Source organism: Cervus canadensis, chromosome 11 (assembly GCF_019320065.1).
Source record: "Cervus canadensis isolate Bull #8, Minnesota chromosome 11, ASM1932006v1, whole genome shotgun sequence".
NCBI classification, from domain to species: Eukaryota; Metazoa; Chordata; class Mammalia; order Artiodactyla; family Cervidae; genus Cervus; species Cervus canadensis.
The window spans coordinates 71,483,280-71,627,458 of NC_057396.1; the positions used below are offsets into that span (position 1 = coordinate 71,483,280).

Genomic DNA, 144,179 nt, shown 5'->3' on the forward strand with positions numbered 1-144,179 from the left:
CGCACCCTAGAGCCCATGCTCCGCAGCAAGAGGAGCCCCCGCGATGAGAAGCCCATTGTCCCCACCAGAGAGCAGCCCCGGCTCTCTGCAACCGGGGACAGCCCACGCGCAGCAACAGAGACCCAGTGCCGCCAGCAATACACATGCAAATAAGTAACATAAGAGTCGACTGATTGAAACAGAAAGAAAGACACTGCCTCTGGGATTCTAACAAAATATGTTGCCACGTGGTTCTAATCTCTAGTCATCCAGGTAGTGGTGGTGGCTGAAAGGATTTAAAAGTGATAACACGAAACATACTAGGAAACTTTTAACCCAACATAAAAGGAAACAGGTAAAGTCAAAACAGGAAGCCTGGCATGAACTGGAGCGACCCTTCTTAACACGACTCCAGCACGTTGACATGACAGGCCGTAATTGGCAGATGGGGCTTGGTGCCCGCCAAGGACGGAAAATCTGAAGTATCTATTCACACAAGATTACACAGTTAACCACCAATCAAAGGGAATAACTTGTGGGACAGAAAGAATTTTAATCAGTGGGTTAAAAAACTTACATAACCACGCTGAGCATAATATACGCAACACTGACTTCCAGGTAATAACATGAGTTTTTTCCTCTGTGTGGGAACACCTCACCCTGAACAAACCTGATATACCACAGCCTGACTGATCATTTGTCACTAGGAAGCTCTGACGCAAGACTTTTTATTTAATATAGCAAACTCCCAGAGTACGTTTAAAACAGTCTGCTCTTTTAAAGCTTCTTTGCACATAATTTTAAAGAGAATATATAAACTGAGGCATATCTGTGTTGTCGTTTCACGAGCACACACTTCAATTTCTTATAAGGGAAGCTTCTGGATACATCACAATAAAATTTCATTTCATGAAAAAATAATTAAAGTGGTGAGGTATGCATCCTGAGATCCTACACACAGTGTAAGCTCCTGGGGTGAGGGTGGTGCATGATGGACACACAACACAGAATACAACCAGTGAATGAAGTTCCTGAGCACACAAATTCCTTCGTTACGAAAAGCGCCTAACCCAAAGCACAGCAAGGCAGAGCCTGTGTGGCCTGGCCCGGGCGCTCTACGGGTAGGTGTAGATGTGCAAGGATGGGTAAGCCACGGCGGTCCTGTGGCTCCCCTGTGTGCCAGGACATCTGCTCCTGGACCAGCTCGGCTTCACGGGTTGAGCTGGCTCTTGGCTGGGGTTGGTGCTTCTCTTTGGATCACAAGATACTGTAAATCCTGGCTTCTCTTTCTGTGCAAACAAGACAGAAGAGTTGAATCACTTTGTGCTGCAGTTCCTAAAGTTATAGTTAGGACTGGGGCTGCTGTTACAAGGAGCGAGTGAGAGGCAGCTGCGTTTCTCCTCAAATACCAAAGTAGCCGACATTGTTACAGGGCAGAGGTGAATCAAGCATTCACCCTAGTCCCTGAGATGGCCAAAGAAAGGTGCACAGGTGATATCTTAATTGCTCAGAGAAGCTCAGGGATTGCATTTTATAAGCTGTTTAGAAACATAACACGAAGAAACAGAACCTGATTTACAAGGTTGGAGACTGCCCAGAGTTTGTAAACTCTTATCTGACATACCATGGAAGTTAAATGCCTACCTCTCTGTTACAGAAACATTAAACTAGAAATTTAAAGGACAATCAAGTAGAAGTCAAGGCTTGGGTGGCATTCAGCTACTCTACTGGGTTTAAATGATGTGTAAATCCCAATTTACATGTTACAGCCTAACCAGCCTGTTTCAGCAGAGGGATGCAGCTTCAGCCACCGATAGGCATCTTGCAGTGGATGCTGTGTGAGGAAAGGGGACAGTCATCACTTATCAGCGTGGCAGGACAGGATCCTCTGTGACTGGGCTTTATCTCCACCTCTGTTCCCACTGCTATGTTTCTGTGGTATCATGGTGGCTGGACTGTCTCCCTTGTTACCCCTCCTAGAGGATCATGGCCTTAAGGAGGGCTCATGTTATACAGTCCTCAGAGGGCCCCACATGGTTGGATCTTCATACGATACTGATGGGTAAATGCGAGCATCATTCTCAGAACCCGCAGGCAGCAGGCTTGAGAACATGGCAGCGATCTGACCTTGAGAAGCCATCCATTCTGTACCTATGTGTGTATGCATACTAAGTCCCTTCAGTCGTGTCTGACTCTGCAACCCTATGGACTTTAGCCCGTCAGGCTCCTCTGTCCATGGGATTCTCCAGGCAAGAATACTGGAGTGGGTTGCCATGGCCTCCTCCAGGGGATCTTCCTGACCCAGGGATCGAACCCGCATCTCTTATGTCTCTTGCGTTGGCAGGCGGATTCTTTACCGCCAGCGCCATCTAACTTCAGTAATCCAGTGGTCCCCAATTTTTGCTCCATCTGGACACATGTGAGCAGCACTTCCCCAGAGACACAGCCAGGGTTATTTGAAACCACTGTTCACCAGCTGTTTCTCCATTTTTTTCTCCTCCCTGTAAGGAAGAATGGGGCTTCCCTGGCGGCTCAGTGGTAAAGAACCCACCTGCCTATACAGGAGACATAGGTTCGATCCCTGGGTCAGGAAGATCCCCCAGGGTAGGAAATGGCAACCCACTCCAGTATTCTTGCCTGGGAAATCCCATGGACAGAGGAGCCTCGAGGGCTACAGTCCATGGGGTCACAAAAGAGTTCGGTACAACTTAGTGACTAAACAACGAGGAAAGAATACGCAGGTACAAATGAGCGAGAGAGATGTTATGACAGGGATAAATACGAATTCATTCAAACTTATTCTTTTAAAAAAGCGAATCATTCACAAACCTCTGTACCGGACGGTCACTGTAAGTGGATGTGAGACGCCCCTCACAACTGATGGTGGCGTTCCAATTTGTTAACATTTCCTGGGTTGAGAACCCTGCATTCACTACCACTTTTTACCTCAAGTGTTGCCGTGGAGTTACAAGATAATAGCTGCCTAACAAATGTTCACTGAAACAAGATGAAATTTGCCATGGCAAGTGTTCAGCCCTGGGTGAGCTTCCTCAGTCCTTGTGGCCTTGTGGGCTGTGCCCCGGGCTGCTCTGGTGTTTGTAGCCAGAGGAGGCAAACCACCTGAGATGCTCGCCTTAACAGAACAAGTCCACAAAGACGACGCTGTGTGGACTGTGGATCACCACCCCTCCTAATCATATAATACATTTGAAAAACAAATAAAATTAACTGTGGGCATATACATACACACACACACACATACATTAGGTGAAATACCTGTATTCTGCCTTTATTCTTAGTCAAAATCAAGGTGGTCCTATGTGTTGGGTCCAGGGCGGTGCTCTTGCCTCTTCTGTTTAGCTGGGACTAAAATAAAGGAACATATTCTCACTAAGTTTTCCACTTGGACAAGTGTGTGACTGTGTGAGACACACAGAGGACTTTTTAGCCATGCATGTTGATTCCCTACGGTACTCTCACTTTGAAAGAGAGGCAGAATGCAAATACAGTAATTCAAAGAAAAGAAGGAAACTAATACTCGCTGCATGCCTACTACGTGCTGGGCACGTCACACATGGCTTCACGTAGGACATTCCCGACACCCTCACGGTGTGGATACCACAACCCCGACGTGTTAGACGCAGGAGCGCAGCCCCGGGGTTAGGTCACCGCAGCGGATGGCGCCTGGGGCTGGGATGTGCCGGCAGGCAGCCCGCACAGCGTCTGCTCCCGCCGCTGCCACGCCGGCCGCTGAGGGCCGTCGGGTACTGGACGCCGGTGGCGTGCTCTGCCCGGGCTCCGCGCGGTCACGCTGCGGGACCTCCTTCTCTCATCCTTACCCACGGGGCAGCGCTCCGCACAAGGACGGCCTCTGCACGCTCTTTGGCCACTACTGCACCCAAACCTAACTTACACACAGAAGAACCGAGGATTTCGTAGCCACGCTCCCAAGCACTAAAGAGGTGGTCGGATCTGTCCCTTCTGTTTCCTACCGCATCCGACCCTGGACGTTAACTTCCTGCTCGCTTGTTAAAACCCCCAGCAGACTCCAGGGTCCCTGAGGCAGGGAGGGTGTCTCGTTCAATGCTGCCCTCCCGGCGTTCAGTAGGTGGCCGGCAGGCAGTGGCTGTACAGTACAGCTTGTTGAATGGACGGATGGAGCGGCCCGCAGCCTGCTCTTATGATTTGGGTATAAAAGCCACAATTCACCAATGCGTGTATCAGACTTCAGTGGTGTCCAATCCAAGGCAGTGTCAGTGTCCCCACCAATGCTAACGTCCCCCTGCTCCCAGCTGCACTCTCAGGGTGACGGGGGCGATGCCATTCTTCACCCTGCGGGGCAGATGCACTAACTGGAAAAATCAGAGCAACTGCGTGACACAGACTAAGAACAGGACAGAACAGAGAGCCCAGGACGGAAGAGTTTTCAGGAAACAAAGTAAACATTTGAGGTGATGGGTGTGTTGCTCAACTAAATGGTGACAATCCTTTCTCAATGTATATATGCATGTTGTGTGCGTGCATGTGTGTGTATAAAATCACATTGTACACTTCATATTACCAAAAAAAGTTTGAATAACTTTTCTATGAGTGAGTTAAAAAAAAAAGTCAGGCAAAAATAATACCTTATTCAATCGTGGTTTTTCATTTTTTATCACTGAAGAACTGGCATTCTCTGAAGTTCTGAAAAAAGCAGGATGCTTTTGCAGAGAAGGAAATCCTGCCCTTTCCTAGAAGGATTGGAAAAAGAACAGTTTTCAGTTGCTCTGTTACAATTAATCTACTCACAACAGCCCCAATTCACCCAAGGGCAAATCTCCCGACTCTGAAGGCATTTTCATCTTCAGAGGGCAGGGGGTGAGGCGTGGGTGTGGCTGTGAGGACGGAGGTACCCAAGTGACCCTGGCCGGCACCAGGCCTGACCTCTCACCACCCAGCCACTCGGGACTGGCTCTTGCCGCCACTTTTCCGTCACTGCCTCCTTCCTCTGCAAATCCAGACTTGGTGGGCTCCTGCACTTGCTGTGCTAGAGGCCAGCGCAAGGGCCAAGCTGAAATATGCTCAGGGATGTCAGAGGACCCAGGTCAGTCGTGTCCGACTCTTTGCGACCCCATGGCAGCACGCCAGGCCTCCTTGTCCATCACCAACTCCCAGAGTTTACTCAAACTCATGTCCATCGAGTCGGTGATGCCATCCAGCCATCTCATTCTCTGTCGTCCCCTTCTCCTCCTGCCCTCAATCTTTCCCAGCATCAGGGTCTTTTCAAATGAATCAGCCCTTCACATCAGGTGGCCAAAGTATTGGAGTTTCAGCTTCAGCATCAGTCCTTCCAATGAACACCCAGGACTGATCTCCTTTAGGATGGACTGGCTGGAACTCCTTGCAGTCCAAGGGAGTCTCAAGAGTCTTCTCCAACACTACAGTGCAAAAGCTTTTCCTTTTGAGGACCTGGGTAAGAGCTCTGAAACCCACATAGAAAACGCCCCTCTGTCCCATTTCCCATTCCCTTTCTGGTTTAGAGGAAACCTCAACTCTGTCCTGCACCCGCTGCGGCACGCTCTGACCAGACAGCAGACACAGGCAGCAGGGCCTTCTTACTGGGGCGTCTTCAGTTATCTCTGAGTCTGGCATCAAAGTATTTTTCTGATACTGTTTGTTTCGCTGTTTTCTCGACTTAAGTGGCTTTTTTTTCTTCTTATACATCATCTTCTTCTGATTCAACTATTTCAGAAAGTACAGAGAAATTAGCCATTGAGGGTTGCAGAGAGACATACACCCATAGGGAGCACTCTTTTCACACAATGCTCAAAACACCATTGCTGACCCGGTATGCGGGCCCTCACAGTGTGTTGAACTGTTGTTGGTTTGGAGAACCAAAAACCAGTTCAGTTACCTCATTACTAGAGACCCCTCCCCACTTAACATACCTAAACCCCCTACTATAGATATACTGCCAAAGGGGCACCTATACCAATAACCAAGTATCTGTGATATAAATGTGAAAGCACTTAAGGTAATATACATCACTTAAGGTAATACTGGCGAGTACATAAGGTAATACTTAAGGTAATATATATCACTTAAGGTAATATATTACTTTAAAATTACTTTTTATTTTAAAAAAAAACAAAAAAAAATTACTTTTTATTTTAAAGTATTTTAAAATAAGTATTTATTTATTACTTATTATTAATATTACTTAATTACTTTATTAATATTAATTTAAAATTACTTTTTATTTTAAAGTATTTTAAAATAAAATAAAATAAAGTATTTTAAAATAAAATATTTTATTTAATATTTTAAAATTACTTTAAAATATTACTTAAGGTAATATATATCACTTAAGGCAATACTGGCGGGTACAGACGATACTGATTGAAGGCTGTGGGATCAGCTGATACAGTTTGTCTGTCACCACAAGGCAGCTTTAATAATTAAGCAAATGAAGCTTGGGACTAATTTTCCAGGTACCCATGGTGTGGTGAAGCTTATTCTGATGCTGCTGTAAATCTAGCTGAAGAAATTATAGGGTCTAGTCTGATATGGCTGGCTCATCTGACATAGCCTTAAATTCATCCTAGGATGAAGATCTTTCTTAATGCAACTAGGAAATCAAGTGCATAGTGAACCACAATAAATATTTTGCTGTCTCTAAAGCCCTTATAATATCTATGTAAAAAACAAAGTCTGTGAATAGACAGGGCAAAAATATCACTTACTATATAGAAATATAGAAAACTACCTAAGATCATGTAAACAAAAACACTTTTCAACACTTTTTAAAATGTGTGGGTCGTTTTTAACAACTTCTATCTCTTAACGTGGTTTTCACTTTAAGTTAAACATTTCCCCCTCACTTTTTGTTAATTTTGCAATATACCTGGAGCCCTCACATTTTTCCTCTCTAGGTTTTAAAGAAGAAAGTTACAAAGGACAGAAAGAAGGCCTCCAGGGCAGGGTAACCAGTTAGGATGCTATTGCTGTATTTTCTGCAGATCTTGGGACGGTTGAAAACTCCTCCAAACTGCTCAGGAGTGTCAGGCCTTTTTTTAGGCTGCTACTTCCTGGGTGTCAGAGGCTCTAAAATCTCACCTCACTTGCTATGTTCAGTAGGTGAGCAGGGAGGCCATCCGAGAGGGAGCTGTCAGAACCGCTGGTGCTGTTTCCAGAAGGAAAGGAAAAGGGAAAGATTTGTCATTAATGTCTAGGATGTGTAACACTGACCAGAACAGGGGCACGGGGTGAGGACACCTGGTCTGCTATTTGCCCGCAATGTGTATTTCAATTACTAAGAAATCAAGACAAGCCCATCCTTTCATTCATTGCAAACACCTCCAGCATGCCAGGCAGTGCATCAGGCACAGGAAACAGAGATGACCCGTGTGGCAAAATAAATACTGGCCAGATGGACAAAGCTGCCCTTGGCAGGGACTGTGAGAGGCTGTGGGATTCTCTGGGAGCAGCCCGAGAGAACAGCAGGGGGCTGTGGTTTGTCTGAAAGCGGCAGCTTTTTCCAGAGTGCACAACCTGTCTAGTCAGTACCAGCTCAGAGAGCAGGTATGTGACTAGTTACTCTTTAAGAATGGGTTGAAAATACAAATAGATACATTTAATAACAAAAGATCTGTAGGTCTCAGATTAGGAGCATTACTCTTAACGCCCCAAATCCCCCTTTGAAAGTTTCAGAGGAACTTTCTAGACTGATCTGAAGTCCCCCCCACCCGACCCCACAAACTGTCCTCCCCCCATTTCTTCACAGGCTAGGATGGATGAGGACTCAGACACTCCATCCCTTCTCCCCTCATCCTGTCCTTGGTTGCTGTGCCGCGCTGTTTTCCCCTTTCCTGGGGTGTGGCTGGCGAGAACTGCAAGCTGTGCTCTGTGACACGTCCTCCATATATGGAAAACGTCTCAGGCACAAAACTCAGACCTCCTGGGAAAAGGCCAGCATTCCCAGCCGGTTCGTGCTCCTCTCCCTCCCACCAGCGCACAACGAGGAGCCCTGCAGCAAAGCAGCGGAAGAAAGCCCCCGCTCCTCTCTTAATTCCCAGCTCCCTGTTCTCACAGGCTTTTCCAGTCTGAGCAGCAGCCTTTGAGGCCACTAGAGAATAGCCTCTGAAGTCCCTTTTGGAGATAACACAAAACATGAACAAAGGGGATAGAAGCGTTAGATGCGGTCGCCCCAGAAGATGTCTAAAACCAGGTGTGTGCACACAGACACAGCTCACACGGGGCTTGCACACGCAGCCCGCTGTTCTGTGTGATGCCGTGAATGAAGAGAGCCCCACGGAGGCTGGTGCTGAGGCTGACAGATTGGATTCAATAATTCTTCACTAAATCCATCAGGGTATCCCTGCTGAGCCTGTAGGGATGCAGTCAGGATGCTTTTGAGTCAGTCCCCACTGGGCCCAACGTGTAGCAGTTGATATGCAGGAGGCGTTTTGTTTTTGAGGCTGAAAGTGAAGAGGCCTTGGTGCAGAGGAACTTGTGAGTCAGGCAGAGGCTCCCGGGAGAGTGGGAGAGGTGACACGGTGAACGGGACGCCCTCCCTGGCCTGATGCTCTGGTTTTTAAGGTTCCTAAAGAGACTTCTGGGAGACTGAGTTGGCAGAACTACTTTGGGGCCACAAATCAGGGCTCTCGAACCCTTTCCAGAGCCGAGAAGGGAGGCTAACAAAGATCAGGCACTTAATACCTAGTTGTTGAAAGAACAAAGTGTATCTAAGTGTGCCATGATTTTATTCAATACTTTGCCTCTGAGGTTCAAAACCAACACAACAGAGCAAGCAAGACAATAATTTAAAAAAACAGAACCTCTCTGCTTTTTCTTTGAAATGAAGTTTGTTACCTGGATTCAACGTCCGACAAAGAGATGTCACTCCAGCTTCTTTCTAAATCCATATCTTGTCCAAGTTCCTTGAATTTCTTATGGATTTCCTGTTGTAAGAGCTCTTTAAGCTCTGCCAGACACTGCATGAACTATGGAATTGAAAAGAAATGCTATTCTTGATTATTCATTTATTTATTCATAAACTAAATCTGCTGAAAGGCACTTTGTTTATTTCTGGGGACATAAGGATGAGTAAACTGTAACCTCTGCTACTAAAGGCATGTTAACAATAAATTACATGAGCGGTGGGAACAGGCAGAAGCATTTTTAGGGAAGAATGTCAATGAACACTGCTTTAGCCATTCCCTTGGTTATAGTTAATAATAAACTTCTTGAACAATGCAAAGGTCGGATTTGCTTCATTTTTTTGAGTGGCAAAGAAGGAAAAGTTAGAATGGGGTTGTTCAGATTTTGGCCTCTGGCAAGTCTGATTTAAGAGGCCCTATGCTGAAGCCAAATTCTCCTTTAAGTGTTTCTTTTATTGAACAGCAGCATCCTGAGTGGTGCATGTCACGTGTTCCCAGGATGGACATTTCAGAGGGGGCATGAGAGATGAGTCAGGGACCATGAGTCCAGGCTCCCTTTTAAGAAGGTGAACAATAAAGGGAAATAGAAATAAGCTCCCGGAAAAACAAGGCCAAAGGAAGCCTCTGCTTGTGATTTAGGATGGGGGCAGCTTGAGAACATCTGCAGTTGGGAAGAAGAAGAAAAGGGAAAAAGAAAAAAAAACAGGCCCAGAAAAGAGAAGAGGTAATTAATAAGGCAAGACCTCAGGGAGACCACAGGGGAGGCTGGCCAGTGCAGCGAGGGCAGGAACAGTTCTGGAGAGGAGGAAGGACACCCGCTTTTCTGAAACAGGAGGGAGGGAAGCAGGCACTGGCGCCGCCGCAGAGAAACCCAGAGTGAGGGGGAGGTGGCTGCTCGGAAGGGGCGCGTGGCCCCCGCTCCCGAGGAGGCACGAGGTCGTACCGTCGGCTGGGAGCGTGCAGACTGGGGCTTTTCTTACTTTCTTTGATTATAAAAACTTCAGAAAAATATGAGGAGGAAAATAAAGATCACCTGTAACCCCAGTGGGCTGACTGTGGACCCGTGTGACGATGACCACAGTGACATCGCCACATGTCTGGAAGCCCATTTTTACCTTGGTGCGGTCAGGATCACAGAAATCGAGGAGGGTGTCACAGACATGGTAACCCAGGGATTTCAGATCCTCAGTGGTAAAGTGAGTGTCTCTCTTACTGCCTGGGGACAAAAAAAACCCATAGGACTTCTTATTAAGTCTTCATGAGCAGATGCAAATCTAATTTATGAATATCTCATTAAAAACACCACCTCTGATTCTAGAACATTATGCTTCTGGTCAGGGTCTCTCTCATAGTCTATTTCAGGAGAGTCTTTGACAATGATCAAGTTCACAATCATGATGCCTAAATTACTGAGGTTTTACTTTGTGATAAGCACTAGGCCAAATGCTTTATGTACACGATCTCATTAGTACCTGTAATACAAGTACTAATATTACCGCCAGTTAAAGGAAATTCAAAGGGCTTCCCAGGTGGCTCAGTGGTAAAGAACCTGCAAGTCAAAGCAGGAGCCACGGGACACGTGGGCTTGATCCCTGCGTAGGGGAGATCCCCTGGAGGAGGAGATGGCAACCCACTCCACTATTCTTGTCTGGAGAATCCCATGGACAGAGGAGCCTGGCGGGCTACAGTCCACGCAGTCGCAGAGTCAGGCCGACTTGAGTGACTGAGCATGCACACGACGGAAACCCAGAGTCAGACCCGCCGTATCTCCAGGCCCCGAGCAACCACTGTGCTATCCTGCCCCGTCAGTATGATACTTCACACTCGTATTTTGGGTTCTCAAATTTAGCATTAAAGTGCAGACAAGAAAATCTTCTAGCTCAATTATCTCCCCAACATTCAACGGAATTTCACCTCGCCAGTGCTTGCCTTGGCTTCCTCTTGCCATAATGGCCCGTGATCTACGAAAGACAGCTTACCCAGGGTGGACCCGCCAAAAGTAGACTCCATGGTGTAGCTGTTTAGGATTCCCATCCGCCACATCACAACTCGTCCTGTTCCTTCTTTGCACTTTTGGACTTTAAAGTTACAACTGTGAAAAGAGAACTAAAGAGAAATCCAAACCCTCTGTTCATCATAAACTGGCAAATGTAAGATGTCTAAAATTAAAAAATAAATAAATAAATAAAATTCACTAATATGGTAAAAAAAAAAAAAAGGAAGTATCTATTAGCTTCTAACATATGCTCCATAAAATACCAAGGGGTGTCATAGATATTACAGAGGAAAAAATGAGTTCTGCAGTCATGTTGGTCGGGGAGATGCAGGTTTAACCCAATTAAACAGGCCTTCTCTGCAGGACCTCTCATTTAACGTGTTATTGTGGACTGGGCCTCTCACTAGGGGAGAGAGTAGATTCTAATTTTCATGGCCTGTTAACTCTTCCTTTCCTTTCCCACCTTCCCCAGGGACATTCTGTAAGACCAGGGTTCTTTGAACAACCTGTTTGGGAATGCTGGCTTACTTTAGTATTCAAGGTACCAGCCAGCATGAGATTTATTTTCTACCTTCCCCACCTTCAACCCTTGGATCTAGAACCCTTATCCTCTATCTATGATTTGTGTATGCCTCACCCTATAACCTCTGCCCGGACTCGCCCCACCTCCTAACACTAATGTGGTCCTAGTTTGGAGTTCAATAGCCTCCATCGTATTTCATGATCACCCCCAACTCCTTCCTCATTTGGAATTTGTAAACATATATTGGGTTGGCCAAAGAGTTTGTTCAAGTTTTAGATACTGGGTTCTGGATGCAATTTCATTTGAAGAAAGAAAGAAATTCCTGGAAAAAATAGGAAGATTAAAAAAAGAAAAGAAAGAACGGAGGCAGGGAGGGAAACAGGGCAGAAGGAAGAAAAGCTTCCTTTTTCTTTTTTAACAAGTAAGTCACAGATATAAAATATCTGTCCTATTTATATTTTTTCCAGTCTCACTGCACAGCTTGTGGGATCTTAGTTCCCTGACCAGGGATTGAACCCAGGCTACAGCCGTGAAACAGCCAAGTCCTAAGCACTGGACCCCCAGGGGATTCCTTTGTCCTATATCTTTTTTGTTTGATTTCTTCAGGACTAATTATTTTTAAAGGGACGTTTTTATTCCTATTCGATTTATTTTGGCTGCACCAGGAAGCATGCAGGATCCTAGATCCTTGATCAGGGATCAAACCCTTGCCCCCTGCAGTGGAAGTGTGGACTTTCAACCACAAGACCACCAGGGAAGTCCCTGTCTCCTATCTTTATGTGAGAGAAATCTGCACTATCACTTAAATACTTTTCTAAACCCAATTTAGCTTCTTCTTTCCAACGCCAGTTACACTTTGTGACTCTACTGATGATGTTGAAAACCAACTTCTAAATCAGTGCAGATACAACTGTCACAGAGCTGTCACTCAACCAACTACTAAAGACTTTTAAGTTGTTTTTATTAGTCCTCTACTGTATTAACAGTTATTTGTGATCTTGTATTACATAAATGTTTCTGTAGAGGCTCATATAACATGAGCGTTTTGTTTGTCTTTCAATCCCTTCTTCCACTGCCAGCCACAGGATGAAAGATGGCAGAGAATTCTACCTGTTAGGAGTTTGAACTTATACCCAGGGCAAAGCAGCCAATAGCAATTTTTAAAAAATCATCTTTATGGAGATATTATTCACATACCATACAATTCACACATTTAAAGTACACAATTCAGTGGCTTAAATATATTCACAGAGTTGTGCAACCATTACCACAACCTAAGTTTAGAATATTTTCATTTCCCCAAAGAGAAACCCAGGACCCATCATTAGCTATCACTCCCCACGCGACCCTCTCTGCATCAGCCCTAAGCAATCAGTAACCCACCTTCTGTCTCTATGGATTTGCCTTTTCTGAGTATTTCCTAGGACAGAATCAGATAACATGTGGCCTTTTGTTTCTGGCTTCTTTCACTCAGCATAATGTGCTCAAGGTTCATCTGAGTCCTGGTGTTATCACTGCTCAGTTCTTTGTACTGCCAAATAACATCCCATTGTGTGGATATACTACATTTTATTTATCTTTTCATTGGACAATAAATAATACAGCGTCATTCTTAAAGCCACAATTTTCTAAAGTCTTGGAGTCCAGCTCTCTGGGATTTACCCAAGATAATGAAGAGCAACAAAGTGGCAAATCAGACATTGCATATATGAACGGATGAGTTATCCTTCTCCCTTAGTCAGTGGACAGGAAATTACCTTTCGTGCTTACCTTATCTGGTGCATTTTTGCTTAACATTAAAGGAAAGACTCGCTCATGAAGCCAGAACTGGCGATTGGTGTTATTGCAACCATACAGGAAGATGTTATTCTTCCGGCTGTGGCCATGGAAATCACAATACAAGAGAACCTCCCTTTCTTCAAGAAGCCTATGGGGGGGTGCAAACAAAGGACCCAGTGGGTATACAAAGGCATGAGAATAGTCAAGGATCCCTTGGAGTCTCTTCCCTAAGAAAATTTCAGCCCCTAATGACCTTCACAGGACCCCCAGCCCCATCTCAAACGACCCCCAGGCCCATCCCTGATGGAAATGTGCCTCCAGCACTCTCTGCCCTGCCAGCCATGGAAAGCAGAGATGGGTAGGCCTTATGAAGGAGAGGAGAAAATCCACTGAAAGAAAGCCGCCCCCCCCGGTGCAGACCAGTGGAAAGAGGGAAACAGGCAGACAGGGGAAAGAACCAAAGACAGCCATGGTTTCTCACATTCCAGGGTTAGTTCCTCTAAGACTCAGCTCCTGTCTCTGGATGACCAGGACACCTACTCAATCTTCCAAACACAGTCACCTTCTCGGTGATGATGGTAACAATGCCACATCTTTCACATGCAGGGGACTGTGCTAAGTAGATAACATGCATTATCTCATTTAAGCCTCACAGTAACCACCCAAAGTGAAAGTGAAGTCGCTCATTCGTGTCCGACTCTTTGTGACCCCGTGGACTGTAGCCTACCAGGCTCCTCCGTCCACGGGATTCTCCAGGCAAGAATACTGGAGTGGGTTACCATTTGCAGGTATCATTATCCCCACTCTACAGACAAGAAAACTGAGGCTTCCGTGGTCACAGTAGTAAAACCAGGTCTCAGAGCCAGGCCTGCCCAACTCCAATATACACTCTGAGCCATTCTGCCTATCAACCCAAAGCTCTTCTCAGCCGTTCACACAGATATGGTGAGAAGGTGCGTGAGTCCACATATTCTTATGTGCTGCAATTTCAGGTCCAGTGAAACGGAAGCTCCTTTAAGGTGGGTGCTATTGTATCATTAGTCTTCAACTACTTTTACATTGGCTTAGAAAATGCAAATTGATTTATTATTCTTTCTTTATAAGAGGATAACAAGGAGTTCAGACTCTGCAACCAGAGAACTCGCTGTATGACCTTGGGCAAGTTTCTCAGCTTTTCTGGGCCTTCACTTCCTCATCATATATAAAATGGTGACGTGGACTGTGCCCACCTCGCAGGGCGGACGTGAGATTAAACTGGTCAGGCGGGAAGCACTGAGGACACTGCCTGTTGTACACAAGAACTGACCAATGGTTAGGTACTATTATTATTATTACACAAGTCTCATCACGAAGACTTACGGACTCCCTGACTTTTGACCTTTTACATTCAATCATTTCACTTATAAGTGAAACACCTCTAGTGAAATACTGCATGTTTAGTTTCAATCCAAAGATAAGACATGATTTTAAAATGTGAAAACTACCAAACCCACATGGCTGCAAAGAGAACATTAAAGACTGTCCCCCAAACAATTCCTGCCTCCTGTGCCACCGGAAAAGATCGCACACATCAGATAGTGCTGACCGTGTAAGACCAACGGAGAGAAGCCTCACCTCTTGATCATATTCCTGGTGTGCCAGATGCAGGGGAAAGACTCCTTCAGAATGGTTTTATAATGCCGGTTCAAGTCCCTTCCAGCCAGCGAACACCGATAATTCCCCACGATCACTCCGTCTGGATTTAACATGGGGACCACTTTGAAGATAAAGATATCTCTGAGGAGCTGAGCATCTGGGGAGTTGCTCAGGATGAAGTCCAAAAAGCCTTTCATAATCCAGGAGCCGTTACTTTCCCCAGGGTGCACGCGGGCAGTCAAGACCACAGCTTTCTTCGCAGCTGCCTCTTGAGGGGTCCGGGCTGGGTTGGTGATGGTGAGCAGGTAGACGGTGTTTCCTGCGAGGCTCCTACATAAGGTCCGGACTTTGCAGAACTGAGATTTGATGGGGCTGTTTGTCACCGACAGGAGGAAGCACTGCAAGTCAGTGTACGTGTACGGGTAGAAGTGTGCAAAGAAGCAAGTGTCCTGGTCATGCGGAAACTGAACGGTCCACGTGAGACAGTAAGAGGGCTGCTGGCCGTCCCCCGGGGTGCTCCTGTAGTACTTGATCTCGTTCCCTTCTCTCCGCCAGCCAATGCTGTGGGTGCTGGCATCCAACTGGGAGTACATGAGCGGCTTCATCCCTACAGTGTAGAGGCTCTTGGGTTTCAGCAAGTTGACGATGGTGAAGCGATAGGTGACGTCTTTCCTGGTGTTCTGAACTCGAAAGTAAAACCACTGAGTGTGCTTGTTTGTGTAGAGGTCAGTTCTCAGGGTGAGTTCATACTCGTAGGTATTTCTGTAACAGAGAACACAGAAGCATCTCTCTGTAGCTCCACCCGCCCCTCAAAAAACAAATGCTGCTTTCTCCTGATAGAAACAGACCTTGCTACAACAGAAAAGCCTGCTGGAGCAAACATTTGTTTTCTATTCTCCCTCATTTTCCAATTCATGTATCAGGCGAGCAGGAACCTGGGGAAAGGAAACTCATTCGGAGCGGGACGGGAAGAGCCTCAAAGCTGACACTGCTGCACGGCATGCTGGGGAGCGCCGTGAGCTCCCTGGTATCTTTCAAGAGCGTCCAACAGCAGCTTCTAAGCACTTCAGCACCTCTCTCTGAAGTGCAGTGACCAGCAGTGAAGCCAGAGCCAGTGCTGGACGTTAGCTGCTTTCCGGATATCATCTCTGCGGAAGAGACCTGCAAGGTCTCTGTGCTGTCTTTATATATCTGATCCTCACTTATTTAAAGGTGAGGGGACATTTTTGGAAAGCTTTCACCTTGGTGAACTTGCAGAAGACCACATACAAATGCCAGAGACCATGGGAAGATACTCATCCACAAGCATAACTCATGAAGTACGAACTAAAGGCTGTCCCTTCCGCCTCCCTCTCACTGGCATTCCAGAGCTGGGAAACAGGCACTCTCACATGCAGCTGATGGGGACTGAAATCATGCTAGGAGGACAACTGGACAAAACCTAGCATTACTGAAGTGATCAAACCCTGACCCAACCATTTCATGTCTAGGATTTGTCTCATACCACCACCAATATTTAAAAATGCGAATGCATAAGGGTATTCATTCATTAAGCCAAAAATTGTAAACATCTTCATTTCCCATCAGTTGGAGAAAAGCTGAATAAGGTACAGAGGATCCATACGATAGGACAATATGAGCTACTAAAAATAAGGAGATGCATCTGTGGTATGGCCATAAGAAAACATTTAAAATTTATTAAGTGGAAAAAGCCAACATGCAAAACAGTATGTATTAAAAAAACCCAAACAGTATGCATACTGTTTTTTAAAACATGTAATCTGTATATATTACATCTATCCAGAGAGAAAAAAGTGAATGCATACACACAAAAATTAATACATATAAACAGTTGCTGCATCTGGGAGGTATGATTATAGGACTTCAACTTTTTATGTTAGGTATTTATTAAGGAGCTTCCTTGGTGGTTCAGCGGTAAAGAATCCACTTGCTAACATGAGAGATGTGGGTTTGATCCCTGGGTTGGGAAGATCCCTGAAGAAGGAAATGGCAACCCACTTCAGTCTTCTTGCCTGGAGAATCCCATGGACAGAGGAGCCTGGTGGGCTAGCAACTAAACAACAACATTTTTATTAAGACTGTAAAAAGTTAATGAACAGAAACCCTAATTAAATAGAATTGGGAGACCAGAAGGGGGAGCTCTCAAGCCCTGCAATGACAGTGGAGCCCAACAGGAAGAACTCTTCTTCCTGGTAAAGATGCAACCAATGACAAGCTAGGAACCTCTTGTCGACTACAGCCTCCCGACTTCCTTCTCCTCTCAGTTAGACTGTTCTCCCTCCCTGCATTACAGGGCTTTCGTGGCTCCCTGTGGCTGCAGACCCCGAACTGCAGTTCTGTCGCTCTTGAATAAGGGCATGTTTGCTGGAGAAATATCTAACAGTCTATTTCAGGTCCATAAAGCAAATGTGAAATGTGCACTAATTTATTTTGGATAATTTTTTTTCCCCTGGAGGAAAACATGAGTCACAATTATTTCATTCGTCTTCATTGTCCTCACCATCATCTCTCATCACCTTTCTCTTTTACAAAAACACTCCTGACTCCTTAACATGACTCCTGAAGACACGTCTCAGTCACTTCCGTCCTCATCCCTTTGGGAAATTCCTCTCTGTTACTCACACTCTGACAGCCTTCTGCAGGTTCCCACTCTCAAACCTTGATTCAAACAGCAGAGTATTATCTTCTGGTCCTTGTAAGGAGACAGAGAGTTCCTTGATAATTCCCCGTTTGCCTCCCACTCTGGAACTGGTAAAATAGGAATCTTCGGTGGGCACTGTGGATGAGATAGATATATTCAGTCCAAGTTCCACTCAGAATCCATTTATCCAGTATATGTTTATTAAGCCCTTCTGTGTTCAGCACTATTCTAGTTTAACAACAAGGGGTATTTAAATAAGAAATTTCTATATTCTCAGTAGTCAATGGCTTTGCAAGTGAAGCAAGTAATTATTTAACATTCACAGACTTCATACAATCTTGCATCACTTGTATGGATAATTTCACTTTGCAATTATTTTTTATTATACTTGCATTATGTGTCAGATGTTAGCAATATCTACCAATCAACAAATGATTGACATCAACAAAGATCCTGACCACGGGGCAGGATAGATACATGCATTAAACAAATAGAAATACGTACAGGGCCTGCTTCTATAAGCAGGTACTTCATTAGTAGATATATTCACATTATGACTTTTGCTTCTATATGCAACCTTGTCACTGTGGAGACTTAGAGAGTAAGTAATTTGGATAACAAATGAAAGCAAAGGAGAAAGTGAGTATAAAATGGGAGTAAAAGCACGGAGGAAGTAAAAGCAGAGAAAGCAGCAAGAGTACATATAATCCATTTAAAGAGCTGGAGTTCCATGTTGTTCAATCTTTTCAAGGAACCATAATCAATGTACAGACCAGCAACCAGATGTCGTTAATATAGGGATTTCAATATTTTCTTGAGTCTCTTAGGTAACATTAAAAATGATCCAATTCATAGCCCACAGTAACATGTCTCAAAAACAAAACCTCTTTCTTATTTAACCCACAACATTCTTATAGCATATAGCATATATGCTTATGTATATATGTGTGTATATATAATATATATATGCTTATATATATATATGCTTATGTATATATGGTATATAGCATATACCATATATAGTCTTATAGCATATAGGACTCCTCACTCAACAAACCCCCAGATTCTCCCCAGAGCCCCATCTTCCCGGTTTTCAGTTTCCTCATTCCTCCAGTAGGGTGGGCTTAACTCCACTTGATGAGTCCAAAGGCAAGATCAAGACAGCTGCCACAAATACGTGTTAACAGGACAATCCACAAAAACTGTCGTATCAGGAGAAGGAGCTCTCAGCGCCAGGGTTTCTCCCTCTGTAGAAATACGTCTGGATAGAACCCATGAGGCAATGGGGATGCACGGTCATCTGGTTTACTGAAAATGACTACAAGGTCACCCACAGGTAAAACAGGCTCCACGGTAACACAGGCTTATGATACCAAGAATTTCTTGAGGTCCTAGGAGCGATACATCCCTTATTATTTATAACTCAAGTCATCTGATTTACAATCTCAGATTTTATTAAAAAAATTTTCTTTACGTGGACCATTTTTAAAGTCCTTATTGCATTTGTTACAGTATTTTTTTCTGTCTTCTGTTTTGGCTATGAGGCACGTGAGAGCTTAGCTTCCCAACCACAGATGGAACCTGCACGCCCTACATTGGAAGGAAAGTCTCAACCCTGGACTGCCTCGGAAGTCCCCGATCTCAGATTTTAGTCTCCCACACTCTCCTCAGACGTTCCATAAGGTGGAGCTAGGTAGTTGCTTTATCTTTCCTACCTCACTGAATATAGTAAGTTTTGCCAAAACAGTGAGATGAGAGTCCAAAGTCAAGGCAACTGGGAGCAGAGGGTGTATAACCACATCTCAGATGGACCCTCTCTGCTAAAAGCTGCTCATTTAATTTTTCTCATGGTAGGAATGTAGACCCATTGCAGCTTCCTCTTTCCTATCTCTTGCTGTTTCTTAACCCCCTCTCCACGATTTTATTAACTGACATTCCATTTCTACTAATTACACTTGGTACATATTCCTCCTCTTAATAAAATTGACTTCTCTTCTGACCATTTCTATCTATTGATTCACAGTTCTTCAACATGACATCTCCTTTCTGCCTTCAAGGTTACGATTACCAGCTGCTTCACATCCTCCCCAGCACTTGTTACTGTCTCTACTGTCGTTACGGCTGTGTTAGTGAGTCTGAAGTTGATTCATCCTTTCCGTAAATATCTTTTTATCAATAAATATCCAATATCAGTAAAGGATATTGAACAGAGGGAATTCTCGACTTCCAGTTTTCAGAACGCTATCATGGAAGGTTGGATTTTGCCCAACGCTTTTTGTTGCGCTGACTGAGGCGACTGTGTAGCTTTTTTCCTCTTTGTTCTATCAATGAGGTTTGTCACACTGGTTTTCTATGTTGACCCACCCTCGGCTTCCTCTAACAAGTCTCTCCTGGTCACGGGGTACAGTCCCTTCAATATGCTGCTGAATTTGGTTTGCTGGTATTTGGTTGAGGATTTTTGCGTTTACATTCATGAGGAATACTGACCTATAGTTTTCTTGCGATGCCTTTGTCTGGCTTTGAATACTGGCTTCACAAGAAGAGGTAGGAAATGTTTCCCCTTCTTCTGTTTCCAAAGTTTTTGAAGAACTAGGGCTATTCCATCTTTAGATGTTCGGTACAATTCAAATACATCCTGTTAAGCCATCTGGGCCAGGGAATTCTGCCCAGGAAGACTCTGAATTACTAATTCAGTTTCTTTGTTATAATCTATTTAGATTTATTTCTTCCTGAGTCAGTTTTGATAATACATGTTTTTTTCCCAGCAACTTTTCCTCTTCGTCTGTGTTAATTTGCTAGCTTAGCATTACCTTATAACTGTTTTGATCTCTGTAGAGTTGGTAGCTGTGTCCCCTTTCACTATTTTGATCATTTGTGTCTCCTCTCCTTTTTCCTTGGTTGGTCTGACTAAAGTTTTGTCAATTTTGTTGATGTTTCCAAAGAACCAACCCTTGGTTTGATTTCCTAACGTTACTTTTCTATGTCACTGACTTCCATTTTCCTCTTTATTATTTCCTTCCTTTTGCCTGCTTTAAAAAACTTCTTTATTTACTTATGGCTGTGCTGGACTTTTGCTGCCACACACAGGCTTTCTCCAGTTGCGGTCAGCAGGGGCTGCTCTTCCCTGCGGGGCGGGCTTCTCGCTGCAGTGGCTGCTCTCTGCAGGGCCTGGGCTCTAGACCACAGGCTCAGCAGTTGCGGCTCACAGGCTTAGTTATTCGGTGGCATGTGGGATCTTCCTGGACCGTCAAACCCATGTCCCCTGCATTGGTAGGCAGACTCTTAACCACTGGATCACCGGGGAAGTCCCCTTTGGCTCACTTTGGACGTAGTTTGCTCTTATTTTTCTAACTTATTATGGTGGAGGCTTAGGTAATTGATTTGAAATCTCCCTTTTTTTTAAATACAGGCATTTAAAGTCGTAAACTGACCGTGCAGTGCTTTAGCTACATCTCATAAATTCTGATATGTGGCTTTATTTTCAATCAGTTCAAAATATTTTTGAACACTTATGTTTTCTTTAACCTGTGGGTTACTTAAGAGAAATGTGTTATTCAATTTGCAAATATTTTGTAGATTTCCCAGATTTCATTTTGCTGTTGATTTCTAATTTAATTTTGCTGTGGTCAGAGAATATATTTTGTATGACTTCAGTCCTTTTCAACACATTAAGACTCGCTTTATAACCTTATGTATGGTATATCCTGGGGAATTTACCAGGTACCCTTGAAAAGAATATGTATTTTGTTCTTGGGTACAGTGTCCAGCACATTTTTATAAAAGACATGAATTCTACCAATTAATGCAGGAAACTACAGCATAAGCGACAGTCATACACACATACTGCAAAGTACTCACTACAGTACAGGAGGTGGAGAAAAGACGAGCAATTCCCCAAAGATCCAACATCTGATTCTCAGGAAGAAGAACAACAGAGAAGAAGATATGAAATGGACTCAGAACTATTAAGAAAAGGTACTATCATTTAAAAAAAGTGACTAAATATTTAAAACTGATCAGTTATGAATTTCAGGGCTATCACTCAGTTTACCACTAAACTATGGATTTTTAAAAATCATTTTTATTATAGAAAATATGTTTATTGTAATTTGGTCATGATTAATTACTCACTGTTTGGTGTGATAACAATACCTGAATCTAACTGATAGACAATTGTGCCTTTTTCTTCTCCTACAATTTCTGGTATCTTTTCATTTCCTGTAGGTTGATAGAAATATTCTGGTTGAGGTGGAACCCATTCTGAAAGAAGGCATTGAAAAAGTATAAAATAAGAAATAATATAAAAGGTACTTTATTAGAACTGATATAATAATAGTGATCATTCAAATGGCTAGTCTGGTTGAATCAAATCAAATTCCAATCCTAAGTTTCCAGTGTGTTTGTAAATTAATCTTGCTTCTTTCTATAAAGACTATGGAGAAATTTTTAACAAAAAGCATAAACAACAGAAGTATAAGACTTAAAAATAAGCCAGAAAGTTGGTGCAACAACTCTACAAAATGTGTCCCTGAACTTCCAAGTCAGGACAATACGATCAGCTACATTTTTCTTAATACTATAAAGGAACAAGTATACCAATTTCTTCAGAGGAAACAAGGGTTTTTTCATTAACACTCAGTTCTGAAAGATTTCTCATATGGGACTTGGGCAACTTCCTGCCATTTTAAGTACAGGAAGCCACTGACACAACTTAAATTCAACAATACATAAAAGAATCATACACCATGATCAGGTGGGATTTATTCCAGGGTTGCAAGGATGGTTCAACATTCACAAATCAGCCAATGTGATAAATCACAGTAACAAAATAAAGGATAAAAATCATATGATTATTTCAACATGTGAAGAAAACACATCTGAAGAAAATTCAACATCCTTTATGACAAAAATTCTCAGCAAAGGGGGTACAGACAGATCACCTCAAAATAATAAAAGCCATGAATGTCAAGCCCACAGCTAACATACTCAACAGTGAAAAGCTGAAAGCTTTTCCTTTAAGATCAGGAGCACAACAAGTATGCCTACTCTGACCACTTTATTCAACACAGTACTGGAAATCCTAGCCAGAGCAATCAGGCAAGAAAAAGAAATAAAAGCTCTTTAAATTGCAAAGGAAGAAGTAAAACTACCACTGACATATATTATATATAGAAAGCCCTAAAGACTCTATCAGAAAACTGTCAGAACTAATAACAAATTCAGAAAACTTGTTAGAACTATTAACAAATTTTGTATTTTGCAAAATACAAAATCAATACACAAAATTCCGTTGCATTTCTATACACGAATAATGAAAGAAAAATTAAGACAACATTCTCATTTACAACTGCATCAAAGAGTAAAATACCTATGGATAAATTTAAACATTAGTGTAACTTTTGACTTTAGGGAGTGTGGATCAGCTTCTCAGAGCTTAAACATTTCAGAGTGAGCTAACAGATAGTGAATCTGTCCTGCCTTGTACTTTAGTATGCATAGAACTTAAAACTATAATACAGAGTATCAGAACAGTAAGGCCATGACACTTCAGTCGCATTACCAATATGACGAATGCTCTCCTTGATGACCTCACATTCTATTGGCCACCTTGGAGCCTGGAGCAGCGCGTTTCCAGAGAAAAAAGCAAAGAGATCTTGGGGTTCTCTAAGGCGCGGGTTTACTTCGCCAGTGTCATCATAAAGAAGCTGTCTGCTCTTAACAAACGGTGAACTCAGCATAAGAGAATCTGCCAAAGGGAAAGGTAAAGGGTGAACAGTTTCCTTTTCCTTTTGAGGAACTTTTACTGCTCAACTGTAACAATTAAGGAATTTTAAGCCTTGTATTAAAATATCATTACAGATATGCAATCCTATGACATCTTTCTCCTTCAAAGAGATTTAGTTTAGGCTGACAACATCAAAATCATAAAATGTTGAGCTAAAATTCCCGTGTAGCTCTCAGTAAAGAATCTGCCTGCAGAGCAGGAGGCCCAGGTTTGATCCTTGGGTTGGGAAGATCCCCTGGAGAAGGAAGTGGCACCCCACTCCAGTGTCTTTGCCTGGAAAATCTCATGGACAGAGGAGCCTGGTGGGCTGCAGTCCATGGGGTCGCAAAGAATCGGGCACGACAGAGCGACTAACGCTAACACTTAAGCTAAAATTCTGCTCTAGTCTATTAAGTACTTACATGTAAAGCTTTAGAGTAAGTCAGAAGAAACTGGTTTTTGTTTGTTTGTTTGTTTTGTTTTGCTTTTTAAATCAAAGTTAATGGGATGAAGACATTTCAACAGTGGGTTACAAATAAAAGTTACTTAATGTATGTTATTTTTGTCTAGAGAGAAGCAAAAAAAAAAAAACCCCAACTTTCAATTCGACCACCAGCATTTTAGGAAAAGAGGACATAAAACTTTAACAACTACAGTGTAACAATCTACAAATTAAATTTCAAATTCTTGCTATAACCATTCAAAGGACAGAGAGAGACTTAGGAAACAGAGGATGGAAAGAAGAGTAAGAAGGGGAAGAAGAGGGAGGAGAGCTCTTAGGAAATAAAGAAGAGGGAAAAAAGGGAGGAAGAGAAAGGTTTCAAGAAGAAAGGGCAGGGGAAGGAAAGGCTCCAGGGGTGGCAACTCCCAGCTCTGGCGGGGAGAGCAGGGAGAAGAGTTTCCGTTTTCTGGTGTGGAAGCACGTGCGATACCTCTGCTCATGGCTCCTATCTGTCTGTGCACAGTTGAAGGTAGACAGGTAGGCCCTAGAAAGAGGAAGGAAAAGGCCTGGTTTGTCCTACGGATCTTTCTTTCCTCTGTCCTTTTTCCCCTATCCCTTTCCATCCCCCCACCTTTGGGTCCCTGCATTTCTATGTCTAAACATTTCCCCCACTGTTTAATGGTGACAGTGCGGGGAGGCAACAAACATTTGAAAAGATGGTAAAGCTACTCAATCTCACTCAAAGAAATGTAAATCAAAATGACACGAAGATATCAGTTTTTTAGCTAATAGAGAGGAAAAACATTTACCTGTTTTACACTCACCCTGCCAAGGGTGTAAGTAAACAACTACCCTCAGAACTTGAGGACAAGGCAAATTTGGTGGAATCTTTCTGGACAGCAAATTTGGCAGTGTCCAGTAAGACTTAAAACACACTAACCCTTGATTCAGCAATCCCACTGCTAGGAATTACCTTACAGATTTTCTTACAAAAGCTCATCAGAATATATATGTAGAGATACTCCCTGCAGAAATGCTCAAATAGTAAAAACGTGCAAACAACCAAAGCATCCATCAAAAGGGAAGTTAAAATAACTATGACATATTAATGAGATGGAAAACTCATTAATAGGTATTATTTAATAGGTAGGTGCTCTCAAAAAGAATGAGGTAGATATTTTTTGTGCTCCTAGGGAAAGCGTCTATTATTAAAAAAAAAAAAAGCCAAAGTAAAGATAGTATAGAGGATCCTCTATGAGCAATCAGAAAGAAAAATATATAGATACTTGAGGGTATAATTTTTTTCCTGAAAAAAATGATTACAGTAGTGGTTATATTAAGGGTGGGGCTGGGAGAGCTCTTAATTTCCTTTTGTGTTTTTTCTACCGTTTGAATTTTCTAACCTTTATGTATATTTTCTTTCTTTCTCTCCTTTCTTCCCTTCTTTTTCCCTTTTTGAAACAAGTATATTGTAACTCATTTCTTTTTTACTTCCTTTGTACTTTTCTGGTTTAAAAAACAACACAACAAAAGAAGAAAAAAGGAAGAAAAACAAAAAACAATAAATGCTCTGCTACAAAGACAAAGAAAAATATCTTCCTCACTCCAATGACCAAAATGGGGGTGGGGGTGGCAAGGTGTCAGGTTACCAATTCTACTCTAACTAAAATTCATTTGCATTGTTGTGTTACTTCTGTAGCTGGCTTTGCATTTTATGTTTTTTTTTGTTTTTTTTTTTTACTATATGAAGACAGGCAACTGTTTTTACATATGAAGACAGGCAATTGTTTCTTATTAATGCTATTTCACGCATCAGTACATGGGACAGGAGGAAACCGAAGGTGGGTGGTTGGCTAGCTTCTGAGCCACCCCACCCTGACAGTCTTCTTTGCTCAACCATTGCCTTTCTACTCCCTGCCAGGAGCTCTGGGACACAGAATGGGAGAGCCTTCCGAGCAGAAGGATGAACAAAGATGTAAGATACATATTTGAACATGAAAATGGAACTGCTGCATCAGAGGTTAAGTACCGTCACATCTCCCTCCGATTGCCAAACTGCCATCCTAAAACAGTCCATCTGGGGCCTTCCTGGTGGCTCGGGTAAAGGATCCGCCTGGCAATGCAGGAGACACAGCTTCCGTCCCTGCTCTGGGGAGACCCCACACGCTGCAGAACAAGCAAGCCTGTGGGCCACAGCTGTTGAGCCAGGGCTCCGGAGCCACAGGGACGTAAGCCCTCCCGCCCTGGAGCCCACGCTCCGAAACAAGAGAAACCCCCACAGGGAGAGGCCCATGCACCGCAACTAGAGAGGAGCCCCCGCTTGCCGCAACTAGAGAAAAGCCCGTGCGGCGATGAAGATCCAGCACAGTCAAAAAAATAAATAATAATAAATAAAAATTTTAAAGCCTATCTATTCACAGTGTGGGAGGGTGTTCTACCATCTCCTGACCTCTACTAGGTATAATCATAAAAATATTTTTGCCCAAGTCTCATAATTTACAACATGATACTTTGACATACTGATTTGTATCTTTAATTAGGGGTGAAATTGAGCATCTTTTCACAAAGCTTCCTGACTGTGTTTGCTTCTCTATGAGCTCCTTGCTCATGTCCTTTGTCCATCTTTTCTATTTGGTCATCTTTTATATATTGATTTGTAAGAGTTATTTTGTTAAGGAAATTAATCCTTGGACATGCCTGTGTGCTCAGTCGTGTCCAACTCTGCAATCCTAGGACTGTAGCCCACCAGACTCCTGTGTCCATGGGATGTCCCAGGCAAGAATACTGCAGTGGGTTGCCATTTCCTCCTCTAGGGGATCTGACCCAGGGATCGAACCGCGTCTCCTGCACTGCAGGCGGATTCTTGACCGCTGGCCACCAGGGGAGCCCACGTTGCATGTTGCATTGACTGCTTTTCTATGAACTCCTTGCTCATGCTCTTTGTCCGTTTTTCTATTTGGTCATCTTTTGCTTATTGACTTGCAAGTTATTTTGTTAAGGAAATTAATAATGGAACTTTTTTCTAAACATAAGGTTTTGCTGTAAAAATTATCAGTGTTCTATTTTATGGCTTTTGGGTCTTATATCATTCAAAGATTTTTAACTAGAAAAGGGATACAATCAGATTTGCACATAAACAGGAAAAAAAAAAAACACCACTGTGTGGCAAGTGGATTGGAAGATGGCATCATGGAACCAGAGAGCAATGAGAAGGCTGTTTCAATAGTGAGATGATGGTGGCTGGGGTGCGGAAAGGGGCATGGGAGGAAGGACGTGCAGTAGAGGGAAGTGAATTGATGTTTGGTTGGATATGTATTGAGGGAGAAATTCAACTGCGTTCCTACACTTGGATTCTAGAAAAAACTCGTGGAATCCCTGTAAAAAATTGTTTTTGCTTAAGTTAGCTTGGATTGGTTCCCACCACTCCTATGCAAAGAGCCTCAACAAATATATCCATCAAAACTGCATGAAAAAAATCAACATGTTACTCTTGACCAAAGAGTTTTAACAAATTTTCCAACAATGTGGAGGAAGACTATGCAGAACACACAGTAGTTTAAACCTACAATCCAAAGCACATCTACAGAATATTTTTTTTGTTTTGTTGTTTTTCTTTTCATTTAAAAATTTTCTTTATTTTTTTTTAAGATAGAACATTTCTGAGTGATGTCAGAAACAGTGTCCAAGGATGCTCCTCTGGCTTCTCCCATGCTAGGCCACGTTCTCCTCCACCCCGGGAGCAGCTGCTCAAGGCACCAGGGGTTCTAGGGCCATACGACACTGAGTGCTACTCACATAGACGCTTCTCCTTTTGCAAGCGGTCCGGTGTCAAATCCTCTCTTTTTCCAAAAGAGCCACTCAACAGGTATCGAGGATTATTCTTCCAAACATGCTGGTGCGTAGCAGAGTTTGGTAAACTGCCTCTCTGAGCTAAGAACAGGCAGTTTAGTGAAAGATGCTGAAGGCTAGTTCGTCACATCCAACATCGAGGTCAACAACCAAACAATTACTACTAGGAAACTTCCTTCTAGTCACCACCTGCCACACCACAGGCCTTTACAACCAATATAACCCATTTTCCAAAGAGGTTTCACGTTCCAACTTATGTGAGTTAAACATATAATTTTCTCCATTTCATGTTGAGGAGAAGACTGGAGAGGCATATGGTAAAGCAGAAAGGAAGGGCCAGGGGAGGCAGAAAGAAATCAGTACTTCTACGGCCGAGTCGGGGCAAGTCCTCGGAGTGGGAGTGAAGCACTCAGAACAAGAGATGCTTTGTCCTGAGGGCTCTGCTGAATCTGGCAACCTGGGAATTCGGCTTTCAACAAGTCAGTGATCACTTACCAAATGAAACAGGTAATAAGAAAGTTTAACAAGACAGAAATAAAATCAGTACAAAAACCTAAATTTTATTTCTAAATACCAAGAACAAAGTTAGAACATCAAAATTTTAAGATACCACTTATAAAAGCATACACATAAGCAGTTCCATGAAAACAATTTATAAATTTTATTGGAAGACATTAAGAAGGACCTAAGCGAATTAAGAGAATTAGAAAATACTATTAATAGATCGGAGAATGTGCTATTGGAAAATTCTCATTTCTTGTCAAGTTTGATCTATAGATTAAATGCAATCCCATTTATTTAAAAGCATCACATGCCAATTCTAAAATTAAATAAAAAGGTAAGGTTAGCCAAGACACTTCTGAAAACAACAATATGGGAGGACATTTCTTTCCAGATATCAAGACTATTTCAATGCCATGTCATGTCATTAAGAAAGGGTGGTACTGGTTCAAGGACAGACAGACAGACCTCTGTATAAATGGACACTCAACAGAAGTGACAGAGCATATCAGTGGGGAAAGGAAGTACTTTTCATTAACGCTGCTCAAAAAATTCGACATTAGTTTATCCAAGCACAACTCTAAGTTGACCCAACAATTTACTTCAATGACCCAGGAAAGGTGACGCTGGATCAGAACGAGATATTACCTTTATAGTAGCCATAGTACTGGAGATGATAGCGCATAAAGTCTTCATAGGGATCAGGAAGAGTCTGTGAAAGGACAGACCATCTCAATCAGGAAAATGTTTTCATAATAATCATTATTATAACAGCCTGCTATAAGAGTAATACTGACTCTTAACAAAGGTACACAAGCATGGTCTCAGAGGACGCCACACCTGAGAACTTCTAAAAACAAACCATGTGAAAGACATTTGTGCAAATTATTCTACCTTTGGGATCAAGATCTCTAGCCAGAAAAAGGTGCCACCAGAATATGCCTTCTGAGCTAGCACTGGGTTTCTGGAGAGTGGTGGGTACCGACCTCCTGCTTTAGCTCTGTTTCCAATGCTGGGAACATGTTACTTCTGCATGGTATGCTGAAGACCAGTCAGTGACACCCGCATCCAGCAACAGCCCCTGCCCAATTTCCAAAAGGGCAGTTGATTACATAGGAGGAGCTAAAATAAACCAGAGCAGGACAACTGGAGTCACCTATCGACAGTCACTCCCGTCCCCTCCCTCTGCTCCGCAGCTCCCACGCGGCACCGCTCCCTCTTCCCTGCCAACCCAACCTCTCATCAGTTAAACCAGGGCCCGCCATGAGGCCCGGGTGGGCACCTGAGGAATCTGGGAGGGCGGCCAGTCTTCCGACCTCCTCCTCCCGAGGCGCCAGGCCCCCTGCCGGCTCCATGCTTCTTCTCCGGGTTGAGGGGGATGCCCACCACCAGGACGCCGCTGGACAGTGAAAGAAAAGGGGAGGGGAGTCCGGCGGAGTCGTCTCGGGGCGGGTGGGAAAAGAAAGGTCAGGGGCTCCGAAAACGGAATTCAGGGTTTCGGGGTTTCCGAGTCACGGAGAAGGTGGTGGAGGGCAATTTCCCGGAGTCTAGGGATGGGGCGTAGAGATTTCCTGGGAGGCCAGAGGGAAGGGTGCCACCGCCTCGGCGCCCCGGACTGTCCGGGGCAATAGGGGTTGGGAGCGGAGCCGGCCGCGACAGAGGAGCCTGAGTGAGGCGGGGGGGTCACCACCCGCAGGCAGAGGCCCCGCCGCGCACCCGGCCGAGGACGCGCTCGCGGAGATCTCGCCAAGCCACAGCTTTCGGCTGGGGCGCCGGTAGCCTAGCAACCGCGAGCCGGAAGCGGGAAGGCGGGGCGGCTTGGCGCTTCCGGGAGCGAGGCCCCGCCTCCGAGGAAGGGGGTGGGGAACCAGGGGAAAGTGGAAGACTGCAGTACCAAAGCTTTGTTGTTACACTTTTCATTACAGTATTGCAGCCCGGATTGTTACTTTGTTACTCTCTCATTACAGTATTGCAGCCCGAATTCTTACTCTTTTCACTGGAGTATTGCAGCCCGGATTCTGGGGATTAGAAATTGCGTTGATGGGGGCTTCCTTGGCGATCCTGGGAAGGAAATGGCAACCCACTCCAGCATTCTTGCCTATAGAATTCCATGGAGAGGAGCCTGGCATGCTGCAGTCCAATGGGGGCTCAAGAGTCAGACACGACTGAGCGACTAATACTTCCACTGTTCCTTTCCTTGGCGGTCCAGTGATTTATTTAATAAGAGACCGCGCTTACATTGCAGGGCACAGGTGGGATCCCTGGTCGGTAGCTAAGGCATGCTCCATGGGGCAGCCAAAAAGGAAGAAAAAAAAAACCAAAAAGCCGTTTCTCAGCTCTAAGAAAACTGTTGGGTATTGCTCAAAGGGAGCTGCTTCTCCTCTTTCACCTTATATTTCCTCCATCCCATAGCTAGAATTGAAAAATTACCTTCTGCGTTGAAAAATACAAGAAAACAAAGTAAAACCCACACCTTGGCTTATCAAATTGTCAGATTCAAAAAAATGCTTCTGGTCTGGCAAGTTAGGGACAAAGACACTTAGTCCCTGTCAACAATTCCTAGAAATCTGGGTAACTGTTACGCAGTTAAAAGCAAAAGCTTTAATGACTAGTCAATAGCCCTTTTTTTCCAGAAATGTGCTCTATGCAAATGACAAGAAAAACAATTTATATACAAAATGGTCACCCCGATTTTTGTATAAATAAAAACCAACACACAAGTATACATGACACTGATTAGGCAGTTAGCTGCATATAAATATACTGGAATAAAATTTTAACTACTGTTGTCTTTGGTTAACTTTACAGGACTATGAGTATACAGGACTATGAGTATATGTAACTCTTGTAGCTAGTGAGAGTATAAAGCATCTTTTTTTCCAGAATATTAACCACATTTTGTCATTTCCAGGATTTAAGTAGGCTAAATACCAGCTAATATCATAGACCACAAGCTCCAAAACTTAAGTCACACTGTATTTTCTGGTACTAGAGTCCTGTTTTTCTAACTCCATCCTCCCACCCTGCAATGGGCTCAAGATCCTGACACTCTTCTGAGAGCTTCTTCAATGTCTGCCTTACACCATACCTGGTTAGAAAAAACGACTGATTTAAAGTCTTGGTGACATCTTCATGGAGTAACAGGAAAAACAGGAGCAAAAGGATAACCAATCAGAAGTATAAAAAAGGCTTTATTAGTGCATATATACAAATTTACAAGGTCAGAAACTGGAGAAATACAAACAGCTTTAAAACAATTTGCTTTTTCTTCAGTTTAAAGTGACTTTTACCTGATTGTGATACAATAGAAAGTACAGAACAGTAAACTGCTTTTTTAAATACTGGAATTTTATGGAGAATACATTCACATATAAATGGGAGGTGAACTTTGGACCAAGGTACAGCAATGGAGACACAGCAATACATACAGTGGCTCGTTACATTTACTTCCAAGTGTGAGGGGGAAGTCTCAAAGACAGGAACACTTGCTGCTGCTGCCATATACTGAAATTTATATGTCACCTAGTATGTGCAATGACTGAGCTATCTTTATCAGTTCTAGAATTTGTGAGAAATACTCTATAAATTTATAGAGTGTGGCTGTCTGTTAGCACGACATGAACGAGTTTGTATACCTCAGCACTTCGGGGGTGGCAGACTAAGAGGAAGAGGTCAGAAGGAAATTCCTATAATCCCAGTTAAGCAAGGTAGATAGAGCTGCCTTCATAATTGCACTTGTTCTGAAGAAGGTAATGAGAGAGAGAGCGCCACACTAGAACTACAAGAGGCTCTATTAGGCAGGAAAATCCTTCCCTTTTCATCAGTGAGTCCTCTACACAAGTGTCATTGAGCCACACATCCAGACTGATGAGGATAACGTACCTAACATGCTGAGTTTGCCAGTGTGAGAATACAGGCAGCCAGGTCAAATAGTTCAACCACCTTACCTTTTGGCAAAACAGAAAAACTACACTTCACAAATGTGGGAGTTTTGTATGCTCTTGCCCAGGAAATTCATATGCTCTCCCTCATAACATTTATAGTTTATTGACAACAGTAAAACTGGTTAAGACTCTGAACTGAACATTAAAAAAAAAAAAAACAACCAGTACACAGTAACAAAAAAGTAAAAAACTATGTGTTTGGAGCCATTTTTCGTCTCTTCAGTCTTGCTCGCCAATCTTCAGGAAGAGCTTCAAAATTAGCATTTCTCTCTGCCATGCCGCTGTGAAAACAATACACAGATTACGTCACTGAAAAAAAAAAAAGGATGGAACTGTTCATTTCCTAGCAAATAAAAACTAACTAAACCTGAAAATTGGATCTATCGTATCTATCTTCATGAAAAAGTTTCAAATTTCTCAGCTGAGTACCAGAATAGTTTTCATCAAATTTCTTAATTGATAGGTCAACCAAACACATACAAAATACTCTGCTCTACAGTTCTATTTATATGTAAGTGCATATTTATTTTTATGTCTCCCCAGTAACCATTAAAGCTACACTGAAGGAAAATAACACATGCTTGTAGAAGTATTTCTTGGCTCCAAGGAGTTAGGAGTCTTTATCCTAGATTTATTTACCTAACCTCTAAGAAGATATATTTAACCCTCAACATACCACCAGGGATGGGCAGACCTAATGTTTCTGAGATCCTCTTTTCATTAGTTCTAACTACCATTGATCTCTCACGGCTTATTCAAATTCAATGGTTTAAAAAACTGATTAAAACTCAAGATTCACCTGGCAGGCTACAGTCTATGGGGTAGTAAAAGAGTTGGACACGACTTAGGGATTAAACAACAACAATATGCGATCTGTTCATAGGTAAACCACATAGTACGCTATGATTTAAACAAAAAAACCAAACTCAAGATTCTTGGGAATTCCCTGGCTGTACAGTAGTCAGGACTCTCTGCACTTTCTGTGGAGGGCCCAGTCAGGAAACCAAGAGCCCGCCAGCTGTGCGGAGCAGCAAAAACAAAACAAAACTCAGATTCTATCTTGCAATAACCAAAATGAGTGCATGAGACCCTTTTATAAATCTAAAATAAGATAAATTACAAGATCTTTGTGACTTCCCATCATTTGAAATAGTTTGCTATTTCATCACTGTAGGAATTAATCATTAATCAATTCCCAGCAATACTAAAAAGGACTAAAATAGTAAGAAAACTCAAGAATAATGGAGTCATCTACACAGATGATACAAAAGTAAAACTAAATTAATACCATCCTGCAGTTTTCTTCCTGTGTTGCCCCAAATCATGTGCATCACCTTTCAAGGAAGTAAAGTCTGGAGACAACATCTTCATAGTCTCCTCCTGGACAGCCCCCAATATTATATAATTCAGATGAATACAGAGAGATAGCAGCACTGTACATTTAAATTGTGATGATAAAATTGACTGGATAAAAAAAAAAAAAAAAAAACTGACTGGATTAAGTAAAATCTCAGGCTACGAGTGTTAAGGAGACCATAATCTAGATGAATTTTCTTAAATTCAAGATTAATGAGTGAACAATATATAGGTCAAAAAGGAAATACAGTATTTGCGTTAAGTTTTCACGTTTTATGCTGCTGTAGGCTAAAATCAGTTGAGCTATTTCAAATCCTGAAAGATGATGCTGTGAAAGTGCTGCACTCAATATGCCAGCAAATTTGGAAAACTCAGCAGTGGCCACAGGATTGGAAAAGGTCAATTTTCATTCCAATCCCTAAGAAAGGCAATCCCAAAGTATGCTCAAACTACCGCACAATTGCACTCATCTCACACGCTAGCAAAGTAATGCTAAAAATTCTCCAAGCCAGGTTTCAGCAATATGTAAACAGTGAACTTCCAGATGTTCAAGTTGGTTTTAGAAAAGGCAGAGGAACCAGAGATCAAATTGCCAACATCCGCTGGATCATCGAAAAAGCAACAGAGTTCCAGAAAAACATCTATTTCTGCTTTATTGACTCTGCCAAAGCCTTTGACTGTGTGGATCACAATAAACTGTGAAAAACTCTGAAAGAGATGGGCATACCAGACCACCTGACCTGTCTCTTGAGAAACCTGTATGCAGGTCAGGAAGCAACAGAACTGGACATGAACCAACAGACTGGTTCCAAATAGGAAAAGGAGTACGTCAAGGCTATATATTGTCACCTGCTTGTTTAACTTACATGCGGAGTACATCATGAGAAATGCTGGGCTGGAAGAAGCACAAGCTGGAATCAAGATTGCCGGGAGAAACATCAATAACCTCAGATATGCAGATGACACCACCCTTATGGCAGAAAGTGAAGAGGAACTAAATAGCCTCTTGATGAAAGTGAAAGAGGAGAGTGAAAAAGTTGGCTTAAAGTTCAACATTCAGAAAACCAAGATCATGGCATCTGGTCCCATCACTTCATGGGAAACAGATGGGCAAACAGTGGAAGGAGTGTCAGACTTTATTTTTTGGGGCTCCAAAATCACTGCAGATGGTGACTGCATCCATGAAATTAAAAGATGCTTACTCCTTGGAAGGAAAGTTATTACCAACCTAGGTAGCATATTAAAAAGCAGAGACATTACTTTGCCAACAAAGGTCCGTCTAGTCAAGGCTATGGTTTTTCCAGTGGTCATGTATGGATGTGAGAGTTGGACTGTGAAGAAAGCTGAGCGCCGAAAAATTGATGCTTTTGAACTGTGGTGTTGGAGAAGACTCTTGAGAGTCCCTTGGACTGCAAGGAGATCCAACCAGTCCATCCTAAAGGAGATCAGTCCTGGGTGTTCACTGGAAGGACTGATGCTGAAGCTGAAACTCCGGTACTTTGGCCACCTCATGGGAAGAGTTGACTCACTGGAAAAGACCCTGATGCTGGGAGGGATTGGGGGCAGGAGGAGAAGGGGACGACAGAGGATGAGATGGCTGGATGGCATCACCGACTCGATGGACATGAGTTTGAGTAAGCTCCAGGAGTTGGTTTTGGACAGGGAGGCCCGGCGTGCTGCGATTCATGGGGTTGCAAAGAGTCAGACACAACTGAGCGACTGAACTGAACTGAAGCTAAAACTTATTTGATCAAGTTCATAAGCGGGACAAATGCTAAAAACATGTGTGCAGTGGCTAGAGAGAAACATATTTTAGGAACAAAAATTTCACTGGAAGACTATTCCAATTGGTGTTTATGGATCTAAAAATGAAAATGTTTTGAATTATGAAGCAAAGATGGCTATCGTCTCTCTCAATTTTTCTTTTTTTGCCACACCATGTGAGATCGTTCCATGACCAGGGACTGAACTTGGGCCCTCAGCAGTGAAGGTGCACAATCCTGAGCGCTGGGCTGCCAGGGAATTCCCTCAGACATTTCTGTAAGCACTGCATTTATGGGTGCTGCAAGTGCAAGCAGCAGAGGTAACGACATGCTGGGACCTGCCGGAGATGAGCCTGAAATCTGGTGTCATATCAGTATGCTCCAGGTGATGAACCTCAAGGGAGCAACTGGTCACACTAAAAAGAATGTTGCTCATTTCAGTGTGTGCACCTTCAAAACTCATGAAAACAAAGAATAAAAATTTAGGTCAGCTATATTTAAATTCTTATTAAAAGTTGGTCTCTTGGAGCGACATGGTAAATGGGGATGACTATTTTCCCCTGTGTGCTCAGGGTTAAGACAGTTCTTTGCCTAAGATGAACAGTTAGTGCCAAGTATTACAACTCTGATGTCTTTGAAAAAGGCTAGACTGTAATTTTTATAGGAAAAAAAAATTTCTATGAATTAAAAACTGCTTGGGCTAAGTCTGTAAAGAAATCAGGGCTATGACTTTAAGAACATGGGGGCTTCTGTGGTTGCTCAGTGATAAAGAATCTGCCTGCCAGTGCCGAAGATACAAGTTCAAATCCCTGATCTGGGAAAATCCCACATGCTGCAGAGCAACTAGGCCTGTGTGCACCGCTACTACTGAGCTGTGCTCTAGAACCCGGGAGCGGCAGCTCCTGAGACCTGTGTGCCCTGGAGCCGGTGCTCTGCAACAAGAGAACCCACCGCGAGGAGAAGCCCGTACACGACAACTAGACAACAGCCCCCGCACTCCGCAACTAGAGAAAAGCTCCTGCAGCAGGGAGACCCAGCACGTGAAGAAATAAAACAGAAACAACACTTCGAGAACACAGTGGTTCTGAAATCACAGCTACAAGCACCGCCACCTGCCCCATCTGAGACCTCGTTCCCTTTACCTGACCAGCTGCTGCTGTTTCCACTCTTCAATGCGCTTCTGTGCGGTGGATTCTCGGTCCTCTTCGCTGGAACTAGAGTTTTCCTCCTCATCTAACTCACGCTGGATACTCTGCCACTTCTTTACCAGAGATGGCATTTTGGTTTTACTTTTCTTTGCCTGTAACAAAGGTTAAAGGTCAGAAGGAATATAATACATAAAACAAGAGAACAAGTCCCTCACATGAGATCAAGATCTCTTCCTTAGTTCTAAGGAGTACGTGAACTTCAAAATCAACCAAACACAAGTACCATTCTAAATTTTTGCCAAAAATAACTATAAATGGGATATTTTTTTTCTTAAGAAAACAAAGAAACTATTTTAGTCAGAGGATAATTACAACATTGTGATGGTTTTCGCCATACGTCAACATGAACTGGCCACAGGTATACACGTGTCCCCTCCTTCTATAAATGGGGTATTTTATGAAATCAGGTCAGAAAAATCTTCTCTAGTCTTATTCCATGGAATTCAAAACTCTTGCTCTTATCTGCTCAGAATTACAATGTACCCTTTTATGAGTTTAAATGGATGTAGTGTTCGCATCAAGTGAAACAGTGCTGAGAAACAAATGATCAGCTTTCTGGAAAGAGCAAGAGAGTCAAACGCGACTACTAAATGTGAAAAAAGGCAAAGAGGAATATTAAAACATTAATTATCAGATCAGTTCTAAGAGAAGATACTATGTACAGTTCAGTTTTGTCCTATTAGCTTACCTTCAGTTTCTAAATTGCCTATAATAAACACAGAATCTCACAGTTAAGAAAAAAGCCTTGTGATATTTGATATATATACAATATGGCTTGCTCTATCACTACCTTCAGAGTTCTGATCAATGGCACTCTAGCAAGATGCCTTCTCTGACCACACTACATGAAACACTACCGCCTCCCAAAGCCCACTCACTTTCAGTCCTCTGATACTTTTTTCTTCATTACATTTTTAAACGTTGAACATATATTTGCTTATCTGTTTCTACAACCCAGTTGCCCCCTACCCTCTCCAAGCCCACCAGAAAAGCTCCACAAAAGCAGAGATTTTGTTACTGAATATGAAGCTCTTGAGAGAAAACTTGACAGATAGTATGTATTCAAAATAAACCTAATATTTGTGATTAGTTCTCTGAATTTAGAGAAACATTATATTAGACACTGATAAGAACTAACTTTCACCCCTGTGTTTCTGAAGACTTGGCCGAGTCACACTCTAAGTATGACCAGCAGGCCCTCGAGTGGCCGGTACGAGGCAGTGCTGCGCTCTTAGAGGTCTACGGACAGTGGCCCAAGCTGTTTTCCCAGCCTGCAGTTAGAACAAACACACTCCGTGATTAACCACCCCAAAGAGTTCGGAAAACAAGCTTAATCTTTTCAGTCTTTTAAAATTACTTGGCTCCCTGGATCAATACCCTATTCTGACTGTCAGTAACAGGTTTTTAACCTTCTGGGGAAATGTCCATGTAAAATGCTTAAGCCTTCTGCTCCACACACCTTCCCACATTCCATTCTGTTATTTCACCTGTAGTTCAATCTGACCCACTGCATACACACCCTTCCAGTAAGCTCCAAACACAACCTATTCTGGGTTAGAATGCAACCAACTGAGTAAAAAGTAGTAAGAATAATGGTCACTATGCATAGAGGGCTCACTGCAGTACAACCTCTCACCATACTTCTGCAACTATGATTAGAAACAACACAGACCTAGGTAGAGTCATTGTGGTTTCATTTTGACTTCCATACGATTTTGTAAATTCGAAGTGTATTTGATTCCTATCTGTCATGGGAAAGTAAGTTATGTTTTAGAAGTCAAGCATTCATTGTTTGTCATGTTCAAAACCATGGATCCAGAGTTGCACTGGCTGTTTGAACACATTTTTAATAGGGGAACCTTGTAGTCAGAGGAAAAGATTAAATGGCTAGAAGTCCTTTTTTTCTAGTAAACTGTACACAAAACCTGAGCAAAAAGATTGAAAAAATATATAGGTCTCAGATATTCTTGAAATCAGGTATTTCAAGTAAGTACATATCTTGCATTTTAAAAAATGGCCTGTAACACCAAAGAGATTCTGAATCACTGCTTTCAAATAAGTCCATAAAAATGACATGTTGACGCAGAATACCAGATTTTCGAAACTATTATTAAGGGACTTCCCTGATGGTCCAGTGGTTGGGAATCTGCTGTGCAATGCAGGGGACACAGGTTTGATCCCACATGCTGTGGAGCAACTGGGCCTGCGTGCCACAACTACTGATCTCACGCGCCACAATGGAGACCTCATGTGCCGCAACTGAGGCCAACGCAGCCAGACAAGTAAGGAAACATATTTTTTAAAAGCTATTATTTATATGACCGTAAGAGCATGACTGTCTAAAAAAATTACTTGAATGGAGGTAGAGATGATTCTCTCTCTTGGAAGATGGAAGGATGAGCGGTAAGGAAGGCTTCACAAGAGAAATGATTCCTGAGCACTGAACATTCTAACCTTGATTACGTAAAGAATGAACAGTAGTGGGACTGGTAAACAAAGACAAGACTTGTAGGTGGTCAACAGTATGCTGGCTTGGGAGAACTGCATGTGGTACAGTTAGCTGGACAACAATCTATTCAAGACATTACCCTGTCACTGTTGATTTTTTATAACACTTCATTTTCAGATAATTTCTGGAACCATGGTACCAGCTTGGACAAGTGAGTCAATCCAGAAATACTCTATTTTTTGTGTAAGTCAAACTTCTTCAAGAAGGTCCCTTGGGACCATGTAAAGCAAAGAATTTGCCCCACTGACCCCTGGAGCAAAAGACGACAGCTGAGACAGTGGAGCAGCAGCACGGGGAAGGAAAAAGCTGATGAGAAAGTTTCTTTAGGTGATTTAGGGGATTCAGAGGGTCCGTGAGGGTGATGTCAGAAAGCTGGCAGACTATGAAGCGCCAAGCTCTTGCTTATCCCATGGAAACATTATATAAACAAATAAGAAACGGACTAAAATGGTTTTGTGGGAACTCGAGAAACCAGTCAAAGATCTGCAGCAACTAAGAGAACAGCCAGTCGAGAAAAACCTGCACTAAGAACAGCAGGAAGCTTTGTGGCATGTTTGCTTGCCCTTGTTCCACGCTCTCCCCAGTATGGCTGGAGCAAAATGGCCCAATTCTCAGTTCCCTCCCTCCAGATGGAAGGAAGTAAGTGGGACGTCTGAAATGTTCTAGACTGTGGTTGCCTTAGGGACTGGTTTCAGTGTTGTCCGACTTCAAGGTCAGCCAGGAATGGTGGTATATTTTGGATCTCAGGTTAGAACCCATGAAAGGCAGTAGCAGGAGGTGCGGCCTGTGAAAACCACAGGGGACAGAAGTCATCTGGACAGTTGGGGGCAAAAGCTTCTGTGCAGAGGAATACAACAGAACATAAAAAGCTCATAGAAGAAGTGTGAAATCCTTAGGGAAAGTAAAAGTTAAATATACAAGAGGAATGGAGGAAAAAAAAAAAAAGAAAAACAACCACATACAAGTCCATATCCAGGGAACATATATGCCTAGAAAAGGCCTGAAAAGATTTTTGTACCTTCATGCTGAGTGCATTGATGAAGGATGCAAATAAAAGATGCTGAACATACTCACTCACTAGAGAAACAGAAATCAAAACCACAATGAGATACTGCTTCATACCTGCCAGGACTGGTATGGTAACTTTCAGAAAATGGCAAGTAACTAGTGTTGGTGAGCCCCTGGAGGTATTAGTGCCCCCCTGAACACTGCTGGTGGTAATGTAAATGGCTCAGTCACTGCAGGAGAATGGTTCCTCCAAGAGTTATCAACAGAATTACCATGTGCTCCAGCAATTTCACTTCTACTAAATACACACACACACACACCCCACCCCCACCCAAAAGAAACGGAACCAGCACTCAAAATGCATGTACTCACACACATATTTACACAACAAAGAGGTATAAAACAGCCGAAATGTCCATCAAAGGATGGATGGATAAGCAAACTGTGGTACACACACACAGCAGAACATTATTCAGCCATAAAAAGAACAAAGTACTAATAAAAGCTACACATGGATGAACCCGGAAAACAGTGTGCGAAGTGAAGGAAGCCAGACGCTGAAGCTGACACACGCACCACTGCAGCGTGGGTAACCTGGTGGAGATGGAAAGCTGACCGGCAGGCCCCCGAGGCCAGGGGAAGGGGTACTGAGGTGTGCTGCCTAGTGGGTACAGGCGCTCTCTTTTGGAGTGATGAAAATGTTACGTAACCAGCGAGGGGGGTGGTTGCACCACAATGTGAACATACAAAATGCTACTGAATTTAAACTTTAAATATCACCTCAACAGAACAAAATTTTTAAATGAAAATTTAAAGAGTTATGTACTCTACCTTATCTTTCTTTCCTTTTTTCGTCTTCTCCGGTGGTGGCATTTTGGGAGCTGGTGGTGGAGGAGGAGGGGGAGGAGGAGGAGGGGGAGGTGGTTCGATAATGGCAGTGGTGGGCACAGCAGCTCGGGCCTGGACCGGCTGCAACGCGGGAGCGGTCACTGCCAGCGGCACGGAACACTCAGCATAGCCCATCAGCGCAGAAGCCGATGCCAGGCCTAGGTAATTTGACTGCAGGCTCACTCCTCTGGCCTGATGGCCCATTCCTGTTGCTGGATGGCTAACTGCTATCGCTTGGTGTCCAACTCCTGCAGTCTGGTGTCCAACCCCTGCCGCCTGCTGACCTAACACAGAAAAAATAAGGATATTGTGACAAAGCCAAAAACAAGCAAAAGAAGGAAAAGGAAAGTGGGAGTTAGATTATCTACAAAATGATTCCAATGTACCTTCCCCCTTCAGAAAAACCAAAACAAAAACTAGTCACATTTTCTGGTGGCAAAACATGAATTTCTGAATGTTTTAGCATTAAGGTACTTAACATCAAAATCACTGTTATGTAAATGCACAGAAAATAATCTGGAAGGATGTATGTCAAACTGTTAACAGTGGTTTTCAGTAACTGAAAGAAATGGCATATAAACAGTCTTTGCAGTGAGAATTATTTAATTTATGACATCTAGTTCTGGAAACAAAATACACCGATGAAAACACACTTTAACCACAGTGCTGACCTGTAGCTACAGGTGACTGGCTGTAGAGGACTGGAGAACTACCAATGGTGGCTGACCGCTGAACTACTACGGTACTCATCTCTGTAGCTTTCCTCTTTATTGCTTTAGTGGAAGGAGAACTAGAGATGGTAGAATCGGCTGAACTCTGAAACGAAGAGATTCTAGTCAGTGGCTAAAGGCCCTGGTTAAGTAACTTCTTCTGAAAGAAAACATATCAATCACGCCCCAGTGCCCCAAACTCTTCCGAATGCCAAGCGGCAGTACTCACCTGGCTGGTGATGACTGTGGCCTGTGCCGCGGGTTTCAGTGGAGTGTCCTCCTCCGTGCCTGGAGCAGGCGGCTCCTCACTCCCCTCGTCTTCCATCTCCACCTCCTGGATCTCACCATCTTCCACGGGCGGAGGAGGGGGAGGAGGGGGGGGAGGAGGGGACTCGGGGGGTGGCGGCGGAGGGGGCGGCATCTCCAGAGGTAACGGAGGCTGCAGCACAGGCACATTTGACTGAAGGACAGTCCAGAATGGAGTGAGTGGCATGAGTGATGAAGAAGATACTTGGCCGGAAAAGGACTCTTTACAAAGAGAACCTATGAAAACAAACAGGAATCAGGGAAACAGCAAGACTAAATCTCCCATGAACTGACGCTGACACGTCCCCCAGACATCTGTTCTATACTGATGTCACTGAAATATTAAACTCACTTCAAAAATTACTTCCAAGGAAAGATAAATTCATAGACTTTACAGTTAGCACTTGCCCAAGCTGTGTTACACTAGTCTTGTTTTCTGGGTCCAGATTTATGGCTGAGTAAATGAGGCACATCACATTAACTCAAAGAGTAACTCAAATCATCTGAACCCGAAGTTTTTTATTTCAAAGATACACAACTAGAGAAGGCAGTATTCTGGGTCTTCTTTATCTCAAAAGTGAAAAAGTGAGTGAATGATGTGCATTTGCAATATTAACTCCACATGTTTTATTTTTAGTGAGCTAGGTAAGTGATTAAGGATTACCTAGAGAAGCACCCATTCAAAACACTCACACAAATTCTACCCATTTCAATTAATCTGGGTTTATACTAAGCTTAAAAAATTCCATTTGCAAGGTGATACTGTCAACCCTATCATTCCTTCACATCTTTGTGTGAACTACTCATTTGCTAAATCACAGCAACAAATCCAGGAGGGTAATTTTTTATTTCAGTGATGATAAAGGGGAAATTAGAGAGAATGAATCTTCAAGGTAAATGATGATTAATAATAAATATAACCCAGAAAAGAGTTGTCTGAAGATGTGGAGAATTTGAAATTGCTGCTGAAGAAATGAGAGCTAAGGAGCTGCAAGGTCTGCCTTCCTCAAAAGCTGCAGAAGTCACAGTTAATGACTGCCCCTTCTCTGCCGGGAAAGCTTTAAAGATTACAGAAAATAGGAAGATATACTTACTTGTAGCCTTCCCCATCCCTCTTTATCGTCAATAGGGAAGTTTCACATTATTTGGGACTATTAGATATATATCCCAGGAATGCTGAAGGGGATTTTCTCCCTAAAAATCATAGAATTTAGGAGTAGAAGAGACATGAGAAATCATCTAGTTTAACCCTCTCTCTTTAAAGGTAATGAAACCCAGGAGGGAAATGACTTGCCCAAGAACACACCGCTCTGCGGCCAGGTCTGCCCCCTAGTCTAGTGTTACTTTTTTTGCTAACGCTGTATGGCTTACGTGCGGGATCTCAGTTTCTCCACCAGGAACTGAACCCAGGCCGCAGCCATTAAGAGCCCAGTACCCTGAACACTGGGCCACCAGGGAACTCCCTACTGCTCTCGTGGAGCAGAGGCCCAGAAGCCGTCACCTGTCAAATGTCATGGTCAAAGCAGCAGATTAAATAAAGACTCTATCATAAAAGGCTCCAGAATAAAGATAAGGCCTTTTACCTTACTCTGCACAAAATACACCACACTGGCACTCAACAATGTAAAACTAAAGCCATTGTGAACCACCAGGCTTTTAGACCAGCTTCAGTTTTTATGGAACAGATACATTATGTAAAAGACTTCAAGAACATGATTCACATGACTATTCTAATTATTAAGAAACTGCTTACTACCAAGGAAAAGGGAACTGAAAAAATTCACCAGAAAACAAGACTGCAGTTTTCTAGCTACAAGACTTCAAAGGTCTCGTTAACCTTTACATTGCGGCGTATCTAACACAAATGTTTACACTAACTTTTAGACAGTCTGAGTATGGGCAAGCAGTCTACTTTAGAGTTCATCAAGATTACATAAGAACTAAGGTAATAAGCACGGGATTATAGCTTATTAAACTTCCTTTTACTAAACCAACCACAATATGTGGTAGGTAAATAAATGTGTCAGATTTATATATTAGTAGGTTTCTCATCTAGAAGCATAATGCAGCACTGATACTTTTATGATGGTGAAAGTGCTATGTAGAGGAAATCAAGGAAACACAGAACGTTTAAGATTAACAACGTGGCTTACAACCTTCAACAAAGTTTTAATCAGCAGTAACTGAACTCTGTGTAAATATGAAACACACTAGACTGGATAAATTTAGATCACACAAGCAGCACTTTTACAGTTAATGCTTGAATCCTAAACTTTTACTCAAAACATAAAAACTGTGTTTTAACATTGATAATTATCTTCTTTAGCTTAAATATAAAAACTTCCAAGAAATGATAGTTTGAATATCCATGTCATATTACATAATGCCTCTCTTCATTTTTAAATTTAACCCAGTAGGTGTACTTGCCATTTACGAGAACATTAAGTTTGAAGTCCAAGGAGAGATTAAAATGGTATATACGTAGCTTTCAGGCTTCCCTGATGGCTCAGAATCCGCCTGCAATGCAGGAGGACCCAGGTTCAATCCCTGGGTCAGGAAGTACCCTGGAGAAGGGAATGGCAACTCACTCCAGTATTCTTGCCTGGAGAATTCCATGGACAGAGAAGCCTGGCGGGATACAATCCATGGGGTCGCAAAGAGTCGGACAAGACTGAGCAACTAACACTTCACTTCACTAAACTTTTAAAGTATTAAGCTAAAAGACAGAATCCCGTGGGGATACAAATTTTTAATTCCCCAAGAACATATGTTTTTCTATGCGTCTTAATTTCTATATAAACAGAAAGGCAATCTTGCTTTCTCACAAAGGCAGGCTTCCTTTATTGTTTTCCTATATTTCCCTCAAAAGTATTATTGCTTAGTATTTTGAGGCAAGAGGGCAGTTTATCAGTTTAAATCAAGAAGCTATTATACAAATAATAGGTCCATGGAGACTTTTTGGTTAAGCAGCAGAAACCTGCTTTAACCTGACAAAAGCCCAACACTCAAATATGTTGGATACCCTCAAATTGGCTTATTTTAGATATATAATGTCAAGTTCAAACATGGAACAATGAAGGATTAAAAATGAGCAGAACTGTGAAACTTCCTTACTCCTCAGTGGAGTTTTTCTACATTAAAAGATGATTTTAACCACTGTTGGGTTGACAGAAAGCATACATTATCAACTTTGTTTATAGGCTTAAAATAATGATTGGCATTGCTCTCCAATTCCAAAGACCTCAGTACAAGACTTGGATTTTATTTAGACCACGTTTTTCATATGGTTTTAGTAGTTCCTAATCAAGAGACTGAGAATATATTCAACAGAATAATATACGCTGTTTTACCAGTGGCATTTTCCTTGACCAGATAGTAGCCAACTGTGTGTGTCATCAACAAAGGGAGAAAAAAGTATTTAACTCTAATGTGTTCACACAACACTTAGCACTGGCAATTCTAGAATATTCAGCTTTGGAATACATACAAAAGGACATTAAACAGTGGTCAAGAAAAGAATCACCAAACCAGAAACACCATCAAATCTCTTCAGTTCACTAACTACTAAAAAGTAAAAAAAGAAAACCAAGTTACTAGATATATCTATCATTGCTACCAAAAGAATGAAGAAGTAATCTAAAGAAAATCTCTTTATGAAAAGGTACACCTTGTAACAAGGTATTTTTCCCCCTGAAATATGAAGTAGAATACCGCTTTTTTTCCAATGTTCTAAAATTATCACTGCTGTCATTCATGTCTTTTTACCTTGAGTGACTTGATAGGGATTCTCAGGATTCTTAGGTTACTTAAGTTAACAAAACCACTGGTACATGCCCAGTTTCATCTGGCATACAATCAGAACTCTTCTACTGGGACTGGGGAGCCAGCAGACTATAAAAACATCATTTTTGACAGGCAGAGGACATGAGAATACAGCTCTTTACTCCCCATATTACACAAAATTTCTTTTTATCCTCAAAGGTTTAAGACTTAATCAGTTATATACATATTTTTCATATTCTTTTCCATCATAGTTTATTACAAAATAGCAAATACAGTTCCCCAAAGTTTATGACTTTAGAAACCATTCCATACACTCTTACCTTAATATGACAGCATTTAAACAAATATCTAAGTTTTTTAGATCAAACGGTTGTTTGTTCACCACAGTCTTGACTATACTTCATTTTCTACTTATTTTTGTCATTCCAAGAAAGATGGACTTACAGAAAAAAAAAGTGTCTTCTCCCATAATGTGTAAATCAAGTGATGGCTCCTCAGATTCTCAGAGTAACCGAGAAACTATTAAAGTCTTTCTTTTTAAAATTTGTATAACCAAACTGAAGTTCCTTAAGAGTACTTTAACTGGACTGAGCCACCGTGAGTATTTTATACTAGAAGAGATGACTTGCAACGATCAATTATTCTGCTTCTCTGAAACAAGCATGGTCCTAGTTTCACAGTGTTTATTCACATCACTTTGGTTTGTAACAAACATACTTCCTAGGAGACTAGTGGAGTAGAAACATGAGGTTGCAAAATCAACAGACTAAATATTTTATAAAAAGGCAGAACATATCTCTTATTACTCCACATAAACACTGACAATTTAAATATCCAATTCCTTACCATTAATTAGAATTCCTGTTATTGGAAATTCACAGCTGTCTGTGGCATGACAGAATAGTTATAGGATAGAATTTTAAAGTCACAATACACTGGCTCATAATTTTATTTTTTAGCCGAGTATGGTATCAATAATATGCTTATTTCCGACTAACACTACCTTTAGTTTCTCAGTATAAACCCTGTGCTAATTTTTTTAGTTAGAAATTCACGACTATATTTTCTTCTTTTATATGTTAATACAAGTCTTTTTTTTTCTCCTCTACAGTCATCTCTCTCCAGTTAATACCAGGTACACTGTCCCACCTGTGGAATTCTCAGAAGATTCTGCAGAATTTGAATCAGTGCCAGTTTTGTCTTTCAAGCTCTGCTTAGGAAGAGTCTCGTCTCTACTTTCTTGGGCTTGGCTTTCTTCCTCTTCCTCCTCACCATCTGGGAACTCCCACTGAGACTCGCCCGACTGTTCGTTTACATAGAAATATCGTCTATGATCCCTAAATTACAAGAAAGAAAACACATGTTTTAAGACCCATTTTCCTACAAAGACACTTCCATTTGGTCCTGTCCCAGGACAGCAGTCTGCTCTCACAGGGACGAACCGCTTCTTAATGGACTGCTATTCACAAAGGCAACAAAGAGCTTTGACAACTGAGGATGGAGAACCAAGGATAACTCAAAGCTATTTGCACTGCCAGCAGCTCTGTGAATACAGCCCTGAACCCTCTTACTCCAACAGATGACTGAGAAAAACACCTCTCACATGTTGGTTTTTTTTTTTTTTGCCAATGCTTAACAGGGTTTTCAAGTTTCATTAGTGAAGGGACTCAATCTCCTAGAACACTAAGTTCCCTTCCAAAGAAGAGAACAACGAAGTTTGCGAAAGGTGACTCTTCCCCTCTTGAACCGTGGAATTCACATTTCATACTCTTGATATCAAACACAGTGAAAGCTAAAGAGAGGGAGAGGATCTGGGAGCTGAAAAATAAAAGAGCAAAGATTTCAAATAACGAAAAAAAAAAAATCAAGAAAAGCCAAATATAAAAAGAAATGTTTTCATCTGACCTGCTGGCAGAAGATAGTAATCTTGTTCTTCATTCACATCTTCAGCCACGAAGCTTTCCTTAACTTCACCGAGGTTAATCAGGAGTAGTTGCTTCCAGAGGTCCTGTAAAGCGCACAGAGCTCTCGCATGCGCTTAACCCCCAAGCCCGCCCTACTCCGTGCAACAACGCTCTGGAGTAAAAACCAGCGTGGTCCATCTTGGGAAAAAATCCGTTACACGGCACACTGTGAACACTGCCTTTGTCTCTCCGCCGTGTGGCCGGCCCACGCTCTGGGCGTGCTCGCGGGGCTCTGCCTGCCCAGCACCGCTAAGGCCGCTGCTCGCAAGTCTCCAGACAGGCTGTCAGGTCGTCAGGTGGTGGTGATCACAAATCAAGTCTGAGATGTCAAAGGTGAAAGGTGAAAAGGGGAGAAGAGTGCGTACCTGTCCCAGTGGCAGGACCAGCCTTTAGGAGTGGCGTTTATTTCATATTGTTTTAGCTGTTCTGCGGCATCCTGAAGTTTTCGTTTAAGGTAGTTTCCATTAAGAGCCCCTTCCCGCCAGTCCGCAATCCGAGTCTAAAATCAAAGAGCAGCACAGGTTAGAGACATTCTTACGTCAAAAGGAAGAGGAAAAGGGACTTAAGTCTTCTGGTTCATGACTATATACTCTTGGCAGGAGAACTGACCAAAGAGGAGGAGAAATCCCATCCTAATTTCATAAAAAGTCTTGTTTGCTCTGTAGAGTTCTGAAAAATGAGACTGGAACCCAATACAGCCAAAGCTCCAACGTCTGTGAAAATGAGTAGCAGTAGTTTTGTTTTTCCCTGTGAACTATATTAAAATGGTTCCCCAGTAACTTTATGTTTTGGGTAGATACTTGATTCAATTAAGTAATGTAATAAATAAATAAATTGGGCTTCCCAGGTGGTGCTGGTGGTTAAAAGAAAAAAAAAGTTCTGCAGGGGAATGCAGGAGATTTAAAAAACGTGGGTTTGATCCCTGGGTCAGGAAGCTCCCCTGGAGAGGGAAATGGCAACCCACTGCAGTATTCTTGTCTGGAAAAGTCCATGGACAAAGGAGACTGGTGGCGGGCTACAGTCCATGGGGCCACAGAGAGTCAGACACAACCGAGCACACACGTGTGATTAATCAGAATTAAAGGTTTAGTTCTTAGGGAAATCAGCCAACTTCCTATAGGAATTCCTTACCTAATCCTAACCTGCTACTTACTGTAAAGTACACAGGTTACACACAGGATTCGGAACTTCTTTTTAAGTAAGTCTACGGGAATTCCCTGGCAATTCAGCAGTTATGACTCCTCCTCTTCACTGCCGAGGGCCTGGGTTTGACCCCTGGACGGGGAACTAAGATCCCACAGGCCTCAGGGAGAGGCCAAATAAAAAAAAGTCTATAATGCTTTAATACTTAAAAAGTACACTCAATATTATGGGGGTCTCATCATTATGAATAGAATTTTAGTTTCTTACAAAAAAAAAATTAGAATATACGCCTATTGAAGGGAGTTAAGTATCATCCTTACACACATACTCTCAGTTATTTATTTCCATGATTATGTTTTGCTTTGGCTAAGACAGTTTTTCTTCCTGCGTTGGCTGTTCAAATATTTATCAAGATTAATAACTTAAATTTAGGATTGAAACATAAATAAGACAGATTCCTCACACAAAAAGCATTTCATTCAAACACTGACTGTTTATATAGATATATATGTATTTTTCTGACTTTATATTAAGAATGGCTTAATTACCTCAGTTTGTAAAAGCAGCACATGAAAGTTGGAGATGGACTGTCTATTAATGCCTAAAAACTCAAATTTACTTGTCAGGGTATTTGCCAGTTCTCCAATCTGAAACTGTAATGCAGGAAAGAAAGAAAGTAAAAATTAAGAGTCAGAATATTTTAAGTAAAGTCTTTCATTGTTCATTACAGATACTAGAAAAATGGATCTGCCTATTAGGCCTTTCTCACATACTGCAACTAGTTATGTAGAAGATAAAATCCTAACTTATAGTAAAATAATTCACATAAAAATTATGTGAAGAAAGAAAGAATAAATAATGATGCAAGGTCTAGAGAAGCTGGATGCACTATCTACTCTGAAACCATATGGAATTTGAAAAGATCCTAAATGACATAACTTCTCCGTATCGTCCAAACCATCACTCATCCATTACTGCTTGTGCTAGCCATACACTGAACAAAACGAATTCTCCCAATTCTACCTGCACAGTTGTAAAACTGTACACAGTTGTACACAGTAACTTTTTAAAGTTAAAACAATAGGCAAAGTGGTTTTTCCAAAAGACCACACTTAAAGAGCCACATACATACTCGGTCCAATTCTTCTCATGACATTAGGAACAGAAATGAAAATGGAACCAAACATGCCTTTCGTGTAAGGGAAAGCATTGGGTTGGTCACAAAGTTCGTTCTGGTTTTTCTGTAAGCTATTATAGAAAAATCTGAATGAACTTTGTGGCCAACCCAATAGTTCACGCAGGTTAAGTTTTTATTTAAATTTGTGACTTTAGTTTCTTCTAATGCTTCCAAACTATACAGGCCTATATTTGACAAGCTACTGCTTTCCAATGGAGACTTACTTATAAGTAGTTAGCATTTAGAATTTATTTTTAGATTTTCCTACATCAAGTCAGTCTCCTTATTTCAGCCTTAAATATAACCTTTTCACTCAACCAAATACATGATTTCTATTTAAAGACAGCAAAGATTACTTTTTTACTACTTCCCAGAAGAAAACTTTACTACTTTCTAGGAAAAAAAGTAGTCAGCCTATTTAAAATGGTTGGCCAATTAAAAATATTATTTGTCAAGTTGCATTAAGTAATGTACATACTTTCAAGTCCTGTTCTTCTTCTACTTTAGGTACTGTCTGTACTTTTAATTTTTCTGGAGATTCTTCTGCTTCCATCTCTTTGTCTGAGTTTTCATCTATTTTTTCTGAATTTTCAGCACCAACTGCTGCAAGAAAAAATATGTGAAATTAAATCAAAATGACCAGGAGGGGGGATCGGGATGGGGAATACATGTAAATCCATGGCTGATTCATGTCAATGTATGACAAAAACCACTACAATATTATAAAGTAATTAGCCTCCAACTAATAAAAATAAATGGGAAAATAAAAAAATAAATCAAAAGGACCATAAACGAAAAGGTCTTACTCTACAGTGCAGGGGATTATATTCCATATCCTGTGATAAACCATAATGGAAAATAGCAAGAAAAAAAAAAAAAAAAGAATGTCTACATGTATATAATTGAGTCACTTTCCTGAATAGGAGAGGCTGACACAAAACTGTACATCAACTATATTTCAAAAAAATGTAAAAAAAAAAACCCCCACCAGACCAGTACTAAGAGTCCCAAATATACTTTGTTATCCCTAAAGCAGAGATATCTGAAGGTTATTAGTGATCTCCTTTACCTATGTTTTCCTCACATGTTAAGGAAGCCCTAATGACTTACCAACCTACTGTTTTTATAAAGCCAAAAAAAAATTATTCCTTTATAGCAGGGGTCCCCTATCTTGAGGGTCTAATGCCTGATGATCTGAGGTGGAGCTGATGCTAATAGTAATAAAGTACACAATAAATATAACTTGCTTGAATCATCCCGAAACCAGTCCTCATCCTCCCCGCCCCCAACTGGGTACAAGAAAAAATTGTCTTCCACAAAACAGTCCCTGGTGCCAAAAAAGTTGGGGACCACTGCTTTATAATCACATTTCTTAAAATATATATACATATAGGATTTATGTGTTTTATCACATTACCCAGAAGTTTATTAATCTTTTCTGAACTTTTTATTTTTTTGGTCACACCGAGTGGCTTGTGGGATGTTAATTTCCTGACCAAGGATCAAACCTGTGGTCCCCTGCAGCGCAAGTGCAGAGTCCTAACCACGGCATCACCAGGGAAACTCCTTTTCTAATCTCTTTCAGAAACTCATGGCTTCAATTACTTATGAAAGCTAAATATCAAACCTGGAATATGTGAGGATTCTTTATCAAGGGGGTTTTGATAAATAGGGTTTCAAAATCAGAGCAGCATATTAAGCTACCAAATTACTCCCTTCTTGGTTAACACCTGTAGACAACCTTTATTGGACCTACTCATTCCTTTGGTTGGCGCAGTCTGTTGGCACTGGGAATCTCCAAAAGAGAACAGGTTTACCACGTATTTAAATTGACTAAAAGTTCATAAAAGATATGAACTCTGTTATGTTTGCTTAACACCTGCTTATCAAACTAATCCATATACTCAGTATAAATCAATCTCTCATGAGGATCACAGATAAAAAGAAAAAGAACAAATTTGAGTACCCTTTCTTAACTTCGGTTAGTCTTTGATCTAAAGAAATGTGACTTTAACACCACTCTCAACAACTTTCATAAAAAGTCTGAAATTCTGTATTAAGTACTAAACCTTATCATACAATGGCCTTCTTCTTTTTATTTGATCATTAACATTCCTTCTGCATTTTCAAATTGTCTAAAACTAAATCTTTCTACTCTCCCATTGACTAGTTTCTAGTTTATTTATATATCAGATATCTTACATTTGATGACAGGTTTAAGAATTTAACAATTTCAAAGAATTGCTAGCGCTCTAAGATATGATTATTTTGGAGGGCAATTAGGCAGGATTTATCAAATTAAAATGCACATACCCCTTAACCTAGCACTGCATAAAGACATATGTCCTAAGATGTCTGCTAAACTTGATTTTAATTGTGAAGTATCGTCACTAATGAGTATAATATAAAGAACATGAGCACTCTAGTAACCACAAGCCAGCTTAATAGAAGACCATTAGGAACACCTTGAAGCTCCCTGTGCCCCTCTCCCACAACGCTCACACCAGATGCACCCTGATGATGTTAATAAGCGCCTGTACTTTCATCATGGATAGATCCTGAAGCACAATAGTTTTGCTTCTTTTCCAATTTACACATGGAAATTCTAACATATGTATTCTTCTGTGGCTTTTTAAATCCAACATTATTGTTTCTGATGATAATTCATGTTGATGCATGTAACAATGGACCATTCACTTTTGACTGCTATTCTGCATTCAATTTCAAAAATACATCACAATTTATCCACTATTCTTTAGATGGACATTTGAATGGCTTATACTTTTTAGGGATAATATAAATGCAGTATTACTTTTAACAGTGAAACGAGGATACAAATGGCTATCAATGCGGGAAGAGTTAAATGAACACATCTATAACACGCAGCAGTGAAAAACAATTTTCATGTTGTTTAACAATATGGTTAATCTCACCTATGTTAAAATTTACATATGCCCACTGTACACACACAATCACAAACGCACATAAAAAATAAAAGAGAAAGTCTAGAATATATGGAGACAAAAAATACAGAAAATGGACCTCAGAGTAGGGAATGAGAATAGTGAAAAGACGAAGGAGGGAGACGGGGCCTTTAGAATTCTACTTTATATTCTTCTGTATGGTTCACTGGAAAGAAAAATTCAAACAAGGATGTTTGCATTTATTTACTACCTATATTTTTGTTTCTTATTATTTTAAAATCATAACGTATAAGGTATCTTCTGCTTGGTACGCTCAACTAGGATTTTGGTGATTTAAACTAGTCACTTCTGGTAACAGATTGGAAGAATGCAGCAGGTTCTCTTCTCTCTTTCCCTGAAGATAACCTGGGTCCTCAGGACAGTACCAAACTACCTACACATCCAACCAAAGACTGGCCAGCCTGGGGACACCCCCAGTGGTTCGGGGGCAGGTTCCATCCCTGGTCAGGGAACTGGGATCTCACATGCCCCAGGGGCGACCAAGCCCTCAGGCTGCAACTAGACAGCCCATGCGCCACAATGAAAGATCCCTCATGATGTGACAGAGACCAGAAGCAGTCAAAAAACAAAATTAAAAGAAAGATAACTGTATCACGTGATTAAAACAAAAGGAAGGAGGGACCCAATCTTATTTTTTTTGTTTTTGAGGGAGAAGTTATCTCCAGTCAACGGCGACTGCACAACCCAATGGATTCCAGCCTCTTGAATTCTTACTGCTCCATTAGAGGTGGAGCAGGAAAAGGCAGAAGTTTCCTTCCCCATATTTCCCTAAAAGGGTAGAAGTGCTACACCCTTCTATTTGCTCCAGAGGGAACAAAAAAAGGTAAGAAGGATTGCTCCTCTAAATCTTTCAACCCTCAAGTTTAATTAAAGCACCAATTACCAGTTTCTCCATTTTCTGGAGTCTCTCGTCCAGTTTTGCTAGAACTCCGGCTGGTAGACTCTGGACTGGTTGCACGAACAAACATCTTCCATTTTCCTCTTTTAGACATAAGTCTACGCATTCCATCTTGAGATGCTGGCTGGCTTATATCAGAACATGGACTAGACCCTGACACACTACCATCTCCTTCCTCCAAGGCTCGCAATTCTGCCTACAATGAACATGAAAACAGAGTGTCATTAACTGTTTACCAACATTTATTTGTGAGTAGCAAGAATGACAGCCGTGCGTTTTTGGAATTTAAGTACTTTGTGGACAAGAAGTATCTCTTAATACATCTCTCCATCAGGACTGAGCATTAAGCTCCACATTCTTTCGCTCCTCTTGCCCATGGCATTTTCCAGGGAAGAATACTGGAGTGGGTTGCCATGTCCTACTTCAGGCGATTCTCCCAACCCAGGGATCAAACCTGAGTCTCCTGCACTGGCAGGCAGACTCTTTACCACTGGGCCACCTGGGAAGCCCAGCCGCTCGCCACAGCTTCAAATTTTTCAAAAGGGGGACGCTTTGAAGTTGTATTACTGTTACACCACCTGTTGAGACTCTGCTTCACACTCAGGGCATCAGTAGATCAACTCCAGAGTTCAGGTTTCTATTTCATAGGCTTAAACATCTCTACATGAAAGGACAAGAAAAAGAGCCCCCCTGCCCCGCCAATGGCATAAATGGAGCACAATGATCCCAGAGTACGACAGTTCTCAAGGAAGAAAATATATTTAATAAAAACACCAAAGACTTACTTTTTTCCTTTCCAAAACCAGCTCCAGCTCAAGGGTATCTTGTTCTTCTTCCTCTTCACTTTCTCCCGACTGAACAACACTGCAAAGATCCTCCTGAGTAGGGTCTTCCACACTGTCCAACAGAATTTCCTGTGGCTTTACTACTGCTGCTTCTTCTGCTGTACTTGTTTCTTTCTCTTCTGAAACTGGCTCTACTTCTTTACAAATTACTTTTCTTCTCCATCTCTCTTCTTCCTCTTTTATCCCCTCAGGCAGTAGCGGAGCAAGCAGTGATGCTGCCACCCCTTTCTTCTCCTCCTCATTATTTGAGAGAGCCTGAATTCCTTCATTTACTTCCTATAAAGAATAAAATCTCGCTTAACTTTCAAAGAAATTTCACCTGAATATACAGTTTAACTCTTAACGCTAAAAATGACCATAATTTTCAGTCACTGGATATTCTTCAAAACCACTGGCTCCCCTCAGATTAGTACATGTTTGTACCATTTTCCTTACATGTGTGTAATAGAAATAATGTTACTTTAGGCAGGCAGTATTATTGTTCTGGGTGGAACTCAAACATATCTTTTCTCCTCTGTATGTCAAAGGACTACTGAAAAACAGAAGCAGATTAAAATAAAATCCTAACTTTGTCAGTTCAACATGTAAATGGATATATCTTCATCTTCCTCTTCTGTATGATGAGATAACTTCACAAATATGCTGTGAAGGTGATTGAGAGGTAAGTGAAATTATTTCGAAAATGAAATGTGTGATTATATTTCAAGTGTTTGCTTCCTCCACTGGGATATTTACTCTATCTCCCTCTAGAGTTGTACAGATTATTTTATAAAAGCATTTTTTTTGCTTTTAATGCTTTATAAAAGCATTTACACCTCCCATCATTTAAAAATTCAAGATAAATTAAAATTCAACACATACACACACACACTTTCTCTCTCTCAGCATAATACAACTTACTTTTCTTATTGATGTGGCTATAAAAATGCTCGTTTCACTATCAGCCTTTTTTTTTTTTTTTTTCAGTTCTACCACTTTATTGCTACCAACCCATTTCCCTCCACCCTCATGCACACATGCTTAGTCATGTAATCCCATGGACTTCAGCCCGCCAGACTCCTCTGTCCATGGACTTTTCCAGGCAAGAATACTGGAGTGGGTTGCCATTTCCTTCTCCACTATCAGCCATTTTTAAGGTAGCCAATCTTTGTATTAAAGTTAAAAAAAGAGTGGAATCCCCAAATCCCTGAAGCCCTCCCTGCCTGCTTAGCTGCTCCCATTTCCTTCACAATGACCCAAGGGACCTCTATGGCACCCTAAAGCTCCAGAAGAACCACTGAACTGGGGAACTGCTACAAATATCACACAATAAACAGAAAAAGATTAAGTAAAACACCAAGAAACAAAATGTATCCTGTTTCACATCTATGTTACAAAATATTAACAGAAGGGTAATATATCTGTGACAAAGTAGCATTCAAGCTCTTCAGATTTGAAAATAAGCATCAGAGGTGAGCTGTAACACTGACCTTTTTAACTTCTCGCTTGGCTATGACTGGTCCACTTTTACTACTGGAAACAGAAGTATTTTTCTCCTTAGCATACATGTCAGTATTTACCACAAAACTAGCTTCAGCACCTGTTACAGAACTAAAAGAAACATACTTAGCAAACACAACAGAAGGCAAACATCAGCAAAAGATAAGGCTCTGATTTCCTTCTAGGTTAACTTCTTTTTCAAATCTGTTCTTACCTGGGCTGGTAATGTTGTAATCCTTGTACCTGAGTGGCAAGATACTGGGGTAATTCCCAAGTCACTTCATTTGTTTGTGTGTTCCAATAATAATAGCATCCTGTGTTCTCATCCCAGACCTCCTGCCAATCTCCCATCTCAATTCCAACTGGAAGAAAATAAAACAAATGTTAAGCAGTAGGTACTTCTGCACAATTCTGACCTTGTATCTCAAGTCATAACCATCTAACCAGGGTTTCTCAGCCTTAGCCCTGTTACCGGGCAGGACAGTTCTGTGCTGTGGGGGCAGTCCTGAGCAGTATTCAGCAGCATCCTGGCCCCTACCCACTGGATGCAGCGATGCCCCTCCCACCGCCCTCCACTGTGACAATCAAACCCTGTCCAGACACTGTTCAGTGTCCCCTGGGGGGCGACTCCTCCCTCCTGAGCTGTCTTTGCAAACATGGTTTAAAAAAGCAGTTTGATAGTTGAAAGATATATCGCAAACCCCAAAAGACTTTTAAAAATAATGGCTTTTATTATTTATGGAGTATAATCTGCCACTGGTTAAAAGGCAAACAATCATCTTCTGATAAAAATATAACCGAGCAGTTAGTTATTTTCCAAGTACTGTATTTAAAAAGCCAGAATTCTAAAGTCTGGGGCTAAGGTATATAGGCTTTCACCTTTGGGAGCCTCAATACCTAGAACAACTTTAAGAACCACACTTCAGGTTTCTTTAAAACTCAAAGACTCAAGCTTACCTCCTGCCAGTGAACACTGGGTATCATACTGCCACCCTGCCGTCTGGGTTGAGTCCGTCCCATTAGGCGTAGTGGAAGAAAGGGCAGGTGACGATTCCTTTGGCTCTGGCCGGGGTGGAGTTGGGGGTGGAGCAGAAGCTGCTCCGGGAGCCGCGGGCTGAGGAGCTGTTATTGCATCAATTTCCTTCAGGGTGAAAACAACAAGCATTAATGACGTGAAACCCAAAAAACGGCAATAATGAAAACAAACAAACCAACCCTCCACCGTACAGGGTTTTGACTCAAGAAGCTTGAGTCTCGGCTTCTCAAGTCAAAATTCTCCTCTCCTCCATTTTTGTCCTTACAACTGGCACAAAAGGAGAAGTGAGACAGATGGGGAGGGACTAAAGAAGAAGAGTGGAGTGGGAGATGCAGACTGACAAGTGGGCTAGCCGCTTGAAGTTCAAATCCTAAAGTGGCTTCACTAAGTAAAAATCCAAATACAAAAGACCCAGAGGGATGGGATGGGGAGGGAGGTGGGAGGGGGGATCGGGATGGGGAACACATGTAAATCCATGGCTGATTCATGTCAATGTATGGGAAAAACCACTACAATACTGTAAAGTAATTAGCCTCCAACTAATAAAAATAAATGGGGAAAAAAAAAAAAGGCACTTCTAACCGCTAGGAAGTTGGCCAATGTACTATCAATATCAGTTGACTGGTTTCCATTTGCTTCCTTAGACTGTGCTGGTTTTTCTGAAATATCATTCTCTTCATCATCACTGTCAGCATAGGCACCAAGCAAGCACAGACCTCCTGGGAACAGAAAGGTAAAACAGCATTTGTAACAATGCCAAAGTCCCAGCAAGTATCCAACAGAAAGTAGGATTCTTTAGCTATTTAGTTTACTTACAGAACCTTAAGAAATCTGAAACTAACCAAGAGAGGTACAAAATAATTATGCACTTAGAACTAATAAAATCAACCTGCATAGCAATTTGACATCCTTCTCTTTTTTTTTTATCCTTTTCAAAATATGTGCTCAATTACTCAACTACATACTCCCTCTGTCAAAATAACACATAATATATATCCTGATTTTAGAATCTGTTGATTTAGGTCTCTATCTCAAACAAGTAAATCAACTAGAGTTTAGTAAATGAAACAAGGAGATTTTTCAAAGTGGAAAACAAAGCTCTTTTCAATGATTTTCTCCCCTCAAACAAGTGATGAATTGAAACAGGACATAATATGCTATAACCAAAACAAAGAAAACAAAAATCACAGCTAAAATATTAAGTATGGCCTCTGTAATGTGGCAATGCAATTCCCTTCTTAAAAAAAAACACAAACAAACCTGAAACTTTATTAGTTGATCGATATTTATTGCTCTAATGTTACAATTAAGTGAGCACATATACTCTTTATATATTTTATCACAATAGGCACATGAACTAAGTTTAACTTGACTTTTCAGTTAATAACAGGATTAAATTTTCCAGTGTTTTGGAAACTGAAAAGATTTATCAGGAGATAAAATCTAATTTTCTTTGTTATAATTCCATAAACAAATTCATAGATTCACCTAGGTGTGAATAAAAATTGCTCCATTTATATACAAAAGTTCACATTCAATACTTTAGTCACATAAATCATGCCTTCATTATTTTTTAGTATATAGCTAAGTTGTTACACTACCAATTTCCAAAATATTAATTTAAACTGATTAGGTAGATTTTTAAGTGGATATTTATTAGACAGTGTCTCCCTTTTCTGGTTTCTAAATATGTTATATCTTATTTGGTGATTGGGGGGGCGGGGGGACGGCATAGATACCAGTCAATTTTCCACACTTCCTGAACAACAGGTAAGGGCAAAAACTATGTAAGACATTTCTGTACAGAAAAAATCTGCACCTTAGAATTCAGCACTGATGGGTTTCTGGGGGAAAGCAGAGGACGGGAAATTTATATTTTTACATAGAAACCCTTCTTAGTTTAGAGACAATAATAAACATTGGCTTTAATTCTATATACTTTGGTAAAAGGTTCCAGCCAGGTGAGCTGAGGGGAATTTGGATAACAAAATTCAGCCAGGGTAATTACCCAGGCTTAAAGTGGGTCTTATAAGCAATACGTTCACCCAAGGCTCCATCTAGTCTTTTTCTCTTCAATTCAGAGTTTTTCATACTATATACATAAAATCTCTTCCAAACTCTTGAAAACATAATGGTATCTCCTAGTTCTGAAATTTCTTTCACAACCTGTTTTACCTTTCCTGTGTGTGTGTTAGTCACTCAGTCATGTCCAACTCTTTGCGACCCAATGGACTGTAGCCTACCAGGCTCCCCGGTCCACAGGATTCTCCAGGCAAGAATACTGGAGGGGATTGCCATTCCCTTCTCCAGGTTACCTTTTCTAATTCACACTTCTTTTTTAAGTGGTAAATGGGGCATGGGGAGGAACAAGCATCTATTACTTCAGGTACATAGTACAAAAAGTCCCTCAAATTCAGAAGACCAAAGTTATTACCAATTATAGAATATTTAGTATGAAAACACACTTTAATCTCTCAAGATATACAAACAGTAGAGAAAACAAACATTTTCAGCACTTGTGGGTTAGAAATTTATATGTTATTCAATTTAATCATCAAAACAACTTAGGGCTGAAAGATCTGTTTTACAGATGAATGATGTCATGAGGTCTTAGTATGAATGCTAGAGTGGTGATTTGAATCCAGGTTTGTCTAAAAAACCACTGTTGCAAATATTCTTTCATGCTTAAAAAATATTCAGTAAGAGCAATTTTCAGTTGTGCAAACATTTGCTAGGTACCAATCAAAGCAGTCTGTTAAAGAAAAGGACAAAAAGACATTGTTAGCATTCCCTAAAGAGTGCCAAAATACTGGGGAAACCAGAAAACAAGTTATAAAATAGCATTAGTAGGATAAAGAAGTTGTGGTATATATATATACACAATGGAATGTTACTCAGCTATAAAAAGGAACACATTTGAGTCAGTTCTAATGAGGTGGATGAACCTAGAACCTATTATACAGATTGAAGTGAGTCAGAAAGAGAAAGATAAATACAGTATTCTAACACATATATACGGAATCTAGAAAAATGGTACTGAAGAATTTATTTACAGGGTAACAATGGAGAAATAGACATACAAAATAGACTTATGGACATGAGGGGGGAGAGAGGGGAGGGGAGGGTGAGATGTATGGAGAGAGTAACATGGAAACTTACATCACCATATGTGAAATAGGCAGCCAATGGGAATTTGCTGTGTGTCTCAGGAAACTCAAACAGGGGCTCTGTATCAACCTACAGGGGTGGGATGGGGAGGCAGGTGGGAGGGAGGTTCAAAAGGGAGGGGATATATATGAACCTATGGCTGTTTCATGTTGAGGTTTGACAGAAAACAGCAAAATTCTGTAAAGCAATTATCCTTCAATAAAAAATAAGTCAAGAAAACAGCATTAGTGGGAAAAGTAGTAGAAATTAATTTGGGTAGAGAGAGACAAGAACAGCAAATTTTACACTGGTTAAAGTTTATACATACAATGACAAGCCCTCACAAAGATGTTAAATTTCCATTTAATGGGAGTATAAATTTGCAACATTGAAACATTCATCAAAACACCATATACAAACACAATTTGATCCTAAAGAAAGATATTGTAGAAAATGAATAATAAAAAAAAAAAAACACAACACAACTATACCTGTTGCTTTAACAGCAGTGGGCCTGGTGGTCATGACTGGTTTGGGAGGATTCTGAACAACTCTGGGAACCTCCACCACCACCTCCTGTTCATCTGGATCTAAAACAGCAAACAAAAGCAAACGACGTCAGATGACCGAACAGAGAAAAAACTACACAGGTGACAAAACAATCTCTGACGTGACTTCTCTAGTCTAGATTTCATCAATTTCAAACAACGTGGCTCTAACCCCTTACTGACCCAAATAACTGAGAGGCGAGAAACACAGCTAGAATCTTCACTTTGCCCAGTGGCGTTAACATTAAGAATGTGAACATCATATATAAAAATTATCTGAAATAATCCAAAGTTAAAACACATACACGCACAGGTTAAATTCTCTCCAGGTTAACCATACGGCTTTTACTATAAGCATAACTAGAGCATTTTCCCCCCAAAGTGATCTTTATTATTATTATTATTATTATTCTTTTTTAGCACCTGAAATGGTCGGGGCTTTTCCGGCATCTGGCCCTAAAGTAATTCTGTCTGGTTCATCTTAGTCCAAGTACCATTCTGGGGATAAACACCAGTAAGTGGGAACCCACGAGCTCCACCTCTCCAGGAATGTTGCGGAAACCTGCCAGCTAGGAGGGACTTACACTTAAGTTGGCCTAACAGAAGTATAGTTACTTCTAAAGCGTCTCTCTCCATTTCAACAAAAACGAAACGAAAAGCACACGACGTGTAGCAAACGGCAGGTTCCACCGAGGTCACCGAGGCTAGGACGCGGAAACGCACCGTCTCCATTTACCCCGTGAAGTTATTCAAAACCGAGAGCAGACGGTGAGGAAGGAGACTGGGCGGCCCGGGCCAAGCCCTGCACCCGAGATGGCGCCTCTGGGTCGACTCCGTCCGAGCGCACACGGCTGCGCGGCCCCTTCCGCCCCTCCGGGCCCACAGCCGTCCTGCCCGTAGGCCCCGCGCAGCAGGCCTCGGAGGACGCCGCCCGCCCGTGCTTCTCGTTCCTCGCAGGCCCAGTCTGATAGACCTAGGCCGCAACCTCCGAGCTCGAGTTTCGGACTGGCCCCACCTCGGCGCCAGGGCCCTCGCGCACACTTTACCTTCTGAGGGCGAGTCTTCCGAGGGCGCCGCGGCGGCAGTCACCGCGGTTGTCGTCGTCGACACCGCTGCCGGGGCCGGCTGGCTGGGCGCCGCCGCCGCCGCCGTCGAGTCCGGTTCGGCGTCGGGTTCCGGCTCCGGGTCCCTGCTCGGCGTGCTGCTCCGGGGACCTGGCGGAGAGAGCTGCAGGATGGGCCTTCGGCCTGGTACCGCCCGGGACTTCTTCCCCATCGCGAGCCCGAGCGCGAGCCGCGAGCTTCGGACAGCCGAGAGGGGCGGGCGCTCGGCGCGGCGATGCGTAATCAATATTCATACGCTGCGACACCGCCTCCTGCAGGGATCCGCTTTTAACCGGCGGAGCGCGCGCTCGCGCAAGCGCACTGGACCTGGTGTGCTCTTATGGCCCCGCCCCCAGGAAGGGCGGGCGGACTTTACCCATGGGGCTAGGCGATTGGTTATTTTGACACATTGACGGAGCCGTGAGCCAATGGAAAAGGAAAAAGGGTTAGCGTCAAGCCAATAGTAGGGAAGAGTGTAAGTTTAGACCCGCTTCCAAATTACGTCATGCTCCACCCATGCGTTTTTTGCGGAGTCTTTTCTCTGCTTCCTTGTCCTCCATTTTGAGCCCGTTCATGGCTGTGTTTCTTATCGTTTGTCATCTAGGATGCTATGCTGCTTTCCTGGTCTTTCCCGTAGTTTCGCCTTGTTTATTGGGGTTTACTTTGGGTCTAACATTGAACACTAAGTAAAATAGTGGGTCTCTTATGGTTTTGTAAAATTTTTCTTGGAGCACAAAGATGATGCCTCATATTGTTGCTTATCAGCTGAAAAAAAATCACTTGACGCACTGCATAGGAGGAAAGAGCCTAAATTTTTGCGATGGGTTTCAGGAACTTTCCCAATCTAGTCGCTTTATTAGGTTTAATCTTTCTTTAGCACTCTTTTCTCCCCTGCCCGGGCTAGCTGGAATAACTACTGCATCACCAGGCAAAATTGTTTTCCTTCCTTAAGACCCATTGCAGGGGTTACATCTCTGAATCTTTTTATCTCAAGGCTGAGTTCCTCACCAGCACTTAACCTACCATTGAGTTTAAGAAATCCAGGGTTCATCTATAAAAGAGAAATAAGATCTATAAATTAGAAATAATGGTATAGATATCTATCCTGTAAGGTTGTGAAAATCAAATGCAGTCCTACATATGAACTGCTTATATGGTACCTCACACATAATAAGTCCTCAATGTTACAAATTAGAGAAGACTCTTGAGAGCCCTTTGGACAGCAAGGAGATCAAAGGAGACTCTTGAGAGTCCCTTGGACAGCAAGATCAAACCTGTCAATCTTAAAGGAAATCAACACTGAATAGTCATTGGAAGGGCTGATGCTGAAGCTGAAGCTGGTATACTTTGGTCACTTGATGTGGAGAACTGACTCACTGGAAAAGCCCCTGATGCTGGGCAAGATTGAAGGCAGGAGGAGAAGGGGATGACGGGATGACAGAGAATGAGATGGTTGGATGGCATCACAGACTTGATGGACATGAGTTTGAGCAAGCTCTGGGAGTTGGTCATGGAAGCCTGGTGTGCTGCAGTCCATGGGGTCACAAAGAGTCCAACACGACTGAACAGAACTGAAGAATTACAGTGGTATATGTTTTTATATCCCTAGTGAAGTCACTCAGTCGTGTCCAACTCTGCGACCCCGTGGACTGTAGCCTACCAGGCTCCTCCATCCATGGGATTCTCCAGGCAAGGATACTGGAGTGGGTTGCCATTTCCTTCTCCAGGGGATCTTCCTGACCCAGGGATCAAACTTGGGTCTCCCGCATTTCAAGCAGACACTTTACCCTCTGAGCCACCACGGAAGCCCAAGGGCCACTCAATTCTTGCTGGGGCATACACTAATAATTTGTAACATCGAACACTTAATGTGTGACATACCATGTGACCAGTTTATGTGTAGAATTAACATTTGATTTTCACAATAACCACATAGGATAGATATCTATATGGTTATTTCTAATTTCTAGATCATATTCCTCATTTATAGATGAACCCTTGGATTGGTTGTTCAGTACAAAAGCCATGAAAGCAGTGACTCGTATGTTTTGTTCCCTGGGTTGAAATGTACTTTCTGGAACATAAGCGCTCAGAGTTTTTGAATGAATATAGCACATGAATATATGAAAACTTGACATAAGTAGCACTTTTTTTCCCCCTTGCCTATGGGAGGAATAACTGGATTAGAGTGTCTTGAAGTTAGACTCCCAAAACTTCTGAAAAATTAACAGCTAGAAGCAGGGGAATATGCTGTTGTGAAGCTGTCACCAAAGTTTATTGATTATTATTATTTTGGCTGCACTGGATCTTCATTGCACCTGCAGGGCTCTTCATTGTGGAGTGAGGGCTTCGTTGTGGTGTGTGGGATTTTAGTTCCCTGACCAGGGATCAAACCTGTGCCCCCTGAATGGGGAGTGCAGAGCCTTAGCTGCTGGACTGCCGGGAAAGTCCCTGCCACCAATTTTCTGGTTTATTTCTCATTTATTTCTTAAGAGAAACACTGAAATGTGGTAGTTGTACATCGGAGTTTTGAAGCCAAACATTTGGATGTAGCACCTTCCAGATATAATTGCTAGACTTTTCTTAGCATCCCTAAACTTGCTTTTGTAACTGTTAAAATGTGTTAGTACTCATAGGGTTGTTAATCATAATTTTAAGCTCTTTGCATTGGGCCAGGAACAAAATAAGCAATTATTATATAGTAGCTAATATCATTATTTTTTAATTAATTATCTTTGGCTGCCCTGGATCTTCCATACTGCATGCGGGCTTTCTTTAGTTGTGACAAGTGGGGGGTTACTCTCTAGTTACAGTGCATGGGCTTCTCATTCCAATGACTTCTTGTGGAGTACGGGCTGTAGGGCAAGCGGGCTTCGGTAGTTGTGGACAGGTAGGCCTGGCTGTCTCTTGGCACATGGGATCCTCCCAGACCAAGGATTGAATCTTTGTCCCCTGTGTTGGCAGGCAGACTCCCCACCACTGGACCATCAGGGAGGCTGTTTGGTAGCTATTGCTAACATTAATGAGGTAATTTTGTTTATACAAATGTCCAGATCCCATTATAAAACTAGCTGGAACCAGGTTGAGATTATGAATTAAACCACAATGCATAGAAATGTGAAAGGCTGTTTTCCTTGGGGGAAATTGCCAATTCTGGAGGTAGCTGTTACTGTTTGTAACTAGGGTTCTTAACCCTGCCTGTCCAGAGGTGGGGATGGTTTAGGATGATTCAAGTGCAGTATGTTTTGCTTTCCTATGAGAATCTGAATGCTGCTGCTGATCGGCCAGGAGGCAGAGCTCAGGTGGTAATAGCCATAGGAGGCCGTGGCTGCAGATACAGATAAAGCTGCCTTTACTCACCGGCTGCTCACCCCTGGCTGTACGGCCTGGTTCCTCACAGTCCACAGACCCAGACAGGCCTGTGATCGGAAGGCTGGGGATCCCTGATCCAGAGAACATTAAAGCAATGTAAGAATCTGGATCAGTGGTGGAAATGCAGGGCTGATACCAATTTTCCTTTAAAAAGTTCTTTAGATAATTTGAATGCTTAGCCAGGGTTGAGAACCACTGCTTTTAGAGACATATTTTGCTGTTTTGGGCCTCACAGGTGGTATTCGGAGGGGGAGAGGGGATTCCCTGGTGGTGTAAAGAACCTACCTGCCCATGCAGGTATGAGAGATGTGGGTTCAAGGCTTTGGTCAGGAAAATGACAACCCACTCCAGTATTCTTACCTGGAGAATCCCATGGACAGAGGAGCCTGGTGGGCTATAGTCGGTAGAGTTACAAAGAGTGGGACGTGACTGAAGCGACTTAGTAGGCAGGCACTCATGAAGGTATCAGGATCTGAACTAGGGATGGGTGAACCATGCTTAATCAGGTTTACTTTTTAAAGGGTTAAACAAATAAGAATATGTGAAAGAGACCTGTGTAGACCACAAATCCTAAACTACTTATTATCTGGCTTTTTACAGGAAGGTTTGACTATGTCCTCACAGAGTGCATAAACATAGAGTTACTCCCTTTAAAGAAAAATCAGGCCTGATCCTTGATCTCCAAGGGCATAACCACCTCAGGAATTACTGAGGATATTTTGGTTGTGGTGATGATATTGTTTCAGTAAAATCAAATTATCAGGATTTACATTTGACAAGTAAAATACCCATTATCACAATTGGTGGGCGATTCCTTACTCTGTATTTGATGTTATTTCTTTTTTATTAATAATTTTAAAAAAATGTGGTATGCACTGGGTCTTCATTGCTGCATATGGGCTTTCTCCCGTTGCTGTGAGCAGGGGCTACTCTTCATTGTGGTGCAGAGAGTTCTCACTGCAGTGGCTTCTCTTGTTGCAGAGCACAGGCTCTAGGGCACACAGGCTTCAGTAGTTGTGGCTCAATAGTTGTGGTGTACAGGCTTAATTGCTCCGTGGCCTGTGGGATCTTCCCGGAACAGGGATTGAACCCATGTCCCCTGCATTGGTAGATTCTTTCCACTGTGCCACCAGGGAAGCCCCTGATTTAGTTTTAAAAGCTGACCTTCCTAATCCATATTAAAACTCTAGCTGTTGGAACTTCCACAAGAGGTATGCTGCAGAGAGGGACTGTGCATAGAGGTGTCCCAGCTTCAGTTCATTTCATTTCAGTTCAGTCGTTCAGTCATATCCGACTCTTTGCGACCCCATGGACTGCAGCACACCAGGCTTCCCTGTCCATCACCAACTCCAGAAGTTTACTCAAACTCATGTCCATCAAGTCGGTGATGCCATCCAATCATCCCATCCTCTGTCATCCCCTTCTCCTCCCACCTTCAATCTTTCCCAGCATCAGGGTCTTTTCAAATGCGTCAGTTCTTCCCATGAGGTGGCCAAAGTATTTAAGTTTTAGCTTCAGCTAAATGAATATTCCAATGAATATCCAATGAATATTCAGGACTGATTTCCTTTAGTGTGGACTGGTTGGATCTCCTTGCAGTCCAAGTGAATCTCAAGAGCCTTCTCCAACACCACAGTTCAAAAGCATCAATTCTTCGGCACTCAGCTTTATAGTCCAGCTCTCATATCCATACACGACTACTGGGAAAACCATAGCTTTGACTAGATGGACCTTTGTTGGCAAAATAATGTCTCTGCTTTTTAATATGCTATCTAGGTTGGTTATAGCTTTTCTTCCAAGGAGCAAGCATCTTTTAATTTCATGGCTGTCACCATCTGCAGTGATTTTGGAGCCCCCCAAAATAAAGTCTCTCACTGTTTCCATTGTTTCCCCATCTATTTGCCATGAAGGGATGTGACTGGATGCCATGATCTTAGTTTTCTGAATGTTGAATTTTAAGCCAACTTTTTCAGTCTCCTCTTTCACTTTCTTTTTTTTCTCCCTCTTTCACTTTCATCAAGTGGCTCTTTAGCTCTTCACTTTCTGTCATAAGGGTGGTGTCATCTGCATATCTGAGGTTATTGATATTTCTCCCAGCAGTCTTGATTCCAGCTTGTGCTTCAGCCAGCCCAGCTTCAGAAGCATAGAATAAAGTTTTAGGGTTGTGTTTATTCATCTAAGTTTTATTATATAAAAAAATTTATAAACAGAAATGTCAATTAAGTAGAGACCAGGACAGGAAGCTATCACACCCTGTGATGGTATCCCAATAGGAAGAAGATTCCTCTTCTTTCCTGGTAAGGACTCATCCAATGAAAAGCCCTGTGCTCTTTATTTACTATAGTTCTCCCAACTTCTTTAGAAAAGCAGCTACGGGGTCTTCCTAGTGGTCCAGTGGTTGAAACTCTGCTCTCCCAATGCAGTGGGCATGGGTTCCATCCCTGGTCAGGGAACTAGATCCTACGTGGGACAACTTAAGATCCCTTGTGTTGCAACTAAGACCCAGCATAGCCCCACTCCCTCAAAAAAAGCAGCTACTTCCCTTGCCCTGAGGGAACTTGCATGTGGCTTGCCAAAGTTGCAAGATCCTGTATTGCCAATTCTCTGATGCTTCAGAATAAACTCATCTTTGATGGAAAAATAACGGGGCAGAATATTAGTTTTAGGTCAACAATCCATTCCAACTGAGCATGTCTTGAGCAATTCAATTCTGAGGATAACCCCTAGGACCTGGCATCAGACACCACAGGTTTAAGGGCTCAGTGTCTCAGAAAGCAGTGTTAGTCATTCAGTTGTGTCCGACTCTTTGCAACCCCATGGACTGTAGCCCGCCAGGTTCCTCTGTCCATGGGATTCTCCAGGCAAGAATACTGGAGTGGGTTGCCCTGCCCTCCTCTAGGGGATCTTCTCGACCCAGGGATCAAACCCAGGTCTCTTGCATTGCAAGCAGCTTCTTTACCAACTGAGCCACCAGGGAAGCCTTGGTGTCCCCAGAACTGCCCCTACATTAGAGGTCAGTTTCAAGGGAGACCCCCATGCCACCCACACTTCTGGTTGGTTACATAATGAGGTTTCCACAACTCCCTCAAATTTTATAATTCTCTAGAACCATTCATGGAACTCAGGAAAGCACTCCAGTTAGGATTTCCGTTTTACTATAAAGGATACCAGGTGAGGTCTGAGAGGGAGCAGAGAGTTCCCATATTGCTGCTCTGTGAAGTCAGCACGTCTCCCTCCGAGCACATTGTGTTCTCAGCCCAGGACGTTCTGTTCAGTCCTGCTGTCTGGTTTTTACTTGATTACACAGTCGTGGTTGATTGGCTTACTGGCCACTGTGACTCAACTTAATCTCCAGTCCCCCTGGTCCAGTCTTTCCAGGAGGTTGTGAAAGTGAACGTCACTCAGTCATGTCTGACTCTTTGTGACCCCGTGGACTATACAGTCCATGGAATTCTCCAAGCCAGAGTACTGGAGTGGGTAGCCGTTCCCTTCTTTAGGGGATCTTCCCAACCCAGGTAACCCACATTGGAGGCAGATTCTTTACCAGCTGAGCCACCAGGGAAGCCCTCATTTTATTTATAAGTGAGCAGTTAAGTGAAGAAAACCAAAGAGCCTCTTGATGAAGGTGAAAGAGGAGAGTGAAAAAGTTGGCTTAAAACTCAACATTCAGAAAATTAAGATCATGGCATCTGGTCCCATCACTTCATGGCAAATAGATGGGGAAACAATGGAAACAGTGAGAGACTTTTAATTTTGGGGCTCCAAAATCACTGCAGATGGTGACTGCAGCCATGAAATTAAAAGACGCTTGCTCCTTGAAAGAAAAGCTATGACCAACCTAGACAGTATGTTAAAAGGCACGGACATTACTTTGCTGACAAAGATCCGTCTAGTCAAAGCTGTGACTACTATTTCTAGTAGTCGTGTATGGATGTGAGAGTTGGACTGTAAAGAGAGCTGATTATCAAAGAATTGATGCTTTTGAACTGTAGTGTTGGAGAAGACTCTTGAGAGTCCCTTGGACTGCAAGGAGACCCAACCAGTCCATCCTAAAGGAAATCAGTCCTGAATATTCATTGAAAGGACTGATGCGGAAGCTGAAACTCCAATCCTTTGGCCACCTGATGGGAAGAACTGACGCATTTGAAAAGACCCTGATGCTGGGAAAGATTGAAGGTGGGAGAAGGGGATGACAGAGGATGAGATGGTTGGATGGCATCACCGACTCAAAGGACAAGAGTTTGAGTAAGCTCCGGGGAGTTGGTGATGGGTGGGGAAGCCTGGCGTGCTGCAGTCCCTGGGGTTGCGAAGAGTCAGACACGATTGAGTGACTGAACTGAACTGAAGTGAGCAGTTATGGATGATCAAGGGCTCAGACTCTCCTCTAGCAGCTTCCTTTGCTTAAGCAAAAGGGAAAAAGGGAAAGGAACACTCTCATACAGAGGTGGATGTCACCAGAGTGAACCCCGCCATTCTGGAATTGAGGCCACTGGGAAATACAAGCAAGCCCGAGGGGCTCAGAGACCTGTGTTGGTTGGGACAGGACACAGGCAGTCAACATCTAGGAGTAGAGTCAGGAAACCTGCGTTCAAGTCCTGTCTACACTGTGCACCGGCAGCAGAAGCCAGGGCAAGAGGCTTTACGCTGCTGACCTTTGCTTTGTTTATAAACATGGGATTGTCTCTCTCTCAAAGGATGCTGGCAAGATTAAAAGAGATGTTTGCAAATGTCCTAAAACTGTACACACAGCACTCAGCAGGCCTTCAATAAATGGTACCTATCATATGCTTGCTTTAGAGTATATGAAACACAGCAGTGTTTTCAAGTTCTAAATAAACACGAAGCTAGTGGGGATAAGAGAAAGCAAAATGAATGCAGAGCTGGCTAGAATCAGAGAAGGAGGGGATATGTAGGAATTTTAGAAACCACCCAAGCTACTCTTTGTGCCTAGCTTTGATGGAACCTCGTGTGTGGTGGTAGAAGGAAAACTAAAGAGATCCCTTTAATTTTATCTTGGTCAAAATATTTTCATGAAAATTTTATTTTTTGTGCAAAATCATTGAAGGAAAAACTAGACTTTGTTGAAGGAAACGAGAAACAGATCGTTTTTAGGCTACCGAACATCATCAAACAAGCATCATCTTTCAAAAGCCCGTGGGAAGTGTTTGGCTTTCATTATGGTCTCACCTAGCAAAGGTGACTGCCCTCTATGGCAGGGCAACCTCAGAAATAGCGCACACTATTGAGATGCATTGAGCAACTCTGACGCTGGCTTTAAGTGTCTGTTTTGCTGGAAGGGAGAAGGGAGGGAAGGATGAAGGAGCAGAGTATGGAGTCAGGGGTCACCTGGGCCATTTCCCATGCCTCTTCCCCAAACTCCAAAGCCCGTGATTACCCTGGAGCATCTGCTAAACATCAAAAGGAAGGAAAAGAGTTTTGAAGATTTTTCTGCTTCCAAAAAATACATTTTCCTCTCCTGAATGATCCCTGTAATAACCCTAACTTTCTACCTTTCCTACTCTGTGGAAATTATCTCCATGGCAAAACTAAATTGTGCAATTCCACTCATATATAAGACTTGTTTTTCTCTCTGCCTGGTTCCCCTGGAAACCTGAGTTATATCTGCATGTCTGAATTTCACCCTACCCCCATCAACCAGCATTCAAACATGACTCCTCTCAAAAGTCACTAGCATGCACTGATGTTTCACGTATCTGAACTGGGCATTTTAACTGCATACACCTAGAAAGTAAATAATCTTACTGTCACTTGGATTCAGAGGATGAGGAGGAAACTGGTCTGTGTTTCCATTGAGGTAGCCAAAGAACATTCACATGAAGAGACAAAGCGAGGGGGACTGGCCAGAGTGAGGGCAGTATTTGTAGAGAAGCTGCGTGGCTACCACACAGAATCCATGGGTCAGTAAATGACTGGGGACTCACTGTGACAGCTTCAGAAAATAAATAACGTGTTCCATCACCACCTATGCTGAAAGGCTGGCTGTTGGGCAGAAAGGGGAAGGTTGGGCTGGCCCAAAGTTTTAACCCCATGTTCACCGTCACAGGATGGATCTTCCTAGGGACTATCCCCATCCTGAAGCTATCTAAGGCCCCATTCAGAGTCACCTTATTAGCATAACAAAGCTTTCTTTCACTCAGGGTTTCTCAAGGATTTATAAGCTATTTGCCAGGAATGGGGACAAAGACCAAATATATTTTTTGTTATATCACATTATTTGACCTTATGTGTTCCATGGAAGTTCATTTAAATCACGAAGACTCATTTACTGGAAGAAATACCTTTTAGTCTATAGAAACCGGCATAGGTCATGTGAGCAATAAATTGATCTTTTGATGATGGTGTTCTAAGCAGACACAGGTATATTCTTGTGGCTTAGGGTTAATGATGAGCTACTGATTATATTAAAAGTAATACAGGACTATCTTTGTTTTCAGGTACAAAGAGCTCTAAAGAGTAAAAGAAATTTTAGACCTTTCTATAATATATACTGTGTTCTAGCAGAAAAAAAGAAGTATTAATCAGGTTGACGTAAATTAGGTTAACTGTTACCTAGAATGTGTTCACTGATGGACAGTTTTGTAGAACAAATCAGCTTTGTTAGATCACAAAAAGAACGGTTAGTACGAAACTGTGTGTTATATATATTTTCTATTATTAATAGAAATGATGCTTGCTTTTATTGTCACAGGCTGGAAAAGTGTAACCTTATTTGTCACATTTTGTTAAATTTTTTAAGAACTATGAAGTTTTCTTTCAAGAGTCGCATGTTTAATGGTGCATACTATGCCAAGTGGCTTCAGTCATGTCCATCTCTTTGAGACCCCATGGACCGTAGCTCACCAGGCTCCTCTGTCCATGGGATTCTCCAGGCAAGAACACTGGAGTGGGTTGCCTTGCCCTCCTCCACGGGCTCTTCCTGACTGAAGGATTGAACCCACGTCTCTTTTGTCTCCTGCGTTGAAAGGTGGGTTCTTTACCCCTGGTATTTAATGGTGGTTAAGTACTAAAAGGGAAGGGAGTCCTTTTAATAAAAATTTATAATCAGAAACTTGTCAGAGCTGGAAGAAACAAGGAAAGATAATGCTATTAATACATCACATGGTCCAGAAAACAAAACTGCAGACTCAAAAGTGATGTGAAAGGTGAAGTGAAAACAGACTGTGCGCACCTTCTTTCTGCTCTGGTTAGAAATCAAAGTGAGGAAGGTAGAAGAAAATGGACAGAAGAGGTGGTCAGTGTCTTATGAACTGATACCATGGAAACCACTGCTTTGATCAACTATACAAATGAGCAGCTTTCTGGAACAGGGCCAGTCTTGAGCTACTTCTCCTCCTCCAGAAATGGTTACAACAGGGTTTGATAGTTTTCAGACTGCAGGTTATCATCCATTAGTCACTCATGAAAATATAATAAGTGAGAAAGCTTTCTCTTGGTTATATATGTATATACAGGTCAAAATGTATTTTGTGCTACAACAGGAAGTCACACATTTATGGAGTTGGGAGGGCAAGGCCACTTGCAGCCCGTAACTGCATCAAACACTTCACATTAATCATGGTAGAGATGACGGGAAAAAAGAACCATATATCGCAATATCTACAATAACAGTACCACAGGGAAACTCACATTGTTATTTAAAATATATAATATAAATATGATATTGACAGTATAAAAATTAAATGCTTATGAGAAACTCAAGAAAGGTCAAAGGGCATACAAGCAAGTACTATACAGATAGTTTCCTTAAAAGATAAATTTTAATATACAGAATAAAATTCAAGAGTTTATTTTTTCATGTTTCCCCAAATTTGTGGCCATGAATGCCTCTAAATCTGACCAGGAGAGTTTATATTTTGGTCCAATACATTATTAGACTACCTATATGATCAAGTCCAGCTTGATTATCATAAATCATAGCAGTTAATGGAATTTACCTGGAAAATATTATTTTTATAGATGACAAACTTTCAATTTTTTCTTAGCTAAGAGTTTATTCCACTTTAGCCTCAGAACCAGATTCAAGATATCTTCCTTAACAGCTGGTCATCATGTTGGGGTTAATCTAGGAAAATTATTTACTACTTTATTGAAGGTCATAAAAAAAAAACTCCACAATAAATAATGAAAAGAGTACGTAAAATCATTAGCCTCTGTCTGCAATACAGAAAATACATGTCAGTTCTGGACCAAAATAATTCCATTGATATACAAAAAGCGATCGGGAAGAATGGAAGGATTTGCACTGACTGCTTTTGGTGGTCAGCTACAACAAACCAACAGCCCTCAGCTATTTTGGAAAGTGAAGGTGGGGTTTAATTTGCAGATAAAGAATGTCTTCGGTAGTTTAAAAAAATATAACTCTAAAAAAGCTTGTGAATCATATAAAAAAGCAGCTATCTGAGACCAAGGTTGAAACCCAGAAACTTGTGTGTTAGCACCACCAGCAAGCACAGGTCCTGTGACTCATCTGCCCTTCTCCCCTGTGCAGAATGCAGACTGGACGGTTGTACACATCATTTATAGGTATGAAAACCAGCCCAGAGTACAGGTTTCCCGTAGGGTAAAGTCTCAAGCCCGAAGAGGCACCAAGCGGTTACAAAGCCTGGGCAACTGTTTAGGTCACAAGTTCCGACGATACAGCAAATCCCGTGTTGCCTTATCAACTTTTTGCTGGTAGTCCTCCAATTTGTCAAGTATCTTCTGGGACAGCTGCAGGGGAAAAGGAGGGAACTGTTAGAGAATAGGTCAAGGACTGAAAAAGACTACAGTTATCACTTTGATGTCACCAACCAGATGTCCCCTGATAAAGCTGTTAGCCACTGTGTTTCATTTAATCACTGTTCAGTATAGGAGTCTGCTGTGTGGCTCCATTGCTAAAACTGGACTTTTCTATTATATACAATACTCCAAACTTGTTTTCTTCATGAATTTCTAAATATGCAAATCATACCAGTATTTTTAATAAAAGCTTTATTAGCTCCCGTCCCAGGACCAGAAAGCTTGTATGTGATTTAACTAATCATTTCATAAAGGGGTGGAATTCCCTGGTGGCTCAGACGGTGGAGAGTCTGCCTGCAATCTGGGAGACCCAGGTTCGATCCCTCGGTTGGGAAGATCCCCTGGAGAAGGAAATGGCAACCCACTTCAGTATTCTTGCCTGGGAAATCTCATGGATGGAGGAGCCTGGAAGGCTATGATCCATGGGGTCGCAGAGTCAGGACATGACTGAGTGACTTCACTTTCACTTTTTCATAAAGGGACTGGGCAGCATGTGACGGGCAATGAATGGCTTCGGCCCCCTCATAATCCCTGAGAACCAAAAGAGCAGGCTTTGCAGCTGCTAGTGCAAAGACTTACATAATCTAAGGTGCCTCAGGAGAGGACTTACTCACCGCGATGTTGTGACTGTTGGCAGTGTTCTCTCCCAGAGCCTGGAGAAGCTGATCAATGGCAGAGTATGGGAGCCACACCATTGGAGCCGTGGCGGACAGTGGGAACTGAAAGGAAAAATATCTACTGTTTGAAGAAAATCTGAAAAGTGGACCCTTTCTTCCGGGTGGTTACTTCCACAGGATTCAGTAACATGAAACGCTTTTTCTTTTCACAAGAAATTGTGTGTACACGCATGCACACACACGTGTGCACATAGGTACATGATCGGACCTCTCCCCCCAACTCTTTTCAACTGGGGAACTAGGCCTTTTCTTAGTTAAATCAAATGCATATTTTATTTATTTTTAAAAATATTTATTCATTTATTTGGCTGCACCAGGTCTTAGTTGCAGCATGTGGGATCTAGTTCCCTGACCAGGAATCGAACCTGGGCCCCCTGCATTGGGAGCTCAGAGTCTTAACCACTGGGCCAGCAGGGAAGTCCCTCAAATGCATATTTTAAAATTCATGTCATCTTTTATCTTAAAGCAGGCCTAAGGCCAATTAAGGATAAACAACAAAACTCTTCTCTAAATTGTTAATGAATGACACTGTTTCCAGTCTGAAATTTAAATTCAAGTTATCTGGAAAAACCTTTGGAAAAAGAAAGTGTGATACTACAGAATTCAAAGAAATGTGGAGACAAGCCTACCTCAATTCCAAAGTACTGATGTCCTTTTCCCAGTACAGCGTCCACATATTCTGAAACCAACTCCACAGCTTCTTCTAAAAGGTCATAGTTTAAGTACAGACGGAGCAACTCAGCTGCATCAACTTTCTGTAAAAAGTCAGTGGTCAAAAATCTTTACCTGTTTCCATCTAACCTGGGCACTGACCAAAGGATGTTGAGTGTCTGATTCCCTGGCATTTATACTTTTATTTATAAATAGACAAACACCATGGTTTGCTTATCTTGGGATGAGGGTTGGATTCCTAGGAGCCTAGTTACCTCTGGGCACCTTGCGAGGCCCTTTCTGTTAAGTGGCCTTCTTCACCTGTTCTATAATCTAAGACACATTTTCATTCTGTCCTACTTTGTTTTGACAGCAGTAAAAGTCAACAAAGCTTCCCAGAAATGCTGAGTACCAGAGACAATATAGTCACATTAATTTTAAGAAGAATCACCAGCTTTCAATGCTTGAATTATATTTGTATTAAACTCAGGGTGACAGAGAAATGAATACAGCCTCAGTTAGGACGGTTCTCCTAACTACCCCAATTATGCTTTCTATATTCTGATTTGATCACAGTCTTAGCCATTACCAACTTAGCTGCCTTCTCTACTTTCTAACTTAAGAAAACAGATTAACTTTCTTGATTTTAAGCTTTGTATTCTTTTTTTCCTATTCTTCCCAATGTATATCAGAAACAGTAGTCCTCAAATTTAGGCATGCATCAAATCAAATTAGGACCTTGTTAAAAATGTGTATCCTAGATGTTAACTCCAGGTAATTTGATTCTGGAAGTCTTGGATGGAACCCAAGAATCAAATATTTCAAAGAAGCCTCCCATCCAAATAATTTAATGCAGGTGGCCCAAGAACCCAATTTTGATAAAACCTGAAAGAAACACTGTGGCAGTATTTGAAAACTATCCCACCCACTCCTGTGATTTCTTGAGTAACGAACAGTAAATGCAGTGTTCCACATAAACTCTTTGTTCTAAAATAGATACTCATTGTTCATTGGGCACACCAGCACATATTAACTTAGTCACCAACCCAGAGAACTTTAAATCTCACACCCAGTACTTCATAGGGACTGAAGCAAACTGTTCTTAATGTTTTTAGCTAAGATTAAGAAGCTATAAGTATCTGTCAGTATATTTCCATAAATTATCACTTTTTCTTTTTAATCATCTCATAAAGTTATTCAGGATGATAAAGACCAGGCTCCTACTCTCTACAAGCTAAGGTACCACTCACCTTGTAACTGTTTATTAGCCAGTTAGGCAGAGGAACTCCATGCGATAAGAGCTTGTTGATTACACAGTGGTGATATAAGTTATTCTGGACTTTGTACCTTTCCAGGTAAGTTGATAATAGCCGCCAAGCTTCATCTGTAGCACTTGATAAAAAGAGAGGACTTGTGAGTTCCAGATTCTTAATAGATAATTACAGTACCATTCAAAACATGTATTTACAAGGAAAACAATCTTTAGACATAACGAATTGACAATACAGCTAAATGATAACTAACATTAGCAGGGCCAATGTGACTTAGGGGTAGCATTAGAAACTAGATGACTTGGATTTTTGTATTTCCCAACAACCACATATGAACTCAACAATTCACTTTACTTATTTGTTCCAGATTTCTAAAACAAGGTAATTGGCTCAGACCCCTGTTTCCAAACCTGACCAAGCATTAGAATCATGTAGGAGTTCTGATTTAGAAGATTAGGGTGATATTTTGTAATTTGTATCTTGATAGTAATTCTGGTGTGAAATTAGGGGCTGAAAAATAATGTCCAAGGACTTCATAACTGTAAAATGCTATAATTCTAAAAAAGGACTTCATAATTGTAAAATGCTATAATTCTAAAGTGCTAATACAAATTAAAGTGCATAATACAAATTACAGATGCAATTTAGGGAAGGGAAATGTACTGAGGGTTGTTAGAGAAGGACTCCGAAGACACTGCAGTGCGTTCGGGTAGACGTTATTGGGTGCGCTGGGGAAGGGCGTGAAGGGTAAGCCCTTGCAGGGCTGTACCTAGACTCCTTAGTGGTGATGACTGACGAGAGCTGGTTGGCTGCCAGCCAGGCCCAGGCTTCGGCTTGTGCCGCCTCTCCTCCAAACTGCAGCTTGATGCATCTGAAATGAGAATGGTTCCACCGACAGCAAATCAACTTGCTGAAATGCACACTGTTTTGCTACTAAACCTGGAGATAAGACGACAACTTTAGGTCCAATCTATTGCTGAACTCCCTGCCGCGATACTGGCTTTCCCTCTCCTCACAGTCAGATAACTGGATGACCCACAAGGCCATTAGGAAGGGTTGAGAGATCATTTACTTACAAGAGAAAACTGATGATGAAAAAGTCTGAAAGTTTATTTCTAACTCACAACTTGACCAATATTTAGGTATGACGTAACATCAATAAGAAGTACTTTTAAACAACGTTTGTGTGGACCAAGAGATGTCCTAAAGGAGTGAAGAGAACACACGTCTCGTCTAAGTGGACACACAGGTTATCTACTGTCATGTGGGCATGTGGGCTTGGCAATACCAGATTTAACGTCTCAAAATATGCTATAAACCAAGATTAACCCCCACCCCCACCCCCCGCCACACACAAATCTAACAGTCAACTTCCAAAAAAAAAAAAAAGTCCAGATTACACAAAAACTTCTTTGAAGTTGGCTTCTAAGATACTGGCTTGGGACTTCCCTGGTGGCCCAGTGGCTAAGACTCTGCACTCATAATGCAGGGGGCCCCGGTTCAAGCCCTGGTCAGGGAAATAGATCCCACATGCTGCAACTAAAAAGTCCTGTATGCTGCAATGAAGACTGAAGATCCCACATGCTACAATTAAGACCTAGTGCAGCCAAATAAATAAATAAATATTAAAAAAAAAAAAAAAGATACTGGCTTGTGTGATGACTGCTTCATACTAAGCAACAGTGAAGTAAATAGAAAATTAAGAATATTTTAGAAATTTAAGACTAGAAAAAATTAGACTGTGTTAGGAAATTAAGACTATAGAAAAGCAATTTTATACATACTTGAAAGCAAGTCCTTCAAAGACTGGCGTTAAGGGAAGCTTAAAAGTCTGACACAGTGATATGGCAGTGTCAAAAAGGCCAGCCTGAACCAAGAGAGTGACCATCTCCTCTGCGGATGAACTTCCTGTGGAAGCGGAGAGAGCTATTCAGTGCGACCAACGCGACACGCAAATGAAGGAACCCAAAGACGCGCCCTTGGTGAATGCCCAGGATAGCGACGGCGCGCTCCACACGCGCGTGGCGCACGTCTGCGGCCCGGTCCCAGCGCCTGCTGCGGGCGCCCAACGCCCACCTGCGACCGCGACCGCCGCGGGGTCGTGCTGAGCCAGGGTGAGGCGCGTGCGGGCCAAGGAACACTCTTTCTCCAGACCTTCCAGTTCCAGGATTTCAATCTGTCTGTTCGCTGTAAGCCAAAGGAAAACACTGTCAATTCCCAAAGCGCAAAGGAGGCGCCTGTTGGACAAATGCAACCCGTCAGTTCCCACCAAACACCAAGTCACCTTTAGTTTAATTTTAAGAAGACGGGGTGAAAACAAGGGGCTCAGTAAAAGAAACAGCCCTGCTTCACTCTAGAGCCGAGTCAAGTCAAAGCACTCTTAATAACAGCTTCAAGGAGGCACTTGCAAGGCATTTTACATATAATTTCAATTAACTCTTACAACTGTGAAATACTGTCATCTTTATCAGTAAGGAACATGCCCAAAGTGAGAGGCAGAATTAAAACCAAGTGTGTCCAACTCTAGAGCCCAGGCTCTTTAAGGAAGGAAATCATGATCCAAGACTGCGCTCCCACTGCAGGGGATGGGGGTTCAACCCCTGGTGGGGTAACTCAGAGACTACATGCCTCGGGCACCGTCACGAGAAAAAGGAAAAAAAGAGAAAGGAAACCACGCCTGTACAGGGACACTAAAGGAACCTAATTTAAAAAAGTGTACTAAGCTGACTTGAACACAACAAGCAACAAACATACACACACTCTTTTTTAAGGATTTTCATTTCACACACAGGCATACAAAGTTTTCGAAGGTCAACCAGACAGAATACTGATAAGAAACTTTACCATATTTTAACAAAGTAACTACCATACATATATAATATACTATAATATGATTGTTCATGCTATAATAAGCACTATATAAAAAAAAAGTAAATATAAATACAACTAGTGTAACAATTAAGTGCCATTCAGCCAAAGGCGGCCTGAGATCCCCGACTCACGTGGGGCAGCTGTGCATTCTCCATCATGATTCCTCTTAGGGGATGCTCCAGGGCGATCATACTGAAAGGACAAAACAAGAGATTTAACTGTGAAAAATCAGTATTTTATTTTAACATCATTAGCTATGATCCAGGGCTTTCATGCTTAAATTCTCTCAGTGTAAACTATGTCTATTTCAACTAGCACAGCTCTTCTCACAAAGTTACAGGAACTTCTAGACAAAGAACTCGGCTCACTTAGCTAAAATTTTACTGAGTCCAAAGACACTGATTTGATGTCCATATAAACTACCTGACTTTCCTTGGTTTACAAAATTATATTCTCCACTCATAACCCTGGAAAACAGAACAGTATATGCAGGAACTATACAAATAGCTGGGAGTACCCCATCAGCATGATAAGAGAAACTCAAGGTTCACCACCTTTAAAACAGTAACAATACATTCAATTAACAAAAACGAATGAACTAAAAACAGCTAGCATTTACTGAGCACTTTTCTGCAGCCCAGGCACTGTCAGTATTCTATGCAATCTTACGCGGGTTACCTCATTTAATACCCAAATAATCCTATAAGGTAGATATTATTATCATCATCATCCCCATTTTATGCAAGAGGCTAACTGGATAATAAAAGATACAGTAATTTGCCTGAAGTTAGGTTGTCTAATTCCAAAACCACTCTGTAATACTTATTCAGAGAACTGATGATTTTGAACTGTGGTGCTGGAGAAGACTCTCGAGAGTCCCTTGGACAGCAGGGAGAGCAAACCAGTCAATCCTAAAGGAAAGCGACCCTGAATATTCATTGGAAGGACTGATGCTGAAGTTGAAGCTCCAATACTTTGGCCACCTGATACAAAGAGCTGACTCATTGGAAAAGACCCTGATGCTGGGAGAGAGAGAAGGCGGGAGGAGAAGAGGACACAGAGGATGAGATGGTTGGATGGCATCACCTACTCAATGGACATGAATTTGAGCAAACTCTGGGAGATAGTAAAGGACAGAGGAGCCTGGCACTCCGCAGTCCATGGGATTGCAAAAAAGTCCGACATGACTTAGCAACTAAACAATACTTATTCCTACAGTAATTCTGAACTTGGAAACCAAAGGGGGTAGTAACATAAAACAAATGAATCGCTGCAAAAATAGATTAAGTTCACAAATATCCCAGTGGAAGTTTTAAATGAAATGAAGCAAAATGAGGTATTTTCAAAGGACCAAACAAAATAAGTTAAATGATCCCCAAATTCCAGGATACAAAGTTTTCATACCACTGCACCAGATGCTGGCTGAACAATCCACGCGTATTCTGGGCGAATAAGTCGTAAGCAATTAATAGCAGCCAGGTAACAGTTGCCTTGCTTCTCAAGTCCCCGGATAGTTCGAACCTCTCTGCCAAGACGCATTCCATACTCAAACATCACTGTGCCAGCTATGAGGCAATAACAGATATGAGGATTTCAAAAATGTGTCTCTTTAGAGACACAGAGAAAATTTGTCACACTTACCAAATGTTAAAATTAAAAAAAAAAATCAAGTTTAACTTAAAACAACAAAAAATCACGTGTTGCTAAGAATGTGGAAAAATTGGAACCCTTGTATTGTGCTGGAAGGAATATAAATTGGTATAGCCACTAAAGAAAACAGTTCTTCAAAAAATCAGAATTACTTTATAATTCACCAATTCTACTTTTGGGTGTATAAACCACCCCCTCCCCCCAAAAAAATCAACTGAAAGCAGAGTCTTAAAGAATTATCTGTACATCCCTGTTCATTGCAGTGTTATTCATAACAAACAAAAGATGGAAACATCCCAGGTTCCATCAAAATTGTTATCAATACATCCATACAATAGAGTATCATAAATTCTGATGGATGCTACAACATGGATGAACCTTGAAGACATTATGCCAAGTGAAATATGCCAGTCATAAAAAGTCAGATGCTAGAGGATTCTGGTAGCCAAATCTGTTGACAGAGAGTGGAATGGTGGTTGCCAGGAGATGGGGAAGGAGGGAATGAGAAGCTGGTGTTTAAGGAGTATGGCTTCCGTTTGGCAAGGTGAAAAGAATTCTGGACATTGGCTACACAGTCATGTGAGGGTGCTTACACTACTAAACCTGTAAAACGGTTCAGACAGTAGTTTATGTCACATGTACTTTACAACCCCCAAGAAAGGCAGGGGGAAAAAAAAACGTTCTGCAAACATCTAAAATGTTTCAAGGTTAGATACTACATACCCGGGTAGCACAGAACACCAGCTCGGAGAAATAGCTTCAGTTCTGTGGCCACCTGTGCCCACTCAGGATCTGAGTGTCTGTTCAAGGTCATAAACGCTTTTTTCGGTTGAGTCGCATGGCATGCGGGATCTTTGCTCCCCGACCAGGGACTGAACATGCGTCCCCTGTGTTGGAAGCTTGGAATCTTAACCCCTGGATTGCCAGGGAAGACCCCCAAGATCATACTCTCATCGCTATTCTGAGACAGCATGGGACTCCAGAAACTAAACAGATTTTAAAATTCTCTTTCAGTTTTCACACCAAATCAAACTCTTTTTTCATTTTCATCCCAACAAATACTTTTGACGTTTTTGTCAGAAAGACAGCCTTGCTCCAGAAAGATCTGAACGTTAATCCAGCTAAACTGGTCTTAATCAGGTCGATGGATGCTGTCACTGTGAAAGCAGTGAGATATCTTGAATTGTCTATTCTGCCTTCCTTGTATTATTCAAAGAAGACGCAAACACATTTTACCATTAGTAATATTAAGAGCATGCCTATGAACTATTTCCATCTATTCTTTCCAATGAAAATCAATAAAAAATCTAAAAAAAATTCCTGAGTGAAAACAGTATAAAAAGGTTAGTGGTTCCAAAGTGTAACCACAATGATTATCTTGTAAAATATGATCTTAAAACAGACATGTAATCCCTTAATTTTAGCTGACCTGATAAAAGATCTCATTGTCGTCAAATAAATCCAAATTCAGAAACATTCTACAGAAATGATTGGCCCGTTCTCTTCGAACATATCAGTGTCATCAAAGGCAAAGTAGGGCTGAAAGAATGCTCCAGATTAAAGGCGACTAAACAGACAGGACAATTAAATTCAAGACATGATCCCAGATCGGGGGGGAGGACAGCAAGAGGGAAATGTACTATTAAAAAAAATCACCATGTTTGGCAATATTTAAATATGAATAGCATGTCAGATAAGAGCACTACACCTACATTTAGTTCACAAAATTAATTATTTTCTCAATTTGCAGTTATATAAGAAAATGTCCTGGAAATGCATATGAGGTGTTTATGCATTGAGTCATAATGTCCATAACTTAGTCTCTAAAGGATCAGCAAAAGTAAGAGAAAAGAAAGGTCAAAGGCTTTCCTGGTGGCTCATTGCTAGAGAATCTGCCTGCCAATGAAGGAGACATGGGTTCGATCCCTGGTCTGGGAAGATCCCACAAGCCATGGAGCAATTCGAAGCCCAACCACTGAGCCCGTGTGCCCAAGAGCCTGTGCTTCACAACAGTGAGACGCAATGAGAAGCCCAAACACTGCGGTCGGAGCGTGTCCGCTGCTCACCATAACTATAGAAAATCGGAAGGCTCAGCATAGCCAAAAATCAATCAATCAGTAAATCAACAACAGCAACAACAAAGCAGAAAGAAAGGCCAAAGGCAAAGTTGTACCGGAACTTAAAACCAGCCCTAAGACTCAAGGTGCCTTTAGTGAAACAAAGCTTCTTTGATAATCAGATGAAAGATACGCACAGAATGCCATCTCAATGGCAATGCTTCAAGAATGTTCTAAAATGGGAGAAATAGCTTTTTTTTTTTTGCTGCACCGACCAGCTTACGGGGATCTTGGTTCCCTGACCAGGGATTGAACCCGGGCCCTTTGCAGTGAAAGCATGGAGTCCTAATGCCCACTGGACTGCCAGGGAATTCTGGCAGCGAAGTGTCTGTCTCTAAGGCTAACAGGTAATCTACAAAGAGGTGAAGCAAATCTTGAACTTAAACATAAGTTCCCCAAATGCTTGTAGAGAACACTTGTCCAGTGGTAAAAATAAGGTAAAAATTACATAAGTCAAACAGATAATCTTTTTTTGTAATGCATGAAACAACTGATTAGGTTGCCTCCCACAAAGATGACATGCTTCAAGTGCTCACCCTTCCGGTAATTGTGACGATAAATGTGAAAGGCATACAGAAGCTCATAGTAATTGTGAGTCATGAGGTCCACAGCTCTTGCCCGTGATTCAATTATTCCCACCACCTAGAGGAGGGGAAGCAGTCAGATATCAACGTTAACAGCCATCATGACAACCACCAGAATTGCGTCCAGCCATCAGTGGATAAATAAGATGACCTCATTATGCAGATTCACATAGGGAAACTCCACGAGATCCTGAAGTTGGGAGCGTTCACAGAGAACTACCACCAGCTGCCGCAGACAATCCAACTGCCTAGAAGGAAAGAAAGGGATACAAATGTACATTTTCCTTGTGGATTACACAGGGCTGGTAAACTGCCTCCTCTAAATAAGATCATGGGTTTGCTTACCTGCTGGAGTCAGGGATTTGGGTTAAGGCTTCATAGGCTTGGCTATTGTGACCTAGATCCAAATGATGTTTGAAAATACATGTCCTTAATGTGGCCTGAGTGTCAAATACGGGGAAACAAGAACAGAAGTTAAGATACCACACCCGTGATAAAGCTCAGGGTAACAAACAGAATACAGTTAGTCCTCACCTGACTTTTCCAGTCATCACCTGCCTCAGTTATTGCTGATGTGGCCAACTGAATAACCAGTTCAGGCAAACCTACGACATCCAGCAGACGCAAAACCTAGGGAGAAATGTAAGAGCACTTCAGATGGGAATACAATTTATTTCATTTCATGTTTTGGCTTCCCTGGGGATCCAGTGCTTAAGAGTCCACCTGCCAGTGCAGAAGACAGATTCGATCCTGGCCCAGGAAGACCCCACATGCAACTAAGCTCGTGAGGCACAACCATTGAGCCTGCGCCCCAGGGCCTGTGCTCTGAACGAGAGAAGCCGCTGCAGTGAGAAGTCCCGGCCCGACCAGCAGAGCAGCCACTGCTGGATGCAGCTGCAGAAAGCCTGTGAGCAGCTACGAGGCCCCAGGGGCGTCAAAAGTAAACGATGCTGCGTGTAGTTCTTGAGCTATACGGTAGGTCCTTGCTGTTCACCCATTTTATATATATGTGTATATCCTTTATCTGCCTCCCCGCCCCTATTACATTTTTACCCAGGGCGCTGTAAGAAGGACCAAACCACGCCAGCACCTTATCATAATACTGCAGCCGGGGGGCGGCCACAGTCTCTCCATCCTCTGAACGGACCAAGCGGTCTAAGAACTCCTCTTTGCCCACTTCGGACGCTGCCTGGCAGAAACATTCCAGAGCCTGGAGGAACAGAAGGAGATAAAGTGAGTATAATAGACTGCTCCACTTCCAGATACTATGAGCCAAGAGTTCTTGTACCGAGGAAAGCAAAAAAAAAAAAAAAAAAAGGAAAGAAAATTATTTAAGTAAGTAATTATTAAGTAAGTAAATGACTGCATTTACTGTTTGTTTTATCTAAACTCTCTCTGATACACTATTTAATATTTTCTTTAATTTATCTACTTTTTAACTTAAATGCTGCTAATTAGAAAGCAAACTTTAAGAAGATATTTGATGGATACCTATGATACAGCAACTATAGCACCATGTTAATTTTTGTAGAATCTGAGTGGGGGATTTAGTATGAAAGTCTTTGGACTTTTCTTTACCTCTGAAAGTTTACATAGTAGGATGTCAGGAAAAAAATCAGAAATGTAAACTACCATAATGGGAAAAAAACCAGCATAAAAAAACGTGCTATAAAAACAATGTAACTGAGAAATAGTTTAGTCACAAAAACGTATCCCTAAAAGCACTGCACAGGGGCAGGAGGGTTTTAAAGTATTCTTCTTCATATTTTCCTGTGTCCTAAATAACCTGTAAAGTACATGGAGCTAAACGGCCCCCACAGGCAGATCATGCCCCTTACTGGCACTATTAGTCTTCTTCACCCTTATCTGGAGGATTCTATGCCGCCAGTCCCCTCCCTGAGATGGAAACTGAGTATCCTCCTTGCACTAAAGTTTGCTCATCTTTCAAACGCAGTTTACCTTCTGCCCCTCTCCCGTAACCAGGTAACACCGTCCCAGCATAAATCGGCAGGAACCAACGTTGACTTGACACCACGGATGCAGCAACTGAATATAATCCTTAAAGGCAAAAGAGATGGTTTCCGATTAGAGAATAAATATCCCTTAAGGAGATATTCATTTCCATGAATATCTCCTTCAGAGGGAGAGAAGATAGTGGTCACTCAACACAAAAGCAGTATTTTCAGAAAGCATCTGAAGGTTAAAACCAAATCCTGTTAATCTATTCTTAAACTATTAATATGTTATTAGACACTTTAAGAAAGCAAACAGGACCCTAATAACACTATCACATGAAAACAAACACACACTTTCCATCTTGGCAATTTCCCAACTTTTGGTATTTACTGGCTCAACGGACTAGATTCCAGTGAAGGATTTATACGAAGACAATATGTTTTCTTTCTATAAAGAGAACCCAATAGAGAGAATTAACAAAAAAGTACTTTATAAAACACTGTGTTAGGAATGATACTGCCAAGAATGAAGTAAAGAAAATCTCTCTGGTGTATGTTTCCGTGTAATCCAGTGTAAATTACTGTGGGTCTTATCAGCCTAATTAAAATGCAGGAAACATTTACAAAAAAAAAAGTTCTAGAAATCCCATTCTTTACAAGAATAACTGTCCTGAAATGGTCAACGGTACTCACCTGCAATTGTACATACTGACAATTTCCCATCAAACATTCTAGAAAGAGACAGCCAGGATTGCTAGGCCATCTAATCATTGGTTTAGGAGATTCTTTACTGCTTTGGTAAAGCCTGAATATACACACTGGGCATCTAAGCTCAATGAAATGGCTTACTGATTAAAAAGGAGGTAAAGAGGAGGTGGCACAGCAGATGCTCTCCCTGCGTAACTGTGCAGCTTTAACACCAGACACACACGGTGGGGAGGCTGCGTACTGGGGGCCTGGTCACCTGGATTAGAATGCAGCTAACAGCGAACCGAAGCACGGGCTTCACGTCTCGGTGGTCACTTCTAATTTTAGCTAGTGTACTGCCCAAGCATACTATGCCAATGGATACTCAGTACCCAACACTGGGCTTGGGATACAAAACCATTCAATAAATATCTGATAAATGCATGTTTTAAAAGCGATCTAGGTATTAACTGTGTGTGCACCAATAAAATCTGGCTCAACCCCTGAGCAAAAAAACAAATTAAAAAAAAAGGGATACCTGAAAATAACTATCATTTCTTATTGGGATGGGGGGGTAAACATCCAACCTCATTATAATTTTTCATTACACAGGCAGAATATTCCTGAATCTTAGACTATTTGGATAGAAAAAAACCTTCCAATTAGCTTTTAAATGAAAGGATACAAGAGCTGCAATAAATAATTGGTAACTGCGGTGATCATCTCTGGCCAGTTCAATCCAGTTTGGCTTAGAGGTGCCTTTGGTTGAGAGAACAGATGAGATATAATGTGTTTTCTTGCAACTTCTTGGAAGAATAATTCCACAATTGTCTGAGGGCTAGACACTTAAAAATAAAAAGTTTTAACAGTCACCAACTTGTGACAGTAGTATAAATTTTCAATTAAGACAGCCTACCAATTCATTTTACACCTGTAACAAAGGACATTTGTTATTTAAAAACATAAAATGCATCATTGGTATAATCAATGGCAATATAAATAAAAGCAATCTGTAAACTATGAAGTACTATATAAATGCAATAAAAAAACCCACTAAATAAACATGACAGTCAAGCTATTTCTCTAGAAGTGTCTCCAATATAGTCCTAAGATTCTAAATTTTACACCAAAACACAAAATAAATTCTCCAGAATGGTTCTCAAGCATGAGAGAGGACTCCTTTTGAATATTTGTTGATGAAGACAAGATTATAAAAGTCATATGATTAATCAATGGAGTGTCAGTATAGAATGGAAAAGCGGTTGTACATATGTATATGCGTGTGTGTGTGCACCATATATATATGGCTTCCCAGGTGGCTCAGTGGTAGAGAATCCACCTGCCAATACCAGAGAGATGGGTTCAATCCCTGGGTTGGGAAGATCCCCTGGAGAAGGGAATGACAACCTATTCTTAATAGTCTTGCCTGGGAAATCCCAGGGACAGAGGAGCCTGGGGGGCTACAGCCAATCGGGTCACAAAGAGTCGGACACGACCGAGCACACACACATGCGCATATATCCAGGCAACACCCTTCATTTATGTCTGACCCGGTACTACTTGTCACAACCGGAGAGGTCTCAGGACACAGCGTGCTTACACCCTCTCAGACGGAAAGCACAGGTGAGGCACCTTTTCTGAAGCAAAGGTGGCAAAAGACCACTTTAATGAACACGCAATAACGACCAAACTTAAAGTCAAATGCATGCACAGTCCAATCCTTACCAAACTTATTTGCCGTTAAAGCACCAGAGTCAGTTAGTTCCAGTACTGATAAATGTTGAAGATTAGACTCCCTGTGAGGAAAGGGGAAAAAAACAAAAAAGTTCAATATATTTTCCTATGCTAACATTACTTCAACAAGTTAGCCGATTAAAACACTGTCAATTTCACTAAGAAATTACACATGAGCGCTGCACTGAAAGCACAGAAATGCCTGGAAAACGAGCTGCGGCTTAGACTGCGGCCCATCGTGTGACCCAGTGATCCTTCAAGGAGAAGCCAGCAGGAGTTCCTCAGGCCTCCACGCCACGAAAAGCCTTCCCTCGCCAGAAAACAAAGTGGCTTATCTAACTGAAACATGAGTCTTTTAGGTACACATTAAATCTTCTTTCTTATTTTGGTTATAAAGAATCTCAGTCTACTCTTAATAATTAGCATATTTTTGTGTGTGGCCTAACTTTCTCTGTGACCTCATCTTTAAAAAAATAAATTTATTTTTAATTGAAGGATAATTACAATATTGTGCTGGTTTCTGCCACATGTCAACGTGAATCAACCACAGGTGTACAAATGTCCCCTCCCTCCCACTCCTCACCCCGTCCCACCCCCAAGGTCGTCACAGAGCACCGGGATGGGTTCCCTGAGTCATAAGGCAAACTGACCTCATCTTCCTACTTTGCTTTCCACAGGATTTGTCTTTACATTATTCATACACACATATAATAATACATATTTATTGCTTTCATTCTTTTTTATATTATTTTCATTCTTATAACTTGCCTTTAACCTTTAGAAAATGGAGTTATCTAAAAGCTCTGAATCTTAAAGGCATATAAGGCTACAGCATAATATTTAATTTGCTTTTCTATCAGACAATGGAAAAAAATCATTAAACTCACAATTTATTTTTAAAATAATCAGAACACTGAAACTCACAATGTGTCAACTGGAACATCAGTTGCCAAGCACTGACTTCCCCACTTAATGAGGTAATAAGACAAGAGTAGGGGAGCTGTTCGATGCAGTAGGTCTTGCTGGGCTTGAAAGAGCTGGCCAGCTCCCAAGATCACCTATATGTCATGGGTGGGTGGGTGAGACAGTAAATAGCATTTAGTAATGATAACCCTTAGGTTCAGGTGGCAGTAAAATAACAAACACAGTTACAAAGGGCATACATAAAAGCAACACACCTATTACATTTTGGGATAGCAGGCAGCAAAAGGATCTACCCACTTAACAGTACAAAATAATAAAAAAGAGCTCACCAGGTCACAGGAGCTGATGGTAAAACAGAAAACAGTAACAAAGAGCTTAACTTTCACCAAATTTGTAGGTTCAGGACTCAAGAAGAGGAATAGGGAAATCTAAGACATTTCTTAATCTTCTGGTTTTGGGTAAAAATAAGTATGAGCATTAGAGGAAAACTTGACAAGAATATCATTAGCCTTAAAAATGTGTGTCACTTTGGGACTCCCTGTTGGGCTGGTGGTTAAGACTCCACGCTTCTACTTTAGGGGCATGGGTTCAATTCCTGGTCAGGAAACAGACCCCACAGGTACCTGCTATGACTGGATGCAGCCAAATAAATAAATATTAAAATACAATACAAACTCAAAAAATGAAACAAAACAAAAAACAGAACCACAAGGGGAATTCCGTGGGGGTCCAGTGGCTGGGACTTGGGCTTTTACTGCCAAAGCCTGGCTTCAATCCCTGGTCAAGTAACTAAGATCCCACGAGCTGTGAGGCTAACAGACAACTTTCAGGAAAGGGTCCTGCTTCTCCTTGGTGGTCCTGAACCAATCATCTTCCGGAATGTTTTCTCCTCATCTTTTACCTGAAACTTTGCCATTAGCTATGTACTTGAGTTAATAAATTCAAATTTAAAAAGCATAAATACCCCCGGGAGCTCCAAAGGGCATTCAGTTATTTATATATTAATATGAATTAGTTTAATCAGATTGCTTCCTTGTCAGGCTCAGATGAGTGAGATAAACGGGCCTTCTGATGGTGGGCAGAAAGGTCAACTTTGGAATGTGAAACATTCAAGGCGGGGAGGAGGGGGAGAGCAGGACAGCTCTCTGGCAGGACAGCAGCCTGGCAACAAGAGCCTGGTGGCTTCAAAGACTAGGATGGAAACGGAGGCACAGAATGGAGCAGGGAGGACCCCAAAACACACTCTGCAACTTCAAAACTGCTTAGGGTAAATCCTGTACAGTAGAAGTAGAGAAGGTCTTTTTCTCTTTCTTCCTCTCTCTTCCATCCTAAATGGTACCCTGGGATCACAGCCAGAGGTGTACTAGTAATACGACATTTTGGTAGAACCATCCTGGAAAATTATCCCACCATTATATACACAAAGGTTAAGAGTAAAACACCCTGCTTCATATACATTCTTTTTTTTTTCATATACATTCTTAATCTGCAATTTTCGGCTCACTCATTCTTAAATCAACACGTATTCGCAGAGGACCTTCGAAGGGCTGAGCATGTGGGACAGAGCAGTAGACAAAGACAGGCGTCCCTGTGCTCTCAGAGCTGATGTTCTGATGTGCCTGCAGGTCAAGACAAGGTTTCAGATTTTACGAGCTTTCCCTCAAGTAGTACTTACCGCATCTCCTAGCCTCATTAGGAGCTGCTGTAAGATCAAAAGGTCTCGGCAGATGAGGAAGCGTGTGCTGGCGATTTTACACACACTTCTGCACACGACATGCCCCGCTGTGCTACTACCGTAGAGCTGAGAAAGATTCATTCGAATATTCAAAGGCTGAGCTGTGAATTAAAAAATAATAATAATTAAAAAAATTTAACTGTATTATTGTTTTCTCTAAATCAAAAGGTGTATTTGTTGCTTTGTCATTTACCTGGATTGAATCCCTTTTCCATTTCTACTTCTGTTTCATAATCCATTTCCCGTATTAGAAGTCCAATGGCATGGATCGGGTTCCTAATCTCCTGTAGTTTACTACAAATATCCTCCATCACATTGTCTCTATAAGGAAGTTAGAAAACTATTACCTCTGAGAATGTATATGATAGATTCTTTACGCCCTATAAGGTAAATGCCCTATCAAACAGGAAAACCAGCCATATAATACAGGAGTGAAGTAATCACTCTGGTATACAAGATACTTTCATGCCATGTAGCAAATTTTCCTTCATTTTTTCCAGAAATGACAGGCAAAATGTATCAGAGAAAATACGTTTACATTTTAGAATTTACAGCTCAGTTCATAGCTAATAGCTAGACCATAATTCATGAGTCTGTTTCCAGACTTGAATTCACGTGTTAGATTTTCTGTTTAAAAGCTGAAACAGCTACTTAGAATCATGGCAACTCACTTTAAGCGACTACTTTGTACATATCTGAATGTACATTTAAATCTGATATTGACACTAAGAATTGCTAAATTTCCATTAGGAAATGGACTTTACCCTAAATTCTCCTTACACATCAATAGTGATCAAATCTTCCAGAATCTGTTCCGCAGCCTTTTCTGGAGACTGTAGGTTGTAACAGCTCATTTCCATCATTACTGACATATCCATAGTTACTGACTCTCCAATCAGCCGAAGGCATTTTATAAGACACATGACATCCCGAGCAACATCCACGTCTGTGAGAGAAAGGTGACGTTCATGTCTCAGGTCAATGAAGAGCTGCTAGTTAATATTATACTAAAAAAATTATTAACAATAAATGACAGGTAGCTATCTGAAGTCTTGGAGATGCTTAGGCCTCTTCAGCTTTTTAAAAAATGTAGAATGAGGTACACTGACCAGGAAAGGTCACAGTGGCAGTTGTTTTTTCTATCTGTTTGAATGAAAGCATAGGGCTTAAGGAGAAAGGAGCTTCAATGGGACATAATAATCACTCTTACCATCAGATATGGTTGTCTCATCCTCTGTCAAAAGATTCTCATCAGGGAGGAGATACAAATGATCCACTAGGGAGGAAGGCACAAGGAAAGACAGGTACCCCTGCAAGTACAAATCTTCCAGTTATATTATTTTCTCAGTGAGTGTTTAAAGGTATAAAGTAGTTGAGACCTGAATCTTATCATGAGGAGACCCCAGACAAATCCAAACTGAAGGACACCCTACCAAGGAACAGGTGTAGCCTTCAAAGACGGTCAATGTTGGGACTTCCCTTAAGAATCCGCCTTGTGATGCAGGGCACAAGAGCTGGATTCCTGGCGGGGGAGCTAAGATCCCACGGGGCTTGGAGCAACTAAGCTCTCGTACCACAACGAGGGAGCAGGCATGCGGCCACGAAAGATCCCATAGGACGTACCTAAGACCAGATGCAGCCAAATAAATAAACATTTTAAAAAGTCAGTGTCATGAAAGACAGAGAAAGGCTGACAACAGTTGCAGATTAAGTAAAGATACATGACAACTCAATATATGCAAGATCTTGAATTGGATCCTAGATCAAGGAAGAAAAATTCTAAGCACAACTAGTAAAATCTGAATATATACAAATATAAAAATGCCCGATGTTGAAATTGTGCTGCAGTTATGAAAGAATGTCGCTGTGCTTAGATACATGCTAAAATATGTCAGGGTCAAGGGGCATGATATTTACAACTAACTCTCAAGTGGCTCAAGAAAAGCAAATGAAAGTTAATAAATGGTGAATCTGGGTGGAGGGGATATAGAAGTGCTTCGTGCTATTCTCGTAACTATCAAATTAGGAATCACTTCAATGTAAAAGATGAACAAGATGCAAAAAAGTATAAATAGTGCAGAAGACTATTTAAACACAAATTAACTATAATTTTGAGGATCCCCCGCCAAGAGAAAACCCACCAAAGTCCTAAAAGCTAACTACAATATACAACAGACACTACATTCTGAAAGACCCATTGAACAGCCTATAGGAGTTCTTCTGTGGGTTTCTGCTGTCTTACTTTCTTCAACAGGCACACCATGTTTGTGTGTGGATTCAAATGCAGGGCAAGAGGATGAGAAAGGGCTTCTTGATACTGAAGACAGCAGGCATAGAACTTGCACCAGAATTCCTGCTGTAAACTTCGGAACTCTTCCTGGGAAAATTCATACTCTGTTACACTTCCCTGGAGCTGGCAAAGGAAAAAAAGAAAAAGAAACTCTTGATACCATTTGGGATATTTTCTTCCACTAAACATAAATGTTTAATATCATTTTATTAAACTATAGGGAGGTGAATATTCCTTATGTATGTATGCCACAGACTCTGTAAATACGTATCTAAATCTTTAAGTAAAAGTTTTAGAAATTTGTATTTCTTAGTAACAAGGTCCAATGAACAATTTGAACAATTTCTCAGTACCAATCTGCCCCACAGTGAGATGAAAGAAATTGTTTTTCTTTCTTTAATCAAACCTCACCTCACTTTCAACAGCTAAAGTAACTTCTTTCTTTAGTTCTGTCCAGGAAAGGTCTAAATTCCTCTCAGCTCCTCGACAGAAAATCTGAAAAGAGACACAAAGAGACACTTTAGAGTACCACATAATACTAAAAACTAAATGAAAAATGCTCCAGAAGACATTGAGGCAATATATAACAATACAATAAACACTGGACATGCCTGAAATAACATATTTACTCTTAACATTGTGCAAATAATTTCTCATTGTGAGATCACAGCAAGTTGAAATAGCTTCTATAGTCCAGGATAAACTATAAAAACTCATGAACCCGCAAGAATTATAATAGGGTACATTTGGGTCATGACAAAAAACAAAAGGAAACATAACGTCTACTGCTCAGCTGGGAGGAAGATGTGACATGATGCCAAATAACATCCTGACAGGCACAAAGGTGAGCGAGAGCAGTGATGGAGGTAGGCCACTCTGCTGGGAAAGGTTCTCCTAAAGTAAAGCTTGTGATCGGTGCCTTACTGATTAGTCAGCGTCTCAGCCTGCAAGAGACACCATGAGAAATCGTACATTTGATTACTGTTAACAAGAAGGGCTGATGTGATGAGAGAAATAATGCCCTAGAAGTAAGTGATTGTGTTATGGTGGAGTTTTATTAAAGAGAAAATAGAAAACACAGAATAGCCAGATATTCAAGAATGTACCCAGAAGAAAAGTCAAGGATCTGGAAGCCACATCACCTGGGAGAAAGTTAAGGGACGGGGTGCATGGATTCTGGAGAAAGATAACATGGAAAATGCTTAAAAGACTTGAAGAGCTGCTTTATAGAAAAGAGCCACGTTCTATGAAGTTCCCAAAGAGAGATGCCACCTAAATGATGGAGGCTTAAATCTGATCTAATACTTGGATGAACTTTTCTCTGGCTGCACCACACGGCCTGTGGGATTTTAGTTCCCCAAACAGGGATTGACCCTGGGCCCCAAGAGTGAAGGTGCCGGGTCCTAACCACAGGACTGCCAGGGAGTACCCTGGGACAAACTTTCAGGTGGCACAGTTCTGAATGAAAAGTCACAGAGGAGCAGCTGAGATGCCTGTCACTGGAGGCAGAGACAACTAGAAGCTGGCTAGCTGGCTGTCAGAGAAGCCTCGGAAGGTTATTTCTGCTCTGTGTGGGAGGTCAGATCAGAAGAGCCTGAGGGGTTTTTTAATTCTGAGTGATCATTTCAAATTCATGAAGCTAAGTGGCAATTTAACGAAGTCTAAGTGACTTGCATCTCTTATACCCTGTAACTCTGAAGCTTAGATTTTTTTAAGAGTTTTCCTGAACCTGAACCAAATCAGACCTTTGCTGTACTAACAAGTGTAAAAACAGTACCAGCAAACCTATCCAAGAAAACATTTAAAATTTCTTTCTAGTATAGAGAGTATATGCCGTGTAGTAAGGTATGTTTTTATAATGGTGTAGGTACAAGTTTCTTCTTTACTATTATTATGCTTCACTGGTCATTGGGAAAGTGCCTTTAATCCTCTCTCCCCATTGGGACTCTTGGTATTCTTATGGAAAGAACATTTTAAAAAAATTACAATAGTATTTATAAACACCTGTATATATAATTGTAAAACTATGCTGGGGTTAGTATGTACAAAACAACAAAAATTAATAGTAATTATTAACTATATAATGATAGCTATAGGAGAGTGTTAGATCAACATGAAATATTTTTTCACTGACCTGTAAAGCTTTACATAAGGCTGCATTAATGAATCGCCCTGGTGTAAAAAGACTCTGCAAATACATCTCCTGTTGGAACATTGAAGCAAGAGTTAGCATCATTCTAAAAAAGATAAAATTTGGGATAATTTGAATGAAGAATCCAACATATTAAAACTGAAGTCTGCATTTCTATTACATGAACGTGGAAATTTCGCCCTCTGCATAGAGCAGAGTGGCGGAGCAGTCACGTATTTTCACACTGAGAGTGAAGCCTGTAGCATCTCTGAATCCACGGGATGTACTGCACTGAGAACGCTGTGTTCCTCAAGGAGCACTTCAGTGGGTCAGCTTATCAAACGCCAATCTTAAAGGTGAAGAGTTCTTACCTAGGTTATCAGTCATAAACACCAGCAAGAGAACAATTAAACTAAGCTGGTTTCTACACCATTCACAAAAGGCCTCATTTTACGGTTCAAATATGAAAGGAAAGGAACCAATTATTAGAACAGGCATTATATATATAAAAAAACAAACGAAACTGCAATAAGCTCTAACAAGTGGGGAAATGAAGTAGGGAGAACAAAATGGAAAGTCTCATATTGTCTGACTATTCTGATCAAATTTTATAAACCAGATTTGCCAATAAGTAGCAAATCTGGTTGACCTTCATTCAAGTTTCCTTCCTTCCACTCAGGTTCTGGGGGATATTTATAAAACGACCAAATGGAGAAAAACAAGAATTTCAAAAAATTAGCACGTGATTTTGACTTTTAGACACAAGTTAAGTGCCAAAAAACTCTTGGGATTAAAAATATAGCAATATTCAATTTCAGGTACTCAAAATGGGTTTTCCAATCCTACCAAAGAGTTAACGTCTCAGACCCAGAGCCCATAATCTTTAAGTTCATTTTAACAGAAATGCATCAAGTTTTTCTTCCGTTTACCTTGAGGATGTCCCTGAAAAACAGGGAGCCTGGCCTGTTTTGCTCCCTACTGCACTACCTTTTAAACTTGTGTTCTTCATAGTATATACCTCTATGAGAACTTATCTTGTTTCTAGTTTTTGTTTCTATGCATCTATTCACATGGTTAGTATAGTGGACAGAATCCATTTCCCTTTCTTTTACTAACAAACCCCTTACCTTTCTCTGAAGAATCACTCCTCCTATACCCACACCCAACTGAACTTCACTCTCCACGATAAGAGGGTCCAGGCTGGACATGTTTCTCATGCCAAGCCAGAATATTCTATTCCTTCCGATCAGGGTGACCATGTCAGGAATAAGCACATAACTCCAGTCAGCCCAGGGTCAACTCCATGACCTGGAACAGAAGCTCTCTCTTTTCTCTGGAGTTGCTAAGTTCACAGAGGTAAGCTTGCTTAGAAAACCTGCCCAACGATGAACCCCAAAAGGAGGAAAGCAGAATAGAGACAAAGGAGAGATGAAGCCCTAAAGGCATTATTCCAGCCATGCCAGTATGTTCAGCTCAAAGCAGTTTGAGGTGGGTTTCTTTCATCTGCAGCTCAAAGAGCTCTGCTAATACAACTGGTTCTTCTCAAACTGATGATCAGGGTAAATCATCTCCTTATATAAAACTTTAGCGTTGCTCACTCTGGGGTCTTGATCATCCCGGATGACGATTTCTTCCTCTGGCAGAGGCTGCATAAAAACCGGACTCCACTGACCTGCAACATTACTACAGAGCGAAAAAAGCCCATCAGTCCACGTGAAGGTGACAAATAAAAACGAAGCTTACGCGGTGAGCAGTATCTGGGCAGGGAGGATCCCATCGCTGACCTCTGCAACTACTGCTTGACCAATTCTATTTTTTTCTGGCTGCACCAGGCAACATGTGGAATTTCCCTGACCAGGGATGGAACCCATGCACCCTGCAGTGACAGCATGAAATCTTAACCACTGGACCACCACGATGGATTCTCTTTAAAATAGTTTCCAAAAAAAGAAACTCATTCATAGCAGAGTCTGGATCATAGAAGTGCTCTTACTTCTTTTAATAGGCATCTTCCTGAATTAAAACTGTAAACACAAATCTACAAATAATAGCTAACTTTCATTCTATATTTACCACATGCTACACCTTCTGCAGTGTAATTCTAGATATACTTCATGTATCTGCTGAGTTGCTCAGTTGTGTCCAATTCTTTGTGACCCCATGGACTGTAGCCCGCCAGGCTCCCCTGCCCACAGGGACTCTTTAGGCCAGGATACTGGAGTGGGTAGCCTTTCCCTTCTGCAGGGGATCTTCCCAACCCAGGGATCGAACCCAGGTCTCCCGCATTGCAGGTGGATTCTTTATAATCTGAGCCACCAGGGAAGTCCAAGAATACTGGAGTGGGTAGCCTGTCCCTTCTCCAGGGGACGTTCCCAACTCAGCAATCAAACCGGGGTCTCCTGCATTGAAGGCGAATTCTTTACCAGCTGAGCTGCCAGGGAAGCCCACACTCCATGTACGGGATTGATAACTTATGGTAATTCTTTGAAGGATACACTGCCCTCATTTTAAGACATCAAAAGTGAGGTTTAGGCTATCTCACAGCTAGTAAGTTGGAGAACCAGGTTTCAAACTCACCCAACACTGGATTCTTTGCTTTTTTAACCCACTTTGCCTGAATGCCATCTATAAGGAGTACTCTCTATTTTCTGAGGTGTGGTTCAGGGTCAACCTGGGGGCAACCATTCTTAGAATTCTATTCTAGAATATGGGTCATGAGGGACCCCTTGGGTACAATTACTTTATAGTGGACTCTTGAGCAACATGGGGGGTTTACAGGTGCTGACCCTCCAAAAACCCAGGTACAGCTTATTCAAGCAACTGTAGATTGAATAGTACTAGCGTAACTACTGTGAAAAAATCAATGTATTAAGTGGACCCCCAAAATTCAAAATCCATGCTGTTCAAGGGTCAACTGTAGTTCCAGGAGCATCAAAATATGATCCAGGGACCCTTCACACATTTCAGGAATTATACAAGTGTCTGATTCAAAACCGGTTCTTAAATGTATTTTGTAAGTGTTAAAAATCTTAAAATGAATATCATGTAAATAAAAATAACAGACATACCAAATAAAACTAATTATTAGAGATTATCAACATGTTAAATTGTGTTATAATTTTATGCTCATAAATACTGGTTCTGTTATATATTGGAGTTCATTATCTTTAGAGGAAAAAAAAAGGGTTTCCTGTTTAAAAAACAAAGTTTGAGAAGCACTGTACTTGTAGAATCTACTCCTCATCTTAGGGTGAGGACAGTGAGACCTCAAAGGGGCTGCAGTGACTTTTGGAAGATGTGGGTATCAGAAACGGCCTTTGCTGAAAAGCAAAGGAAATGTGCAGATTACAAGTATTTGAGATCTTTCTCGCTCCCCGGCCATCTTGGAGGCTGCCCTTGGCTGGGGGCATCCCACACCTAAGGCAGGAAGACGGTGAACATGAAAAAGTCGCGGGAGTTGCTCAACTCTAGGCTCCAACCCGTCATGAAAAGTGGAAAGCAGGTGCTGGGGTACGAGCAAACACTGAAAATGATCAGACAAGGCAAAGTGAAACTGGCCATCCTTGCCAAGTACCCAGCCTCGGGGAAATCTGAAGTACAGTACTATGCCCCATTAGCCAAAACAGGCCTCCATCGCTATAGCGGCATTAACACAGAACTGGCAGAGCACGTGGAAAGTACTAGAGTATGCACACTGGCTATCATGGGTGCAGGTGACCCAGGTCATGCCAGGACAGACTGGTGAAAAGTAAATCATGTACAACTTTTCTTTAATAAAACCAGCCAGAGCTTGTTTGAAAAACAAACAAAAAAAGAAGTATTTTTGGATATGTGCTATCTCTCCCAATAAAGATGGTATATATACATTTTCTTGGTGTCATTCCAACTCTAAGAATCCCTTTTCTGCCCTAAAACCATAAGGTAAGAACACAAAATGAAATAGAAGGTATGTCAGAAAATAGGCAAGCCCAGGGCTGAATCCTTTAAATGCAAACATCTGACTTTTGTCCAACACAATGAGCTCCCTTCTTTTCTCAGTATGACTTTGCCTGGGGTAGGTAGGATGACAGAGGAGAGGGACCGTACTGTTCAAAGTTGATGTATTTCACAACTGTCTGGTTCTCAGCGTCGTGCCACAGGGCCCAGATGTCCGTAGAGGTTAAGGCAAAGTCAATCAGTGTCTCCTAGAACGAAATGTAGGGAGAAAACAAAAACAGGTTAAAATAAGACAGAAAAGGTACTCCTTTATGGTGAATTAAACTTGTATAAGCAGGAGAGGTAAAAACATGAAAACAAAAGATGGTAGGTACCATGTGAACCTGGTAAAATCCAAATAAAATTTTGTCTGGATGAAGTTTCATTAAATATTCCACTTTAAGATTATAATCCCATTACAACAGTTAAGTTAGCCAATACTTTTTTCCTGTACTTGTGTGATAAGCAAAGAATAATTTAATCTACCTGAGAAGTGAACAGTGAGGAGATGTGATCTAGGCTATAGCGGTTATTCTCAGCGCTCACCAACTGGAAAACGCAGAACTGTTAAAACACAAGTTGCTAAGTTAATACTTGAAATAACCATCAAGCCATTTTTCTAAGCAAGCAAGACTTACAAGCATTCAAAAACCAATTTTTAAAAAAATATGTGGTAAAATATATGTAGCACTTACCATCTCAACTATTTTTAACTGTACAGTTTAGTAGCATTAAGTACATCTATACTTGTGCAATCAATCTCCAAAACTTTTTTTCGTTTTTCAAAACAAACCCTGTATTCATTAAATCCCCCGTCCCCCCTCCCCCTAGCCCTGGCAACCAGCATTCTGTTGTCTGTCTCTTTGATCTTGACCACTCTACCTAATGGCATCTGTCTTCTAGCAGCTGTATTTTCACTTAGGACAATATCCTCAAGGTTCATCCATGTTGCAGCATGTGTCAGAATTTCTTTCCTTTTAAAGTTCAGTAATATTCCATTTTATGTAAATACCACATCTTGTTTATCCATTCAGTCATCGACGGAGATTTAGGTTGCTTCCATTTTGCGGCTGTTGGGAATATTGTTGCTAAGAACGTGGGTGTACAAATATCTTTTCAAGACCCTACTTTGAATTCTTTTGGGTATATATCCAGAAGACGAATTGCTTGATCATACGGAAATTAAGGAATTGCCAAGCTGTTTCCCATAGTGGCTGTAGCATTTTACATCCCCACCAGTAACGCACAAGGGTTCCAACGTCTTCACATCCTCCCTAACACTTGATATTTACTATTTCCCCCCGCCATGGTAGCTATGCTTGGGTATGAGGTGGAATCTATGGTCAGAAACCTATTTTTATGCTTTTACCAAAAATAATTTAAAACATACACATGATAAAAATCAACTCGAGTCAATCTTCACTACAAACAAACACCTATAAAACAATTCATGTTTTGTATGTAACTCTACTGCCAAAACAAAAAAGATCTCAAACTCAAAAATATTCAATGAACACTATTTTAAATAATTTTTTGACAAAGAAAATATACTATAAACTAATAAGAGTGATGAAGATTCTATCCTGGTAACATAAGCAACTGTTCACAAGAAGCTTTAAAAAAATATATACAGTGATTCCCTTTGAGAGAAAAATAGTGTATGAAGTATGAGAAAAATATATAGTGGTCACATTCACTCCAGCCTACAGCTATATTTTACAGGCTACATATCTCAAATCACTAGTGAGACATGAATCAACTTAGTAGGTCTCAACCGGCATTTAAGAAAAAAAAGATTAAGAGTTTATCAGTTCATCACCCATGGTGAACATGTTTCATGAAGACTATTTTCTGTTTTATGTCCATCACCACATAAGGGTACCCAGATAGCAATGTAAAACATCTTGTATATTCCAGCCAAAAAGTTGGAAAAATGCTGGTCTAGTGCAGTGCTTCTCAAACCACTTGTGGTAAAGGAACGAAGGAATGTTTTTTTAATTTTTTTTATTTTTTAGTCTGCTCCAGACTAATATTCTTTTGTTTTTTTTTGGGGGGAGGGGCAGGGGCTCCACTGGGTGGCATGTGGGAATCTTAATCCCCCAAGCAGGGATTGAACCTGCGCACTCCGCAGTGGAATTGTGGAGTCTTAAATCACTGGACCGCTAGAGAAGTCTCTCAGACTGATACTTGATATACAGAAACCATGCATGTCTGTGGCAATGTCAAATCACTTATAAAAGCTTCTGTTCTCTCAGTTTCTCCATTTATTTTACTGCAAACTAGTAACAAACAATTTGTGGCCCAGGACCATTCCACAGACCACACCACAGGTCTATGGCACTTCTGTTTGAGATTTTTATTAGTGTCCTAGATGGAAACTATTATTGCTATTGTTTAGTGGCTAAGCCCTGTCCGACTCTTTTTCAACCCCATGGACTATAGTCCACCAGGTTCCTCTGTCCATGGGATTTCCCAGGCAAGAATACTGGAGTGGGTTGCCATTTTTTCCTCCAGGGGATCTTCCAAACCCAAGGATCAAACTCATGTCTCCTGCATTGCAGGTGGATTCTTAAGCATTGAGCCCAAGGAAGCCCAGATGGAAATACATATGGCATAATATAACACTGAGGACATGATGCTGAGAATGATTAAATTAATGCACTTAACAGAATTAGTCTCCAAAGAACCAAAAGAAAACCAAGAAGAAACAAATGAAACGAACAGGAATGGATGTAAACTACTACAGAGATTAAAACACCAAAGAGGGCTTCCTTGGTGGTCCAGTGGTTAAGAATCTGCTTTGCAATGCAAGGGACACCAGTTCGATCCCTGGTCCAGGAAGATCCTACAGGCCTCAGAGCAATGGAGACCATGCTCCACAACAAGAGACGCCACCACAACGAGAAACCCACGCATCGCAGCCAAGAATGGCCCCAAGTCACCCCAACTAAAAGAAAGCGGTGGGCAGCAACAAAGACCCACCATAACCAATAAAATCTGTAAAAAACAAAAGCAAACTTCAAATGTGCAGGTCAGGGAGAAAAAAACATTCTGAAGAGAGGTTTTTGTTTAGAAAAAGGAAACAAAAAAAAAGGACCTCAACTTCATTGTACTCTGAATAGGCACACCAGCATTACATGGCTGCTAAAGATAAAGTGTATCTGATTTTAGGCTTCATTAACAGAACCTTAATGCTTAAGCCAAGGAGGTAATAGCACTGCTCAATTTGACCCCAACCCTAGAATAACACACTCAATCTCAGTCTAATCTTTAGAGCAGAGGTTCTTAAAATGTGGTCCACAGACACCTAAAGGTCCCTGAGACTAATTTCAGGGGGTCAGTGAGGTCAAAACCCTTCACAGTAATTCTACATTATTTGCCCTTTTCACTGTGTTAATATGTTGACTGATAATGCAAAAAAGCAACAGTGGGTGAAATTACTGATGTCTTAATGTGACAGTGGCACCAACCTGAATACTCTTTCACGATAAAAATTCAACAGGCTGGGAACAGACAGGAACTTCCTCAGCACAAAAATCCACAGCTAACATCATCCTCAGTGGTGAAACACCCAAAGCTTTCCCTCTTAAACTGGGAATGAGGCAAGGGTGTCAACTCTTATCACTTCTATTCAACACTATACTGGAGGATCTATCCAAGGAAATTAAGACCAAAAAAGAAAAGGCACATAAATTGGAAAGGAAGTAATAAAACTATCTTTATATGTTGCTGTCCTATAAATAGGAAGTCCCAAGGATTCCACTATAACACTACTAGAACTAAAAAGAGTTCAATATATATAAAATCAATGTAAAAAAGTGAATTATATTTCTGTAAACCTGCAGTGAGGAACCTGAAATGAAATTAAGATAATTTCACTTACAATACTATCAAAAGGAATAAAATATATAGGAATAAGTTGATTTAAAAAAATCCTGCAAAACTTGTATCATGAAAACTATAAAACATTATTTAAAAAATTAAAGACAATCTAAATAAATGGAAAAGCATCCCGTGTTCATGAAGCAGAAACCTTAATATTGCTAAGATGGCAACGCTCCTCCAATGTGATCTACAGAGTCAACAAATCTCTATCAGAGTCTGTGAAGTGGCAATAAACATAGTCGGTCTCTGGCTCCTGACCCTGCCTCCTAAAACACCTGCGGCCTTCTGAGTGGTGACAGAGGTGTCAGGAGCATCTTCTGTTATAACAGCTGGTCTCTGACCCTGGTTCCCGGCAGACTCCTAAATCCCTGTGCATTTCCTGAGTGACAGGAACGCCTTTTGTTTTAAGAGCTGACTCCTGAATAGCTTCAAGATGGCAACTGGTCACCAGAAAGAGGAAGCCTGAATAGAATCTTGAAACTTTCAGCCCTGACCCGTTTTCTAGAAGAGAAGAAAGGCCACTGGGTTAATAATCCATCATGCCTATGTGATGAAGCCTCTGTAAAAACCCCTATCCCTATGGGATGTGGGGAGCTCCCAGGCTGGGGAACACAACCATGTGCCGGGACGGTGGTGTGCCTCAATGCCTTGAGACCCTTCTGGACCTTGCCTACCTACATCTTCAGCATTTATTGTATAATAAACTAGTAAACGTGAGTGTTTCCCTGAGTTCTGTGGGCCATTCTAACAAATTACTGAGCCCGAGCAGGGGGTGGCATGAATTAAAAACCCAAGGACAAGTGACTTCTCTCGTGGTCCAGTGGTTGAGATTCTCTGCTTCCAATGCGGGGGCATGGGTTTGATCCCTGGTCAGGGAACTAAGATTCCACACACGTGGCAACTTGGCCAAAAAGGTAAAAAATGAAACAAAACAAAAAAAGAACCCAAGGAGGTAAGAAGAAGAGTCTCCATACTGGGCAGTAGCCTGGCTTCGGGCGATGAGCACGAGCCAGGCGAGGGGGCGTCCACCTATGTGGAAGGCCTGGGGCAGGGTGAAAACTCACGCAGGACGAGGAAAGTGTCCACACGGAGTGCCGGCCTGCACTGGGGACTAGAGTCCAAGGAGATGAGCAGGTTGTCCACCGCATGGGGGTGGACTAGCGCAGTGTCAGCGCCCGAGGAGGTGAGGAGGGCATCCACGTGAAAGGGCAGCTGGACTGGGACTGCTGTGGTTTAGTCGCTCAGCCATGTCTGACTCACGGACTGCAGCATGCTGGGCTCCTCTGTCCTTCACTGCCCCCGCAGTTAGCTGATGGAGAGGGACACCAGAGCCCAACAGGAGTGAGGAGGGGACCCAGACAGATCAGCACCCAGCATGGGGAATCAGAGCTCCAGTGGAGGGAGGAGGACAAATCCGATCTTGCTGGAATGTCACTAGGATTAAACGGATGGTATGTGTAGTGCATGAGCCCAGAGGAAGCACAGTCCAAGCACTTGCTGTTAATGTACATAAAGGGCCCGGCACCGTGCCAAACACACAATATCCAACAGTTTATTTATTTGGCTAGGCCACAGGGCTTGTGGGATTAGTTCCCCAACCAGGGATCAAAACCTCAAACCCAGGCCCTGTGCACTGGAAGCTCAGAGTCCCAACACTGGACTACTAGGGAATTCCTGTGGTTGTTTATTATATGATTATACCACTGTTCAGTTCAGTCGCCCAGTCGTGTCCAACTCTTTGTGACCCCATGGACTGCAGCATGCCAGGCTTCTCTGTCCATCACCAATTCTTGGAGCCAGCTCAAACTCATGTCTGTTGAGTCGATGATGCCATCCAACCATCTCATCCTCTGTCGTCCCCTTCTCCTCCCACCTTCAATCTTTCCCAGCGTCAGGGTCTTTTCCAATGAGTCAGTACTGCGCATCAGGTGGCCAAAGTATTTAAGCTTTAGCTTCAGCATCAGTCCTTCCAATGAATATTCAGGACTGATTTCCTTTAGGATTGATTGGTTTGATCTCTGCGCAGTCCAAAGGACTCTCAAGAGTCTTTTCCAACACCACAGTTGAAAAGCATCAATTCTTTGGTGCTCAGCTTTCTCTCTAGTCCAACTCTCATATCCATACGTGACTACTGGAAAAACCATAGCTTTGACTAGACAGACTTTTGTGGGCAAAGTAATGTCTCTGTTTTTTAATATGTTGTCTACGTTGGTCACAGCTTTTCTTCCAAGGAGCAAGCATCTTTTAATTTCATGGCTGCAGTCACCATCTGCAGTGATTTTGGAGCCCCCCCAAATAAAGTCTCTGATTGTTTCCACTGTTTCCCCATCAATTTGACATGAAGTGATGGGACCGGATGCCACGATCTTAGTTTTCTGAATGTTGAGCTTTAAGCCAACTTTTTCACTCTCCTCTTTCACTTTCATCAAGAGGCTCTCTAGTTCTTCGCTTTTGCCAAAAGGGTAGTGTCATCTGCATATCTGAGGTTATTGATATTTCTCCCAGCAATCCTGATTCCAGCTTGTGCTTCATCCAGCCCAGTGTTTCTCCTGATGTACTCTGCATGTAAGTTAAATAAGCAGGGTGACAATATACAGCCTTGACATACTCCTTTCCTGATTTGGTTCATTTGGACTGGTTCCAAATGAACATAGAACTGTTGTTCCATGTCCAGTTATAACTGTTGCTTCTTGACCTGCATACAGATCTCTCAGGAGGCAGGTAAGGTGGTCTGGTATTCCCATCTTTTTAAGAATTTTCAACAGTCTGTTGTGATCCACACAGTCAAAGGCTTTGGCGTAGTCAATAAAGCAGAAGTAGATTTTTTTCTGGAACTCTTGCTTTTTCCATGATCCAATGGATGCTGGCAATTTGACTCTGGTTCTTCTGCCTTTTCTAAATCCAGCTTAAACATCTGGAAGTTCATGGTTCATGTACTGTTGAAGCTTGGCTTGGAGAATTTTGAGCATTACTTTACTAGCATGTGAGATGAGTGCAACTGTGTGGTAGTTCGAGCATTCTTTGGGATTGCCTTTCTTAGGGACTGGAATGAAAACGGACCTTTTCCAGTCCTGCGGCCACTGCTGAGTCTTCCAAATTTGCTGGCATATTGAGTGTAGCACTTCCACAGCATCACCTTTTAGGAAATGAAATAGCTCAGCTATTCCAACACCTCCACTAGCTTTGTTCGTAGCGATGCTTCCTAAGGACCACTTGACTTCACATTCCAGGATGTCTGGCTCTAGGTGAGTGAGCACACCATCGTGATTATCTGGGTCATGAAGATCTTTTTGTATAGTTCTTCTGTGTATTCTTGCACCTTTTCTTAATATCTTCTGCTTCTGTTAGGTCCATACTAACAGAAGTTAGTTTCTGTCCTTTATTGAACCCATCTTTGCATGAAATGCTCCCTTGATATCTCTATATTCTCGAAGAGATCTCTAATCTTTCCCATTCTATTGTTTTCCTCTATTTCTTTGCACTGATCACTGAAGATGACTTTCTTATCTCTCCCTGCTATTCTTTGGAACTCTGCATTCAAATGGGTATATCTTTCCTTTTTCTCCTTTGCATTTAGCTTCTCTTCTTTTCTCAGCTATTTGTAAGGCCTCCTCAGACAACTGTTATACCATTGTATTGTATCCTAAATATCTCATCAATATACAACAGCTAATGTTTGAATGGTGAGCAAAATTATTTTGGAAAATTAACTTCCCTTGCACTACTTAATAACACCTACATCCTGTTCACAACTCCATGTTTTTCACTCGGACTTTCAAATTAGCTCTTTCTTGTTTAGTTTTGGTTAACCTATCCTTCCATGGACTTCCCTTGTGGCTCAGCTGGTGAAGAATGTGCCTGCAATGTGGGAGACCCTGGGTTCGATCCCTGCGTTGGGAAGATCCCTTGGAGAAGGGAAAGGCTACCCACTCTAGTATTCTGGCCTAGAGAATTCCCTGGACTGTATAGTCCATGGGGTTGCAAAGAGTCGGACACGACTGAGCGACTTTCACTTCACTTTCCTTCCACGTTCCTTTAAACTCTCTGCTCCCTTTCATCCTGAATTTTCCTTTAAGGTCTTTTAATTCACATATTAGCACAAAAAGTGGAAGCTTTTTTTTTTTTTGTGGAAACAATGCAAGATACATCTAGAGGCTGATGAGAAGAGCTGAAAAGAGACTCAGTGAGTCTGTAGCTATTGCTCCAGGTCAGTACACACAGAATAACTCAACATGTGTCTAATCTGTTTCATACCTGTCCTCGCTTTGGGGCATGCAGGTACACTCCCAGGTAGAGCCCCATGGAAGGGGAATAAGCAAGTCGCAGTTTGTGTCCAGTCCCAGCAGTGAGCCGGAGATCTTTATTTACGGGGACAAATTCCAGCATGTCAGCCACCATCAGGCACATTTGGTCCTGCCAAGAAAAGATTTAGTAAGTGGTATTAAAGAACATTCAAGACGGAAAAAAAACTGCTTCCCTTTTAAAAGAATGCAATTCCATCATATCATATCTAGCACTATATGTAATTTATCTGCTGAAAGGCCCTACAGGTTTTTTTTTTTAAAAAGGGCTGAGATGGAAACATTTCTTTGGTCTGATAGATAAAATCATCAGCTGTTTTGTATTCAAAAGTTGAACATTATTTTACCAACTTGCATTTTATTTTTTAAAGTTTTCATTAAAAAAAAAAAATTTCTGGCCACACTGTGTGGCATGCAGGATCTCAGTTCCCCAAGCAGGGATCAAACATGCACCCCCTGCATTGGAAGCACAGAGTCTTAAACAGTGGACCACCAGCGGAAGCCTCTCAACTTGCATTTTAAATCCACATTTGTCCTGAAGTGAAGAGTATACTTTGTACTAGTTCAAGGTTTCTGTAGGACTTAATTTTCCAAAACAAAAATACAAAAATTTAGGGGAGAAATGTATGAAAAATAGAGTTAAATGAAACTGTCTGAATCTGGAAATGGCCCATCATTTCCAAAGTAAGAGATCTGCTCATCTTTACAAGAGGAAACAAGATTTACTTCACTTTCTCTACAACTCGCAATCCTATCTTGACTTGCAGCAAGTACAAAGGCAGCACCTACCTTGTAAGACCACATTCGCAGCTTGTGATCCTGACACAGAGCAAAGATGAAGGCGTCGTGCTCCACGCAGTGCACAGCAAGGCTGAGGGGACGGGCTGAAGGCCCCTGGTCACCTCTGCAAACGGAAGGCGCGCGTTAGAGGTCTACCGGTGCCAACCACCTGATCATCAGAGCTCGCAAGTCAACAGATAACTTAGTGAAGGAGCGGAAGGAGCAAGAGTTTATAGGCTGGTATGAGATGACCACATTTTCTGACTCATGTCCAGTTACTAGGATAGATGGAATGCAACGTTGTGTAGACCCTTCTGTCCAGTATGTTTATTTGTCTTGGAGTCAGGCTGGAAGCACTAATCACTGCTGGCCGGGGCAAAAGATCAGACTCTTGGGCCCTCTGACTCACCGGCTGGAGGCCACTCACCTGATGGCTGTGGGCATCCAGCCTATGAGCAGGCGCTGCATCACCGAGCTCTGTCTCAGCTCCACGACTGACACCACCCCTGCAAGAAGGAAAACAGGCCAGTGGGCCCCAGGGCACCTTGCGACCACACTCGGCGAAACCCAAAGACAAGAGCAGGCAACCGTGAACAAGGCATTTATGATGGGCACGCTTTCTATACCAAGGAAGTCTTAGGCTGTACCTTATCCATAGACATTTCATAACTAAAATATTCTGAATAGTTACTGGATCAATAGCAACAGCACTTTTACATTCTAGGGGGGAATTTTTGCCATTTACAAATGGTAACCCATGTTGCTGCTCAGAAGCAGCACTTCATTCTTTCCAAAGCAACACTGGGCACCTGTCCTGTGCTGGGTGCAGTTCTAGATGCGAGAGACACAGGAGTAAATACAACAAATGAAAAGTCTTTTCCTCCTGGACTGAACATTCCATTGACAGGAAGTGAGAAGCAGAGACAGTTAAAGTAAACAGAATGCAGTAAGTAGAAAAAAAGAAAATGCAGAAAGGGAATAGTGAATGGGTGGAGGGGGTAGCGTGCATTACAACTTTAAAAAGTGGTCAGATCACCCACTGAGAAAGGACCTGAAGGAGTTGAGAGAATGAGCCACAGTGGCAGCTGGGGAGAGACTATCCCCACCAAAGCCTTGGAATCAAGACTGCCGGGAGAAATATCAACAACCTCAGATATGCAGATGACACCACCCTTATGGCAGAAAGCAAACAAGAACTAAAAAGCCTCTTGATGAAGGTAAAAGAAGAAGAGTGAAAAAGCTGGCTTAAAATTCAACATTCAAAAAACTAACATCATGGCATCCGGTCCCATTCACTTCATGGCAAACAGATGGGGAAACAGTAGAAAACAGTGACAGACTTTATTTTCTTGGGCTCCAAAATCACTGAGGACAGTGACTGCAGCCATGAAGTTAAAAGACGTTTGCTCCTTGGAAGAAAAGCTATGACCAACCTAGACAGCATATTAAAAAGCAGAGACGTTACTTTGCCAACAAAGGTCTGTATGGTCAGAGCTATAGTTCTTCCAGTAGTCACGCATGGATTTGTGAATGGAACATAAAGAAGGCAGAGCACTGAAGAATTGATGCTTTTGAACTGTGCTGTTGGAGAAGACTCCTGAGAGCCCCTTGGATGATCAAAGGAGATCACACCAGTCAATCCTAAAGAAAATCAATCCTGAGTATTCATTGGAAGGATTGATGCTGAAGCTCCAATCCTTTGGCCACCAGATGTGAAGAGCTGACTCACTGGAAAACACCCTGATGCTGGGAAAGACTGAAGGCAGGAGGAGAAGGGGACAACAGAGGATGAGATGGTTGGATGGCATCACCGACTCAATTGTAAGCAAGCTCTGGGAGATGGTGAAGAACCGGGAAGCCTGGTGTGCTTCAGTCCATGGGGTCGCAAAGAGTTGGACACAACTGAGCAATTGAACACCATCAAAGCCCTTAGGCAGATGTGCCTGGTATGTTCAAGGAACTGCCAGAAGACATGCGGCTGGTTTGGAGAAGGAGGGGAGAAAGAACGAGAAAATGAAGTTAGAGAGGCAGCAGGGCGTCACCATGAGGACGCTGCGTTTATTGGAGTGAGATGAAGAACAGCCCTAACCTGAGGGCTTCGAGCAGTGGAATGGCATGACTCAACTTAGGTTTTAAATGTACTGGTCTGCCTGAGAAGTTTCTGCAGAGGACTAAGGACAGATCTGGGACGATAATTAGGAAGCAAATGCAACAGTTCAGGTAAGAGAAGGTGGTAACTTGGAGCATGGTAGCAGCACTGAGCTTCCTTGTTTCAGTTAAACTTATTTTAGGTGCTTAGTTACAGCACTTCAAACTGAAGATAGACATCAGTCAACTCATCTCTACTAAAGGCCTTAGAATAGGCCACTTCACAGTTATCTGTTTTCCCATATTCCAGTAAGCTGCAGTTCCTCACTCACTGTATAAAATCCCACTGTCTTGAGAAAACCTGTAAAGTGTTAGGGACTCATTAGGCAAGCAATAATGAATAAACATTTCAGGGTGGTTTGGTGGCAGTTCCTGCACTGGATAATGGCCTTGGACTTCTAACGTCTGTCTTAATGCCAGCATTTCTCTGTTTAAAATTAAATCCGTGCTGCATTCCCGTTCTTACCAGGTATGTCATAAGGAGGTAGTTTAAGAACAAAGATTCCCCCAGAGGCAGACGGGAGAGCAAACAGAGCCCCCCCATCATTGCTCAGCCAGGCCGCTGAGGTGGCAGAACTGGGTGAGAGGCCAGGGACTGCCGGAATTAACTGATAGTTGCAAGGATCCCTGAAATCAACTTTTCCGATGTCAGTGAATATTGACTGCATCTGACTTTCGATTGCCAACTCCTGTGGAGAAATGAAAAAGAAAAATCTGTTAAAAACAAAATAAACTAGATTTTTCTCAGTTCCTCCCAATTGCTATCAATGTTTTTAAAGTAAAAAACTGTTGAGCTGAAAAAGGAAGCTGTTCTTTTTAATGCAACTATTTTTGCAACTTAAAATGTATTTGATCATTTGAAATAGTAACCAGGAAAGTATGAGGCTTCCCCAGTGGCTCCTCAGGAAAGAATCTGCCTGCAATGCAGGAGATGTGGGGTCGATCCCTGGGTTGAGAAGATCCCCTGGAGGTGGAAATGGCATCCTGCCCCAGTATTCTTGCCTGGGCAATTCCATGGACATAGGAGCCTGGCAGGCTATATTCCATAGGGTCGCAAAAGAGTCAACTGTGACTTAGTGACTAAACAACAATAACATGAAAGTATGCTTGGTTAGAGCTAGCAAGGAATCCATCCTTTCTTCAATTCCAAAGGACATTGCTTTAATACTAAATTTGTGACCGAGTAACTTGAGAAATAAAGGACATTATACTTAACCAACTTACACTCCTATACATCCGGGAAGGGTGTGGTAAAAGCAACCTATGCACTGTCTGATTGGTTAATATCAAGATTATCACATGATTCTGAGTCTCAGAGACATGAACTCCTCCGGGTAGAAGGACGCAGTTTTGGAATTTGAGGCGAACTGCATTATTCAACAGATTGATGTCCAATGACTCTTCCACCAGCTCCAATGTATCTCCAGAGATTTTCCTATTAAAAAGAAGAGACATTTGTAAAAAACAACAACAAAAAGTTTACGCTTTTCTTTCTGATTGTTGCATGGAAATGTACGACAATAGTTTTCAGGTGAACTCTCCTAATTCAAAAATTTTGGATAAGCAAACTCAAATCAATTCTGACATTCCAAACCACATTTGTATAGTCTACAAAACACAGTATTATAGACAATTCAACTATTATTATATGATTCTCTGTTAAACGGAGACATTTCCAAACTTGATAGCACGTTTAGAACAAAGTGTCAAGTCGCCTCAGTTCAGACTCTTTGCAACCTTATGGACTGCAGCCCTCCAGGCTCCTCTGTCCACAGGATTCTCCAGGCAAGAATCCTGGAGTGGGTTGCCATGTCCTCCTCCAGGGGGGATCTTCCCTACCCAGGGATTGAACACAGATCTAATTTGTCTCCCCTATTGGCAGATGGGTTTTTTACCACTAGCGCCACCTGGGAAACCTTTAGAACAATAGTCAAGTCAATTAAACTCCACTAGGATTAAAATTCACACCACACACTCACACCTTATAGTGTAATGTGGCCTCTACATATAGTTACTATAGCATCAAACTACACTGATCTTATAAATGTGGGTGTTTCCCTTCTAAAGCTTCCTCCTGCTAGGAAGCAGGGTAGACTCTGCCTCACGTACATCTCTGCTAGGTGGTAGCTTCAGAACCATAGAATGTCCTAACTAGTGTCATCTCATCTACCGCACTACCCGAATCTACTCTCTGTCAGCCGTCTTCTATCTCCGGGATCTAAGGCCTCATGATCTGAGGTGGAGCTGATGTCGTAATAACCAAGGGCACAACAGATGTAACGTGCCAGAATCTTTCTGAAACCAGTCCCCCCACCCCAGGTCTGTGGAAAAACTGTCTTCTGTGAAACTGGTCCTTGGTGCCAAGAAGGTTGCAGACTGCTGCTATAGGTGATCACCTTTGGTTTAACAGCTTGACTGACAATAATTTCTAAATCTGTATCTTATTCAGCCCACACTCTCCACTCACCTCCTGACTACTGCCTCAAACTTGCACTTGTATAGCAGGGATCTCAAACTACACCTGTCCAAAACAGAATTCCTGGACCCAGAAAACCAGAAAAAACATCCACGTCACCTGTACTTTTTTTCCAACTCATGGATGGCGTCTCTATAACTTCCAGTTGCTCAAGCCAAAAATCTGGGGTTCACCCTTGAATTTTTTCTTTCTATATACCCTACATCTGATCTGATACTAAACTCTAACGAAATCCCCTTCAAGACCTATCCACGATTAGAACATTTCTCCCAGCCTTGACCACCATCAAACGCATTCTAAGCCACTACAGGCTTTGGTGTGGATGGTGGAACCAACTGCTACCTGGCCTCCCTGCTCCCACCCCTTCCTACTGTGCTCTCTACTCAACACAGCAGACAAGCCATCGTTTAAAAACACTGTTATTCATAGTATTTCTTCACTTAAAACCCTCCTCTCACTCAAAGTAAAAGTCACAGCCTTAAAATAACTGACAAAGCCCTAATCTGCCCCTTGGCTACCTTATTCCTCTATCCCTCATTCTCCCAAGAGGCAGACTTCTGGCCCTTTGCCAGTCTTTGAAAACAACATACAAGCTCCTGTCTCAGGATTTTTGCCCTTTTTCTTCGAAGGCTCTACCTGAAATTTCACCCCTCGAGTACCCTTATTTCCTCTGCTCAAATGTTAACTTATCACTGGGTCTTGCCCAATTACCTTACGTGAAATATTAAAAATAATAATTCCCCTCTCCCCTCCCAGTTCTCCATTCCACATATCACCTGATGAACTATTGTTTTTGGGGATTACTGTTGCTGATCAGCTCCCGCCGAGAGCAAGGACTGTCTGCTTTGTTCCCTGCTATGTTCCCAGTCCCTAAACATTCACTGGAACACATTGTGTGTGTGCAAAGTCACTTCAGTCTGACTCTTCGCAACTCAAAGCCCTCCATAGCTTGCCAGGACCCTCTGTTCATAGGATTCTCCAGGCAAGAACATTGCAGTGGGTTGCCGTGCCCTCCTCCAGGGGATTTTCCTGACCCAGGGATCGAACTCACATCTCTCGTGTCCCTGTACTGGCAGGTGGATTCTTTAGCACTAGCGCCAGAACATGTCAGGCACTCAAAAATATTTCTGAAATCAATGAGATTTGCACCTCTAACATGGGTCTTTCTTCTGAGCCTATAAATTTCAATGCCTACTTGACATTGTCAAAGAGCAACTACACAGACACTTTAATAGCACGTCTAAAAGAATTACTTAACAACTCTCCAAAACCCCTTTTCTATATCTTAGAAGATGGCAATCCTGCAGGATATCTGGTCAGTCACACCAAAAGACAGGAACTTGTCCTTGCTTCCTCCTTTTCCCTTAGCATCCTGTATCCCATATTCAATCTATCACCAGGTCCGAATGAAGCTACCCTCTAAGCGTATCTTGAATCCATCAATTTCTGTTTTTCTAGCCACTCCCACAGCTGAGTCACCAACGTCTTACTTGGTCCATCATAAAAGCAAACTGTTCTTTTGTATTTTACCCATCCTCCCCAAATCTACTTTGCACAAAGTAGACTGATTAGTTTAAAATGTGATTTTCATCGGGTTAGTAATCCTTTATAGACTTTCAGTGACTGCTCAACATACTCAGGATAAAATTTACCATCTTGGGGCTTCCCTGGTAGTCTAGTGGTTAAGAATCTGCTTGCCAACTCCTGGGACACCAGTTCGATCCCTGGCCTAGGAAGACTCCACATGCTACGGAGTAACTAAGCCCATGCTCTAGAGGCTGTGCTCTGGAACAAGAGAAGCCACCGGAATGAGAAGCCCGTGCACTGGAACAAAGACCGAGCACAGCCTGAGGTCCTTCATGATGAGTCCAGCCCAGCTACCTACTCTCAGCATCTCTCACGTCCTTATCCATTTTGCCCATTTGCAGTGAAGCCGCACACATCTTCAGTCAGTTCCTCAAACCTGTCAAATTCTTTTCACCTGGTGGATTTTGGAGATAGTGATCTCACTTGGTCAACTGCCCTCTCCTGCGACACCTTGCCTGGCTAACCTTTCACCCTTCCAATCTCAGGTTAAATGTGACTTACATTAGGCCTTCCCAGCCCCACCAATAATACTTGGTCTTCCCATTAGCCTCTCAAAGCCCTATTCTTCTCCTCTGTGGCAAGTATGAAAAATCTGTATTGATATACCTACATATGAACATTAGCTTAACGCCTTTATCTTTCTCAAAACTGCCCCATGAAAGGTACATCCACTTCTATCCTTACACTGCCACACCCTGCATGATGAAAATGGCGATTGTTTTTGTTAGTCACTTTGTCCCCAGGACACCTAGCAATGCCTGATAAGTAAAGGCTCAAACACATTCATAGAATGAAGGAAGCTATAAAGCACTACAAATACATCATGGGTTCATGTTTAAAACCTGGTCTTTGGGGCTTTAGCCCCTATGCTACATTTCTTCTGCTTTTAGTGTTGCCTGGGAGGATACCTCTTCCAGAACTCTGGGTCTCCTTAATTCTCCACTGATTAAGACATAAATAGAAAGCAGTCTTTCTTTTCCTGTCCACAACCACTTCGGAAAAAGAATGACACCTTAGGGCCAGCCACGAAAATTCAGCCGCCGAACGACCCGACCTTCCAGAGGGTTTGCCAAAGAGAGCACTTACCAATGAATGAATCTGTTTCTGGTGACGGAGAACAACTTGCCACTTTCCACATAGTAGAAGCCTCCCGCGCTCTCACCGTATTTCACGGCTCCGGCCGCTGCATTTGCAGTTCCTGCAAAAGGTGAGTGGTCAGCCTGCACACGTGGTTCTCTGGGGATGACAGGGACTGAGGTCGCTGAGAAAGCAGAGGGGGACGGACTGACAGCGCATACAGAATGAAAGGGAAGGAAAGAGGAAGAAGCAGGACACTAAGGTCGCTCTGATTCCTGTGCTAATAGGCATGTGGGCTCAGAAGGGTAACGGGGGGGTTAGAGATTGAGGAATCCATAGGAGAGGCTCGAGGGGAAGGTTCGGATCGCGCTCTACTGGGATGCTGCCGTACCAATGCCGCAAACGGTGAACTCCCGAAAGTGCCTCGGCCTTTCGCGCTCAGCTCCGCTGAGTTCCACGAAGCTCCGTTCCACGGCTCCCGCCGCCGCCATCTTCCCGCGCCGCCGCGAGGCCCGACGGGACACCAGCAGGGCAGGGCGGGTGTCGTCACTTCCGGGGGGCGGAGCGGGCGGGCAGGTGGGGAAGCCCTTAGAGGTTGAGGGCTGCCGGATCCTGCGTTGTGAGGCGTCCACCGAGTTAGCTGGAGACCAGGTGCGCAGGGAGGGAGCCGAGGGAGAAAAGGCTAGGGGAAGCCTGCCGACTCTGAGGAAACCTTTGCGTGGCCCGCTAGGACGCCCCAAGGGGCGGCGCCATTTTTCCCGGCGGCCTCGGGGCAGGGGGCGGGGCCGGGTTTGTTTCCATTTTAAAAATGCCGGCGCGGGCTGCGGGTCCCAGCCTGCCGCGAGGGGCGAGGACCTGGGAGGCCCGACAGACGGGCGACCTCTACTGGGTTTCGAGCGTGCGGTCACCTCTCCGTGCGTCGTCGTGTCTGTCAGTGAATCTCCGCTGTCTCCTTTTATTCACCCTTAAGCGACCCTTGGGATGGGGTGGCGGGTGATGCGGGCGGGGGCGGTGAAGGGCAGAGTGCCCTTTTGTGTTGGAATTTTTCCGAGAGACTGTATACGTGTATTTTTGTATAGTGAACCGTAATGTATTCAGGTAAACATTGATGTTGCTCCCTGCTGGAATTACCTAAATGCTGCTCACTTGCATAGGTGAAAGGAATTTGCCGTTTCTTCCATTTGTGATTTGGGTGTTTGGAAGATACTCCGACTTCAGTCATATGTAGGGTAGAGTAGGGGGCTTACCCAGTGGCTCAGCGGTAAAGAATCCACCTGCAATGCAAGGAGGGAAGGGTTCCATCCCTGGGTTGGGAAGATCCCCTGGAGGAGGTTATGGCAACCCACTTCAGTATGCTTGCCTGGAGAATTCTATGGACAGAAGATCTGGTTTGCTGCAGTCCATGGGGTCACAATGGGGTAAGGTTGTCCATGGGGTCACAATGGGATTAAGTTGTTCATGGGGTCACAATGGGGTAAGTCCATGGGGTCACAGTGGGGTAAGGTCCATGGGGTCATAATGGGGTAAGTCCATGGGGTAAGGTCCACCTTACCTGCTTCCTGACAAGTCTGTACGCAGGTCAAGAAGCAGCAGTTGGAACTGGACATGGAACAACAGACTGGTTCCAAATTGGGAAAGGAATAGGTCAGGGCTGTGTATTGTCATCCGGCTTATTTAACTTACATGCAAAGTACATCATGCGAAATTCCTGGCTGGATGAAGCACAAGCTAGAATCAAGATCGCTGGGAGAAATATCAATAACCTCAGATATGCAGATGACACCACCCTTATGGCAGAAAGCGAAGAAGAACTAAAGAGCCTCTTGATGAAAATGAAAGAGGAGAGTGAAAAAGTTGGCTTAAAACTCAGCATTCAGAAAATGAAGCTCATGGCATCTGGTCCCATCCCTTCATGGCAAATAGAGAAACAACGGAAACAGTGACAGACTTTATTTTGGGGGGCTCCAAAATCACTGCAGATGGTGACTGCAGCCATGAAATTAAAAGACGCTTGCTCTTTGGAAGAAAAGCTATGACCTACCTAGACAGCATATTAAAAAGCAGAGACATTTCTTTGCCAATAAAGGTCCGTCTAGTCAAGGCTATGGTTTTTCCAGTAGTCATGTATGGATGTGAGAGTTGGACTATAAAGAAAGCTGAGTGCTGAAGAATTGATGCTTTTGAATTGTAGTCTTGGGGAAGACTCTTGAGAGTCCCTTGGACAGCAAGGAGATCCAGCCAGTCCACCCTAAAGGAAATGAGTCCTGAATATTCATTGGAAGGACTGAGGCTGAAACTGAAATACCAATACTTTGGCCACCCGATGTGCAGAACTGACTCATTGGATAAGACCCTGATGCTGGGGAAGATTGAAGGAAGGAGGAGAAGGGGACAACAAAGGATAAGATGGTTAGATGGCATGACTGATTCAGTGGACATGAGTTTTAGCAAGCTCCAGGAGTAGGTGATGGTCAGGGAAGCCTGGCATGCTGCAGTCCATGGTGTCGCAAGGAGTCAGACATAACAACTGAGCTGAACTGATGGGGTCACAAGAGTCAGACACAACTGAACACAGCACAGGGTAGGGTAGATGTTTGATTTTGGGGGAAAATAGTCCTTTGCAGGGGGAAAAGGTGTTTTTTCCCCTACTAGTTAACATTTGTTAAGCACTTCTGTTTCTCGTTATTACCAGTGACTGCACCCCTTCACTGGCATTCTGTGTTTCATTCCTCTAACTGCTCTTCACTGTTTTTCCAGCTCACTCCTGCTAGTGAAATGGAGCAAGACCCTATGCTCCTTACCATATCCTCCGACTCTGTCCTCTGCCTGCCTGCCTTTTGACTGTGGAAAACTTTAGTCATAGAATAAGTTTAATCAGAGAAGTGAGAAATGCAGAAACGAAAACAGTCAAAGGAGACTAAATAATAATGTAGTCGTTAAGCGTAGTCAAGGACCTTTAGTTCTTTCTCAAGGGCTATAGATACTATCCTGAGCCATATCCTGTGAGCTGTCTTACAGATACTAAAGCACCAGGTGGAGAAGTTAATGACATGATGACAGACTGTACCCAGGACATGAGTTGTCACAATTCCAAGAATTGGCCACAAAGAAATGAGAACAAAGGGACCCTGGAACTGAAGATTAACTGTACCGAAAACAATCAAGGTGATCCTGGTTAGACCACTGATGACCAATCTGCAGATGACTGTTAGAGATGACTGTGCTGCTGCTGCATATAGCCACCGCTCCCCCACCCTCTGTCTATGAAAGCTCTCACCCCATTCCTGTGGAGGGGCTGGGGGGAGTCGGCCTTTGGACAGATGTCTGCCACCCTCCCCCACAGTTGCCAGCATCTGAAATAAAGCAAACTTTCCTTGCCGCCAACCTGTCCTGTTTGTTGGCTTTTGAGCAGTGAGCAGCCGGACCCCACAAACTCCTTTCAGTAACACCAGGACACCTACTCTAGCAGTGCAGTCCCTCCATCCCATCTGCAGTCCACTGTTCTTTAACCTTCTCAGTGCCCTTCACTTCTTGCTCTTCAGACCTGTTTGCCAGGGGACTGAAAAGAGTCTTGGGAAACGAATTTGCTTTGGGGGAGAAGGAACCTGTTACAGTCTAATGCCATGGGACCTACCTGTAGTGGCAGGGGAAGCATTCTGGGTGCAGTGTGATTTATCTCCCTCCCCACTCTCACTGGACTTAACTCAGGCCTGTGGAGGCAGAATCGGGGACTAGAATGAAAAAGAGACCAAGTTCCTTACCAATTCTATGAACCATTAGGGGCTCACAGGTGTTGCACTGAGACTGCTCTCATGGAGAGAGCCACCAGTTCCCCCCCCCCCCGCCCCCCACCTCCCTTCCCAGCCAAATGAATGAACCCAGAGCAGTTTTGCCCATTTAAAGGCTTTCCAGAAATCTGGTGATCAAAGGGGTGGAATGAGTACTTGGCAAGAGCTGGGGTTTAGTGTAGCAGGGGTGGTCCCCAAAGGAGACTGGAGCCTATCCAGTACAGCATCTCTTTGTCTGGAGGAAGAGAGTATTTTAATCCCTTAAAAAAAAAAATTCAAGTATAGTTGATTTATAATGTGTTAATTTCTCATATGCAGCAAAGTGATTCAGTTATACATAGGAAAAGTGAAAGTGTTAGTTGCTCAGTCGTGTCCAGCTCTGCAACCCCATGGACTGTAACCTGCCAGGCTTCTCTGTCCTTGGAATTCTCCAGGCAGAAATACGGGAGTGGGTAGCCATAGCTTTCTCCAGAGGATCTTCCTGACCCAGGAATTGAACCCAGGTCTCTGGCATTGCAGGCAGATCCTTTACCATCTGAACCAGCAGGGAAGCCCATTATATATATACATATATATATATATATATAAAATTATTCTTTTCTGCTATGGTTTATCACAGGATACCGAATATAGTTCCCTGTGCTATACAGTAGGACATTGTTGTTAATTAGCAATTTTAAACAGTTGATAGAGTACTTGTACAATTTACAAATGGATTATTTCAGAAGCAGATTATTTCATGAATATAGAGATCCCCTGAGGATTATTTCATGAATATAGAGATCCCCTGAGAACCCTCAGAAATGTTTGAGGGACTCTTCAGCAGGGACTGAGAATCTGCCTGAGTAGGTGGGGGCAGAAGTCAGTAGAATTTGTTCACTTTTTTAATGTAACTGTGCTTTTACCCATGGGATGGGGAAACCTGAGTTTTGCGCTGTATGGTAAGAATTTTCTATTGCTGATTAACAGATTACCACAGATTTAGTGGCTGAAACAATACTCTCATCTCACAGTTCTATAGAAGTCCAACAAGGGTCTCATGAAGCTAATACCATGATGTCTGTAGGGCTGTATTCTTTCTGGAGACAAAAAAGAGAATCTCTTTTCTTGTCTTTTCCAGCTTCTAGAGGTCAGCACATTCCTTGGCTGTCGATAGTCTTCTTTCATCTTCAAAGCCAGCAATGCCATCTCTGTCTCTGATCTCCAAGAAAGGTTCTCTGCATCTAAGGACTCATGTGGTTAGGTTGAACTCACTCAGATAATCCAAAGTAATCTCTGCATCTCTAAATACATAAACTTAATCACATCTGCAAGGTTCCTTTTGCCACGTCAGGTAGCATAATCACAGGTTCCAGGGGTTAAGGTGTGGACATCTTTCTTGGGAGGGGACATTATTTATGATTTATATCATAAATTATATCATGTTCTAATTTCATTCTCGTCATATCCCTTGTGACGTAGTTTATCCCTGTAAGGTAGATGACTTTTCTGAGGCACCTGTTAAAAATATAGTTTCAGTCTATTGGCATTACTTTAAGCTAGAATTCAGTCTTAGCATTGCTCACTAATAAGGACAACCAGATATAAAGTGCCTCCTCCTGAGATGTTATATGGGAGACCTTTTGTTTATGTCAGTGACCTCTTTCTCGATCCAGAGACTCAAAGCCTTTGATCTTACACTATGGCCATTGGGCACTTCCAACAAGAAATGCGCTTGGGGGGGTGTCAACCAGGACCCAGAAAGACTCTGAGGGACTGCCACTATCACCCCAGGGATTCAGGTACTAACTGAGGTTTGGAAAGGTGGGTCCTTATAGGCTCAACTCCAGCCCGCATGGACGGCCCCTACCCTGTAATACTTTCTACACCTAAAGAAGTTGTCCTACCCATCCCTCTTGGTTCCCCCTTTTTATCCTTCCTGTCTCCTCCTCTTGGTTGTGCCCTGTGCAAAACAGGGCTTGTACCCACCACCAGTCAAGAAAAGAATTGAAATGGGCATATGCTCAAGGCCAGTTGACAGTTGCAAGTTATGTGACTATAGGCTCTGTTGTGCATGTCTTCCCATAATTCAGTCTATTATAATCAGATGTATGTATGTACAGAATATCAGTGAACCCTTAGTGGGCTCCTAGCTGCCTGAGTTTACTTGAGGAAGCCCTGTGGTTAGTTTGTATCCACTGTTTACCCAGGGTGCATATGCAGGAGTTGGAAAAGTCTCTGTGGTTATTTTTGTAGCATATCTATGAGCTCTCCTGGGATGGGGTTTAGAGATCAGCTTGCATCCTGTTGGCTAGGCTAGCCACCCCTGTTGCTCATGCCTAACTGTCTGATATAAAATGAAGGACACATTACCTCTAAAGCATCTTTTGTTCTTTTGGCCACACTCCCGGGCTGGCAGGATCTTAGCCCCCCAACCAGGGATTGAACCTGGTCCCTCGGCAGTGAAAGCATGGAGTCCTAACCACTGGACCACCAGGGAATCCCCTGTAAGGCAGTTTTAAACAACTTTCTCTTTTTTTTATGATTTTTTTTTAAATTTATTTTTTGGCTGTGCTGAGTCTTTCTTCCTGTGTGGGCTTTCTCTAAGTTGTGGTGCTCGGGCTTCTTATTTCAGTGGCTTCTCTTGTTTCAGAGCATGGGCTCCAGGGCACACCGGCTTCAGTAGTTGTGGATCTTGGCTGTAGAGCGCAGGCTTAGTAGTTGTGGCACATGGGCTTAGTTGTTCTGAGGCACATGGGATCGTCCCAGACCGGGGATCGAATCGGTGTCCCCTGCCCTTCAAGGCAGACTCTTAACCACTGGACCACCACGGAAGCCCCTCAACTTTCTTAAGATAGTCTTCACATATCGTAAAATCCCTGCCTCAAAATTGTGCCATTCAGTGATTTTGGTATATTCATATAGTCGTGTAATAGTCACCACAGCCTCATTTGGGAACATTTTTATCACCCCTAAAAGTCATTGACCATTTCTGCCTCCTCAGCCCTTGGAAACTACTAATTATACTAATGTTTTTATAGATTTAGCTATACTACATTTATGTATTTCCCCTGGCAATCTTGATTCTAGCTTGTAACTCATCCAACCTGGCATTTCACATGATGTGCTCTGCATGTAAGTTAAACAAACAGGATCACAATAAACAGCCTTGATGTACTCCTTTCTCAATTCTGAATCAGTCAGTTGTTCCATACAAGGTTCTAACTGTTGCTTCTAAAGAACCTCTGGGTAAGGGTGAAGAAAGAGGAAAAAGCTGGCTTAAACTCAGTATTAAAAATACTAAGATCATGGCATCAGGTCTCATCACTTCATGACACATAGAAGGGAAAAGGTGGAAGCAGTGACAGATTTCCTCTTCTTGGGCTCTAAAATCACTGTGGATGGTGACTGCAGCCATGAATTAGAAGACAGTTGCTTCTTGGCAGGAAAGCTATGACAAACCTAGATAATGTATTGAAAAGCAAAGACTCACTTTGCTGACCAAGGTCCATGTAGTTGAAAGGTTGTTGCTAAAACCACAAAAGACGCCGGGATTCTTGGCTTCTGGAGGAGAAGAATTCAATCCAGGGCCAGAGATGACGCTTGATCGCTCAGAGCTTTTGTGTAGTAAAGTTTTATTAAAGTATATTCTGACATAGATAGCAGAAGAGGGCAGAAAGAGTGCCCCCCACCCCCTAGTCTTTAGCTGCATGGTATACAGCTACTAACAGTCTGCTAATTAAAGAAAGGAAGTGTCTCAAAACTCAGAGAATGGCACCAGGCCCCTCACCCACAAGATGCATTTTGAAATAACCTTGTCACCTGGTGAGTCATCCTGGGCCATAAAACCATTGACATGAATCTTGAAGAAAGGCAGATTTCCATACAAATACATTGTTTCATTAGCATAGATTAGGAGAACAATGTATGAGTGTAACATACTGGTTTGTCAAGTCGATTCTGAGCCTTTAGGCAGAACCAGAACGAACTTGAAGACAGATTCTGGGGTAAATACATAGCACATTAACATAGCTCAAGACAAACATTTCCATAAGAAAAACCGCATTGGTTAGCTCAGGGTTTGAGAAAAGTTAAGTTCAGGTGGAACCAGGTATCATTATGGCCACACAGAATTTTAAGAGAACCCTCTTTTTATTTATTTATTTATTTTTATTTATTTTTTTCCTTTATTTATTTATTTTTTCAGTGGGTTTTGTCATACATTGATATGAATCAGCCATAGATTTACACGTATTCCCCATCCCGATCCCCCCTCCCACCTCCCTCTCCACCCAATTCCTCTGGGTCTTCCCAGTGCACCAGGCCCGAGCACTTGTCTCATGCATCCAACCTGGGCTGGTTGCATCTATGGTTTCACCATAGATAATATACATGCTGGAGAACCCTCTTTTTAAATTTGTATAGAGAAGGGGGAAAAAAAGTAACACTAGTTTGTTTCCTCATGCTGCTTAAGAGAGAGAGAAAAAATGTCTGATGCTTGCAGCCTACTTCCTCCATTTGGAGACCCCTGGCCTTCCTGCCTGTTACCCTCTCATAGTCAAGGCTATGGTCTCTCCAGCAGTAATGTACGGATGTGAGAAATGGATTGTAAAGAAGGCTGAGCACCGAAGAATTGATGCTTTTGAACTGAGGTTCTGGAGAAGACTCTTGAGTCCTCAGGACTGGAAGAAGATCAAACGAGTCAATCTTAAAGGAAATCAACCCTGAATACTCCTTGGAAGGACTGATACTGAAGCTGAAGCTTCAGTCCTTTTGTAACCTGATGTGAAGAGCTGACTCATTGGAAAAGACCCTAAAGGTGGGAAAGATTGAAGGCTGGAGAAGAGTGCGACAGAGGATGAGATGGTTGGATGGCATCACTGATTCAATGGGCAGGAACTTGGGCAAACTCCAGGAGATGGTAAGGGACAGGGAGGCCTGGTGTGCTGCAGCCCATGGGGTCTTGAAAAGTCAGACTTGGCAACTGAACAACATTATTTATGTATACACATACATACACACACATCAGTTGCTGGACATTTGGGTTATTTGCACTTTTTGGCTCTTATGAATAATGCTGCTACGAACATATGAAGTATTCTTATAAATATATTTAATTCATATTGTGGCAGGCAGAATAATGCCCCCCGCCCCACCAATATGTCTACTTCCTTATCCCTGGTACCTGTGACCTTACATGGCAGGACTTTGTACTATATATGAGTACAGTACAGATCTAGAGATGGAAAGGTGAGCCTGGATCATGCAGGTGGGCCCTGTCTAATCACATAGTCCTTAAAAAGAGAGAACGCTTCCCTGCTGAGGTCAGAAAGAGACAAGAGGATCAAAGAAATGTCAGTTATATGAAATGACTGGCATGTAAAGGTGGAGAAAGGGGGTCATGGGCAATGAGTGTGGTCAGTCTCCAGAGGCTACAAAAAGCAGACACAGATTTTCCCCTCGAGTCTCCAAAAAGGAATGAAACCCTGCACACCCTGATGTTAGCTCACTGAGTTTTGCTCTTAGCTAAAGGGAGCTGCCTGGCCTATGGTTATGCCCCCTGCTTCCAATGAGTGGTCAGTGTGGGGAGTGTGAAGGTGTCACCCCCTGGGTTGGATCTGGAATGACCCTGAAGGACCATCTCCATTCCAGAGCAGTGAGTGGAAATATCTGAGGCTTCAGCTTCTCTTCCTGCCCAGTCCTGCCTCTCTCTGTCCCTTCAAGGTGCTCGTTCTGAGAGCACTCTCCAGCAAACATCCTGCATGCAGATCTCTGCCTCCGAGTGTCTCCTCGGGGAATCCTGCAGGAGACGTTCACTCACACATCAGCTCTTGTCTGAGGATGTGCAGCCAGCTGGGAACCAGCAGGGAAAAAGTAGTTGCAAAGGGAGAATCTTTCCGAAATTCCAAAATTGATGATGCAGTACTGGAAAGAACCTCAGCTGGGCGGTAGAAGACTGGGGTTCAAGGTCTAGCTCTGTCCCAGCTCACCTCTTGTCACTTGGGAAGTCCCCCCAAGTCACTTAAGTCCCCCAAGATCAGACAGAGATCTCGGTTACTTAGGAGAGGGTCTTGTACTCATTGATCAAGCTCTTTCCTGGCACTGAAGCTCTAGTGTCTGTGGTCTGAAAGTCAGAGGCTGGATCTTCAGCTTCATCTCTCCTTAATTTCAAAGCTCAGAGCTGAGCCCACCCCAGGCGCTCCCAGGGTCTGGGGACTGGCGTGTCCTCCCTGAGTCACACAACCCGTGACCTTTGTGCCACTTAGCACAGACAATGATAATTTCTTAGGTACTTGTCTATCACAATGCTTTCCATACACTGCATTTTCTCACTCCTATGATGTATACTTAAAATTTTTTATGCATAAACACAAAGATTAAAAATTTTGTTACATAGTAAATGGCTTAACAGAAAAAATAATAAAATACTTTAAAAAATAATAATGTGTCACACAATCCACATGCCTATTTAATGTAGTCATGTTTCTTTTTTTCTTTTTTCCCCAAAAAAAGTAGTTGTTCTTTCAATGTGGCGAAGTGGAAACGCCTTGAGCTTGCCTCTTCTCATGGACACACCAAAATCACAACTAACTGCTGGACAGCCATCGATAAAAAAGGCCGGAACCTGTCAAAACAGATCGTCTGCATCTAAAGGCATAAAGAAGAAGCCACAGTGAGAGGGTAGGAGGGGTGTACCTGCAAGATAATCAACCCCTTGTCACCCCCGTGGGTGGCCCACCCACTGAAAAATAATTATATTACAGAGGCTCTCCCACAGGAGTGAGCGTCCTGAGGCCCATGTCAGGCTTCCTGACCTGGGGTTCTGGCATTGGGAAGAGGAGCTTCCCAGAGCATTAGGATTTGAAGGCCAGCAGGGCTTAATTGCAGAAGTGCCACAGGGCCGGGGGAGACAAAGACTTAACTCTTAAAGGGATTGCACAAAATCTCCTGTGCGCCAGGATCGAGGACAGTGATTCCACAGGAGCCTGGAGCAGACCTGCCTGCTGGTCTTGGAAGGTTTCCCGGGGTGGTGGGGCACCGCTGTGGCTCCTGCTGGGGTCCAAAAGCCGGTGGCAGATATTTGGGGATGATTCTTCTGCATGAATGCTCCTTGAGGCCAGCATCTTGCCTGGGTCCTTAGCAGCAACACCTGGCCCCACTCAGCAGCCTGTAGGCTTCAGAGCCGGATGCCTCAGGCCAGACGACTGACTGGGCAGGGACATGGCTCCGCCTGTTAGCAGACAAGTTGCCGAAGGACTTCCTGATCCCAGCCACCTCTGGACACGCCCCCAGACACCATCCTGCCCACCACAGGGCCAGGACCCAGCTCCACCCACCCATCAGCGGGCATCAGCTCTTTCCATCAGGAAGCCTATAGAAGCTTCTAGACCTGCCTCTCACCCACCAGGGGGCAGAAACCAGAAGGGAGAAAACTACAGTCCGGCAGCCTATAATCTGCAGATGCAGGCTAGACCCTGCCCTGGGACTGCTGGCCCCTGGCCCTTGGGTGATGAGAGAAGAGGGCACTGCTGCGACCCATAGGACGTCTCCTACTGAAGGCTGCTTCTCCAAAGTTGAGAAACACAATTAACCCAAAGTGAGGTGGCAGGGGAATCTCTTTCAGATAAAGGATCAAGATAAAACTGCAGAAAAACCAAGTGATGTGGAGATAGTCTACCAGAGAAAGAGTTCAGAGTAACAGTTGTAAAGGTGATCGGAGAACTAGGGAGAAAAATGGATGCACAGATCCATAAGTTAGAAGGACTTTTTAAACAAACAGAAAGTATAGAGAACAACCAAAACAATGGAACAATACAATAAATGGAATGAAAAACACACTGGAAGGAATCAATTGTAGAGTAAATGAAGCAGAGCAGATTAGTGAGCTGGGAGACAGAGTAGGGGAAATCACTATTGAGAAGCAGAAAACAGAAAGGAATGAGGACAGTTTAAGGAACCTCTGGACCGACATTAAGCACCCTAAGATTCACATTATAGGGGTCTCAGAATGAGAAGAGAGAGAAAGGGTCTGAGAAAATATTTGAAGAGATAATAGCTGACAACTTCCCTAACTTGGGAAAGGAAACAGTCACCCAAGTCCAGGAAACACAGAGAGTTCCAAACAGGATAAACCCACAGAATACACCATGACACTGTAATCTAAATGACCACAATTAAAACTAGAAGATACTAAAAGCAACAGGGGAAAAGCAACCAGTAACATACAAGGGGACTCCCATAAGGTTATCAGCTGGCTTTTCAGCAAAAACTGCAGAGGAGAAGGGAGTGACATATGTTTAAAACAAAAACTAAACAGTATCTGTCAGGCAAGAGCTGCTGTAAGGACGTAAGATGGTGCCCGTAAAAAGCGGGTGCCAGCTGGTGGTTCCGCTGGGGTCAGCAGAGCTCAGACGCATCATCGTGTAGGCGGCAGCACGTTCGGAGTGGTGGGCAGGAAGATTCCGGACCGGCATCGGGTCGTGATACATTGTATTGTCCCTAAAGGGGGAAGTACAATCGAGCTACAGAGCCCTTCCATCCAGGGCGGGACACTAGGCAGGTGTACAGTCTCAACTTTGGCAGCAAAGAGGAGGCCAGTGTCTTCGCAAGTGCCCTGATGCATGTCTTGCTGCTGCTGCTGCTTCTAAGTCGCTTCAGTCGTGTCTAACTCTTTGCCACCCCATAGACGGCAGCCCACCAGGCTCCCCCATCCCTGGGATTCTCCAGGCAAGAACACTGGAGTGGGTTGCCATTTCCTTCTCCAATGTGTGAAAGTGAAGTTGCTCAGTCTTCTCCAACTCTTAGCAACCCCATGGACTGCAGCCCACCAGGCTCTTCCGTCCACGTGGTTTTCCAGGCAAGAGTACTGGAGAGGGGTGCCACTGCCTTCTCCAGATGCATGCCTTAGAAGTGTTGAATTCATAGAAACAGGGCCAACGTTGCTTCGGCAGAATTCCCAACTACCTGCCCAAGTTCACAATGGCCCATCACAATTTGGAAATTCAAAGAAGGCAGCTACAAGCCCAGCAACCGTAATAGGAGCTGGCGTGGGAAAGGCTGGAGAGAGGAAGAAGGAAAAGGGCGAGATTGAAGAGGGAGAGGCTGGGGAGGGAGCGACTGAAACAGGAGCAGCTGGAGAGAGAGGAGAGGGAACGTGGGGATCACCTGGAGCAGGAGAGAGAGCGGGAGAGGCTGGAGAGACTGGACCTGGAGAGGGGAGGGCAACAGCGGCAGGAGCAGCTAGAGAGGGTGCGAGGGCAGAGAACATCAAATGCTGCCGCCTCTGCCTCTGTGGAGAGTCCTCTGCTTCGGAGCCAGGCTTGCAGGCAGCCACTCAGGGCGTTGCCATGGGGCCGCCTGCACCCCCAACCACCCCTCCACGCCCCCCACCAGGTCCTGCCCAGGCATCAGCCACACCGCCTCCTCCCCCGGGGTCCCCTCCACCCACTCCTCTTCCGTGCTCAGGGCCTCCACCTCCCCCACCACCCCTTCCTAATCAAGTACCCCCTCCTCCTCCACTCCCTCTTCCTGCTCCTCCCCTCCCTGCATCTGGATTTTTTTTTTTTCTTTCTGGGATTCACGTCTGAAGACAATCGCCCTTCAACTGGACTTGCAGCTGCAGTTGCTGGCGCAAAACTTAGCAAAGTGTCATGGATGGAGAATGCTTCTTTCCAAGCGGAGGAAGTTTGGTGTGAATTCGGCCTCATCTAAAGGAGATAACGGGTCGTGGAAATAGACCCCTTCCTCTAGAGGCTACTGATTTAGTAAAAGAAATGAGTGCCCTGCTGGCCAGGAGGAAAAGAAATGCTGAAAAGGGATCCACAGTAGAAAGAGAACAAAAGGAGGACAAAACCGAAGATTCAGAACCTGTGACTCCTAAGGCCTCTTCAATAAGTATGCCTGAACCGACAAGAAAACCTTGGGGAAGAACAAATACAACAAATGGCAGCACGCCACCTGTTGTTTGCAGATATGATTCTCCAAAGAAAAATCAGATCTTTTTGACCACAGGCCCTATGATTCATTCCACAGACCAAACTGCACCCTGGTCACAGGGCAATGCCAGCAGAGTCCAGATGGAGCTAGGACAGAGCTGGGACTAGGACAGAGGAAGCAGGACAGTTTAGATGAAATGAGAAGAGAATTCAGCCAAAAGAAAAGCTCACTGATGCAATCAAGCCAGAAGTGAGCAAGTCAAATGCTGCCTAGGGAAACAAACTAAGGAGAGATAGGACTTTAGTCTGGAGAGAAACAAAAAACACCCTGCAATGAAACCTTTACATTTTGTGAGCTGTAAGATGATGGAGACAATCAGTTGGAAAGGAGGGAAAAACCAACCTACTTACATACTTTGAAAGCCTTCAGATGTTACTACTCTGGATGTTTCTCTCCCAGTTTGCTGCTTTTTTTTTTTCTGACCTTTATAGCAAGATGGCGGAGAAGGCAATGACACCCCACTCCAGTGCTCTTGCCTGGAAAATCCCGTGGATGGAGGAGACTGGTAGGCTGCAGTCCATGGGGTCGCTAAGAGTCGGACACGACTGAGTGACTTCACTTTCACTTTTCACTTTCGTGCATTGGAGAAGGAAATGGCAATCCACTCCAGTGTTCCTGCCTGGAGAATCCCAGGGACGGGGGAACCTGGTGGGCTGCCGTCTCTGGGGTCACACAGAGTCGGACACGACTGAAGTGACTTAGCAGCAGCAGCAGCAGCAGCATAGCAAGATGGAAGACAATTGTATAGGAGTTCCTGTATCAGTAATGCAGAAAATTCGAAACCCATCAGGTGAGATCACCGTGCAGTGAAATATTTTCATGTCAAGACAAAATCGCGCATTTTCCATAATCCATTGCTAAAATAAAGAAGAGAGGGCTTCCCTGCCGGCTCAGTGGTTAAGAATCCGCCTGCCAATGCAGGAGATGGGTTTGATCCCTGATCCGGGAAGATCCCACCTGCTGTGGAGCAACTAAGCCCATGTGCCACAACTACTGAAGCCCGTGTACCCTAGAGCCCTTGCTCCGTAACAAGAGAAACCACTGCAGCGAGAAGCCCCAGCACTGCAACTCGAGTTAAACCCTGCTCGCCGCAACTAGAGAAAAGCTTGAGCAGCAACAGAGACCCAGCACAGTAAAAAATAATAAATTATTTTTTTAAAAAGAGAAAGACTTGAGAAGTTTTTTTCAGAGAATGTTGGTGAAGAATTTAGCAAGTTCCAACCACAACAAACAGTAGCCCCCACCTGCTGCAACTGGAAAATGCCCACACATGGCAGCGAATACCCAGCACAGTCAGAAATAAATAACTAAATAAATTAAAAAATTTTTAGCAAATTATGCTATTGTGTTTCAGGTTTGTCTTCCTATCATATTTGATGTTGCAATAATAATTAAGATCAGCCCTATGTAGGTTAAGATCATAAAATACAGAATAAGTGGAACTGTATATGCTTTCAGAGGGTGATATTTATAAGAAAGTGTCCTAAAAATGATTTGTCCAGAGTGAGGAATTTTAGAATGATAGGCAGTCTCTCAAGTTTAGTCCTCATGCAATTTCATAGATTCAAGCATAAAATTCATCCAGAGTTAAAAGATTTAGATGCCTTCCTAAATTATTGCAGTGCTTTATCAAATGTATGACTCCTACAAATATGAACCAGTGGTCAAATGTAAAACAGTAGATTGTAGGTTTGGGACTTCCCTGCTGGTCCAGTGGTTAACAATCGCCTTGCAATGCAGGGGACGAGGGTTCAGTCCCTGGTCTGGGAGCTAAGATCCCATCTAAACCTGTGAGTCGCAACTATTGAACCTGAGCACCTCAACTAGGAAGTCTACCACTGCAACTAAAGATCCTGCCTGATGCAATGGAGACCTGATGCAGCAAAACAAATAAATAAAAATAAAGTGTTTAAAAAGTATGTTGTAGATTCATTGTAAGTTTTCAACCTTTTTTAGATTTATGCATGTGGACATGTTTATAATGTAATTACAACCACCACAAAATTAGCTTTTTAAATTGCACACCGTACTGCATGTCATACTAATATGTAGTGACCTTTTCAAGGCCTTGTCATTGTTTAGTTGCTTAAGTCACGTCTGACTCTTTGCGTCCCCATGGACTGCAGCACGCCAGGCTCCTCTGTCCTCCACTACCTCCCGGAGTTTGCTCAAATTCACGTCCATTGAGTCGGTGATGCTGTCTAACCACCTCATCCTCTGCCACCGCTTTCTCCTTTCTCCTTTTCCCTTCAGTTTTTCCCAGGATCAGAGTCTTTTCCAATGAATCAGCTCTTCTGATTTTAGACTATAGGGTGGTTGCAAAAATAGTATTATACAAAGAGTTTCTGTACACTATTAATCCCTAATGTTAACATTTAACATAACCATAGTACAGTTACAAAAAATAGAATTAAAAATGGTACAAAACTATAAACCAGGTGTTTGCAAGCTTTTACTGTAAAAGGCAAGATAGTAACTATTTTAGATATTTGCCACTACTTTGTAACTCCAGCATTATAGCACAAAAATAGCCATAGACAATATGTAGCAAATGAGAGTATATCCAATCAAACTTTATTTCAAGGACAGGTGGCAGGCCAGATGAGACCCATGGGCTGTGTAGCGGGCTAACACCTGCAGAGCTGCTTTTAGATTTTAAGTTGAAATACTAGTAACAATGATGACAGCAATTAAGTTCACAGAAATCACTAGATAAAGGGAAAACAGTGAGGGGCTGTGCATATACTTTTCTTCTAATAAATAAAATGAGACTTAGATGGTAAGAAGAAGGAACTAGCTACTCTCCTTACCACCATGTGTGTGCCTGTATGCGTGCAAGCATGATTGTGTGGGCACTCAGGTGTGTGTGTATAATCCATTCTCTTTTCTTTGAAGCTTCTAAGATTAAAACAGGAGAAATCCTGTAAGCTGCAATGATAGAGTTTTTTTGAAAATTTAGGAAGTCAGAAATTTTCCAGGCCCTTCATTTTGATTTATGCTTGAGTTGTTTTGTGCCTTATTTGCAGGCAGCAAGTGTCAATCAAAACTGAAGATTGAACACGAATGTTCTTTTGCTTTGGGTGCACTTCCTTTTTAGAGATTTTGGCTCTCTGCTATTTTTACCATACTGTTTCATTTAAATTTCCTACATGCCACCTTCATTTGTGCAGTTGAAGTAAAATTGCGATAAGAAAATGTGGTTGTTAAATTGATGGGACATCCTCATTTCCCAGGAATCCAGGAATTATTGGGTTTTTCCCTATTTTTATCCATATTTTATTTTTACCTGTTCCCATCACATCTGTAGTTACCCAAACCAGTCAACTGTGTAAGATCAGTTTAGTGGGAAACAGACTCTCATTTATGAAAGAATGTGCTGAGTCTTAGAAGAAAACATTGGTCTTACGTGGATCTCAATCTGGAATCCACAAATGCTAGTAAGTCAACTTTTAAATGTTTTAAAGTTAAACCCACACTGACATCATAGGAAATCCACTGAGAAATGTTTTTCTAGGCTGAACACCTGTTTCCCCTTAGTCTCCCCCAACAGAGCGTGTACATGTTATGACCATGCGTGCTCAGTCGTGTCCAACTCTTTGTGACGCCCTGGACTGTAGCCCACTAGGCTACTCTGTCCACGTGGGATTCTCCAGGCAAGAATACTGGGGCAAGGATGCCATTTCCTTCTCCAGGGATTCTTCCCGACCTGGAGATCAAACCCAAGTCTCTTGCGCCTTCTGCATTGGCAGGTGGGTCCTTCACACACTGAGCCACCTGGGAATCCCAGTGTATATGTTAATTATCTTCATTTTACAGTCACTGCTCTCCCACTAGTGTATGAAGATCACCTAAACTGTGTGTGTTGCATTCTGAATGTTCCTAGTTATGTATTAACTGCAAAAGATTTTCTGGGTTAACCTGTCACTTGGATTCTTTGGCTACTATTGAAGATGAAGTCCAAAGAACTCTTTTTTGCCCCCAAAGAACTCTTAAATGACATTCCTCTGGGGGCGGTTATTTTATAGAAATTAGCAACCAGCACCTGTATCTGTGCTGATCCCATCTGGGAGACAACTTGTAAAACTAAAGAATCATTTGATGCAACAGCCAACTCAGTGACTCAAAACCGAAGGTTAAGTTTAAAGAAAAACTAGAGGATGAAAGGCAATCCCGAGGGAACTCATTCCAAGCAATCAATCATTGTGCCTCTGTGTGTGTGGAAGGCACTAGGCGATTGCTTTGGGACAGGCTGGCAGGTCCCAGACAGCTCTCCTTTTTGGGAGACAGTGATCTGAGGGAGCAGAATCTGGCAAGAGGCCAGTAAAAAGCAGCAGTAAAGAGCTGGGGGCATTTATATTCCACCCCCTCTGGAGTCAAGGCTTCCCCGGTGGCTCAGTGATGAAGAATCCACCTGCAATGCAGGAGCTGCAGGAGACCTGAGTTTGATCCCTGGGTTGGGAAGATCCCCTGGAGGAGGGCACGGCAACCCACTCCAGTACTCTTGCCTGGAGAATCCCGTGGGCAGAGGGGCCTGGGGGGCTACAGTCCATGGGGTCGCAAAGTGCAGGACACAGCTGAAGCGACTGAGCACGCACAGTGGAGTCAAGCCTGCAACTTGGGGAATTCCCTGGCTGACCAGTGGTTAGGACTCGCCTCTCTCACTGCCAAGGGCTGGGGTTCACGTACCAGCATCATAGGCTTGTGGGACTTCTTCAGGACACGTAAGATGGAAACAGAAAGCTTACACACAACAGGAAAGGGGTCGTCTCACTTGATTCCGGTGAAGCAGTTCAGCTGTCTCTCACACTGCAGGCACACGAGGAAAATTCCGCCTTGGGTCCAGGGCAGCTGATCAGGCAATGCTTCTGCTGTCTCCTACTGGAGCATCCTTTCTGGCCTCAAACTGAGCCTGGGACTGTACCGGTTATGCAAATTTCATCACGAAGATTCTTACATCTTTGGATGATGGTTTTCATGTAACTTTTCGAAGTCCACATCTAACATCTTTAACCCGTTTCCAAGCTGTGTTTGCTCCTTTTATTTTATTTTATTATTATTATTTTTTTTTGCGTTTGCTCCTTTTAAACTTCAACCTGCAGCTCTCTTCTCACATCTCCGTAGATGCTGAAGAAAGACCTGGTATCTCAGCGAGTCCTCTGAATTACAGTTTTTAACAGTGAGCTGTCTCATTTTTCCTCTTATTTTCAACATTCATCAGAGCTCTCAGAACTTAAAAGTTCCTAAGAAGTGTTTGAAAGAATGACTAAAAGTGAATAAATGCACATGTACATTCTTAGAAAACTGAAATATTCTTTTTGGTGTGGTTGTAACATAAATGGGGCTTCCCTGGTGGCTCAGCTGGTAAAGAACCTGCCTGCCAACGCAGGAAACGTGAGACACGGATTCAATCCCCGGGTCAGGAAGATCCCCCAGAGGAGCAAATGGCAACCCGCTCCAGTATTCTTGTCTGGAAAATTCTATGAACAGGGGAGCCTGGCAGGCCACAGTCCCTGGGGTTGCAAAGAGTGAGACACAAAGGAACACACACACACACACAGACACACATACACAGACACACACAGACACACACACACACTTAAATGGAATTATGTTGCCATCTAGTGGTGAGGTGATGACTTCATTTAGAAGTAAAATGCAGAGTGTTACTAAGATTGTTGTTTGTATAGCATGTTTTATTTACAAATACTTTCATAGGAAAAATAGTTTTATTGCTTGACACTGTTATCTTGGTTTACCTTGGGAATGTCTTGATTTGCCAGATCACCACTAAGTAGAAGAGTATTATGAATTGAACTTCAAAGCAGATTTTCCTACACTAACTGAATAGCTATTCCTTCAAAGAAGAATTCAGTGGTTGAAATAAGCATGGGAAATGATGACAAAGTACAACATATTTCTTTCTTTCAAGAACTTTTCAGAGACATTAATAGGATAGTGTGCTTTGTAAAACTCCAAGAGGGCCTTACACATAATGTGTTTCCCAGATTCTGTGCTCTTTTCATTGGAAGGACTGATGCTGAAACTGAAGCTCCAATCCTTTGGCCACCTGATGTGAAGAGCCAACTCATTGGAAAAGATGCTGAACCTGGGAAAGATTGAGGGCAGGAGGAGAAGAGGGTGACAATGGACGAGATGGTTGGATGGCATCACCGACTCAATGGACATGAATTTGAGCAAACTTCGGGAGATAGTGAAGGCCAGGGAAGCCTGGAGTGCTGCAGCCTGTGGGGTTGCAAATACTCGGACATGACTTAGTGACTGAGCAACAACAAATACCCTTTAGAGGGAAAAACTCATTGGACCATTGTTCTGTGGGGAAAAAATTGGGGGAAATGCTGTATTTTCATTTTCCTCATATGTTAAAATATCCAGACTTTTCATTTTGTTGTGGTGGGTATGGGGACTTCTTGTTTGTATGGAAGCATCTTTGGGCTTACTGAGGTATGGGAAAATTCACTAAGATTAATTTACTACGTTTTATCAAAAACAGAAAGATTCTAAAATTAAAAAAAAACCTATTACTGCATAGTGTCTTCCTGACTACAAAGCCTGTTTTGGCCTTCATGTCCATGTTCTAGACACAGTGAATTCAAGGCTCATTGTAAGGAGTCAGTAGTCATGCCTTACATTTATAAGGATCCTAGTTAATTTTTCGGTAATAGTTTCTTTTTAAAAAAAAAAAAAAAAACAAAACAGTTTATTCATTTTCAGCTGTGTTGGGTGTTTGTTGCTGCTCCGGCATGTCTCCTCTGGCTGTGGTGAGTGGGCTTCTCTCGGTGGGGTCTTCTCTTGTGGAGCTCGGACTCTGGGGCTTGTGGGCTCCCAGATTCTAGAGCACAGTCTCAATGGTTGTGGCCCATGGACTTAGTTACTCCGTGGCGCGTGTGCTCTCCCCAGATAAGGGATGGAACCTCTGTCTCCTGGATTGATAGGCAGATTCTTTACCACCGATTGATAGGCAGATTCTTCCCACCAGGGAAGCCTGGTCATCATTTAATTAAAATTAGCATCATTTCACATTGACTACTTTTTACAAAATCTACTTGGGTTCTAGGAATGTGGTTTCCTGCCATGCAGACAGTTACTTTCATTAATAGTTGTTAGTGATAGCAGAATGACTTGGGATATAACCACATTGCAAATGACTTGAGATTTTCTATTTCTGCTCTTTTTTTTTTTTAAATTATCTTTCACATATGTGTTGCCACATTAATCATAGCAGCTAAATTTCAAATTCCTGGCAGTAGCTTCACTTACCCTTTGTTTATTTAAACTTGCAGTCTTGACTGTATGCCTACATGTGCGGGTCACTGGGCTTAGACAGATTCCTGATGGTATAGGCTCTTGCAGTCAGGGGTCTTGTCTGCCTCATTTTCTGTTGTATCACTGGTGCCTGGCATGGTGACCAGCACTTCCTCAGTGTTCATGAAGTATTTGTGGACAGAATAAAGCTTTCACACACTCAGGTTTTGAGACTCTCCTGACTGCAGCCACAAAATTAAAAGACGCTTACTCCTTGGAAGAAGAGCTATGACAAACCTAGACATCGTGTTAACTAGACAGTATATTAAAAAGCAGAGACGTCACTTTGCTGACAAAGGTCTGTATAGTCAAAGCTATGGTTTTTCCAGTAGTCATGTACAAATGTGAGAGTTGGACCATAGAGAAGGCTGAGTGCCAAAGGATTGATTCTTTCAGATCGTATTGCTGGAGAAGACTCTTGAGAGTCCCTTGGACTGCAATGAGATCCAACCAGTCCATCTTGAAGGAAATCATCCTGAATATTCATTGGAAGGACGGATGCTGAAGCTTCAGTCCTTTGGCCACCTGATACAAAGAGCTGACTCATTGGAAAAGACCCTGATGCTGGGAAAGATCGAAAGCAATAGGAGAAGAAAGTGGCAGAGGATGAAATGGTTAGATAGCATCAGTGACTCAATGGACTTGAGTTTGAGCACACTCCTGGAGATAGTGAAGATCAGGGAAGTCAGGCGTGCTGCAGTCCATGGGGGTCACAAAACGTTGGATATGACTTAGCAACTGGACAACAACAGCAGTTTAATAGAGAGACAAAGGAGAAATAACAGTAAAATATGCTAATTAATATAAAAGAGATATGTATCAAAAGGAGAAAGAGCATTCCAGGCAAAAAGTCTTAAAAAGCGTGGAGAGACCTGGAGTAAGAAGGCTGGGCACCTTTTTCGAGAGCTTTTCCTTTCTTATCGAGGAGTTTCAGTTCAGTTTAGTTCAGTTCAGTCGCTCAGTCATGTCCGACTCTTTGTGAACCCATGAATCTCAGCACGCCAGGCACTCCCTGTCCATCACCAACTCCCGGAGTTTACTCAAACTCATGTCCATCGAGTCGGTGATGCCATCCAGCCATCTCATCCTCTGTCGTCCCCTTCTCCTCCTGCCCCCAATCCCTCCCAGGAGGTTTACTTAAATGTCTTTTCTTATAACTTAGTGCTTAAAGTACTCTATGATACATTATCATTGTAGATTTGTTATAATAATTTTATTGGATCTCAAACCAAAACTTTGTAAACAGTAAAAAAAATTTTTTTTTTGAAAGGTTGATCTGACCCCAGTATAGAGAACCTTAGTATGTGTGGGCCTTGATCAAGCAGAGCAGACATCACTGTAGGCTTGGTAACTCATGGGGAAACCAGGCTGACATTGTAAGTTCTTAATAATTGCCCCAACATGCTGTCTAGAATTTTGAAATTCTCCCCAGGAAACCCCCAGAGCAGAGCCCTGCAGGAGAAGTTTCTTTTAAAAGCAAAATTGTGGAATAAGCGAAGTGTGTCGGTGACATCTCACTTCCCTTTTCATGATTTCTTTCTACCCACTTAGGAAACCACCATGATTTCAGATAGCAGGGCCTTCTAATGGCCTCTGAAAGCATAAAGTTCCCACCCAGACCTGATCTTCCTGGGCTTTGGATTTATCCTTGGGGACTATTTGTTTCCCATAAATTTCAATATGTTGTGATTCATTACATGCTTACTTAAATGTTAGTTTTATATCTTTGTAAGAGCTTGCATGTATTATTTAATTCACAAAAATCAGGGAAAAAAAAAAAACAACCCTTGCTTGAACCATCTATCCTGAGTTTTGCTTCTATGAAGTGTGCTGTGCCTATTGAAACCAGCACTGGAAATGATCTGACATGAATTCACCTGAGATGCCGATGATATAAAAGCTTAATAAACTGCCCTTCCCAGAGGTATGGGTCCTGCCACACACATCGCCTTAACCCACGGAGCGTTGTCACTCTTTTCTCTCTTGTTCATCTTGCTAATCACTTGGGGGAGTCCTTTCCTACCTCATTGTTGTTTCAACATAGTCATTCAGACAGCTGCTACCAGTTGATGGGGATTGACATGTGATACATAATCAATTCACCATCTAATTCAAAGGGACCGTGGAATTGGAGGCATCAATAAGGAACCAGATGTTTCGGCAGGCTCAACAGGGACAATTAAGTCATTTCAATAAAATATGATTAATATTGAACTTCAAGACCAAGATCAAAGCTGATTCAGTACACGGGACTTTCCTGGTGGTCAAGTGGTTAGGGATCTGCCTCGCAATGCAAGGTTCGATCCCTGATCTGGGAACGGAGATCTCACCTGCCGTGCAGCCGCCAAGCGTGCAGGCCGCAACTACTGAAGCCTGCGCACTCTGGAGCCCAAGTGCTACAACGAGAAAGTCCATGGGCCATACAGAATACTCCAGATGATGCAACGAATATCACAGGGGCTGCAACTAAGACCCAACATTGCCAAATAAATAAAAAAACTCTTTCTAAAAGGCTGATCCTGTAAAGAGTTTTATTTGCATGTACATGCAATAAGTAGCCCAGAGCTACTTTTTCCTGTAAAAGCACACACACAGTTAAGAATCTAGAGATTCAGGTTTCTAAGTATAGATTCTTATTTGAATCCAGATTCTTGCGAAGCTGCACCCACTTCAGATGCTCCTTTCTCCTTCCGTCCTTCCCCAGAACCTCGGGGGTGTCACGTCGTCCGTTGCTCCGAGATCATGGGCAGTGCCTACCAAGCTACCCACGTCTTGGCCTCTTCCACCACAAAATACTGACGGCAGTTAATAACCATCAGAAGACATTGCCATCCGTCTAATTCTTTTCTTCTTTCATCTCCTCCCGTGAGCTCTCTAACTCGATCTCCTGTTCTATTCCTTCAAAGAGTAAAAAGGTTCAAACCATAAAAATAGAGTTTTAAGAAGTATGACCCCTTCCTCATTTTGCCTGCCAAGTTTCAATCTGGTGCAGGTGCTGACAGACGCTTATAGGCAAATAAGTCATTTCCATATCGCTCAGGAAGGACGTTCACTGACCTGAGTCAGGGTCAGGACTTTGATTAGAGGCTCTGGTTTGAGGTCAGAGGCCAGTGCTTTTCTAAATCCCAGACTTGAGTATTGTTTTAACTAGCTTTTGTCATCACCCAAACCCTGCAAGAATGTCTGGAAATTAAATAAGTCAAAAATGACTGTAATCTTGGGCTTGGCAGAGCTTCTGCAGGCAGCCACACCGCACCCAGGGACTGTTTATACTTCTCCTGCGTCCTCTAGAATCCTGCTTACGCATCAGTTTCTATTGAGTAACGGTGTGCGGAGCCAAGTCAGGAACGGTCAAGTTCCTTGTCTGCCTTCTTGGTCTGGTCCTGACACTGGCCCCTGACAATGCCAGGCTCGGAACTATTTGTTTCTGAACTCCAGCCAAGAAGTCTAACAATTCTCTCCCTTCCTCTCCATCGCCCTCTTCATCCTTACCCATGCCAAGTCTGGGATTTTTCCTTGTCTAGAGACTATATAGGCAAGGAAATGAACTTTCTTGGGATATGACAGACCACTTAGCAGAGAATGTGCCCTTTGTTCTCATTTAAATGCCTTTTCCTTAAATGACATTTCTTAGGCTTCTGCAGATATATCCGCACTTAGCTACTTAATTTCTACAAGGTACCTGTCAGACACCAAGAAGTAGGGGCTGGAATTCCATTTTTTTTTTTTTTCTTTTCCTGATCAGGAAGCAGTGGCTCAGAAAGGAAAACTGATATGCCCAAGGACTTAGTCAAGCACTTCTTTTAGTTGTGTCTGAGTCCATTCTTTAATTTTATTTAAAAATCCTTTCAGCTTCCAGCAACCATGTCCAAGACAAAGGAAGCAAACACTTACATTTACTTAACAGAAAAAGACACAGGTCTGAGTGTTGACTCCAATTCCACCATGAGTCAGAAAATTTAATTTCATTTGGACACACCCAAGGACAGCCCAGCACGGATAAGCGTCAACAGGGAAATGGGTTCTACTTCCCACTGTTCACTTGCCACTTGACCTTGGGCAAGTCACTTCAGGCCCCTGGACCCCAGTTTCCTCATCAGTAAAGCAGGGCAGCTGAGTTTCACGATCCCTTTGATTTCCTTTCAGCTTCAAGAAGTCTTGTTGTTCAGTTGCCCAGTCACGTCCGACTCTTTGCGACCCCATGGACTGCAGCACACCAGGCTTCCCTGTCTTTCACTGTCTCCTGGAGTTTGCTCAAACTCATGTACATTAAGTCAATGATGCCATCCAGCAATCTCATCCTCTGTCGCCCCCTTCTCCTCTTACCCTCAGTCTTGTCTAGCATCAGCATCTTTTCCAATCGGTCACTTAGGAAAAAGCTGAAATAAAGACATAAGGCTAAGACATCTCTAAGAACTCAGCCAAGCATCTACATATAAAAAAACACTTTAAAAGAATAATCTCTGGGAGAAAAAAAAGAATAATCTCTGGTAAGTAAAAATATGTGTTCATTTTGACTCAGCAATTTCACTTTGGGGGCTTTATTCTAAGGAAAGAATCAGAGATGTGCTTCAAGATACAAGAATGACTATCACAGTGTTTGTCTGTTTGTCTGTTTTTAATAAACTTTTAATTTTAGGATAGTTTTAGACTTACAGAGAAGTTGCACAGAGAGTATAGTTGTTGTTTTAGTCACTAAGTCATGTCTGACTCTTTGGACCCCATGGACTGTAGCCCGCCAGGCTCCTCTGTCCATGGAATTCTCCAGACAAGAATCCTGGAGTGGGTTGCCATTTCCTTCTCCAAGATAGTGCAGAGGGTTCCCATATAGTCCTCCTCTCCCATTTCCTTTATTAGTAATGTACACTAGTATACTAGAATACACTTATCACACCTAATGAACTAATATTGATACATTAGTAACTAAAATCCATACTTTAACCGCATTTCCCTACTTTCACCTTATTTCTTTTTCTTGTTCCAGGATTCTGTCCGGAACACCACATTACATTTAGTTGTCACATCTCCCTAGGTTCCTTAAGATGGTGGGAGATTCTCCCATCTTTCCTGATTCTTGATGGCCTTGTTAGTTTTGAGAAGCACCGGTCAGGTGTTTTGTAGAATGTGTTGATTTGGGTTGGTTTGATTTTATTAAAAAAAAAAAAAATCATGAATAGACTAAGGTTCCTGGGAGAAAGATCACAGATGTGAGCTGCCTTTCTTGTTACATCGTATCAGGGGTATCAGCTGTCTACCTAATGTTTTCCAATGATGTTAATCATATAGCAGGTAGTATTTGCCAGGTTTCACTGTGCTATTTTGCTTTGGCTGTGCCACATGGCTCGTGGGATCTTAGTTTCCTGAGCAGGGATTGAACCCAGCCAGCCCCTCTGCAGTGGCAGTACAGAGTCTAACCACTGGGTCACCAAGGAGTTCCCTCACCGTGGAATTTTTTAATAATAAAACTTTTCAATGATAGGTCTGTAGACTTCCTAATGGCAGGGACTCTGCCTGTTTCACTCACCACAATGCACCCAGTGCCAAGAATAGTTCTGATACATAGAACACATAGTTCAATAGATAGAATTGGTTGAATGAGAAGAGATCTATTTAAATAAATTAATTTATGCAATAAGACAGAATACTAGCAGTCATCATAAATGTTTGGTGATATGGATAAATGCTAGTGATAAATTCAGTGAACAAATAGGTTGAAAGCAGTCACTATACATTGTATTTTCTATAAACTGTCCACAGCCGTGTGTGGGTAGAGGATTAGACTACTACTGTCAAAATGTTAACAGGGGTCATTAGTTACTGCTGGGTGGAAGGATTAGGGGGATTTAAATTTTCTGCCTTGTTCAATATTTTCCAAAATTTCAACAATAAAAATGAAGTTTTTCTGGAAATCAGAAAGAAACATACCACGAAAATGGAGAGAAGTTTAAACCTTCAGAAAGATCCTGGAGCAAGAAAAAACAGATGTTCCAATACAATGCCCAGCAACCACATTATTTAGTCATGTATTAGTATTTGTGAAGGAACTGAAATTAGTGGTGCAGCGCGTAGAGGGTGTTGTCCTCAAAATTCTGCAGTTTCTAGGAAACTAGGCACCATCTGTTTCTGATTTAGGGCATTAGAGTTGCAAGATCATGCGCTGTATCTTTGTTACTCTCATAACAAATTGTTTAAAGTTAAAAAAAAAAAGAAAAGGAGTAAAGAGCGCAGAATACCAGAGTGAATGGCGTTATTGTATGGTTTGCTTTCTCCTCTCTGGGGCTTTGCATTTTAAAAACACATGTTGTGGTTTTTCTGTGATTATCTCCCCACTTCCTGCGCTGTGTCTCCCTTGCTGCAAATATCCTTTTGTAGGGTCATGCTTTGCTTGTATCTCCCATGCACTGTCTTCCTTCATATTCACTAACTTTCTCCAAGCTTCCACTGTATATTTTTTTTGTCTAATTTGTATGAGTCCAATGGTATTTATTTTATTCTCCAACAAGATTTTTAGAACCCTGGTTTCAAATCCTAGTTCCGTCTTTTATCAGCTTTGTGATTTGGAGAAAGTCGCTTAACCTCCCTGAGTTTCCCCCTTGGAAACTGGGGGACAATATTATGTACACACTGGGTGTGTTGCAAGGATTGAATGAGATTTAATGTAACTATGTAGAGGCTCAATCCTAGTGCTAGTCATAAACAGGGCACTTCACCGTTGGTATCTGCTACTTCCTTTCCCCCTTCTATGCATGCTCTGTACTGTGTCTCTCGCCATCTTTCTAAAACACATATTAAAGGATCAAGTCCAAACTTAGGCTTTCAGGGTCCTTTTCAAATGAGACCTAATCCATCTCATGGGCCTCACTGTCTTCCAGGAATGTTCTGTATCTGCATTACACCCCAGGCACATTGGCTGTTGCCTAAATACATGGCACTCTTTCTTCTCTGCTTGCCTTTACACATGCTGTTTTCTGGGTCTGGAAGTCTTTTGTGCTCCTACCTAAGAAATGGTCTTTGTGAAGCCTCTGACAGCTTGAGGCCCCTCCGCTCCCCTCCAACCACAGTCATTTGTTCAGAACTTTATTACTACAACTCCTTATTCAAGTGTCTCTGTCACTCACTCATGCAGCAGTCATCCGGCCCCTACGATGTGCCAGGCACTGAGAATGCTATTAATAGTTGAATTATAGATTCCATAAGTACAGGGGTCTTGTCTGATTTCTCCCTCCCCAGGGCTTAGCACAGGAGAAAAGCAAACAGTCAGTGTTTGTTTGTTCAATATCAAATAAAATGAGAGCATTTCGTTTTCAATCATCAAATCGAAAACCGTAACGCTGCCAAGTACTTCCTGGTTTGCCTTTTAAAGGCAAAGATAAAAGACACATATTTTCTTTTACATGTAACATATTGTTACACTTTTTTTTTTTTTTTTAAACAATTCCAGGGGGCTCAGAAATATTCCCTTGCTTTGAATGCTTTCCATCTGGAAAAGTTTAGCTAATTAAACCAAAGACTGCAGATGAGTTGGCCCCATTTATCTCCAAGGGATGAAATCTTTTTCTCTCCAGAGAT

General features: G+C 42.4%; 3 protein-coding genes, 1 long non-coding RNA gene, 1 other non-coding gene and 2 pseudogenes across 8 annotated transcripts; 4 read left to right on the forward strand and 3 right to left on the reverse strand.

Annotated features, from left to right (window-relative positions):
• Positions 1-508: 508 nt before the first annotated feature.
• AGBL2 (AGBL carboxypeptidase 2) lies at positions 509-29,836 on the reverse strand. 3 transcript variants are annotated; one of them, XM_043482438.1, is made up of 18 exons: positions 29,331-29,836; positions 29,035-29,170; positions 28,697-28,760; positions 27,494-27,628; positions 24,189-24,242; positions 23,053-23,238; positions 21,645-21,710; positions 17,474-17,627; positions 14,810-15,592; positions 13,187-13,343; positions 10,877-11,003; positions 10,013-10,113; positions 8,830-8,960; positions 7,075-7,141; positions 5,578-5,700; positions 4,605-4,709; positions 3,256-3,345; positions 509-1,268 (listed from the first exon to the last, which is right to left on the reverse strand). In XM_043482438.1, the coding sequence occupies exons 2-18, from the start codon at positions 29,068-29,070 to the stop codon at positions 1,095-1,097; spliced, it is 2,553 nt and encodes an 850-aa protein (XP_043338373.1). In that variant the 5' UTR covers positions 29,071-29,170; positions 29,331-29,836; the 3' UTR covers positions 509-1,094. The 3 variants fall into 3 exon arrangements, with proteins under 3 accessions (XP_043338373.1, XP_043338372.1, XP_043338374.1); XM_043482437.1 differs by having other exon boundaries at positions 21,645-21,752; XM_043482439.1 differs by lacking the exon at positions 24,189-24,242 and having other exon boundaries at positions 21,645-21,752.
• Positions 19,762-26,054, forward strand: LOC122450212. Its single transcript, XR_006272081.1, has 3 exons — positions 19,762-20,036; positions 21,301-21,467; positions 25,620-26,054. It is a non-coding gene; the product is annotated as an uncharacterized LOC122450212 (long non-coding RNA).
• A 1,383-nt stretch (positions 29,837-31,219) lies between the features above and the next one.
• FNBP4 (formin binding protein 4) lies at positions 31,220-62,116 on the reverse strand. Of its 2 annotated transcripts, none has more exons than XM_043481170.1 (17): positions 61,791-62,116; positions 60,688-60,786; positions 57,632-57,768; positions 56,971-57,154; positions 56,228-56,375; positions 56,004-56,124; positions 54,475-54,810; positions 53,675-53,885; positions 50,286-50,410; positions 49,179-49,283; positions 47,853-47,986; positions 46,673-46,860; positions 41,664-41,977; positions 41,396-41,540; positions 40,668-41,008; positions 36,254-36,411; positions 31,220-32,301 (listed from the first exon to the last, which is right to left on the reverse strand). In XM_043481170.1, exons 1-17 carry the CDS (start codon positions 62,017-62,019, stop codon positions 32,250-32,252), a joined length of 3,027 nt encoding a protein of 1,008 aa, XP_043337105.1. In that variant the 5' UTR covers positions 62,020-62,116; the 3' UTR covers positions 31,220-32,249. The 2 variants fall into 2 exon arrangements, with proteins under 2 accessions (XP_043337105.1, XP_043337104.1); XM_043481169.1 differs by having other exon boundaries at positions 31,220-32,273; positions 61,791-62,114.
• Positions 62,117-72,978: 10,862 nt separating this feature from the next.
• Positions 72,979-116,060, reverse strand: NUP160 (nucleoporin 160). Its single transcript, XM_043481502.1, has 36 exons — positions 115,916-116,060; positions 115,534-115,645; positions 111,609-111,819; positions 110,851-111,073; positions 108,664-108,742; positions 108,246-108,360; positions 107,410-107,568; positions 99,757-99,834; positions 99,382-99,479; positions 96,894-96,978; positions 95,299-95,367; positions 93,576-93,659; positions 93,117-93,287; positions 92,085-92,184; positions 91,655-91,820; positions 91,068-91,195; positions 90,815-90,975; positions 89,140-89,273; positions 88,207-88,277; positions 87,167-87,326; positions 86,488-86,557; positions 85,799-85,897; positions 84,930-85,049; positions 84,374-84,469; positions 84,185-84,279; positions 83,991-84,087; positions 83,792-83,897; positions 80,893-81,053; positions 79,620-79,680; positions 78,694-78,804; positions 78,402-78,525; positions 77,387-77,488; positions 76,597-76,738; positions 75,325-75,450; positions 74,633-74,737; positions 72,979-73,949 (listed from the first exon to the last, which is right to left on the reverse strand). Exons 1-36 carry the CDS (start codon positions 116,013-116,015, stop codon positions 73,860-73,862), a joined length of 4,209 nt encoding a protein of 1,402 aa, XP_043337437.1. The 5' UTR covers positions 116,016-116,060; the 3' UTR covers positions 72,979-73,859.
• On the forward strand, positions 78,064-78,136 carry TRNAM-CAU. Its single transcript has one exon. It is a non-coding gene; the product is annotated as a tRNA-Met (tRNA).
• Positions 98,735-99,047, forward strand: LOC122449958 (annotated as a pseudogene).
• Positions 116,061-128,071: 12,011 nt separating the features above from the next.
• LOC122449651 lies at positions 128,072-129,537 on the forward strand (annotated as a pseudogene).
• The last annotated feature ends 14,642 nt before the right edge of the window (positions 129,538-144,179 follow it).

What these genes read in the sequence shown, in the direction of transcription:
- AGBL2 (XM_043482437.1), bottom strand. Translation starts at nt 29,070, where the DNA reads ATGTTCCCAGCATTGGAAACAGAGCTAAAGCAGGAG. An exon ending in TGTCTATCAGTTAGATTCAG is followed by an intron (nt 17,628 to 21,644) that starts GTATTGTTATCA and finishes TCTCATCCACAG; the next exon opens with TGCCCACCGAAGATTCCTAT. An exon ending in AGAATAAAGGCAGAATACAG is followed by an intron (nt 1,269 to 3,255) that starts GTATTTCACCTA and finishes TTGTTTGCACAG; the next exon opens with AAAGAGAAGCCAGGATTTAC.
- FNBP4 (XM_043481169.1), bottom strand. Translation starts at nt 62,019, where the DNA reads ATGGGGAAGAAGTCCCGGGCGGTACCAGGCCGAAGGCCCATCCTGCAG. An exon ending in GGAAGACTCGCCCTCAGAAG is followed by an intron (nt 60,787 to 61,790) that starts GTAAAGTGTGCG and finishes TTGCTGTTTTAG; the next exon opens with ATCCAGATGAACAGGAGGTG. An exon ending in CACTGCTGTTAAAGCAACAG is followed by an intron (nt 57,769 to 60,687) that starts GTATAGTTGTGT and finishes TTCTGTTCCCAG; the next exon opens with GAGGTCTGTGCTTGCTTGGT.
- NUP160 (XM_043481502.1), bottom strand. Translation starts at nt 116,015, where the DNA reads ATGGCGGCGGCGGGAGCCGTGGAACGGAGCTTCGTGGAACTCAGCGGA. An exon ending in ATGTGAATCTGCATAATGAG is followed by an intron (nt 83,898 to 83,990) that starts GTCATCTTATTT and finishes CCCCTCCTCTAG; the next exon opens with GTGGTGGGAATAATTGAATC. An exon ending in TTTGAAGGACTTGCTTTCAA is followed by an intron (nt 77,489 to 78,401) that starts GTATGTATAAAA and finishes TTCTCATTTCAG; the next exon opens with ATGCATCAAGCTGCAGTTTG.